At 50.8% G+C, this 139,473-nt stretch overlaps 11 protein-coding genes across 23 annotated transcripts; 2 read left to right on the plus strand and 9 right to left on the minus strand.

Annotated features, from left to right (window-relative positions):
- Positions 1 to 7,930: 7,930 nt before the first annotated feature.
- On the minus strand, positions 7,931 to 12,998 carry LOC149272650 (transcriptional repressor p66-beta-like). Of its 2 annotated transcripts, none has more exons than XM_089506855.1 (10): positions 12,670 to 12,998; positions 12,284 to 12,413; positions 12,062 to 12,193; positions 10,322 to 10,453; positions 10,059 to 10,229; positions 9,466 to 9,781; positions 9,107 to 9,309; positions 8,378 to 8,482; positions 8,178 to 8,292; positions 7,931 to 8,064 (listed from the first exon to the last, which is right to left on the minus strand). In XM_089506855.1, exons 1-10 carry the CDS (start codon positions 12,996 to 12,998, stop codon positions 7,931 to 7,933), a joined length of 1,767 nt encoding a protein of 588 aa, XP_089362981.1. The 2 variants fall into 2 exon arrangements, with proteins under 2 accessions (XP_089362981.1, XP_089362980.1); XM_089506854.1 differs by having other exon boundaries at positions 12,284 to 12,431.
- A 10,927-nt stretch (positions 12,999 to 23,925) lies between these two features.
- Positions 23,926 to 32,726, minus strand: LOC149272651 (DENN domain-containing protein 4B-like). Its single transcript, XM_089506857.1, has 27 exons — positions 32,440 to 32,726; positions 32,045 to 32,297; positions 31,845 to 31,914; positions 31,597 to 31,766; positions 31,280 to 31,521; positions 31,102 to 31,168; positions 30,871 to 30,929; positions 30,477 to 30,621; positions 30,203 to 30,378; positions 29,835 to 29,935; positions 29,359 to 29,574; positions 29,092 to 29,237; positions 28,859 to 28,989; positions 28,421 to 28,544; positions 28,126 to 28,332; positions 27,561 to 27,689; positions 27,309 to 27,489; positions 26,888 to 27,058; positions 26,361 to 26,797; positions 26,089 to 26,205; positions 25,736 to 25,785; positions 25,438 to 25,582; positions 25,095 to 25,331; positions 24,890 to 24,989; positions 24,552 to 24,720; positions 24,390 to 24,454; positions 23,926 to 24,071 (listed from the first exon to the last, which is right to left on the minus strand). The coding sequence occupies exons 1-27, from the start codon at positions 32,724 to 32,726 to the stop codon at positions 23,926 to 23,928; spliced, it is 4,341 nt and encodes a 1,446-aa protein (XP_089362983.1).
- Positions 32,727 to 37,562: 4,836 nt separating this feature from the next.
- Positions 37,563 to 46,534, minus strand: LOC149272652 (CREB-regulated transcription coactivator 2-like). Its single transcript, XM_089506858.1, has 13 exons — positions 46,394 to 46,534; positions 45,497 to 45,598; positions 43,616 to 43,729; positions 43,407 to 43,468; positions 42,516 to 42,584; positions 42,260 to 42,378; positions 42,109 to 42,179; positions 41,852 to 41,901; positions 41,486 to 41,727; positions 40,736 to 41,142; positions 39,843 to 40,655; positions 37,935 to 38,130; positions 37,563 to 37,771 (listed from the first exon to the last, which is right to left on the minus strand). The coding sequence occupies exons 1-13, from the start codon at positions 46,532 to 46,534 to the stop codon at positions 37,563 to 37,565; spliced, it is 2,595 nt and encodes an 864-aa protein (XP_089362984.1).
- Positions 46,535 to 47,686: 1,152 nt separating this feature from the next.
- Positions 47,687 to 48,836, minus strand: LOC149272653 (zinc transporter ZIP1-like). Its single transcript, XM_089506859.1, has 3 exons — positions 48,662 to 48,836; positions 48,453 to 48,583; positions 47,687 to 48,328 (listed from the first exon to the last, which is right to left on the minus strand). Exons 1-3 carry the CDS (start codon positions 48,834 to 48,836, stop codon positions 47,687 to 47,689), a joined length of 948 nt encoding a protein of 315 aa, XP_089362985.1.
- Positions 48,837 to 55,456: 6,620 nt separating this feature from the next.
- On the minus strand, positions 55,457 to 56,884 carry LOC149272654 (ornithine decarboxylase antizyme 3-like). Its single transcript, XM_089506860.1, has 3 exons — positions 56,840 to 56,884; positions 55,763 to 55,935; positions 55,457 to 55,583 (listed from the first exon to the last, which is right to left on the minus strand). Exons 1-3 carry the CDS (start codon positions 56,882 to 56,884, stop codon positions 55,457 to 55,459), a joined length of 345 nt encoding a protein of 114 aa, XP_089362986.1.
- A 900-nt stretch (positions 56,885 to 57,784) lies between these two features.
- LOC149272655 (large ribosomal subunit protein bL9m-like) lies at positions 57,785 to 60,499 on the plus strand. Its single transcript, XM_089506861.1, has 8 exons — positions 57,785 to 57,868; positions 57,968 to 58,129; positions 58,256 to 58,415; positions 58,664 to 58,788; positions 58,894 to 58,947; positions 59,120 to 59,221; positions 60,139 to 60,222; positions 60,359 to 60,499. Exons 1-8 carry the CDS (start codon positions 57,785 to 57,787, stop codon positions 60,497 to 60,499), a joined length of 912 nt encoding a protein of 303 aa, XP_089362987.1.
- Positions 60,500 to 64,511: 4,012 nt separating this feature from the next.
- On the minus strand, positions 64,512 to 66,954 carry LOC149272656 (RIIa domain-containing protein 1-like). The gene is made up of 4 exons (XM_089506862.1): positions 66,892 to 66,954; positions 66,363 to 66,439; positions 66,200 to 66,246; positions 64,512 to 64,597 (listed from the first exon to the last, which is right to left on the minus strand). Exons 1-4 carry the CDS (start codon positions 66,952 to 66,954, stop codon positions 64,512 to 64,514), a joined length of 273 nt encoding a protein of 90 aa, XP_089362988.1.
- Positions 66,955 to 77,411: 10,457 nt separating this feature from the next.
- Positions 77,412 to 95,777, plus strand: LOC149272657 (CUGBP Elav-like family member 3-A). 10 transcript variants are annotated; one of them, XM_089506845.1, is made up of 13 exons: positions 77,415 to 77,556; positions 82,272 to 82,354; positions 90,115 to 90,163; positions 90,603 to 90,731; positions 91,137 to 91,216; positions 91,387 to 91,530; positions 92,022 to 92,181; positions 92,268 to 92,417; positions 92,523 to 92,588; positions 92,711 to 92,713; positions 92,938 to 93,036; positions 93,864 to 94,007; positions 95,650 to 95,777. In XM_089506845.1, exons 1-13 carry the CDS (start codon positions 77,547 to 77,549, stop codon positions 95,775 to 95,777), a joined length of 1,245 nt encoding a protein of 414 aa, XP_089362971.1. In that variant the 5' UTR covers positions 77,415 to 77,546. The 10 variants fall into 10 exon arrangements, with proteins under 10 accessions (XP_089362967.1, XP_089362968.1, XP_089362969.1 ...); XM_089506847.1 differs by having other exon boundaries at positions 93,864 to 93,946; positions 95,649 to 95,777; XM_089506846.1 differs by having other exon boundaries at positions 91,387 to 91,527.
- Positions 95,778 to 103,651: 7,874 nt separating this feature from the next.
- Positions 103,652 to 108,926, minus strand: LOC149272658 (sorting nexin-27). 3 transcript variants are annotated; one of them, XM_089506835.1, is made up of 13 exons: positions 108,688 to 108,926; positions 107,256 to 107,487; positions 106,939 to 107,131; positions 106,739 to 106,803; positions 106,558 to 106,662; positions 106,399 to 106,477; positions 104,854 to 105,017; positions 104,645 to 104,734; positions 104,383 to 104,532; positions 104,184 to 104,312; positions 104,027 to 104,086; positions 103,870 to 103,932; positions 103,652 to 103,699 (listed from the first exon to the last, which is right to left on the minus strand). In XM_089506835.1, exons 1-13 carry the CDS (start codon positions 108,924 to 108,926, stop codon positions 103,652 to 103,654), a joined length of 1,617 nt encoding a protein of 538 aa, XP_089362961.1. The 3 variants fall into 3 exon arrangements, with proteins under 3 accessions (XP_089362961.1, XP_089362963.1, XP_089362962.1); XM_089506837.1 differs by lacking the exons at positions 103,870 to 103,932; positions 107,256 to 107,487 and having other exon boundaries at positions 108,819 to 108,881; XM_089506836.1 differs by lacking the exons at positions 103,870 to 103,932; positions 107,256 to 107,487 and having other exon boundaries at positions 108,759 to 108,881.
- Positions 108,927 to 112,932: 4,006 nt separating this feature from the next.
- Positions 112,933 to 118,880, minus strand: LOC149272659 (tuftelin-like). Its single transcript, XM_089506863.1, has 12 exons — positions 118,833 to 118,880; positions 116,603 to 116,677; positions 116,209 to 116,316; positions 116,038 to 116,124; positions 115,677 to 115,760; positions 115,202 to 115,264; positions 114,979 to 115,092; positions 114,761 to 114,889; positions 114,368 to 114,462; positions 114,036 to 114,141; positions 113,634 to 113,717; positions 112,933 to 112,983 (listed from the first exon to the last, which is right to left on the minus strand). Exons 1-12 carry the CDS (start codon positions 118,878 to 118,880, stop codon positions 112,933 to 112,935), a joined length of 1,044 nt encoding a protein of 347 aa, XP_089362989.1.
- Positions 118,881 to 126,793: 7,913 nt separating this feature from the next.
- Positions 126,794 to 135,705, minus strand: LOC149272660 (cingulin-like). The gene is given in 20 exon segments (XM_089506853.1): positions 126,794 to 126,920; positions 127,146 to 127,309; positions 127,395 to 127,503; positions 127,810 to 127,928; positions 128,265 to 128,348; positions 128,582 to 128,671; positions 128,767 to 128,928; positions 129,039 to 129,209; positions 129,336 to 129,593; positions 129,813 to 130,019; positions 130,120 to 130,505; positions 130,537 to 130,682; positions 130,931 to 131,079; positions 131,577 to 131,789; positions 132,971 to 133,112; positions 133,426 to 133,574; positions 133,671 to 133,769; positions 133,914 to 133,983; positions 134,239 to 134,327; positions 134,578 to 135,705. Coding segments are annotated over 20 exon segments (4,050 nt in total). The 5' UTR covers positions 135,694 to 135,705.
- Between the last annotated feature and the right edge of the window lie 3,768 nt (positions 135,706 to 139,473).

A 139,473-nucleotide genomic window follows, 5' to 3' on the forward strand; every position in this document is an offset into this window, starting at 1 on the left:
TTTATTTCCTCGGAGATAATCTAATCGAGACAATGTGTATTCCTTATTTTAGTGGCGTCTGTATCCTTTTGTATTGTTAATCCCTTTACTGCCCCTGTTGTCTCTGGGATGCAGGTTAAGGGGGCGGTTTGTATCCCAATATCTTGTTTTATGTTAATGTGTGTTTTGCTGGATATATCCAGCCGTCTGTGTCTAGAATAAATCAGTTCTTCTCTTGTTGTACCTAGAGACTAGTCTTGCCTGGTTATTTGGGCACTGGATAGCGATATCCCTTTACTTTACAGATCCAGAGTCCACTGGGAATGCAATGTGATGATAGGAATATCTCGCGCCATGAGGAGGAGGTCGTCCAGATAGATTATTAGTCTGACCCCCCTGCTCCGTAATAGAGAAACCACTGGTTTCAGAAGCTTTGTGAAGTACCAAGGTGCTGAGGAGAGGCCAAAGGGAAGGCATGTGAATGTGAAATTGAAGGAACCTCTGATGATCCGGGAAAATTGGTACCGTAAGATAGGCATCCTTGAGGTCTATCTTGGTGAGTCAGTCTCCTGGTTGTATAAGGTCCCTTAGGTGATGGATGTCCTCCATCTTGAAATGTTCGTAGCGGATAAATGCGTTGAGAGACCTCAGATTTATCACAGGTCTCATACCCGAGTCCTTTTTCTTGACAAGGAAAATATTGCTTAGAAACCCCTGAACACCGTTTGGTGTTTCATGATAGCCCCTTTCTTTAAGAGATCCAACATCTCTTTGTCTATCAAATGATTTTGATCTTTGGAAAGATGGAAAGGATTTGGTAATGTTGTTTGAACAGGATAGCAAAGGAAATCTATCTTGAATCCCAACACAGTGCTCAGAACCCATTTGTCTGAGGTTATTAGGGACCAATAGTGGGAAAAATGGGCGAGCCTGCCACCCAGTTTGAGACTGCGAAGAGAAAAATGGTAGGGACTTACCTGGAAAGGGTCTTGTTTTAGAATATCCCCTTTGGCCCCTGGCCCTCCAAGGTCTAGTCTTCTGGGGGAAGAAGGGGTTACTCTGCGAGGATTCCGACTGGAAACGGTCTCTGTTACAGGCATAGGAGCCTCTGGATCCACCTCTTTTGTATGAGAATCAGCCAGAAGAGTGGATCCTGGTTCCTTGGTAGCCAGTTCGGTGAGTTGGGGATCTATTCTCATTAGAATGGATTTATGCCTTTCTTTGCATAAGGCAGTATTAGTATTGCCCATAAAGCAAATTAATCTCTGTATCCATCCCCGTAGGATATGAGTATCAACAGGTTTGCCAGACTGTAAGGCAGCCTCCGTTAGATTGAAAAGTTTTGCTACGGGGCCCATAGTGTCTAAAAATGTTGGGGTTTTGGGGATGTCTGTGGTGTTTCAGGGAGGTTTGCGGTTGAGTAATGTGTGGATGGACTGGTTCTTCATGTAAATGGTTCTGTTTGTATGAAAGTAGCTCAGCTTTCAGTTTCTGTTGGGATCGTAGGCATTATAGTCTTCATGGAATCTGAGGGTCCCTGTCGTCCTTTATTTGCTAGAGATCTGCGTTCTAAACTGTGGTGGAATGTTGGCGCCCTGGTAGCCCCCAAAACTTCAACACAATTTTCGGGGGAAGGACAGGATGACATGAGACATAAATAATTACATTTATTGGGGATGTAGATGTGGAATGATGAGACAGACAACGGCCAGGACACGGAGATAACTGGAGCTTACAGGGTTCACAGCTACCTGTTGTGTGATTGAGGATTAGGTACGCAGCAGGGACACGTTTAGTCAGTGTTAGCGCCTTAATAGTATTTCTGGCTCGGTGACCTGCTAGACGGAGACGGGTCATTTGCATTTATTATCTATAGCAGGTTCCTAAAACCTCGAGCTCCCCCAATTCTGGCTGAGGATTCTGGGAGTTTTAGATAAAGGCTGTCTGTCTCTACACATGGAAGTGAGCAGGCGCGGTATCCGAGTCTGCAGCCACGGCGTATAACTCAGCTGGCTTTGTATTTTCATATAATGTCACTTAACCCCTTCCAGTAAGCGAGAGAATGAGGTACAAACACAACAAAGCGGCAGCAGATCAGAGCATAAGGCAGTCGTCATGTTCCAGGCGACAGCCCTGCTGTATGTAGGATGTATAACTGACTGCATACATCACACATACTGTAATCCACCCTTTTTGTCCTTAAAAACATAGCAGTCCCAGGATAATTTAATCCCCGATGTCTGCTGGTCGTCCGGGGTTTATTCCCTATGCAGAACCTATTAGTGCAGGGGCGTCCAAGTTTTTTCTGCAGTGGGCCACTTCATCAGAATTGTATCCGTGCGCGGGCCGCACTCATTTTTCACTGTGAGAAAATATGGCCTTTAATAAAATACGCAGATTAAAATAAAGTAAATGACACAAAACCTTTACTTTTCCTCTCACTGATTTCTGGGCCTAGAAAGTTTTGTGACTACAAATGCAGGATTCTGTATAAGTAAAAATAAAATAGTTCTATTTATTCTAGGGATGCACTAAAATGAAAATTCTGGACCAAAACCGAAAATTCAGGGTTCACTTAGCCGAAACTGAAAATGACCCCCCACACACTTTTAATAAAAGTAAGTTACACACCAAAATTGTACAAAAAATTATATATTATGATTGTTAACAGCAATCTCAGGCATACCCAGATTCCAGCATGTACTGGTTGGCTGGGCATTGTATTTTTTGTCCAATTTTAGTGTGTAACCACACTTTTATTAAAAGTAACACACCACAATTGGACAAAAAAACCCAACAATATGACTTGGCATGATAGGAGTGTGATTGCTAACAGCAAACACACTCTTTTTATACCCAGGCAACCAGTAAATGCTGGAACCTAGGCATGATGGGGCTGTGATTGCTGTTAGCAGATTGCTGTTAGCAATCACACTCCTATCATCCCAAATCAGCCAGTACATGCTGGTACAGGGTGGCTGTAAGTGCAGACCCCATACTGCTGGCAGCATCAATACACAAGGGGGACAGCTAGCCTGGTTTCAGCATGTACTGGCTGACTTGGCATGATAGGAGTGGGATTGTTAACAGCAATCACAGTCCCATCATGCCTAGGTTCCAGCACTTACACATCCATGCTATCACACACACACAAATTCATTAATTCAGATTCATTCCCTCAATCAGACATACTCATTCACACACTCCCCCACCCCCTTACCTGCTCTACAGCTCTCGATGCCGCTCACAGACTTCAGCAGGGGGCGCGGCCTCCCTCGTTCTCCCCACAGAGGAGGTGGGACTGGAGCAGAGAATAGACCCTCCCACAAGTAAGCAGCAGGGCTCTTGTGATCCTGGCTGCCGATCTCACGCAGGCCGCACCTCAAGGTCCCGGGGGCCGCATTTGGCCCGCGGGCCGCATGTAGGACGCCCCTGCATTAGGGGATCTGGCTATAGAAACCCTGCAGCGGGTATTATGTAAAGTTGGCGACATGTTTTAAGTGACCTGCGTAAGGAAGCTCTGACTTCATGATGCAGAATGAACGCGGCTCCTCCAAATGCTCAGCACCGCTAGAAACATGAGATCTTTTCTCAGACCCGATAGTTACGGCTCAGAGAATAAAAGCCGTTCTCTTCTGTCTTCCATTAGATGAAGCGCTTCAAGTCGCCGAGTTCACACTAAACAAGTAAAGCAAGTATGAGTGTTCCCTGTAAAAGAGAATGCGTGTTAAACATACACATGGCAGGAGTAGCACTTTATGGGGTTGAGGGTCTTCTTTATGCCCATTTCTGCTGATTGATTTATTATGCAGGATCCGCTCAGTAGGGTTGGCCCTGCACCATGGTTGGTTAAACTGTCAAGGCAGCATTCAGGAAAGCCATGTTAAATATGCATGATGCAGGGGAAGCTTGCCAGGGTTGGCCTTGGATCATGCATATTAAACATGGCTTTCCTGAATGCCGTCTTGTCAATTTTACTAATCATGGTGCAGGGCCAGCCCTACTGAGATGCTCCTGCATGAATCATAACCAGGAAAACTGCATTAAATATGCCTAATGCAGGGCTGGTTCAGCCATTCTTGTTGAGGTTAGCCTTGCATTACGCTTAGAAAATATTTTCAGAAAAACCACGTGACTTCTTTCACTATGCTTGATGAAGGGTTAGCACTGGTATATATGTAAAACACTGAACACGTGGGTCTAGCCACGAAAGGGAGAGGTGATGAGAGCTGTGGTTTCCAGTCCTTCACTTAAGTATGAAGGTCTGGCCCTGTGTAATGTATAATAAAGTCAGTGGGACTCCTTCAGTCTGCCTGCACATTGACTTATTTATTATACAGGGCTAGTGACAAATTTACCAATATATTTGGTAAATGTATACCAGTGGACTCCCAAGTCGAGTGCCCTGTCCAGAAGGCTTCTAGCTGTGTGCCCCATCCACAGGGCTTCCGGCCAAGAGACTTTCTATCATGTTATGTTGTTGTACCATCATTTGCAATACAATTCTCATCAGCATCATCTGTCTGTGGTTTATTTCCTGCGCCTGTCTGTACCAACCCCAAACCATCATGCACCGTGGGGTACAGACAGAGCGCAGTAGTAATAATATATAAGTGTTTAATAAATATACTAAGTGTTTAATTAGTTAATTAAGTGTTTTTCTTTATACTCTATTCATGTTACTTTAGTTATACTTTATGCATGTTCCATGGATGGTGATGGGGGGGGGGTGTATCCCACCACCCTGTCTCACAATATACAAAGAGTACATTGTGTTTGTTTCTGTCCCAAAGGAAGCAGAGAGAAGGAAAGGGGTGACCACCCGGCGATGTCCCGTCATACTCCGGATCTCTGGTATCGTATCCGCCATGATGATTCTCCATGTAAGTCGCTGTGTGGGTTACTGTGCATGAATGAGTCAAGCGGATGCGCACACATCCCAAAACCTTGCCCGCAACCAGTGTTTTCGGTCACTGCGTGCGAGGACACACGACTTACCGCAACCTTCAGGTGTTATCGGCAACCTTGTCCGCAACCGGCTATGTGTATGCGGGTGAGGCTGTAGATGTGTACGTAAGCGTCCGATGTTAGAGTGCCACAGAGCCACTTTAACACCATCCACTGGCACACACAAGCAGAGCCACACTGCGCACTTACGTGTAGAAGTCATCATGAGGATTCTAACCAGCGATCCATTGTATGTCAGGCAGGCAACTATACCTTCACGCCACCGAGCAGCCGATCGTGCTTTCTCGCCGTGGATATATGACCCTGCTTTCTCCCGACTCACATATACGTAAAAGCACCTACTCTAAAATTACATTTGGCTACCATACATATATACTCACAACAACTGTAACAATACATACTTACACCTTGACTGCATAAAGGAGCCAGCAGGGTTCTAACCAGCAATCCTTTGCATGTGAGGGAGGTTACCTTACCATCAAGCCACCAAGCAGCCTAAAACACACTCTTACCATGGAAATATGACCTTGCTTTCTTCTCACTCACATATACTTATATGTGTCCTCTCTAAAACACTACATTTGGCCACCATCGATATATACTCACAGCAACTACAATACACACTCACACTTAACACCACACAATAGCAGGTTATTTTACCTTTACTCCACAAGGTAGTCGGACTGTCATTATGGCCACAGAAATATGACGCCTGCTTTCTCCTGACTCACGTATATTTATATACACCCTCTCTAAAACATTACATACAGCCACTCTAATACCAGATCGTTAATGATCATATATCACAGTAACTATAACATAAAGGCAGCAGGAAATGAACTAGCAACCCTTTGTATGCTAGGTAGGCTAATCGACCTCTGCACCATCAGAATATATATATATATATATTAATCCCCACTCAAATATACCTATACCGTTCCACGAATATATAATGCACGCCTGCTCCTGCCTCTCATAGTCATTTACACCCACGCTAGAACATTACACACACACACACACACATTTTAACACTGTAGCTATATAAAGGACACAGCCACACCAGGCACTTTGAACAGGTGACATTGAATATGGGAGTTGGAACACCCGACTTTTATGCCACTATGGACACATGATGCCTGCTCCTGACTCACATTTATGTCCATGGCACCATAAAAGAGCACCAATCTTTTTTTGTTCCTACGTTGGCAACCATGGTGACACGTAAAATTAAATAGCTGGCCTCAAGACTGACCCCAGGGGAGGCCTGCCATCCCGGTAGGCCAATGCGACTGATAACACCTTGTGTGCACTGCTGTGTACTCACTCTGGTTTCCATAAAAACCACTGCAGCGCATAGGGTCCACCAGCTCTCCAACTATTTCTATAGGTGTTTAATGAACCCATACAAACACAGTGTAACAAATACTCATTGGGGCTGTTGCATTTATACAAAGATAATCAATTTATCTGTTGTACCCTAGTGACAGACTTGACCTCCCTTTTCAAATGTGATAAACGAGGCTCATATATCATATAGACTGACAGCTGTATTCAGCAATAAAAAGGACAGCAAAAAGGAGCACATGGGAAAATTGCCTGCATAACGACCTATCCCAAAGTGCGTTGCCTGAACTGGGCCGTTGGATGGTGGAGCATTGGACCGGGTAGTGGCCCAGCAGACGGAAAGCATTAGGGGGATGTCCAGGATTCATATGGATCCAAGCACTGGGGCTGGAGAAATGTCCAAAGCGATCATCCCAAGAACCAGAGGCAAAAGTGAGACCAGAGAGCCTACATGAAATGTTAACACTGATGCGTTCATGGACCACTATTATGTCACATACCCCACTCTGCAGTGTCCATATGTGAAAGGGTTAAGTGCTTTTCAGACAAACTGAGTCCACCTTGGGTGAAGTATCTGGGGCATATTTAACCTGTGCATGCCCCCGAGGCACAGTGAATTTGTTTGGATGGCACACGAACAGCCAGTGTGTGGCCTCTTCCACCAAGAACTTCTCACCGTCCAGAGGTAACAGGAAGCAACTCCCGGGCTTCGGGGATGACTTAGCCTGGGTCCTGCCCTTATGGTAAAAAGCAGAGTTTGGGTTGTCCAAGTGCATCCGTCTTCTGGGTAACAAAACACTGGTGTAATCTATAAATACACTCGCGGTGCCCCTAGACGCTCAAGCCACCCTCCTAGAATGCGTAGTTAGTGCAAATACAGCTCTCACGGCTGTACAAGGAGCCTCCCCGGAGCATTTTTTGTGTCCAAAACTCCACAAAGGCTCCAGAGAAGAAACCAGTACGTGTAGACAGAGCCTCAGAAGGCTGCGGGTAAGAGACCTCCGCGTGTGTGAGCTGTAGTGTTTCCCAGGGAAAGGGATAATATAAATCATGCTCCGTTTAACGGAAAATCGATGCTCCGCGCGGCAGAGCCTCCAAACTGCGCTGCATCAACACCGTCTGCGACCGCTCATCCTTTCAGCCCTCAACGCGGATTTCCACGCTCCCCCGCAGCCAACAGAACTAGAGCGAAATGGTTTAAAGGCCACTTCAACCATCTCCAGTCCATCGCCTTAAGAAAGCGCTGTTCCCCAGAGAGTCAGGTTCTGCGACACAAGACAAACTCTCACCAGCCATGTATTTTGGCAGCGCCAGGATCGAGGGACCTCATTTGCGTCCAGAGCTTTGTAAGAACAGTAACAAAACATCAGAACAAACCGACCAGACCCCCTTCAACACAAGGGTCAACAAAGTAAAGGATATTAGCTTGTGGCACCAGCAAAAACAGTTATGTAAAAAAACAAAATAATAGCAATACAAAAAAATATACATATCAAGAAAGCCAGTCCAAAAACGGGGTAAAAGCACAAACACTTCTTTTATAAGCTTCTGTGGGGAGAGGGCCGGATTAAACGGAGCCAAGTGCCTGCAATGTCCACAGCTCCGGTCGATCCGCGTGGCGGTGGGGACCGCACGAGGGTTATTTCTGTCCACTGATGGACTGCGATATGGAACGAGGGGGAATCATGTCCAGCAGGTATTCCCGCTGCCGATCCGCCAGGCTGGTCGCTTTGTGACCCCCCATTCCAGCACTGAGATAGGCGATGTTCACACCTGTAAGTGTCATGGGGGGGGGGAAACACACCAATTAACCGGAGGAGAAAGCAGAAACTGCGGACACCCTGGATTTGGTCACCCACAATGCGCAGCAAGTTCCCCTTACTTACCCGGCATGGCTAAGAGGTTCCCGGCCATTGGCAGCTGCGGTGCCTGCGCAAAGTTGGAGAGCATGGATCGGGCAGTGGGGATTCCTCTCTGCAGAGTGTTCTGGGGCTGTGTGGCCTGCCACAAAAGACAAAACTCTTGGTTAGCTCAAGAGTGCTACCCTGAGCATGGCAGGTGACCCCCATCACACATTTGCCCGTACCTGTCTCAGAGCGTGATGCCTGATCATTGTGTCCTGCTTGCTGGAGATGGCAGGTGGGGCGCCTGGTGACAGGGCCGCCTGGTGCTGTAATCTCTGCTCTATTTCCTGCAAAACAGAAGTACAAAACTCAACCGAGATTACGCTTCGCCAGCTGGGACATTTATCCAATACCTGTCTAATATCTGACCCAGCCGATTACATTCGCAAATCCAAATAAACCCTTGAAGTTATCTCCTCAAAGCCTTGGGATTCAAAACGCAGACCCCATCTCCTCCGCTCAGGGCCAGAACGGACCCTGTGTGTTCCCCCATTAGGAGGTGAATGGACTGCTGTTAGAAAAATGCTTCTGTTATCGTTAATATTATTTGCTGACAAAGACATAAGAAAGCAGGGAATGTCTAGTCATATATGCACGAGTTCCCGCCAACACGCCTACTCTATGTTATTCTATATATATGTGCAAAGGGTCAAGTCTAGGCCATCCTTAATTATGCAGTTTAAAGAGGCGTAACCTGCTTGAAAAGTAACCAATCATAATGAGGCATGCTATTAGAAGTAGATAAGAGGTTATATAAACCATGTAATTCAAACATGTAATCAGACAACGCTTTGACTTTTGTGTGTTGTGTGCCTTGTCTCGATTATGCGCATGATCTAAATAAAGGAAAACTCTTTCTGAGGAGAATTCGACCATTAATTCAACCAACAGCCGCCTCTCAGTGTACTCACCTGTTCCTGCTGCAGGGCTTTGACGAAGGCATTTTTGAGCCGGTTGGTGTGTTCGGCCTTCAGCGCTTTCTTCTGATTGGACGTCATACACTGCTCACACAGGATCTTGCCGCTCTTCTCTTGCTTCCAATGAGGAGTGAAGTCTGTGCGACACTGAGCACAGATAAACGGATCCACTCGCAGGAGGGAAGGACAGCTTTTACCTGAGAAGTGGGAAATGGATGGGAACAGATCACGGCTCGATCCCTTCATCCCACCTTCACTCCATACACCGAGTACCACTGTGCACTCATACGCCTTGTACTCTCACTCCGATTAAGCTTAATACCACTCCAACCCCTTTCCAGATGCCCTCATACCCTGGCTGTCTATGACACTCTGGACCACCTCCTCCAAGCCAACCATGTAGATGAACTCGCTGTTGGCGGCGCTGGGTAGGAAGTGGAGGAGAGGAGCTGGTGGTTTTGGCGGAGGGATTTCTAGGAGCGTCTTCTCCAGCTGCTTGCGCAAGGCCAACTTGGCAGCAGCCTGAGAGCTGGCCGGATCTGCCATGGCACTTGGACTGGGCAGAGGGGATGACACGCGAGCCACGGGTCCTGTTTGCATATGGGAACCAAGGTTCATATACATAGCAGTGGAGGACGTGCGCTGGCAGGGGACCGAGGAGCTGGACTGCTGAAAAACAAAGAGCAACACAGGGGGGATGATTATGGGGGGCATGGGTATACCCCTTGGGCGAATGCAAACTAAACCGCAGTTCAGGGAAACAAAGGCTAGTAATATCTAGCGAGAAGGCTTGGGGGTAGTTGTTACAGAGTTTAGCAGTTACTGGGGTGTGTAAACTGGCCTGAGCTGGGGGTAGTTCATATACAGCTAAGCAGTTACTGGGGGCCTTAATTGAGGGTTGATTATATACACCTAATGTTTACTGGGGTGTGTAAACTGGCCTGACCTGGGGGTAGCTGATGGCTTGGTTCATGCTTGGAGTGCTGTTGCGGATTAGACCCGTTTTAGGGGGCAAACACTGGCCCTGTAGTTGTGTTGGGTTCGGGGCAATCACTCTCTGAGACATCAGCATGTGTGGCAGAGGGGTATTCGTCGATGTCCTGATAACGCTGTGACTCTAGAACAAAACAGATGGCGCGCATTAGGTGGACTGGTGCTGCAAAGTGCAGAAGCCACACACTTGAGGACAAATCAATAGGTCTGTCTCACCTGCACACTCCTCAGGTTCTGTGCTTCTAAGCCCTGAGCCCCTGGGCGCAGAGGCACTTTGGAGAGACCTGGCTGGCCCACGTGGGCAGGAGATGGCTGTACAATGGTAGCTGCATTCTGTACCACGGGATTCTGCAAGAGAAGACTTGGTTGGTATTTGTTCTTAGAGCAGCGAGAGGTGGCGCAGGGAAGAGGAGCCAGAGGGGGCACGCAGGGAAGAGGAGCCAGAGGGGGCACGCAGGGAAGAGGAGCCAGAGAGGGCACACAGGGAAGAGGAGCCAGAGAGGGCACACAGGGAAGAGGAGCCAGAGAGGGCACACAGGGAAGAGGAGCCAGAGAGGGCACGCAGGGAAGAGGAGCCAGAGGGGTGGCGCAGGGAAGAGGAGCCAGAGGGGGGCCCAGGGAAGAGGAGCCAGAGGGGGGCCCAGGGAAGAGGAGCCAGAGGGGGGCCCAGGGAAGAGGAGCCAGAGGGGGGCCCAGGGAAGAGGAGCCAGAGGGGTGGCGCAGGGAAAAGAAGCAAGAGGGGTGGCACAGGGAAGAGTAGCCAGAGGGGTGGCGCAGGGAAGAGAAACGAGAGGGGGCGCACATGGAGGAGGAGGAGCGAGAGGGGGCGCACATGGAGGAGGAGGAGTGAGAGGGGGCGCGCAGGGAGGAGGAGCCAGAGGGGTGGCGCAGGGAAAAGAAGCCAGAGGGGCGGCGCATGGAAGAGGAACGAAAGGGGGCACGCATGGAGGAGGAGCGAGAGGGGGCGCGCAGGGAGGAGGAGCGAGAGGGGGCGCGCAGGGAGGAGGAGCGAGAGGGGGCACGCAGGGAGGAGGAGCGAGAGGGGGCACGCAGGGAGGAGGAGCGAGAGGGGGCACGCAGGGAGGAGGAGCGAGAGGGGGCACGCAGGGAGGAGTGAGAGGGGGCACGCAGGGAGGAGGGGCGAGAGGGGGTGCGCACGGAGGAGGAGCGAGAGGGGGCGCGCAGGGAAGAGGAGCCAGAGGGGGCACACAGGGAAGAGGAGGCAGAGGGGGCACACAGGGAAGAGGAGCCAGAGGGGTGGCGCAGGGAAGAGGAGCCAGAGGGGGGCCCAGGGAAGAGGAGCCAGAGGGGTGGCGCAGGGAAAAGAAGCCAGAGGGGTGGCACAGGGAAGAGTAGCCAGAGGGGTGGCACAGGGAAGAGTAGCCAGAGGGGGCGCACATTGAGGAGGAGGAGCGAGAGGGGGGGCGCAGGGAGGAGGAGCCAGAGGGGTGGCGCAGGGAAAAGAAGCCAGAGGGGTGGCACAGGGAAGAGTAGCCAGAGGGGCGGCGCATGGAAGAGGAACCAAAGGGGGCGCACATGGAGGAGGAGCGAGAGGGGGCGTGCAGGGAGGAGGAGCGAGAGGGGGCACGCAGGGAGGAGGAGCAAGAGGGGGCACGCAGGGAGGAGGAGCAAGAGGGGGCACGCAGGGAGGAGGAGCAAGAGGGGGCACGCAGGGAGGAGGAGCGAGAGGGGGTGCGCACGGAGGAGGAGCGAGAGGGGGTGCGCACGGAGGAGGAGCGAGAGGGGGTGCGCACGGAGGAGGAGCGAGAGGGGGCGCACACAGAGGAGGAGCGAGAGGGGGCACGCAGGGAGGAGGCGCGAGAGGGGGCTCGCAGGGAGGAGGAGCGAGAGGGGGCGCGCAGGGAGGAGGAGCGAGAGGGGGTGCGCAGGGAGGAGGAGCGAGAGGGGGTGCGCAGGGAGGAGGAGCGAGAGGGGGTGCGCAGGCAGATCACTTACTTTCTGCAGAACATTCTCTTTCTGCAGCTGGCTCTGGCGCAGCTTCTTCAGCAGGACCAGCCTGGCCTCCTCCAGACGCAGCTCGTCCCTCAGCGGTTTGATGAGCTGCTGGCGCTCCTCCACGTTCTTACCCTAGAGGGAGAAGACCTGGAGTAGTAACAGCATACTAACACAATATTGGAACAAGTCAGGTTGGTCTGGGCCTTTAAGGAATATTCTTACCTTAAACATTTCTAAGTTGGCCATCTTGATTCTGTCTTCTGACCGAGAGGCAGATTTCGGACTGGATGCCTCATTGTCAGACAGCACAATGATATCTGGGGAGGGGGTCTGTCCACCTCGGTCCTGGTCGCTGTGGAAATTAGAGAAACTGGCAATGAGGAAAAATAAAAACAGGTCCAACCAAGAACTCCTCAGACCTAAAAGACAAAAGCCCAGGGAACCCCGGAGGTGTAGCACAGAGCCCCGAGGGCCCGCACCATCGCCTCTAATATGCTCCTGCTGAGACCCACCCCTTACAAGAACATACGCGACCCAGAGAGACGAAACCAACTCGGGACACGTGTTATTTATACGGGGTCACACTCTCTGCCTGCGCTGCATCTCACCTCCGCCTGGAGCTCATGTCCACCGGCTCTTCGTTGATGTTCTCTTTACCGTGCCTACCCACACCTCGGCCGTCCCCGTGAGGCCGAAGGCTCCCGTTCATCTTCTCCTCGTACATCTTAAGGCCATCTTGCTTTGCTAGATGATCATGAGGCAACTCAAGGCCAGGAAAGTCCTTCCTCTTCAGCAAAGCCAGCATCTTTAGCCTCTCCATGGCCTCGTGCCCCTCCATCTTCAGCTGCTTGGCCAGGACATCCTCGCGGTCGTCAGGTTGCTCGAGACCCCTCTTCAAGAGGTTGAGGCGCAACGCGTCTTCCGTCACTCTGTCCATCCTTCCAAAAATCACGGACAGGGGTTAGAGTGATGCACCGAAGGGCTACGCGCCTCTCAGCTGGGGGTTGGCACGCATTTAAATAGGGGAAGTGACTGCATTATCAGGACTGGTCAGACAGCGGCGGGTCTGTATGTAATGTAGGGGATGTGACTGCGTTATCAGGACTGGTCAGACAGCGGCGGGTCTGTATGTAATATAGGGGATGTGACTGCGGTATCAGGACTGGTCAGACAGCGCCGGGTCTGTATGTAATGTAGGGATGTGACTGCGTTATCAGGACTGGTCAGACAGCGGCGGGGTCTGTATGTAATGTAGGGGATGTGACTGCGTTATCAGGACTGGTCAGACAGCGGCGGGTCTGTATGTAATGTAGGGGATGTGACCGTGTTATCAGGACTGGTCAGACAGCGGCGGGCCTGTATGTAATGTAGGGGATGTGACTGCGTTATCAGGACTGGTCAGACAGCGGCGGGTCTGTATGTAATGTAGGGGATGTGACTGCGTTATCAGGACTGGTCAGACAGCGCAAGGTTTATAAGGGGTCTGACTGCCCTCATTGTTACCGTGGAAACCCCTATTAAGTCTTTAAAAGAGACTGCGATGCATTTCAGCCGTGAACTCAGAGTGAACCCCGTCCTCCCGGCATTCAGACAGAACGAGGCAAACCCCACAGAAACCCACGGCCGCTGCCCCTGTCCCCGCGGCCACTCTCGGGGGCCACTGCCTGGTGGTAGCCGAGGCATGAAGACCATCGAGTGACCCCTGACCCGTACCGCGCGTTACCCACGATAATTAAGGATACGAGGACCGCGAGAGAACGACGGAGAGACTCGTGTGCAGAAGGTGCTTCCAGCTGCAGTCATTGCGATGTCATCAGCGGATCCAAAGGGGTTAAAGATAAAACCTTTGAACAATGCAAAGCCCTGGTCTGTTTCCTCACTACCACCTACCCCTACTGGGGTAGAATTCGGATATCATTACCAGGGCGGGAATGATACGAAACGCAGGGAAATTACAATGAAAGCAAAGGACCCTGCGGACGGCTTGTAAGTACCCAATGCCACCTCTGCTGGGAGACTGCTGCCAATGCATCTCAATCCCTGGAGGGATACAGGCCACTCAATACGTCTGTCTGTATCTATTACCCCACGGCCCCCTCTGGTCCAGGTCAGGCTGCCCAGACGGGGGCTCCACAGGTCAAAACAGGACAGGGGCCCCGATACGCGGAAGCAGAATGAGCCGTGGGCTGTTTGTTGGCATGTGTGGCAGATACCAGCCAACAGTCCCGAGACACGGGAGAGAGGATCCCAAACCTACAACCCACACCAGATACCCTAATGCCCAGCATCGCTATGGCTACCATCCCAACGCAGGGGCAACATACCCACGCAAGCCGAGCATCACCAAACACACCGGCGCAGGGAATTCCAAGCCCGACTGCAACCACAACGCCGCATCCAGCACAAAAGAGGGGCCGATGCCCCCGCAGAAAGGCGCGCAGCACCGAGCATCACACGGCGGCAACCAAAATCACCTTAATCGCCCTCAAAACCACCAACGGCCCTCCCCTCCTGCAATGCCGGGGTGGGGGGATCCTGCTGCATTTACCTGCCATCTCATAACTTCCCTTCTGTGGGCCAGACAGCCCCAAATCCCCCCCCTCCTCCCTCCGCCACCAGGGGAGGGGAGAAGGAAGAGGTCCCCTCCCCCACAGACCCTTCCGTCAGGTCTGGAGTGATGCAGGGTCCCTTGTATATACATGTATACAGAGAGAGGGCCCAGCCGGCAGTCCTCGCACTACTACACGCGTGTGCACAGCCAGGGAGGGGGAACGTCTCCGTGCGCAGCTACCCATCAGCTGGCTGGCCCCATTCATAGAGAGAGAGGAGAGGAGAGGAGGGGGAGAGGAGGGGGAGAGGAGAGGGAGAGGAGAGGAGGGGGAGGCGATTGCCTCCAAACCTGATCCATAATCCCTAACAAAAGAACGTCTTTGCCCTAATTCAGCCATGTTCCTGCGCGCCGCCTGCCTCAGCCGAGCGTCGCTGTCACTTTGAATCAACATTTCAACCAAACTGCAACAGATCAATCTGCATTCAATATGTTCCCGAAACATGCATTATTACCCCGTCACGTGTTCTGATACACGGGACAGACACATGCAGCAGACACATTCCGAAGCATACTTACAGACCTCCTGCAGACAGGGGGGGGGGGGGGGGAGGAAGGAAGGAAGGAAGGAAGAAGTAGTAAGGAGGGTGTTTAGATATTGTCCTGAGATGTCAGGGATCTGCTGGGCGGGCGGCACAGGCAGCATTACACCCCACCCCAGGCACCCGGTGGGATCCCTGCCCTGAGAGTGGGCATCGCATTGCCACTCAACCAATCATAACCCTACACTGAGATTAAACAAAAGACAAAAAAGGGAAGAAAAGGGGGGGGGGAGAGGGGGAAGATGCATACTTTTACCCACGATTCATAGCGAGGATAAGGGGGGTAAAATAAATCCAGTTGCAGCTGGTTTAAAACCTCTGGACATGGTTTTTTTCTTGAAGTCATTAGTGGTTGGAAGCTCCGTGGCCCCCGAGCACCCCCCTCCCGGGGCCCTGGCCCTCTGCCAAACTTTCACCTCTCTCACTTCACTCGCTCGAGACATCTGGAACCAGCATTTCCTAAAGCGAGATTCCCAGCCTGGACAGGAGACCCTTGTGGTTTACCAGCCAGAGACCCTCTAACCTCATTACAAGACAGCAAACAGATGGCCCTCCAAAGCTACATGCTACACACACATACCCACACACATACATACATACCCACACACACATACATACATACCCACACACACACATACATACCCACACACACACATACATACCCACACACATACATACCCACACACACATACATACATACCCACACACACACATACATACCCACACACACACATACATACCCACACACACACATACATACATACCCACACACACATACATACATACCCACACACACACATACATACCCACACATACATACCCACACACACATACATACATACCCACACACATACATACATACCCACACACACATACATACATACCCACACACACATACATACATACCCACACACACACATACATACCCACACACACACACATACATACCCACACACACATACATACATAGATACATACATACCCACACACACACATACATACCCCCACACACACATACATACCCACACACACACATACATACCCACACACACACATACATACATACCCACACACACACATACATACATACCCACACACACACATACATACATACCCACATACCCACACACACATACATACATAGATACATACATACCCACACACACACATACATACCCACACACACACACACATACATACATACCCACACACACACATACATACATACCCACATACACACATACATACATACCCACACACACATACATACATAGATACATACATACCCACACACACACATACATACCCACACACACACACATACCCACACACACACATACATACCCACACACACATACATACATACCCACATACACACACACACACATACATACCCACACACACACATACATACATACACACACATACATACCCACACACATACATACCCACACACACATACATACATACGCACATACATACATACATACATACCCACATACACATACCCACACATACATACATACCCACACACACACACATACATACATACCCACACACACACACACATACATACCCCCACACACATATACATACCCCCACACACACACATACCCACACACACATAGATACATACATACCCACACACACATACATACATACCCACACACATACATACATACCCACACACACATACATACATACCCACACACACATACATACATACCCACACACACACATACATACCCACACACACACACATACATACCCACACACACATACATACATAGATACATACATACCCACACACACACATACATACCCCCACACACACATACATACCCACACACACACATACATACCCACACACACATACATACATACCCACACACACACATACATACCCACACACACACATACATACATACCCACACACACATAGATACATACATACCCACACACACATACATACATACCAACACACACATAGATACATACATACCCACACACATACATACCCGCACACATACATACCCACACACACATACCCACACATACATACCCCCACACACACACACATACCCCCACACATACATACATACCCACACACACACACATACCCCCACACACACACATACATAGCCACACATACATACATACCTACACACACACATTTATAGCCACACACACATACATACACATACTCACACACACATGCATACACATACTCACACACACACATGCTCACATACAAACTCCCACACATACATACACATACCCACACACATACATAGCCACACATGCATACACATACTCACATACACACTCCCACACATACATACACACACACACTAACACACAGCCACATACTTCCACACACACACAGACTCACTAACAGCCACAAACTTCCACACACAATAACACATCCACAAACTTCCACACAGCCACATACTTTCACACAAACACTAACACACAACCACATACTTCCAGACATACACACAGACAGACACCCACCAGCATACATACACACGCACACCAGCATACATCTGCACTCCATTATATACCCACACACACCAGCATACATCCACACACACACCAGCATACATCCACTCACACACCAGCATACATACACTCGCACACCAGCATACATCCACACACACACCAGCATACATCCACTCACACACCAGCATACATACACACCAGCATACTTCCACACACACACCAGCATACATCCACACACACACCAGCATACATCCACTCACACACCAGCATACATACACACCAGCATACTTCCACACACACACCAGCATACATCCACACACACACCAGCATACATCCACACACACACCAGCATACATCCACACACACACCAGCATACATCCACACACACACCAGCATACTTTCAACTATACACTAGCATACATGTACACACACACCAGCATACGTGTACACACACCAGCATACGTGTACACACACGCATACACAGCACAATTCCACACAAGCAAATCATACATCCACACACCAACATACTTCCACACACAACACCCTTCCACGCACACACAACACCCATCCAAGCACACACATAACACCCATCCAAGCACACACACACACACAACACCCATCCAAGCACACACACACACAACACCCATCCAAGCACACACACACACACAACACCCTTTCACGCAACAAACACCCTTCCACGCACACAGCAACACATACACACACAGCAACACACTTCCACACACACACACAGCAACATATATCCACACACACAGCAACATACATCCACAAACACAAAGCAACATACTTACACACACAGCAACACAATTCCACACACACAGCAACACACATTACACAACATCCTTCCATAGACACACAACACCCTTCCACGCACACACACACAGCAACATACTTCCACACGCAAACAATGAGCAACACCCTTCCGCACATACAGCAACAATACACACACAGCAACATACTTACACACACACTGAGCAACACACTTCCACACTCAAACACAGCGCTGCGTAATGAAACACTGAGCAACACACTTCCACAAATACAGCAATACACACACACATACAGCAACACACATACATACATACATACATACACACACATACATACATACACACACACGGTTAGGATTCTATGCTGACTGCAGGGTCTTTGAAGCTTAACCCTTTGTTGTGATTTACCTATTTCGACCACCAGGGGTCACTCTACCTGGCAAATATCTTGTCTGGCTATGTATATAATGCATGTTCTGTGTGTTTATGTTCAGATGTATTTGATTATGCTCTATCCATGCCCCCCCCCACCTGAAGACTATGCAATTACCACACCTGACCTAACCAACAGGATTTATTACCCCGCCTCCCTCACCTGAAGCCCATGTCATGCACACCTGCCCTAACGACCAGGCCTATATACGGACACCCCCCTGTTTGTTAGGTGCTGTTATGCTGAGACCGGCCGGCTCCTGATGTCCTGAGCTTTAACCTGCGTTTACCTGACTGAAGCACCGGGTTCCGTTGGAATTAAGATCGCCGGCCTGTGTATGTTTATAAGAAGGCTTATTGGGACATCATCTCCGCTCGTCATAGTTATGCCTGCTATGGATTCCAATACCTGATATAGCTGTGATGTCCTGCTTGGACTTCAGCTATTAACCCTGGGGTAAGAACTGTGGTCTCCGGGGTATTTCTAACTACCTGCTTTCTTTAGCTGTTACTGCAACGGCTCCAATCGGATTTTCTCATAGACTTTGTGCTATGAACTTCCATGTTTTTTATCTTATGCTCGGCTTTATGAATTGTTTGCAACAAAAGATCTAATTGACCTGCCTTGGATTAACTCTCCTGTCTCTGGACTATTGTCTTACTTCCCTTTTGTACTTGGTTGTCATTATGAATAAAGACCAGCAGTCTGAATTAACCCCGAGACTCTTTCCTGACCTGGTAAGGTTCATGACACACGGTGACATGCTTCCACACACACACACAGTGACACGCTTCCACACATACATGGCGGGGGGTTAGTGTGTTGGCGGTACAGGCCTCCATTACTGTATGTACAGTTCTCCCCTGCAAAATCTTAAGTGCCAAGAAGCATTCCCTTGTTTCCATGGTGACCTGGGGTTTGCTGATCCCTGCCATAAACGTATCAGCAATGTACAGATAGCAAAGACAGCGATATACCAATAACCATGTAACAGACGGCAACTGATCACTCTCAGCCGAGACCAACACTGTCCCAGACGGGGCTCGGCGTGGTCAATAACATCAGTAAGAGATGAGGGTAGAGAGTCTCACGCCCCGGGGCGGCCGTCACAAACACAACTAAAGGCGCCGTTCCACTTCCAGAAAGCATTGTGAGTGCTCTCTGGCGCGTCGCTGAGCTGTCACTTTATTCTTTCGGTGTTATCTCATTAAACTTCTGAGTCACATGACTAAAACACATTCTCTAGAAAATCACGAATCAAGCTCCAAATGAATAGAGAATCCTCTCCCCCATCATGCGCTCTCTCTCTGTGCCCCATCTCGTGCTCTCTCTGTACCCCGTCTCCATCTCCCCCACCTCTCTCTCTCTCTGTGCCCCATCCCCATCTCGTGCGCGCTCTCTCTCTCTCTCTCTCTGTGTGCCCCATCCCCATCTCGCGCTCTCTCTCTCTCTCTCTCTCTGTGTGCCCCGTCTCCATCTCCCCCACCTCACTCTCTGTGTACCCTGTCTCCCCCACCTCACACTCTCTCTGTACCCATCTCTCCAGCTCACTCTTTGTGAATTGTACCCATCTCCCCCACCTCACTCTCTTGGTGCCCCGTACCAATTTCCGCCACCCCTTTTCTCGGTGCCCCGTCTCACTCTCCCCCACCTCACGCTCTCTCTGTCCCCCGTACCCATCTCCCCCACCTCTCGCTCTGTGCCCCTTACCCCTCACCACCATCCTTCTAATACCACCCCTCGCCTCATGTTTAACTCTTACCATAAACATATATACCTTGCTCCATCTTTAACCCTTGTGTTGCCACGTCTCATATTTAACCCTTGCAGTAGCCCATCCTGCCCTATTTAATTCTTGCAGTAGCTCTATCCTCATTGGCGCCATCTGTAAACCTCATGCTCCCTTGTCTCATATTAACCCTTGCTGAACCTCCTATATTTCTTCAGGCCTTCTTTCACTCTCGACATATCTCCGTTACTCTATGCCTGAACCCTTTATGGGCTCTCGTGTATCAATTCTCCCCATGCCCTCCCTCACGAGAACACCAACTACCCCCTCAGTGTTCCCCCCTACTACCCCGCATTTCCTCCGTGACCACCTTAATTCCGGCTATTCCATTACTTTAGCTGTCCCCATGCCATCATTCACAGTCCGCCCGGCCCCCATTATTCCCGGGGCCCTCAGGACAGGCCCAAAAACCCCGTGCTCACCTGGCTGGCCTCGGCGGGTGTCACTGCGGCAGCGCCGGCCACACAAACAATGACTCTGATTGGGCAAACGCCAAAGCTCAGTGGCCCGCCCACCCGGCGCAGCATTGGCCACAGATTGGCTGGTGGTGGCGGGGAACCGGCTTAGGTGAACGGAACGTAAAAATAAAGCCAATCAAAAAAGCGAGTGACACCGGCGCTAGATTGAGCGACTAAACCGCTGACCAATAGTAGAGACCCTTTTCCCATTCGAAAACAATACTGACTGACGGCGGCATGCACCACTCAGCTGTCACCAGAGGCGTTTGCTTAGGAGGGGACTGGCTGGCTGGCTGGCGAGCAAAGCCTAGTGAGTGACAGCTACCCTAACCAATCAGCGGCTCCTTAATAAACCGATTGTGACAATGGCACCAAGTGCAGCCTCTGCTGCAACCCCGACTGCTCCAGCTGTATCCCACAAACACACTGCAACCTCTCCTGTTCCAGCTCTATCTTACACACAGTGCTCCCGGCGCGGCCCCCGCTGTGTCGGTGACACACACACTGCGCTTGGCGCGGCCCCCGCTGTGTCGGTGACACACACACTGCGCTTGGCGCGGACCCTGCTGTGTTGGTGACACACACTACGCTCGGCGCGCCCCCCCCGCTGTGTCGGTGACACACACACACACACTGTGCCCGGCGCGGCCTCCGCTGTGTCGGTGACACACACACACACACACACACACTGTGCCCGGCGCGACCTCCGCTGTGTCGGTGACACACACACACACACACACACTGTGCCCGGCGCGGCCTCCGCTGTGTCGGTGACACACAGACACTGCGCCTGGCTCGAGTGTGCATGCTGCTGGGCCCGGTACCCAGGGCCGGCCTTAGGGGTGTGCGACCTGTGCGACCGCACAGGGCGCCATGGTTGCAGGGGCGCCTGACTGGGACTTAGATTAAAGCATCGTTTTGTCTTTTTTTGTGTTTTTTTTAAAACTTTATTTAACATCATTCATGTTAAATAAAGTTTAAAAAAAAAACGATGCTTAAATCTAAGTCCCGGTCAGGGGCGCCGAGCGGTTGCTCGTGAAGTTCTCGGCAACCGCTCGGCGCCCCTTACTCTCCGTGACTCCGTCGCTGTGCCGGCATCTCATGTTGAGCGCCGGACTATTCCGGCTCTCAACATGAAATGCCGGCACCGCGGCAGAGAGAGAAGACGGATGCCTCCCGCTCTCACCGCAGGACTCCGGCAACAAGGTAAGTGGGGGGGGGGGTGTAGTTTGAAGGGTGTAGTTTGAAGGGGCAGAGGGGGGGGGTGTAGTTTGAAGGGGCAGAGGGGGGGGTGTAGTTTGAAGGGGCAGGGGGGGTGTAGTTTGAAGGGACAGGGGGGTGTAGTTTGAATGGACAGGGGGGGTAGTTTGAAGGGGCAGAGGGGAGGGGTAGTTTGAGGGGCATGGGGGGGTAGTTTGAAGGGGCAGTGAGGGGGGCGCCAGAGGAGTAGTCCGCACAGGGCGCCACAACGCCTAAGGCCGGCTCTGCCGGTACCCCCCGTAAACACCCCCCCCCGGAAACAGACTCTTCAAAACAAGTAAAGCAAACAATTTATTTTTCAGCAATTTCCCCCCAACACAAGCCCTCTGCATATCGCACTGGACACAAGGTTCAACCCAGGTGGGTCCCCGGGACCACGACAGTTACCTGTGGACTACCGCTCTCGCATGTATGAACAGGAGGAGCAGGGCCACAGGTTCCTGGTGGTCCCCATCTTCCAGTTACGGAACGTGGCTGAGAACATGCAGGGTGGGTTTCCTTGGCAGTGAGACCTGGGGAGGAAAAGTTTAAAATCAGGAAAAAGTGCCCCGAAGAAGCGACTCAATCGGGAAGCATTAAAATAAAACATTTTGGGAAACAGAAGTGCAAACGTCTCTTTTCTTTAGAAAAATAAGATGATCTGGAGACAGACAGGACCCCGGAGCTGGGGCGGATGGAAACCTTAATACTACTAGGTATTAGTGACCCTCAGTGGGCTAAGGACCACCAATGGTTAATACTGTACGAGGGGCGCTCCTGCACCCACACATAATAAATTAATTCATGGAAAATATATTGTCCTCGATAAAACAGGGCAGTCCCCTGTGGCCACCTGACACCCCACATGTATATAATAATAAAAAAACACCACGAGACATTTAAACGGCCAGACAAAAACCGACACGAGAGTTCCGTTTCATCCACGTCACGATCACGGCGCATGGTGACAGCGGCTGAGCTTTGGCAAAATAAAAAGCGGACGTGGCACAGGCGACCGAGGCGCTTGCGATCTTTGGAAGACAAGTCGTGGCTCCTGGCCGGAGAGTCCTACACCAGTCCCGGGGGTGCAAATCCCCCAGCCGCACGGCCGCTTGGTACAGCTACGGGTAACGTGGTTGCCGCCATGCACGGGTGACCCCAGCACTAGGCATCCGATATAAACACCAAGCTGGGTCAAGCCACGGACTAACACACACACACAGACGGGACTACAGCCACAGATTCCAACACAGCGAGTGCGACAATCCGGTGGAGATCGTGGATCGGGGCGGCTCTCTCTCTCGGTCCGGTACGCCAGAGCATCTGCCGGTGACAGCCTTCCAGCCTGCGAGGAGGTGGGGTGCTGCGTGTGGATCTGCAGGCGTCGGGGCAGCCAGATACCCCTCCGGCACGGCGACTCTCTACACCTCCATGTGTCCTTAACTCGCGACGCAAACCCAGCCAGAGGCAGACTCCACTCAACCGGTAGGGTTTCACAGCGAGGCTTAGCATTCCAGTGTGAAGCCGAACGTTTTACGGCAATCCAGGGCCTTGGCGCTGGGGAACTGGGCCAGCTTCCTACGCAGCTCTTCCTTGGCCAAGGAGGCCCCCAGCTTCCTGAATGCCATCTTGTATTTATGATCAAAAGCAGCTGCAAGAAGAGTTAAAGCTTTGTTATTCTCCACATCTTACCCACTTACTGGGTTCATTTCTACAGAACGGATTCCCAGGAGGACACAGAGAGCTAGTGATCCCACTTTACAGATCCCTGGTGAGCTCTCTCCCTAGAGTATTGTGATCAGTTCTATAGAGCGGATCTCCAGGAGGACAGAGATCTAGTGATCCCACTTTACAGAGGTGACCACAATGATGTATGAGATCTATGATCTACACAGTGACAAAAAAAATAATATATATATATATATATATATATATATATATACACACAAGTTACATGTCACTCGCTCACCTATATCCGTATGTTCTCTCCCCAAGGCTGCCATCGTCAGGAGCAGCATCTCCCGGTAGATTCCCCTAGGAAGAGCAGTGAAAATGACCGGTTATGGAATCCCAAACACAGCAGCTGTTCCATAAACATGCCCCATGAAGATGGGGAGGGTAGGAAGGATACCTCTGGATAATTTGCGGGGGAGATTTATGTTCCTGGATGACATTCAGGAACATAGAGATAGCTTTGTGAACCTCATTCATCCCAATAAAATTCATGATCTTCTCCAAAAATTCCAGGGTGAAGGGATGGGAGTGAAGACGCCAGCCTTGGAGGCGAGATGGGAGGTTTCCTACGAAGGAGAAATCACTGGGCTAATTTAAGCAGCCACCACTGTATAGTCTGGCATACGTCAATATATACATGAACGGCACTTTCTGATTGGCTCAGGCTACGGCCATTGGACATCCACCATGTAGACAAACGGTCATCATAATGAATGCCATTGCCTTAATACTCACTGTGCAGTTTCCATAGGACGTACAACGGGGGCCAGCGGTCTGGGTCTTGCACCAACACGTCCCACAAGAGATGGACTTTGATCTGCGGGGCTTCTAGGACCTGTCAATCAAAAGCAGCGAGGCTCAGAAACCAAGAATTTCCAATGGCCACCCTGAGCAAGCCTTACAAGTACCCCGTAGACTCTTGTCTGCCGCCTGGGCGCACCTGCGGGAGCTGCCGGACATGCTTGGAAGCGAGGATCAGCTGCGGTAGGTCGCTAGGCAGCCCGAGTCGCTGGAAGTACCAGACCAGGTTCCAGTAGATGATCGGATGGTTATTGACCAGGTCGGGCTGGGACAGGACGTCTCCTCCTTCATTCTCTAAAAGGCTCTCCAGCTCCTTGCGCAGTACCAGGGGGCACAGGTACGCTACCGTCACCATCTCCGACACAGAAGATGGAAGCTGAGGAGAGAAATATAGATCAGAGAACCAGTCTGGCCCTCACAAAACAGAACCAGCAATAGGACACTCAGTCATACGTCACGGGTAATGTAATGTTATTTGGTACCTGGACATCAGGGAATCTGTCGCACGGACTCTGCCCAGATGCCACCTCATCCAACACCAAACACTGATAGCGGTCGCTGAGAACCGGACCACAACTTGTAGGATCCACACCACCATCTGCTGACGGTTCAGAGGAAGACCACACGCTGAAGGGTGGTTTAAAATATAAGACATCAATTAAAAAAAAAAGACAAATATTATGGAGAAGGAACTGATTTCTAGAAAGGGAAAGACCGGTTCCTGGAGATACATTTAAAATTGTGGATTAGGGCGCTCATGGACAGAAAAAGAGGTCTCACCGATGACCCTGAAGGTCGGTAATCTTGATGTTCAGGAACGGTACAAAGTGCTGGCCACAGAAAGAGCACACAGTCTTCAGATTGGAGTCATCAGATGTCCAGCCAGCCATAATGTCTTCATCATATATGAAACACTGACAAGCTGGACAAAGGGAACAGCTAGACAGGACAACCTAAACAGTTTACAGACAAGGAAGCAACCGATACCGTAACGTTACACTTAGAAATCCACAGGGTGTTAATAAGATCAGAGTGTAACTAAAATCACGCCGGGATACTGTACTCGAGGTGCAAACTGGATACATGACTTAGCAGCGAGGTGGGCAAAGTCAGTGGATGAAATGCACCCTCACCTCTGCGGCTGGCAGCTCCAGGACCACGTCGGTCAAACGGTCGGTGGATTTGTGAAGGGCAAAGCTGCAGACGGAGGTGTCAGACAGGTCAACTTCGCTTCCCAAGGACACCGAGCTCTGAGGGACATCCAAGAGAAGTTACAGTGAACATGGGATGAGTCAAAGTTGTACACGAAGGTATATAAATATATATAGTGTTTTGGATGCTTAATAGGCTTTATTTCAGCCTCCCAAGTCATCATCCCCTGCTGTCCCTTTCAGCCCACACCAACCTCAGATGCAGTCGACTCTGGTCTCCCAACGCTCTTTTCACTCTTCCAGCCTTGGTGATGCTCGATCACAAGTGGAGATGGACCCTCTATGGCCTTGCCCTTCTTCCTTGTCCCCAATGACCTCGACTGTTTCCTGGAAGGGCTGAGCAGGTGCTGCATCTTCTCTGCCAAGCTGCGACGTCTAACGAATTTGGCGTCCTCCTCCCCTGCTTTGCCGCGAGACGGAAGAACCTCTGCGGAGCTCTCTGGTACCAGTAGCTCGGAGTCATCAGATGTCATTGCGTCACTGCCAGTTCCGTCTGTAAGAAAGCTGATATTGGACAAACTCCCATTCTCAGAAGGTCCAAGGATAAGTGGAGTACCGCTTGGCCGTCGCAGGGACCCATTTAACGAAGGGCTTTGGTCTGGTTTTTTAAGGACTTCCAATCCATCCATCACTGATCAAAGAAAAACATAACCCAATAACAGTCTGTGACGACATCTTCTTGACACTCTCACCGTTCCCCTTTAAACCCATGATTACTCACCGTGCGCCACTTCTGAATCAGTCCGGGTACAGCTCACGCTCCAGCTCTTCACTAACTTCCCTGGATATGCCCCCCTTGAGTCCTTGAAGGAGCTCCCGGCCCATGTTGTCTGTCGATGTAGGCCGAGCCGAGGAGGCAAGTCTGACACATGGCTCCTCTTCCTCCAGACCTCTGGGAAAGGGGCACATTACATATCCTGAGATCTGTACCCCATTATTACAGAACATGCCAGCCGTGATCTGAGAGGTGTGGGGGTCTCTGTACACGCAAAGAAAAGATCTGTGTGGATTGGGGGGCTTTGCGTAAGCAGTGACCTGTGCTCTGTGCTTGTGAAAGAGTTCTGTAACGTTGGGTCATTACATGTGGTTTGGAAGAACCGCGTGTCAGCATTAGACCAGGAACATAGCAACAGAACCCTCACCTGGGGATGGGTTTTGGGTTGGACACTCCATGTCTGTCTGCCTGTCTGTAGACACTCCATGTCTTTGTCTATGTTTTAGCGTCTGGCGGAACTGAGCAGCACCCAAGACAACGTTGCGCAGCTTGGCCCAACGCAGCCGCACGCTCTGATTGCTGGACGGCCACTTACTCTCCAGCACGGCCTGGAACAGAGCGCTTGGGTTAGCTCCACTCAACGTGTGCGCATTATCTGCCCGTCTCCATCTGCACTCACCTTATTATAGTACCCGTAGGTGATGGTATTTGGCACAATACCAGCCTTCCTCATCTCTAGCATCACGCGTACAGCCAGCACCGGCTCCCCGTACTGACCGCAAAGCTGCATGAGGATGCGGTAACACACCTGTGCGCGGGAGGACACGGTTACCTCAACGTAGCCACCGCCACCTTAAAATATATTTCTCACGACTACCTGCACCTTGCGCCGTGCTCACATTTTGTAAAAATATATTATATATAATATTATATATGGTATAATATGACACTTAAACTCCTTCCATGTCCTGTTTTGTGCACCAATCATAAAGCACGATACAAAGATTAAAAACGCTGTTAAACAAGCAGCCAGGACGCAAAATTTAACTGCAAATCTTTGAAGAACAGGACATTTGGTATCTAGAAATGTTAGGTTTCCGTTAATTAGAATATGTTTCCAGAATGTATTTTTGCTGTATATGTTCTAATTTGTCTGACGTACCTGCTTCACGTTCATGTGCTAAACCCGTACAGGACCCGTTTGTGCATCCGGGGTAGGAAGCACTTGCCAACTGCCCTCTTACCTCATCTGGCAAGACAAGCTTCTTGGTTTCCATCTGCTTCAGTACATCGTAGGCCGTCTGCAGAGCGAGGACCTTGTAGGCGGCAGCCCGCACAAACGTGGGCAGGCAGATGAACCACAGCCCGTAGCAGTGCCCGAGCAGACACTTTGCCCACATTTCCGGCATGGAGGAGTACTTCTGTGCCACACGCTGGGCAGACTTGATCTCCTGGCAGAAGCACAAGAATTTCGATGACATTAATGACGGCACATCATTCCTCCGAAACATTCGCACCCGCCAAACGTTCTCCCGATACCTGTTTAGTCCGGCGAGGGGCCGGGCTGCTGGGAGCGCTGGTTTTTGATTGGGTGGGAGGGATCAGCAGCAGATCTTGGGATAAGTCAAAGAGATCCATCTGAAGGACTGGAAAGCTGTCATACCTGCAAGAAGCGGAGGATCAGCTGATCACTAGGCTGACATCCTTCACGACCCCAGAGATAAGCTCCCTGAGCATCAGGAAAGTGCTCCTTTGGCTTAAAGCAGCTTTTGTGTTTTTTCCCCATTCTTTGTTTCCTCTCGGTATAACACACTAAGCTGACGGGTGACCCCGCTCTTGATTAAAACACTTTTAAAGTGGACTCGTAATCCAAGTCCAAAAAAAACATATGGAGATCCGTGGCTGGGAGAATATTTTTATAGCTAATTAAAGGGGGGCAGACATGGTTTAAGGGTTCAAGCAGCGCAGGTTGCTCACTTGTACTGAGCTGGAATCTCCGGGTCACTGGGTTCCTCAGCCGGCATGACGAAAACCGTGTGTTCACTGCGGTGAGACTCGTCCAGCTCCACCAGGTGTAAATCCTCCATCTTATCCCCGTCGACTTGCACCTGAGACGAGAAAATATTTTGAAGAGTGTTGGCCGTTATCCATAAGGCGGTTTTTGATTCCGCCGATCTGTCCTCTGTGTTAATGCAAATCTCAGCCCCTACCTTTTCGACACAGTTGTCAAAGAACTCGAGGGAGGCATGTCGCTCGCTAACAAAAGAACAGTCTTCAATAAACTGGGTGAACATCTGGGTCTTCACCATCTGGGAATAGAACTTCTGGTGCGCACGGTCCCTAGACTTTCGGAAGCCTGAGCAAGACAGCAGCCATAGTCACGCCTCGGCATGCTCCCATCTCACAAAAACTGAGGCTTCCCCTCTTATCTTGTAATCAACATGAACCCTCCACCTACTCATCCTTCAAACACGTACCCTCCAGGTTAAAAAGGTTGCTGGAGTCCCGTGTTCGCTCAGATGGAGCCTGTGTGATGGGCAGGAGATATGAGCGGTAGCCCATCAGAAGACAGGCCATGAAGCGTAGGAAGGACGCCTGCACCTCGAGTTCCAACTGCGTCTGGCGGCCATAGATTAAATCGTAATCTTTCAGCAGGAACTCCAGGGAAGCTTCCTCCAGAGGCTTGTTATACACTGACCAGAGAATACGAAACGCACAGTGTTAATGCTATACACAGGCTGGGGGTCCCCTTTGAAACCGGAATACAGAAGCAAGGTTGTACATGGCCATCTAGACTAATGGTAGATTCAGGGGCCAGAGTAGGGAGCAAGGGCCAGGCTGGCGGGAGACACCATGGGGCAGAGTGATGGGTAAAGGCTAGGTTGTTAGGGGGATAACAAGGAACTAGAGTGGGGTGCATGGGCTGAGTTTAAAGGGCATTAGGGAGACTCACTCTCATCCAGCTGCTTGTGGAGGTCGCTCAGGCAGCTCAGCAGCACCTTGCAGGGTTTACGGGGCAAAATCCGGCTGGATGGGATCTTTTTCTCTTCACTCCTGCGAGAAGGGAACACGGGCTCATGGTCAGCACCTGATCCAAAAGGAGCTCTCTGCACAGTCCTGACATGTGAACGGGTATGTGCCAGGATCAAGTCAGACTAAATCCATACGTAATACTGATCTTTGGTCCCTGCAAAAGCCTCTGACAAAAGGGCAAACCTTAAAGCCCCTCTTCAAGGGTTAAACACTGGGGTTTAGTGGATATGTCTCTTTACCATGAAGGATCTGAAAGGGTTTTCAGCAGATGAAGCTGGGAGCACATACTGGAAAAGAGTGTTGGTGTCGAGATCCACGCACAGCACATCCTGAGGAGGGTCATGGAGGTCGAAGTAGCTCGAGTGGATGCCCACGATGAAGGGCATGGGGGCACACAGTACATCTGAGAGGGACAGAGGGCACAGGGGGATGTATGGGCACTGCCAGCGCAGAGGGAAGATGATCTGCAGGGAAAGAACAGAGCGGTTAATGCCAGGATAGCCTATGCTGTTTTCCACGCACAGCAGCAGGGTGGCGCGCAGACCGCTGTTCCACTACTCACAGACACCAGGGCTTCCCCCACGCTGGTCAGGACGTCCGGCCGCTGCGAGTGAATCAGCAGCTTGTGTTCCGTAAGGACGGACAGGAGCAGCGTCACCGAGTTCTCCGGACCCAGGTTCTGCAGCAGAGTAACGTAACTAGCTCCACTGCGGGAAGGAAAGGGGTTAGTGGGGGGGGGGGGGCACACGGCAAGATGGTCTTAAGATTAATATTAAGTACTAGATCAATAAGGACGGACGTCTACTATCCGGCTCCAACAAACCCAAGCCAGCTACACAAAATGTGAGGTTTGCATGTGATCATCTCGGATTAAAAACACGTAGCAAAGAATGGTGGTCGCTGGCACACACACACATGGTACACCTGCCTCCTATGCCAACCAGACAAGAGCTCACCTGAGGGGCAGCGGAGAGGACACAGGCTGGCACAGAAGAACGTTATCGTAAGGTGACATCTACAAAACAAACAGGGGTTCAGTACAGCTCTTGATGCCCCATGACTACTTGATCTGCCCCGCTGAACGTTAAAGGCCAGCCCCAAGGGCCACTCAGGTCCTGGAGGGCAGAGTGGGCAGCACAGCATCAGCCACACAGGGATGTGGAGGTAACCTCTAGGGCTGTACACACCTGTATGAGGATGCGCGGTCTCTGGTGGGAAGGAAAAGGGACGTTGAACATGAAGTTGGAGATGTGTCTGCAAACAAAAGAAGCCACGTAATGATATATATATATATATAGGGTCACGCTGATTCACGCTGTGCCCGTATCCCCCCTTGCGATGATCTTACGCAGGCGCCCGGCTCACTTTTCAATGGGCAGAACGTGGGGACCCGAGATGGAGTACCGATAGATGAACGTAAGGAATTTCTGAAAGACATCAAAGAACGGCCAGTGAGACAGAACGCAGATGCTTTTTTTGGTTTGAACCGACTTGCTGGTCACGGGCCGTTTGTCCACCACACTCAGGAGACCCAGGCGCTGGCTCTGCTTCTCGTTCAGGAGCTCCCGGGGGTACTGCTCGAAAAACTGGATGGCAGCCCCATACACCTGGAAGTAACATTAAGGACTGTAAGCACAGCCGGTCTCATGTGGCATGTGGCAGGGTGACCTAGAGCCACTCACCTTGTCCCCAGATGCCCCGGTCAGAACAAATGTGGAGAAGACAGGCAGGTGGTACTTGGTGTCCAGGGGCCAGCTCTCTATGGTGGCTCCCATCGGCAAGCAGAAGTTTGGAACCAGCTCTGGCAGAGGGAATGCATCGCTGTCGGTGTCTGGGAATCGGCTGATTAGTCCTAGGGGCAGAGGAGAGGTTGTTGGCTGCGGATCTGACATAAAATGAGATAAAGACAAGGACAAAGGCAAAGACTGACCTGCTTCATACACCAAGCTGTGAGTCTTGGCAATCGCTTTCTTGTAACAAAGGAAAAGAGCCGGCCCGAACTGGAAGCACAAAAAGAGATTGCTAACAGGTGCTGTGGTGTTTTTTCAGTAACAAGACGCCAGAATCTGCTAGAAGGACTGTACGCCACCCAACTCCATCCATTTAACGGCACTAGAAGGCAGCGCTTACCATGCCAGTGTTGAGGTTCCTGTCCACCTTGCAGAAGGTATGCGGGATGCTGTCTCCTTTACTGGGGTTTATGATGCAGATATCCATCACCCCAAGTGTGTTCATGCCCAGAGACTCGGTGGCACGCTTACAGATCAAGAAGGTTCGCTGGTGCCCAGGTGCCCCGGAGCTCAGGTTGGCAGAGTGACTGTAAGGGGTGGTGTCAATAACGGTGAAGCCGCTCCGGAGACTCTCTTTCCCAGGATAGTGCAATCTATGAAGGGAGAGAGAAAAAGAGAGTCTGAGTGCGTCAGACTGCGAGGACCATGGAGATTATTCAGGAGGAACACAGAGGCTACAAGAAGCAGAGAACACTTAGTAGGCCACAGGAACCCTAATGTTCCCTGAGCTCTCACCCCAGCTCGGTGATGGGAGGCTTATCCCGTCCTCGGCGGTAGCATAGGTACATCTGCTGGCTGTTGAGGAGGCCCGTGCCAAGGTCTGCGGGGTGGCCCCCGGGAGTACTTGCTATACATGTGAAGCCATGCGGCACCTCCTCGGACAGTGACCGGGTGATAACGGCCACATCAGTGATAGGCTCAGCCGGGCGCGCAGGCCGCTTCTCTTCGTCCAGTGGTCGAGATGACGACGTGAGACCGGCGACCACAAAATAGTCTACCAGGTTCGGAGGGCCCTCCTCCATTACAACAACATCTGCTCATGGATCCTGGGAGGAGGTATCAAGAGAAAAGGGTTAAAGGAGAGGCTGAATAATGTTAGTAGTGTGCGTCGCGCTGGGAGCAGGAAAGGAACCCGGCCACTCACCTTGTAAGGGAAAAGGTGAGGTCATGGGTCCTTTTCAGCTGGTCAGACACCCTCAGACACTACCTGGAGAAGAGCCCCCATTGCGGGTGAGACAGGGTGGCGTTCTGCGGGAAAAGAGACATAAAACATGAGAGACATGGATCGCGTATCATTAACTTATTCCTCTTAGTCCACCCCAACACTGGGACGTGGGCTCGGGATATCCAAAACGAAAGGGTCACACTGAGAAACTCGAACAGCATCAGGAAGCGGTCAGAGACGGTCAGGAGGAGCACTGGGCAAAGCGAAAGTGTTTCCAGTGAAGCATCTGAGACCCCCGTGTGCAGAGACAGCAGAGGACCCCTGTGGGACAGGGGACAGACGCCCTGTGGGACAGACGCCGTAAACAAACAGGGATGGTCTCGCAGGGAGGGACGCACTCACCAGCCCGTGGGAAAGCGAGAGCCAAGGCAGAAAAACCTCTGAAAAGTAAATAGGAAGTAGGACAGGAACACCCGGCCTGAGCGCGCTTCATTTCCTGTAGCGTGTCATCAGCTAACCAGAAACGCGCCGTCCCTGCACCTGGGGACGGTACTGCGAGCGCGGAGAACGCGGGACCCCAACACTGACCCCCGCCGACCAGCAACAACGAGCCCACCCCAACAGCTGCAACGTCCAGGAGCACAGCGCTCATCTATTCTCCAAGCCAGAGCCTTCCGTGACGAACAGAGGGGTCTCTGTGTGCCCCGCGGCCACCATGTGCCAGCACCTGCCCCTGGCACTCAGCCACCCAATGCTCGTGCACAGCGGCCACCCTCCCTGGGGGGGGGCTTAACCCTTTGGAAGCCGGCGGTGTACATTACACTAGAGAGCGTGCCCCTCTGGTACCGCAGGGCTCCGCAACACCCACACAACAAGCATCATCCGGCTCTATAACCAACAACGGGAGAAGCGGGGCGAGCGGCGCCAGGAGCAGGGCCTCGTCTACCTCCGGAAGAGTAAATCTCTATGGTCATTTAAATCACCCTTCGGCTGACAGGATGTTGGGTCCAGGCTGGAGTGCGTGATCCCCCGCGCCACGACCGGACCGCTCGCACCTGCTGCAGCCCGAGCCCTAAAATATCCCGATGTCATCAGCGTCCCAAAATAACCCCTTCCTCCCCGCCAGGGGGGTTCCCTGTTACCCAGCGATCAGCCGAGCCGCCCTTTCTCCAATTTGACAGCGAGGCCCTCCACGCACCTCACGCACACCGTGCCCTCCACGCACCACACGCATTTCACACACACCGTGCCCTCCACGCACCTCACGCATTTCACACACACCGTGCCCTCCACGCACCTCACGCATTTCACACACACCGTGCCCTCCACGCACCTCACGCATTTCACACACACCGTGCCCTCCACGCACCACATGCATTTCACACACACCGTGCCCTCCACGCACCACATGCATTTCACACACACACCGTGCCCTCCACGCACAACATGCATTTCACACACACCGTGCCCTCCACGCACCACATGCATTTCACACACACACCGTGCCCTCCACGCACCTCACGCATTTCACACACACCGTGCCCTCCACGCACCACATGCATTTCACACACACACCGTGCCCTCCACGCACCTCACGCATTTCACACACACACCGTGCCCTCCACGCACCTCACGCATTTCACACACACCGTGCCCTCCACGCACCTCACGCATTTCACACACACACCGTGCCCTCCACGCACCTCACGCATTTCACACACGTGTCCCCCCACGCACCCCACGCATTTCACACACACCGTGTCCTCCACGCACCACACGCATTTCACACACACCGTGCCCTCCACGCACCTCACGCATTTCACACACACACCGTGCCCTCCACGCACCTCACGCATTTCACACACACCGTGCCCTCCACGCACCCCACGCATTTCACACACACACCGTGCCCTCCACGCACAACATGCATTTCACACACCGTGCCCTCCACGCACCTCACGCATTTCACACACACCGTGTCCCCCACGCACCACACGCATTTCACACACACACCGTGTCCCCCACGCACCTCATGCATTTCACACACACCGTGTCCCCCACCCACCACACGCATTTCACACACACACCGTGCCCTCCACGCACCTCACGCATTTCACACACACCGTGCCCTCCACGCACCTCACGCATTTCACACACACACCGTGCCCTCCACGCACCTCACGCATTTCACACACGTGTCCCCCACGCACCCCACGCATTTCACACACACCGTGTCCTCCACGCACCACACGCATTTCACACACACACCGTGCCCTCCACGCACCTCACGCATTTCACACACACCGTGTCCCCCACGCACCGTGCCCTCCCCGTACCTACTGTCCATCCTCTCCCTCCCACACTAAGCTCTTGATCACTCACCAAATCCTCCCTGCAACAGCAAAGCCTGTCATCCTCCCTGCTCCCCGGGCAGCCCTCCGCGCCCACAAAAACCACACACTGCACCGTCCGGCACCCCCGTACCGAGCCTCGACGGTCACGCTTTCGGTGTCAGCCTGAGGCATTCGGAGCTGTCATTGTCTTCACCATAGATATAGCGTCTCTCCAGAGCGGCTCCAGGTAACCATAGAGACCAAATGCCGAGCCAGAGCGGCTGCAGCCACCATAGAGAAGACAGGGTCTTACTCCAGATGGAAAATCGTCTTTTGAACCATAGAGCGCAGGTTCTCTGGCTAGATAGACTCCAAGTGTGCCAGAGACTCCCCTGCAGGTTGGAGGGCGCTTTGTTTCTAATAACTTCCCCACCCCAGGCATTCACTAAGGGGTAACAAATCAAGCCAGGGGTGGTTAGTACCCCAAGGAAGAACCCCAAACTATATTTTAACGTGTCACATATAGAACATGTCCATATAGAACGCAGCATCGCAGGGCAAATATTTCCGTGGGCACGCTTCCTTTTATATGGTACCTTATTGCTTGGCTTCACAAGCTCTCCAGGGAAGGCTACTAAAGGCTTAATCGGGAATTAGCCATATAATTCGTAAAATTAAATAAATAAAGGAAAATAAAGTGACGAGAGACAGTCTGTTTTATTACAATATTCTTGTAAGTTTATTTTTGGCTATGATAAAAAAGGAGAACTTCCATACAAATATATACATTTCTACACCATTTGTTTTAAAAACAAAAAACGGATAAAAAAGGATTCTCCTGGTAGGCGAGGGCACGCGGACAGACACGGGAGAGCGGGCCAAGGCAAGACTGCCGTGACGCAATCCTCTAGCCATGAAGCGCACTCCATTTGTACAACCACGACAAAAAAAAAAAAAATACACTATGTGTAAGATTACCGGCTTTCCGTTTACAAAATTAGACTTTTTTCTACCCGATTCGCTTGTGACGATGTTCCGGCATTGTGCCACTAGGGATGCATTTACTAAACGGTTGCAGCTGTCAAAGTCACAGTGCAGTGTGAGTAGTGAGTAGAGATGGAGCCTGTTAATGAGCCAGGTCAGGAGACCTATTTCCTATTTCGGCCACGAGGACGTATGTCGCAGGTTACTGCGGGGCGGTGAAGCAGACCTGGAGACAAAAAATGTTTTGGCTAAAATATCTCTAGAACTAATGTGTAGTCCTCAAGCCTCCGATCCCTCAGCGCAAACCCCAAGATGGTCGTTACTTCCGTCCTTGCAAACAGGTGAATAGGACGCTCACCTTTGGTAAAGCAGACTGTCTCCCACAGCATACAGCAGTAAACTCTATGGCCGTGCCTCTTTGGCTACTAAACTGGGTTTCACCTCTGTCCAGGTTTGTGGCCCCCTGGGTTTCACCTCTGTCCAGGTTTGTGGCCCCCTGGGTTTCACCTCTGTCCAGGTGTGTGGCCCCCTGGGTTTCACCTCTGTCCAGGTGTGTGGCCCCCTGGGTTTCACCTCTGTCCAGGTGTGTGGCCCCCTGGGTTTCACCTCTGTCCAGGTGTGTGGCCCCCTGGGTTTCACCTCTGTCCAGGTGTGTGGCCCCCTGGGTTTCACCTCTGTCCAGGTGTGTGGCCCCCTGGGTTTCACCTCTGTCCAGGTGTGTGGCCCCCTGGGTTTCACCTCTGTCCAGGTTTGCCGCGGACGGGCATTAAAGTGCCAGAAGTTCCTGCGAAGCGTCATAGGACAGGACATCCCAGCATGCTCTCCGCTTCTCTTACATTTACAACAAAAATGTCTTTATCCTTCTTCCAATATGGCAAATGTCACTTCTGGTGACAATGGCTCAGGAGGACGTCCTGGCTTACCAGGGTGAGGCAATATCCGTTACGGTGTGCCCTGGGTTGTCGGGGCAGAAGGGACAAAATCAAGAGAAGGTCAGGTGACTGGCAGAGTCTGGCACCAGTGGTAGGACGTGTCTCTTGGGCTTTCTCTACACCTGACTGGCCTTATCAAAGTGCTTTACGGTACGGTTTCCTGGTGGAGGTCCTCTACGGACCAGCGTTGGTTCTCCATCTATGGACTGGGAAACGTCCTTTGTGTTCTGGTCACACAGCATAGATTTATCAAATCATCTCTCATCTCCTTGATAAATATGAATCTGTGTTATCTCAGTGAAAAGCCCTAAAAAAACAAGGACCCCCCCCCCCCCGGTCACATTTGACTGTCCTTCAAGACTAAGTCCCTTTTTGGTTCCTTGGACCTTCTTGCCCTGAAGAACCTGGCCACAGGTGAAAGCCGTTCCTTGAAACCTTACACCTTCACTGCAACCGGTCAGAGCGGAAAGAATCTTCCACCAAGGGGTCCGTCAGGAGGGCGTAAGGGTCGCTGAGCATGTTCAGTCCATCCAGGGTAAGTGGTTCGATGTTGAGATCTTCTTCCAACCCCAGCGACTGATCCACTTCAAAGCCGGGGACACAAGATAAGGCTGTCGTGATTTCTTTGGAGAAGCCGGGAGGCGAATCCACCGCTGCGTGGAGAGAGGGAAGAGTGTATGGGGTCAGCAGGGGACGGGGTTGGCAGCGGACAGGGGGGGTGTCGGCAGCGGACGGGGGGGGGTGTCGGCAGCGGACGGGGGGGTGTCGGCAGCGGACGGGGGGGGGGTCGGCAGCGGACGGGGGTCAGACACACACCTGTAAGGATGATATTTGGGATGGCGTCGTCTTGGCGGCTGCAGTTGTTGAGGTTCTGTTTGTTCAGAGACTGCTGGCTGTAGATGCTGCTCCCGCTCAGGTCCCCGCTGTGAAAGCGGTGATGGTCCGCATGGAAGCCGTCCCCACCCAGCGTCAGACGCCCGTTGGTGCTCTCCGCCATGTTATACTGCTCAAACTGAAAGAAAACACACAAAGCATTACCAAACCACCGCCGGCTCCCCCCTACCCGCCGAAAAAGAGAGACACCGCCGGCTCCCCCCCTACCCGCCGAAAGAGAGAGACACCGCCGGGTCCCCCCTACCAGCCGAAAGAGAGAGACACCGCCGGCTCCCCCCTAGCCGCCGAAAAAGAGAGACACCGCCGCCCCCCCACCCGCCGAAAGAGACACCGCCGGCTCCCCCCTACCCGCCGAAAAAGAGAGACACTGCCGGCTCCCCCCCTACCCGCCGAAAGAGACACCGCCGGCTCCCCCCCTACCCGCCGAAAGATAGAGACACCGCCGGCTCCTCCCTACTCGCCAGAAGAGAGAGAGACCGCCGGCTCCTCCCTACTCGCCAGAAGAGAGAGAGACCGCCGGCTCCTCCCTACTCGCCAGAAGAGAGAGAGACCGCCGGCTCCTCCCTACTCGCCAGAAGAGAGAGAGACCGCCGGCTCCTCCCTACTCGCCTGAAGAGAGAGAGACCGCCGGCTCCTCCCTACTCGCCGGAAGAGAGAGAGACCGCCGGCTCCTCCCTACTCTCCGGAAGAGAGAGAGACCGCCGGCTCCTCCCTACTCGCCGGAAGAGAGAGACCGCCGGCTCCTCCCTACTCGCCGGAAGAGAGAGAGACCGCCGGCTCCTCCCTACTCGCCGGAAGAGAGAGAGACCGCCGGCTCCTCCCTACTCGCCGGAAGAGAGAGACCGCCGGCTCCTCCCTACTCGCCAGAAGAGAGAGAGACCGCCGGCTCCTCCCTACTCGCCAGAAGAGAGACCGCCGGCTCCTCCCTACTCGCCGGAAGAGAGAGAGACCACCGGCTCCTCCCTACTCGCCGGAAGAGAGAGAGACCACCGGCTCCTCCCTACTCGTCAGAAGAGAGAGAGAGAGACCGCCGGCTCCTCCCTACTCGCCGGAAGAGAGAGAGAGACCGGCGGCTCCTCCCTACTCGCCGGAAGAGAGAGACCGCCAGCTCCTCCCTACTCGCCAGAAGAGAGAGAGACCGCCGGCTCCTCCCTACTCGCCGGAAGAGAGAGAGACCACCAGCTCCTCCCTACTCGTCAGAAGAGAGAGAGAGACCGCCGGCTCCTCCCTACTCGCCGGAAGAGAGAGAGAGACCGCCGGCTCCTCCCTACTCGCCGGAAGCGAGAGAGACCGCCGGCTCCTCCCTACTCGCCGGAAGAGAGAGAGACCGCCGGCTCCTCCCTACTCGCCAGAAGAGAGAGAGACCGCCGGCTCCTCCCTACTCGCCAGAAGAGAGAGAGACCGCCGGCTCCTCCCTACTCGCCAGAAGAGAGAGACCGCCGGCTCCTCCCTACTCGCCAGAAGAGAGACCGCCGGCTCCTCCCTACTCGCCAGAAGAGAGACCGCCGGCTCCTCCCTACTCGCCAGAAGAGAGAGACCGCCGGCTCCTCCCTACTCGCCAGAAGAGAGAGACCGCCGGCTCCTCCCTACTCGCCGGAAGAGAGAGAGACCACCGGCTCCTCCCTACTCTTCAGGAGAGAGAGAGAGACCGCCGGCTCCTCCCTACTCGCCGGAAGAGAGAGAGAGACCGCCGGCTCCTCCCTACTCGCCAGAAGAGAGAGACCGCCGGCTCCTCCCTACTCGCCAGAAGAGAGACCGCCAGCCTGCTAATCTTAACGCTGCTCGCTCCTCAACACGTTGACCGCCAAGAGAAATGCGGAGAATGCTCACAGCGTTCAGGTTATAATCTCCCAGGAGGTGCTGGTACGGCTGACCACCGGAATTCTGCTGGCACAAAGAGAAGTACTGGGCTGTGGAAGAGGTTGGAGGGGGTTTATGGGAATCTTGCTGCGAAGGCTTCTGTGTGTCCTGACGCAAAGATGGCTGCTCATCGCGACACTGGTGCGGAGGCTGCGGCATTGTTTCTTTGGGTTGGTGCCCTATTTGCTGGGATTGGTGCATTACTTGCGGTGTCTGATGCAGAGATTGCTGGGATTGGTGCATTACTTGCGGTGTCTGATGCAGAGATTGGTGCAGTGCATGCGACGTCTGGTGCAGAGGCTGCTCGGACTGATGCATCGCTTGTGGGGTCTGATGAAGAGGCTGCTGGGATTGGTGCAGTGCATGCGACGTCTGGTGCAGAGGCTGCTGGGATTGGTGCAGTGCATGCGACGTCTGGTGCAGAGGCTGCTGGGATTGGTGCAGTGAATGCGACGTCTGGTGCAGAGGCTGCTGGGATTGGTGCAGTGCATGCGACGTCTGGTGCAGAGGCTGCTCGGACTGATGCATCGCTTGTGGGGTCTGATGAAGAGGCTGCTGGGATTGGTGCATGGTTTGGCGTGTCTGGTGCAAAGACTGCTGTGATTGGTGCATGGTTTGCTGCAGTTGGTGCAAGGGTTGCTGGCACTGGTACTGCGGCTGCTGGGATTGGTGCATGGTTTGCGGAGACTGGTACTGCGGCTGCTGCGGGATATTAGGGATGTTGAAGTGGTACGGGGGTAGCCTCTGGTCTCCCGACAGCTTGCTGGTATCCAAGGGGACTCCCTGTGAATCGGGGAACACGAGTCAGACACACAAGCCACGGCTTAACGCACCCGCCGGACGCGCTGTGCGCGGAAACCCACCTGCGTGATGGAGGACAGCGTAGGCGACATGGTGGGGGAAAACTGCTTCTGGTGGGTCCGCCTGGATTCTGCCCCCATCGGCAGGGTAAGAGGGCTCAGCGGTACCCTCCTGCGAGGGGAGCTGCTCATGGCGGCGGGGGCCAGAGGAGGAAACGAAGAGGAGGACGAGGGTGAGGATGGAGTGCTGTAAGCAGACTGCAGGCTGTGGCTGCTGGTGGAGGGGGAGAGAGACTGGGTACTGAGCGAGGAGGGCAGGGACTGGCTGCTCAGAGACGACTGCAGAGACGGGTTACTGAAGGAGCTCTGCAGGGACGCGCTGCTCAGGGAGGCCTGCAGGTTCGGGTTACTCAACGAAGACTGGAGGGCAGCGCGACTCAGCGAGCTCTGCGCCGGCGAGGGAGAGAAACCTGCGGACAGAGGCACAATTACCAGGACGAGAGAGAGAGGAGGGAGTCCCGGAAAGAAGGAACGAGAGAGAGAGATGAGAGAGAGAGAGAGAGAGAGAGAGAGAGAGAGAGAGGGAGAGATGAGAGAGGGAGAGATGAGAAAGGGAGAGATGAGAGAGGGAGATAGAGATAGAGGAGTCCCAGAACGAGAAGGAAAGAGGAAGGCGGAGAGGGGGGGACGGAACGAGAGGTGGGGGGGGACGGAACGAGAGAGGGGGGGGGACGGAACGAGAGAGGGGGGGGACGGAACGAGAGAGGAAGGGGGCCCAGAACGAGAACGAGGGAGGCCCGGAACGAGAGCTACCTGAGGAGTGGAACGCCGGTGGCATCCCGATCCTGCCGATCCCCAGATGGGTGAGCGTGCTGGCCAGGTTCCCGGTGCTGCTGCCCCCGCTCAGGCTTTTAAACCCGGAATCATCGGGGTCCAGCGGGGTGGGAAGGGGGGAGGGAAAGTGCAGGTTGGTGAGGTCAGGCAGGGAGCCCCCGGTATTCATAACGGACGGCACCGGGGGGATGCTGGCGCTCTGCTCCATGGAGGGGTAAATGCTAAAGCCATAGATGACACAGTGAGAACTATATACATCCTATATACACGTATATACCCCCCATCCCGCCCAGCACTCAGACTTATCAACCGGGAGACCGAAGAGGCCAGCCGCAGGCCACTTACTTGATTCCGGGAACTTCGCAGGACTTGGGTCGTACAGAAGCGGCGGGGAACTGAGGACATAACGGTGAGAAAAGGGTTAAGCGGACACACAAGGCACCCCTTATATGCCGGCCAACGAACATATATCGGGGGGGCCTCCTAATGCCCCCCATGCACTCTACTAGGTTAATCGCAATAACGGGGAGAAATAAGACGTCCAGGAAACCCCGCTGCCCACTCCAGCCACGTTGCGGATCACGCCAGACCGCGGCACTCACCTTCTTGGCATCGCACGGTTTGAGGAGATGTTTGCCGTCTTCCTTGATGGCCGGTACAGGGAAGGGGAACGCTGGAGGGAGAAAGTGGAGAGAGAGTGCCTGTTACGGCTTTACGCCACGGCTAGAGGCCAGGGCAGCCTCCCCCCGCCACGTATCAGGGACTCACCGCTCCTCCGGCCCTGAGAGGCCAGACCCTGCGAAGCCGCGGGGAACGTGTCCTGGGAGCTGGGGTTCATCACGCTGGTGTGCAGCGCCGAATCCGAGTTTGTCCTAATCCGAGAAGAAAGCGTGTGCGTCAGGACACGTGACACGGGACACCAACGAAACGCATGACACAGAACACGCTAACGGCACACGCCACCCGTCTCACACAGACACTCGTCTCACTCGCTGAGAAGCCACGTCACCTGTTTAAAGCAGTTGGCAGTCTGAAGAGCTGGCCCGGGTCCGAGGGGTAACCTCCCCATGGCAAGTTCCTTCACAATAAAGAACAGACGGGGTTAATTCACAGGGGCAGGAGGCACCACGATCTACCACGGGCATCCAAACCCATCGGGGATGTCATGCCACCGGGCATCCAAACCCACCAAGGACGTCATCCCACCGGGCATCCAAACCCACCAAGGACGTCATCCCACCGGGCATCCAAACCCACCAAGGACGTCATCCCACCGGGCATCCAAACCCACCGGGGACGTCAACCCACCGGGCATCCAAACCCACCGGGGACGTCAACCCACCGGGCATCCAAACCCACTGGGGACGTCAACCCACCGGGCATCCAAACCCACTGGGGACGTCAACCCACCGGGCATCCAAACCCACTGGGGACGTCAACCCACCGGGCATCCAAACCCACCGGGGACGTCAACCCAACGGGCATCCAAGCCCACCGGGGACGTCAACCCACCGGGCATCCAAACCCACCGGGGACGTCAACCCACCGGGCATCCAAACCCACCGGGGACGTCAACCCACCGGGCATCCAAACCCACTGGGGACGTCAACCCACCGGGCATCCAAACCCACTGGGGACGTCAACCCACCGGGCATCCAAACCCACTGGGGACGTCAACCCACCGGGCATCCAAACCCACTGGGGACGTCAACCCACCGGGCATCCAAACCCACTGGGGACGTCAACCCACCGGGCATCCAAACCCACTGGGGACGTCAACCCACCGGGCATCCAAACCCACTGGGGACGTCAACCCACCGGGCATCCAAACCCACGCTTCACTGGCAGAAGAGACGACGTCTCGCGCATGTCCCTCCCGGGCCCCAGTACAAACAGTTACCTTCTGGAGCCGGGGTCCTGATGCGGCGAAAGGTATGAGACACCGTACGGCGAGCTGTCCACGTGAGAGGGTTAAAGAAACTCTCGTGGCAATGATAGAGAACCCGAGACAGCCACCCAACCCAGAGACCGTTGACAGCATATAAAGAGACTGCCCAGGGTGTACGCCTGTCTCCTAAAAGACCATAACTAGAAATAACGGAAGGATATCTGGCGCATGTATCTGCGCAGCGGTGACATCATGCGCCGGGGGTCTCTGTGGACTCTCTCCACTAGTCCGTGGTGCCGGGTGCGGGAAGCGTCCAGCGGGGAGTGCGGAGAGCTCTGCGGGGGAACGGGAGAGACGTGACCAGTAAAGGAGATTCCCTGGAAGGCCGGCCCAGGAGCCAGTGGCACGCGGGATGCCGGAGACAAGAGGCCACGTACAGGAGAAAGGACAGCCGGGCACGAGGGCCACATACAGGAGAAAGGACAGCCGGGCACGAGGGCCACGTACAGGAGAAAGGACAGCCGGGCACGAGGGCCACGTACAGGAGAAAGGACAGCCGGGCACGAGGGCCACATACAGGAGAAAGGACAGCCGGGCACGAGGGCCACGTACAGGAGAACGGACAGCCGGGCACGAGGGCCACGTACAGGAGAACGGACAGCCGGGCACGAGGGACACGTACAGCAGAAAGGACAGCCGGGCACGAGGGCCACGTACAGGAGAAAGGACAGCCGGGCACGAGGGCCACGTACAGGAGAACGGACAGCCGGGCACGAGGGCCACGTACAGGAGAAAGGACAGCCGGGCACGAGGGCCACGTACAGCAGAAAGGACAGCCGGGCACGAGGGCCACGTACAGCAGAAAGGACAGCCGGGCAGGAGGGCCACGTACAGGAGAAAGGACAGCCGGGCAGGAGGGCCACGTACAGGAGAAAGGACAGCCGGGCAGGAGGGCCACGTACAGGAGAAAGGACAGCCGGGCACGAGGGCCACGTACAGGAGAAAGGACAGCCGGGCACGAGGGCCACGTACAGGAGAAAGGACAGCCGGGCACGAGGGCCACGTACAGGAGAAAGGACAGCCGGGCACGAGGGCCACGTACAGGAGAAAGGACAGCCGGGCACGAGGGCCACGTACAGGAGAAAGGACAGCCGGGCACGAGGGCCACGTACAGGAGAAAGGACAGCCGGGCACGAGGGCCACGTACAGGAGAACGGACAGCCGGGCACGAGGGCCACGTACAGGAGAACGGACAGCCGGGCACGAGGGCCACGTACAGGAGAACGGACAGCCGGGCACGAGGGCCACGTACAGGAGAAAGGACAGCCGGGCACGAGGGCCACGTACAAGAGAAAGGACAGCCGGGCACGAGGACCACGTACAAGAGAAAGGACAGGCGGGCACGAGGACCACGTACAAGAGAAAGGTCAGCCGGGCACGAGGGCCACGTACAAGAGAAAGGACAGCCGGGCACGAGGGCCACGTACAGGAGAAAGGACAGCCGGGCACGAGGGCCACGTACAAGAGAAAGGACAGCCGGGCACGAGGGCCACGTACAGGAGAAAGGACAGCCGGGCACGAGGGCCACGTACAGGAGAAAGGACAGCCGGGCACGAGGGCCACGTACAGGAGAAAGGACAGCCGGGCAGGAGGGCCACGTACAGGAGAAAGGACAGCCGGGCAGGAGGGCCACGTACAGGAGAAAGGACAGCCGGGCACGAGGGCCACGTACAGGAGAAAGGACAGCCGGGCAGGAGGGCCACGTACAGGAGAAAGGACAGCCGGGCAGGAGGGCAATGGAGATCCAGCCAAGCAAACACAGCAGAGGAGAGCGGAGGGCGACTTGGCAGCGAGGAACACACAGCAGAGCCACGCGGGGTCAGCGGAGGGCCAAGGCAGAAGGTCAATGAAACGTGGCTGCCAGCCCACGCACACAAGAGCCAAAGCAATGCCGGCAAGCAACGGGGCCCCAGCGACATGCGGCAGACAGCGAGAGCAAGGCAGGGGCCACCCACAATAAAATGCCCATCAACCACAGAGCGAGGAGAGCGTGGACCGTAGAGGAGACAGACACGGGGGGGGGGGGGGGCAGACGCCGTCACCTGGAAATCGCTGCCACCGCCGCCAATCTGGTTGACGTTGGGAAGAGATCCACCATAGTAGGGGCCACGCATGTGATTCATTCTCAGCTTCTGCACCTGTAACTGTCACAGCTCAGGGTCACGAGGGGGAAGAACATAAACCAAGCGGGGGCCACCCACGGACCGGCCCATCCAGCCTCCATACAGTCACGCGTCACGCTCACTGCCAACTCGCACATTACCCAAAGCCGGGCCATGCTCACTGCCAGCGCATCACTCCCACCCGTGGCACACTGACAGCCGTCACATACCCGTCATCCCACCCGTGGCACGCTGACAGCTGTCACATATCTGTCATCCCACCCGTGGCACACTGACAGCCGTCACATATCTCGTCATCCCACCCGTGGCACACTGACAGCCGTCACATATCTCGTCATCCCACCCGTGGCACACTGACAGCCGTCACATATCTCGTCATCCCACCCGTGGCACACTGACAGCCGTCACATATCTCGTCATCCCACCCGTGGCACACTGACAGCCGTCACATACCCGTCATCCCACCCGTGGCACACAGACAGCGGTCACATATCTGTCATCCCACCCGTGGCACACAGACAGCGGTCACATATCTGTCATCCCACCCGTGGCACACAGACAGCGGTCACATATCTGTCATCCCACCCGTGGCACAGCTTCTCTGTTGCTGCCATCTCACACGTCTGACATCCCTGCCAAGGCACACTGACAGCAGTCACGTGCCTGGCACCCCACCTGTGGCACACTGACAGCAGTCACGTGCCTGTTACTCCCCCGTCACGTGGCACACTGACAGCCGTCCCGTGGCCGCTATCCCCGCGTGCAGGGTCTCAGCCGGTGAAAGCTGACAGATGTCATCCCGCCCCCTGCCGGTACCCGAGTGGAGCTGAGGTCCATCATGACTTCTTCGAAGGCCGCCGTCTCCTCTGCCTGTCTCTGGCGCTGCAGGGCTATCTTCTCGCTAAACTTGCGCGGGTTGGAGGCCGAGCCCGGCCCGCTGGCCCCCGGAGCCGCCATCTTTCCAGCTCTTCCGCAGCGGCCGCTGGCGTGCCAGGGGAAACCACGGCGCGGGGCATCATGGGACGTGTAGTTCTCCGCCTTCCGGAGCCTCGGCAGCAGAACGCGGGAGGAGCGGAAACGGACTTCAGCTCCCAGGAGCACCCGCGCCAAGGCCGCCGGGAAATGCAACCTAAAGGCGCACACACCTATAAATACTACCTGTTGGACCAGCCCGAATCCAACCGCTGAAAAGGACAGGACCCTCTGCACAGTATTCCCGGATACACCCAACGGGGGGCAACTCCAGCCGGGGCCGGGCAACCAGTGGCGCAGGGCAACTAGCGCCTGCGCCACTACCCCTGCACCCGGAAAAATATGTTACACCAGTCGAGAAATAAAAACACATCAAAAAGTTTCATTGCCTGCGCGTCCTCGCGGTAACTCAGCACGCGGCCACTTTACACAGCGACATATTTTTTATTAGAAAGATACCACCTCCTTCTGGAGAGCAGATCCCCTCCCAACAGCTCCGTAAAATAGACATTTATACAGAAAAGTATCCAAAATCAGTATCAAAACCGCTACGAAAATAGCCGACAAGCTCTACGCTTCGTGTTTAATCTCATAGTGACCGGGTGCTCCTATAGTGCTGTGGGAAACAAAGAGTTAAGTGCAAAAAGAGTGGCAGCGGCAGTAGTATGAGGGGCATCCCTTGGGCAGAGACAGTAAAGTGATGGGAAACGAGCTTAATATTTCTGTAGAAGTGCCCCCCGCTATACTGGGAATAACCCCCAGTGCTACTGGACAGCCAATGCTCCCTTCTCCATCTGGGTCAGAAGGTATTTTCTGCTGCTATGGCAACAGAAGCCTTTCCACCTATTAGATTCCTCGTTTTGCCCCCGGATAAGCCGCGACGGAGTAGACATTACATAAGTCACTAGTAAACGCGTTTAGAATGAAATGGCGTCTCTAGTACAACACTGGACGCTCTTCTGGGAAATACTTTAGGGCCATATCTACCGAGAGGCTGATCCCTGTGTCAACCCCCCAAGTTTCCAGCCCTCAACTGCAGCCTATTGTTTTGTTTTTTTCTTCCCCCCCCCATCGGGCAGCGGTTCGGCGGACGGAATCCCGTGGTGGTTTCTACTCGGAGCCCCCGACGCCGAGGGATCAGACTTTGATGAAGAGGATTCCTGTGATCACGGAGAAGCCGCAGAGGAGGATGATGACCTTGGGTATCCTCTGGTCAGAGGAGGTCAGCTCGTGGGGCAGGATCTCCAAGAAAGTGATATAGAGGAAGGTTCCCGTGGCGATCCCCTCCAGCACGCTGCGGGACAGCTGATGCACAGGGTCCGCGTTCTCCGTTAGGACCACCCCCAGCCCGATGCCCAGGGGGGACATGAAGGAGAAGAGGAGAACGCAGCCGAGCAGAGCTCTGGGGCGCAGGCGGCCCTGACCCAACTTCAACGTTAAGCTGAAGGAGATGATGCACTTGTGGATAAGAAGAGCCAGGCAGGTCTCCAGAACCTTCCCGCTGTCCTGGAGCAAGCCCACCGCCAGGCCCTCCAACACCGAGTGCAAGGACAGGGACATCACCAGGACCACGGCCCGCACCGCCGAGTGAGCGCTCACATCCAAGTGTACGTGCGCGGCCTCTGGACCGCCGTGCTGGACGTGGCCGTCCGAGTCCAGGAGCGCGTTCGTTTCCTCCGAGGACCCCAAGTGGTCTTTGTAGCTCAACACGATCTGCTCCAGAACCAAGACCAGGAAGAAGCCCATGGCCAAGATAAACTCCTGCAGGGGGAACTCGAGCTGCGGGCACAGAGGGGGGCATTAGCAGCGGACGGGGTCAAATGACAGTTAGCCTGTGTGTCTAAATCCCATCCTGCCCCTCATATCCCTTTTCCCTCCATCGGGGGTCACCACCCAAACTCACCGAGATGTTCATCTTTCCGAGGGCATCGTTAATGCCGGCAAGGTAATCGGGCAGGAGGTCCAAGAGGCACGTGGCCAGGAAAACACCCCCAGAGAAACAGCTGACCAGGCTAAGTGCCCGCCGACGGGTTCCTGGGGAGGAAACGGGGTATTTTGTGACATTTTCATAGTGAGAAGCTCGCCGAGGACGTCCCGAGACGTGTCTCCTACCTGAAGCGTGCGCGTTCCCCTGCCGTCTGAAGACAAACAGCGGGGTGAGGCCGCTGATCAAGGTGAAGAACAGCAGAGTGATCAAACAGCCCAGCTTCACCTCCAGAGCAGCCACAGAACGGGGGGCCGCGTCCAGCCGGGGGCTCCACACCAAGCTGCCAGAATCCTCCTCCATGCTTCTGTCAAACCTACCAGCAGGTCAGTTCACTATAACAAGGGAGACGGGGCAAAAGCAGCAGGTCAGTGCCAGGGGAGGGGGGGTTGGCAAGATCAGCAGGTCAAGGGGCGGGGTGAGAGCAGCAGGTCAGTGTCAGGGGAGTGGGCAAGAGCAACAGGTCAGTGCCAGGGGAGGGGGGGTTGGCAAGATCAGCAGGTCAAGGGGAGGGTAAGAGCAGCAGGTCAAGGGGGGGGTAAGAGCAGCAGGTCAGTGCCAGGGGAGGGATTGGCAAGATCAGCAGGTCAAGGGGGGGGTAAGACCAGCAGGTCAGTGCCAGGGAAGGGGGAAAGAGCAACAGGTCAGTGCCAGGGGGGGGGGGCAAGACCAGCAGGTCAGTGCCAGGGGGGGCGGCAAGACCAGCAGGTCAGTGCCGGGGGGGGGCAAGACCAGCAGGTCAGTGCCAGGGTGGGGGGCAAGAGCAACAGGTCAGTGCCAGGGTGGGGGGCAAGAGCAACAGGTCAGTGCCAGGGTGGGGGGCAAGAGCAACAGGTCAGTGCCAGGGTGGGGGGCAAGAGCAGCAGATCAACACCAGGTCAGTGCCGATGTAACGGGGCAATGCAGGGGATTGTCAGGGGCCCCAGTAGGAGTGCTGGGCTGTACGGGGTTAATACAGGGTAGCCTCGGGGTTATTTCACTCGCAGAATGGGGTCACTCTGGGGCAAAACAGGCAAGTGAGCTCTACCTACCTCTGCTCCGGCCAGAACCCCCCTTGGTCTCGCACTGCGCATGCTCACGACGCCATCTTGCTAGTACATCCGGAAGTGCACGCAAATATTGGGACCCCCAAGCACTATCACAAAAGCACACCGAGCATTAGGCGGCCCCAACAGGTCGGGGAGGAAATAAATAACGGCAGGGGAGGCCTGGGGCAGTTACACCGGGTCTGTGTAGGGAAGGTGAGAGGTTATTGCTAGACCTTTGTCAGAGGTCTGGGGGTCGCTGAATACCCCAGCTGGGGTTAACAATACTGCCAGCCCATAGGCTGAGCACGTGCAGCTAGCAAATGCATGTGTGTTCATATGACTTGTAAGGGCATGACAGTGTGCTCTAGTTGTGAAAGGGTTAAATAACATCTTCCCAACCAAGGGCAGATCTGGGTGCGTGCCGGTGTCTGCTTGCCCCTGGGCTGTGCACATGCATGTAAGCGCACACGCATGTGTCAGGCGTGCATCACCTGCTAAACACCACGCTCCACGTCATTTCCGAGCGGCGTAATTCTAATGATACCTGCCAATCTCCCCGGTGCTCGCGTCCCGGCTGCGTTAACTGTGCTTCTCCTGCAGGATGAGCAAAACAAGCTGGAACAACCTGTCCGCCGGGCAGAAGGTGGCTGTCACGGTTGGCATATCCGCAGGAGCCGCCATGCTGTATGTCTGCTACGCCAGATATCGCGGCGGGAGAGGTGAGATCCGCGTTCCTCCTTCATGACAGCAGCACGTATAGGGTTAACTGATAATAGCCCTGATAACAGCTCCGCGGTTACTTTATCCGCTTACTTTCTAGCTTTATAAATATATGTATATATGTACTTAATGCCCGTATCGGTCATCATGCGCACTGAATCCTGCCCCAGAGCCCCCATCAGGGGAGGAATAACAGTGCTTTTTGCTTTCAGTTCCCGAAAAATCCGTTCCCGCCGATGGAGAAAACTTCAAGCATCGTATGAAGGTTCCTCGGGAGGCGTTGAAACTCCTCGTTGGAAAAGAAGGCGCGATTCGGAAGCGGGTGAGACCCAGGCGTGACCCCGAACACGCTAAGCATCATGGCTGTGTCTCTTGTCATGTGATACCGTGTGGACCGTTTGAATAAATAACCCCAATATCCTCAATTTAAGCGATCCCCTTTTTTTCCTCAGTGGGTCTCCTAAATAATTGTTCCCGTGTGGCTGTTTGCGTGTAACACGTGATGCCCCGCATTGGTATAAAGGTTGTTAACGTCCCCCACCACGACCGTTAACCTGTTCCTTGCCGCCTGTAAGTTACAGCCCGTGAGGGACCCTGGGCTCAGTTCTCCTCTCCCTGCAGCTCAGGAAACAGACGGATGCCCGTATCGAGGTGAGCCGCGGTCCGGACGAGGGGGGAGAATGCGAGCTGCTCATCGCAGGCAGCGCCGCTCAGGTGTATCAGGCCAAGGAAGCGGTGCATGGAATCCTGCAGAAGGCGGTACTGTGCGTGGAGCTGCAGCTGCCTTCCCGGTGCATGCCTCGCATTATAGGTATGAACGGGGTTAAACGATCTCCGCTCTGCAACAAGAAGCTCCTTCTTCTCTCCATCCGCCTGGCTGCTCCCCGCTGTTAAGAGCCGAGCCCCGAAAGGGAAGCCGCCAGCTCCGTGACGCCGCCTCATGTCTTCTCCCGCGACCTAGGAGCCTGTTTCCCGTTGACAGAGCCGACTGTAGCCCGTGGGAGCATAATAACCGTGTTGATGCTTTTATGCTCCCTTCAGGGCAAGGTGGCGACCGGATCCGGGCCATAAGCAAGAGTTCTGGGGCTAAAATCCAGTGTGAGCAGAAACATGGGCATGCTGATGTGGCCCCAACCAGACGCGTCATCGTGTCGGGGACTAAAGAGCAAGTGGAGGCAGCCAAGGTGCGTCGGGGCGCTGTGAACGGGGGCTAGGTGAGGCGCCGCGAGCCCCCTGCTCATCTTTTTCTTGTCATTGTGTCTTACAAAAGGTTCTAATCCAAAAAGTATCTGAAGAGGAAGAAAATCTTCAGCAAAGGGCAGCCAAATCCTCGGCCTTCCGCTGCCGGAGAAAGGCGATAATAGCCGTGAAGAAGAAGGATGGACGGGAGGCGGCTGATGACCGGGCAGCTGGCCAGAACGACCATAAGCGCGGCCAGGATAAGGAGGTCGCTGTGACGAGGAACGATGGGTCCCAGGAGCAGAGGAAACTCAGCCAGGAGGACATCACAGATGCCACATACAACGTTCCCAGGTTTGAAGGTAAACGTGGTCCCCTCCCAGACACCTTTCTATTTCGTATCTCGGTAACCCCAGCGAGTGGGCAATAGCCAAATATTTTGGGAACGGTATCGCTCCTGAATGGAGAAGAATGGCGGCAGGCTGTGTAATGGGTGGCTTACAAAGCAAACCGTGTGGAGGCTCCTCGTTTCTCCTCTCGTCCTTTAGTCCCGAGTCCAGACTTCACGTTCTCCGCAGACGAGTATGTGGATGTTTATGTGTCGGCCATGGAGAACCCAGAGCACTTCTGGATCCAGATCCTGGGTTCTCGATCATCCCAGCTGGACAAACTTACCACAGAGATGACCGAACACTACCAAAAGCAGAAGGTAAGACCGCGCTGGGCTCCGCAAAGCCAGTACGTAACGTTCTGAGCCGCTGAGAAGTGTCCCGATGTGGCTGGTTCAGAGATGCCTTTAATCCCACTGGGGACGAAGGCCGCTGAAGCCCAGCTCTTACAGCTCGCTGAATGTGTTTGTGGCCACACAGAGCTCAGTTGCTGACATCCAGGCGGGAGACATCGTGGCCGCCCCGTTTCACGCAGACAAGTTTTGGTACCGAGCCGAGGTACTGGGATTCCTCGGAAATGGAAATGTGGATCTGTATTATGTAGACTATGGAGACAACTGGGCGACGGCTGTGGAGAACGTCTGTCCTCTCCGGTGAGTAACTGCCAGGGGATTCTGGGAGATGCGACGCGTTCCTTGGAGGCAGAAAAAGTGTGGTATTTTAGGGTGTAATAAGGGTGACTTTATTAATCTTGGTAAATGCTTCACATCTGAGACGTTCCTCTGTCAGGATGGGATGCTGTGATTTCACCGACATTCTCTCTTTCAGAAGTGACTTCCTGAGCCTTCCGTTCCAGGCCATTGAATGCAGCCTGGTTGGTATCACTTCCCTTGGTAAGTGGCTCTGTGACATGGATTAGGGCGGCATGTTCTGGTTTTGGGAACGTGAGCCCCTTTGTGGTCTATTAGCCGATCTCTTTAACACCCCCAGATGGACAGTGGAGCGATACGGCACTGGATGTGTTCGACAGCCTGACGTACTGTGCTCAGTGGAAGCCTTTGCTGGCCAAGATCCATAGCTTTCCATCCCCTGGGGTCTCTCCTTGCTTCCTGGTCCGGCTGTACGACCCCTCCACAGAACCGGTAAATTCACCTATGGTTACTATGCTGCAGACTGAGCCAGCGATTCATAAAGTTGGATCACTAGGTGTATGTGTTCTCCTGGAGATCGGCTCTACGGCGCACTCCTCAAACTGGAACGACCAATGGTTTTATTACGGAAGCAGGGCTGGCTTCTAAATCCGATCTGTTCTTATCCTTTAAAGACGGCGGCTATCGGAGAGTTCCAGAAACGTGTTGTAGACCCCGCTAATACACCCTTCTGTCGTCTATAGATTGTGGATATCGGGCAGCAGCTGATCAGCCGGGGGCTCGCCACGGAACGCAAAGATAGTCCCCTCCAAGTTGATGAGGAAGAAAATCTAGTATCTCGGCTCATGGTGAGTAGGGGCGTCGGGAATTTTCACCGCGAAGGTGATTGTCCCCCTGGGAGCCGTGCCAGTGACTTCTGGCGAGTAACTGCCAGAGAATGATCTGATGGCAAAAATATGGCGCTCCCGTGCCACGCTTGGACCCAACGTTCTTCGTCACAGTGTTTGATCCCTTGTCTCAAGCTGCTTTGTCTTACCCTCCAGGACGAAGTCTCCAACTTCTCCATGGGACCGGAATCCTTCAGCTTCGCGAGTCGCCAGGAGGAGCAGCTGCTCGCATCTTGTGAGTACGGCCTAAATAGCGATTGTCTCCCTGACCTTTGTTATGTAGAACCCGCGCTCGGCACGTTGGGCCAAATTACCACGCATTTAAATCTCACACTGTACTGGCGGGGGGGGGACCTGGCCTGTGACTTGTACGTTACAAAACTGGGTGCATTTTAAATATAATTTCTGAATACTGGCCCATCAGACGGCTCCATCGAGATGATGCGTTCAGATGAGAAATTGGTGTCGGAATCCGGGATGTTGGGCCAGCACGCCGCCACGTCGACTCCTGTGAGTCACGCAAAAGACGAGGGAGGGCAAGAAAGTAATCTGGAGGAATGCGTTTCCAAGATAAAGATAAGCTGCTACGACGACGATTCCCCACAGGCGGGGAGCTCAGAAACCGGGCATCTATTGGCCTGTAATACCACCTTCCCGCTAGAGCCCCCTGTCGGTACGGCAAGTTTGCCTGTAGCCCCCTCAGGCTGTGAAGTCGGTGCCGTTGTACACAAAGCCAGTCCAACAGTAAAGACAAGCGGGCTTGAAGCCGACGTCTTCGTAGAGCAAGCAGGACACGACCCCGGTTCCGCTTTAGGGACCTCTGAGAATGAAAGCGGCTCTCCGGTCAGAGAGCGCCACAGCCGTGATAGCAGCTCTGCTGTGGGGTCCTCTGTCTGCGAGGCCAGCTCCCCGTTGGAATCCTCCGTCTTCAATACCAGCTCTTGCACAGAGTCCGCTAGTCTTGTAGAGTCCACGTGTTCCTCTGGCTCTGAGGATCGGAGCTCCGCGTCCACCTCGCTAGATGACAGCAGCGTTTGCTCGCCCCGTGGCTGCTTCTATTATATGACGGACCAGATGTCCACAAGCTCGATCATTAACAGCTCCTCTTGCGACGCCATTACCATAAGCTCTGACAGCGAGGAGGAGGCCGGGGGGCATGCCGGCGAGCGAAAGACCGCTAAGGTTTCTGGTACGTGGCTCTGTTCTTCCCAACTGTGCACCGGGCTGATTAGGGCTGTTTGTCTTCACACGCTGGTGACCCCTCGCTCTGTCATGGTGCGCAGCCGGTGGCCGGTCACACTGAATTCATGATGTAAATTGGGAAGGCCGACGAGTGTTCGTCTGTAGAAAGAAGGGTTGAGTTAAGAAGCTTTGTGGCCGCACTTGTCTGGTGTTAGTCATGGGCGAAAAGACACTGTCCTTGCCCCCCCCCCTCCTTAAATACTCGCTCTCTGCTCTCTTCGATACGGCCCCCCTGTCCGCTGGTTAACGGTCTGCTTTCTCTGCAGAAGTGCTGCTCACCTCCGGGAGCGACGACGATGTGATCCTGGTGGACGACCGTTCTTAAATCTGCGAGCCTCGGCTTCGGAGAGTATCCTGCGCTGTTGCACTAAACGTTCTGAATGTTTACCGGTTGTAAATATTGTTAAACTGTTTAATAAAGTTATTTAAGTCGGACACCGGCATGCTCGTTACGCTTTATTGCCCTGAGGGTTTGACATGTGACCTCCGTACAGGTGTCCTATGGGGACTTCTCCAGTGTGTAGCCCATGAATATTTGTTCCTCGCAGGACGGCAGAGACTTGTTTCTGGGAGTTACAACTTCAAATCCCAGGAAGCTGAACGCACGAAGGAGCTGACCTGTCCAAAAAATACTGCGTTTAATGACTTCATTTGTCGGTATGATCCCCGCCTGATACACTCGACTGCACTGACTTGGAGTCCGCCTGTACTTACAGTCACGTCAGATGGAGTACGTGGGGTCACCAGAAGGTGCCCCCCCCCCCCATTTGCAATCGCAGGCAATGCCCGGCCTTCGCTTACAGGCTTTTAACACCAGATCTGAGCCGCTCACCTCCGTACGCGCTTCTTGACCAACGATCGGTTCTTACCTCTGTCTTTGTGCTCCTTGTGCACGCTGACAAACACCGTATTCACCTTCATTGTAAGCTCTGCATATTCGAGGGTAGCCGTCAGACTGGGGGAGAAAGGGTTACGTTTTTAATATTTGGGAGGGGACGATATAAAAATAATACCCAAAGCTCCAAGGAGAGAGGGAAAAAATCCTTCAAGTCCAGGGGGGAGATGATCCTGATACTTGGTGTCCCTAAGCATGTGCTTGTCATGGATGGAAGTCTGCCACAGGCAAGCACTTACCTGTCCCGACTACCTTGGTCCAGCATCCTGCTAGGAAAGTCCATGATCAGCCATTGCTTGGTGAGGAGTCCGTGCCAGTGAGCGTTCTGCTGGCTGTCCCATTTATAACGGAAGTTCAGAAAAACAAGAGAGCCGGAGAGGGGGGCATCTGTGAATACGGAGAATTTCCCGGCCTGGAGGGGGTAAGGAGACAAACAGGTGAATAAACCTGCAGAGCCAAGCATGAGTGCACTGAACGGTTCTGAGTCAGTGAACTGGTGACTCAGAAGTGCTCTGAACGGTTCAGTGAACTGGTGACTCAGAAGTGCTCTGAACGGTGTAAGTGAACTAGTGACTCATAAGTGCTCTGAACGGTTCAGTGAACTGCTGACTCAGAAGTGCTCTGAACGGTTCTTTAAGTCAGTGAGCTGGTGAAGTTCATGAACTGGATATCACTAGTGTCCACAATCCACACCCGCTGCCCGACGCGCCATTTAATGCAAATGTAATATATAATAACCTTTCACGAAGCCACTCAACGGCCTCGAGATATCTCGTGTAATTACAAAAATCCCATTCATCTGTATTTATATAGCTGATGGCGCCCTCCTGTGGAAATATTGTGGAGTTACATTTACTTCTAATCATTAAATGGCATTTAGGAAATGGATGGCGCCATCCTGTGGAAATATTGTGGAATTACATTTACTTCTAATCATTAAATGGCATTCAGGCAACTGATGGCGCCACCCTGTGGATGTATTGTGGAATTACATTTACTTCTAATCATTAAATGGCATTCAGGCAACTGATGGCGCCATCCTGTGGAAATATTGTGGAATTACATTTACTTCTAATCATTAAATGGCATTCAGGCAACTGATGGCTGCTGTAACCTGATCTGTGAGTCTGTGTGCCGTGCAGATGACCCGCTCAAGGATCATATCAGTACAGTTAATGATTCACAAACGATACTGTTACAAATGAGCCATTCAGTCTACTGAACTGAATCACCCGGTTCATTGAAAAGAATTAGTTCAAAAGAACGATTCGTTCACTAATTTATAGTAATGGAATTTAGAGGCTTGCGCCACTTACGGAGTGCAGTTCTTTCAGCTCAGACCACCCCTGCTCAATCCTCATGCCGTGTTGCCTTAACTCAGGAATGCCAGGGGCAGCAGTGGTGCCAGGAGACCAGAGGGGCAGATGAGAAGCGGATCATTCTAAAGAGAGAAGGGCAAATGAGGACTAAGAGACCAAAACGCGTTCAGTAACCGGCAGACCCGGGGCACAGAGTGCTGGGCTATGATGTCATCACCGACCAAGCTATACCGGGGAAACGAAAGCCCCTCTATGATTTCTGTCTTGTGCTGCTGCCCCCAAACTGCCCAATTCTTTCCGGGAAGTGTGGGATATGTGGGGTGCCAACCAATAGCCCCCATGATCATCCCTTCCCCCACAATCTATTATTACAGGAGCCGAACTAGTCCTGGCCACCCACATAGTCACATTACACCGGAACACTGAGCGGTGGCATCCTTGGCTCAACTGGAACAGGGGTATCATCCAATGTGCGCTGTAACCCAATGTTGGTTAAAGGGGGTGTGGTTAGAGGTGTGGCTGGGGCGGGGCTATTAGAAGAATAATGGGGTTTATTTACCCGTATCATTTATAAGGCTGTTTCCTGCTGTTTCCATACAGATTATCGGGGCTTTTAGGGCTGCAGAACCCTGCGATCCCCTCATACCCAGCAAACATTCTGAACTCTTAGAAGAGACTAGATAGGGACACATGGCAAGTATTTGGCACAGCACCACACACATTAACACATTCCGACATACTTTTAATAAAACAGTTACATTAACAGCGCCGTGCAGCGCCCCCAGTAACGCACCGTTACCTCAGTGCAGGGCAGCAGGTCACGCCCACATGTCGTGACGGACTTCCGGCGGGGGCGGACGCGCTGGAGACGTCAGTGGTCGCTGATTGGCTGGATGTGTCCCGCGTGTTGTCCTTGATGGTGACCGGAACTAACTGCTCGGGATGCTGAATGCGACCGGCCGCCTGCTCCCTCGGGGGCCCCGGGACCTCCTCAGCTTGGGGTCCCTGAGTGTGACCCCGACACGGGTGAGCGCTCACTGAGTGACAGAGCCCTCCCTCAGCCCCTTTACCGAGCGACAGAACCCTCTCGCAGCCCCTTTACCGAGCGACAGAACCCTCTCACAGCCCCTTTACCGAGCGACAGAACCCTCTCGCAGCCCCTTTACCGAGCGACAGAACCCTCCCGCAGCCCCTTTACTGAGCGACAGAACCCTGTCGCAGCCCCTTTACCGATTGACAGAACTCTCCCGCAGCCCCCTCGCTGAGTGTCAGGCCCCCTCGCTGAGTGTCAGGCCCCCTCGCTGAGTGTCAGGCCCCCTCGCTGAGTGTCAGGCCCCCTCGCTGAGTGTCAGGCCCCCTCGCCTGGAGTAAGCGTCCGTCTGCGTGGTGACATTCACTGTTGTTGTCCTCCAGGGCACGGTTGTCGTGGAGAGATGGTGGCAGGTACCCCTGGCCAAGGAAGGAAAGGAGCCATATCTGCACCCCCGGAGACATCGGATTTTCAAGTTGGTGGAGGACACAAAGCACCAGAAGAAGGATAAAATGGAGCTGATTCTTACTCAGACTGTTCACCGTAAGCCTGGGGCTACCGGGTTCTAAGGGCTGGTGGTCCATTGCTCCTAATAGCCTTACTTTCAAATCCGAGCCAACGTGCTTGTATTCCTCCATTTGAGTGAAAGCAGAGTTCATGAAATTCGCTTCTCCTTGGTCCTCTGACCAGAGCTCGCCCGTTCCCCGCACCCAGACAGGGTGTATAAAGAGAGAATGTTTGAAAGGATTAGCCCTTCTTCCCTGATTGGCTGTCGTCCTCTCCTCATGCAGAGCTTGGTGGACGTGGGCAGACCATCTTAGTGGATAAAGCCCTTGGTAGGAACAAGCTGTTGGCGCAGGGTCTTGCAGTCTATCCGTCACCGGAGAACAAGCAGATGTTTGAGGAAGAGAAGAGGGTGAGTTTATCGGCGTGTGCAGATCATTCACGCAACGCCCTGCAGACGTAACCGTCGCCATCAGTGATCCTAAGGCTGCGTCCCTTTCTTTTCTGTTGTCACCAGAAGCAACAGGAAGGTGTTGGAGGCCAGAAGACTCAGACGTGGACGGGAGAAATGGTGAGAAAGGAGCGACTGAGCAGTCTAAACATTTCATCTCTCTATAGATTAATGCACCCCCCACACGTATAGGTTAAGACTGCCTGCGCAGGCACATACAGGCATGCGGCTCTTCCTCTGGCCCTCACTGGCCTTGTTTGCAGCTGTTACTTTGTGTGCTTGTGTTTTTCAGACTGTGAAATTTTTACAAAATTCCCGTCTGGAGGTCGGCATGAAGAACAACGTGAAATGGGAGCTGAATAAAGAGATCGTGAGCAGAAACTTCCTGAAAAACGTGAGTGATCTGCATCTGTGATAATGCTATGGCAACGACAGTTTATAAAAGTAATAACTTGACATAATAGGTTTTAAAAGTCCGTTGTGTAGGAAGGAAACTTTGAGTTGCTTTGAGTTTACACACATGGCCAAAGAGGTTAAAAATCAGATTATTCCTCTAGATATTCTACGGTGTGGCTTCTAGTCCAAGATAGTGTGTTGGTACTGATCTCTGTAGTACCCCGCTGCGTGTCCGCAGGTGGAAGATACCGCTGTGTGTTACCTGCGCCAAAACACATTTTAATTCACCTAAAAGGAAGCTGTGTGGCGGTGGCCCGGCTTCTGCCCCTCCATGGCGGTGGCCCGGCTTCTGCCCCTCCATGGCGGTGACCCGGCTTCTGCCCCTCCATGGCGGTGGCCCGGCTTCTGCCCCTCCATGGCGGTGACCCGGCTGGGGGAAGCAGTCACACAGCGAGTTGCTACCGGAGCCCTAAAGTAAGCGTCGGGTGCCTGGTTAGGAGAGCGTTGGTTTTGTTTTATTCAATGGCCACGAAAAGGTTTTAACAGCACGGAACGTGACGACTGAAAGCGATGTAGTTCACTCGACACGCAGAATGACAATCGCAGCCGGGGGAGCAGCAAACCCACCCCAGCGCTGGACCTTTTATAGCTGGCAGTGACTGCTGATGAAATAGCACGTTTTTCTTTATGCCAAATAACAAGATTGGTTTGGCTGCCTCCGGGGCAGCAACGGATGATTAAGCACTGCATGAAGCCGCCGTCACTCAGTTCAGAATTGGAAATAAATAGGTAGGTTACCCTGGTGGCAGCGTGCAGACCCAGGGACAGGGCAAACTAGCACAGGGTATTGGGCTTTATAAGACGGGCATCCTTGTACCACCTAGAGGCTAAAATGCAAATCTTTACTGTCTCCAGCTGGGAGTTGTGGTTCCATTAGAGGCCTTGAAGATTCCAGACGAGCCTATAACGAGATGGGGAGAGTACTGGTGCGAGGTGACGGTATGTGTTTGCTACTGGGTTACGAGGTGGGGTGGAGACGGTTTCCAGCACATATCCTGCGTGGAGATGTGGCTGTCCCACCGCTCCGCTTGTATCTGTGGATTCTGGACTGAGTGTCGCTCTCTGTGTGTTTCAGGTGAATGGTATCGACACGGTGCGGATGCCAATGTCTGTTGTGAACTTTGAGAAACCGAAGACCAAACGTTACAAGTACTGGCTGTCTAAGCAAGCGCCCGCGGAGCTGAAAGAGCCCCTGTCGGACGACGGACCCGAGTGACGGGCAGAGGCAGGCAGGACATGGGATTATCCGCCGCGGTCAATGCGGGTTTGTTGGGCAGCCGACCGGCAGACCGACTCATCCGTGGTTTTGTTGCGTTTTGTAACACAAGACCGGCTGTTCTGGCACTGGAAGACCCGAGACTCTGTGCTGACTCTCATACAGGACGTTTCTAGGAAGCGGGACGCGGCTCCTCTGGCCAACGGTCCTAACGTTGTCTCGGTTGTAAAGAAGTTTGTAATAAAACAAAATCCGAAGCGACCGGTTACATAGCGATACGTTTGTAAAAAGCAAGATGGGAAATGGTGAAACATGGAACGGGACCTGTTAGGAGGGGCGGACGCGCGCCAGGGGTCCCGGCCGGACATTTGGGTTCATTGGGTTCACGGGACGTCCGCCTTTCGTAGAGTTTGCCCCAAGCCTGCGCTCATGCATTGAAACACGTTGCGTGCTGCTTTAAAGCAGACTGGTGGCGGGCGTATTTTACTGGTTCTGTGATGGCGGTTGTTGGGATGATGCTCTCTCACTGTCAGCAGTGATGGCAGTCCTTTGTTCATGCGCTGATTTATTCCGCCCCTTGAGATGTCCCATAATCCCACTACGTACAACCGCTGTTCATACATGCGCAGTCATAACCCTACTGGAGTTCTAATATGCAAAGTGTGAGCCGGCTAGAGGTTTTGATGGGTTTCGGACAGTGTTCGCAATACAAAAGGAAGCCTTTCACAAATCTTTTGGTTTGGGGGAAGAATTTGCAAAATATACCAAATATACTTCTTTGTGTGTGTAATATATATATATATATATATATATATATATATATATATATATATATATATATATATATATATATATATATATATATATATATATAAACATATGGATAAACATATGGATAAAATGCAAAACAAGATCAAATTAACACGCCTTGTAAATTCCATGAGAATAACCACCAATGAATTGGCAATATATATATATATTCCAGGCAAAATGTATTGTGTATAATTCAGGAACGTAAATGAGTTTCAGAACGGGATTTGTATTCTTTCACAGCTTGGGCAGCGTTCTTCTCTCTTTGTTGGTTGGTCTCATTGTAGCCCCGGATGGGTGCGTTTTCTTCTTGCGTAATAATGTGTGTTAGTGTAATATTACTAGATGATAAAATGAACATATGTGAGCCAGTCAGTCTACCTGTTTCTCGCGCACGCACGCACGCACGCACGCACGCACACATACGCACGCTGACCTGTGGCTTGAAGGAATTCTTGAGCTCCTGATGTCTTTGGAAGTCAAGCCTTAAGGGCCTGAAAGGATTATTATTCTACAACCGATGGGGTTGAATAATTTTGGAATCTGATTTGGAGAGGAAAGGCAGCGCGCCGTTTACTGCACGTAACCCGTTTAGCACAGGAAATCGGTATAGAATCCTCGGGAAGATTTAATTAGGACAATGACTCATTTTTAGATGAATAGATACAAGACAAAATAAAGACCTTTGGAGAGGAAACGTGGCCCGTGTTAAGGCTACGCTATCTACTTCTCCATCTGGTTCATAATATTTCTGAAACTGCTCTCCTGGCCGCCGCCGGCTGGAGTAGGGGAGTGTGTCGGCTGCACAGCCCCGCGCGTGGAGGGGGTAGATGGCACCTTCGCTACGGTTTGTTGGATAATATCTGGCTAGCGGCGTGAAATTGTTGGCTTGCGATTGTCATTTAGCTTTTTGTTGTAATTTGTGATATGGATATGGTAAATTTACCAAAACTGAAGTTTCTGTAGAGAAACATGCTCATAGTAATTCTTACGCAAGTCACACGGAAGAGCTATAAAAACAGTGGGTTTGATATGAGATTCCGTCGTGTCCAAGCTTACCCGCAGTAAATAGGGTTCCAAGCGACGGCGGCGGAGCAGTGGATGAAGCTCCGAGAAAGATATCGTTTTTAAAGCGGGGACGAGCATGGAGTGCACAGTGTAATGCACACTACACACACAAGGTGGCGCCACACAATCATCCAATGACCCCGTGGCTTGGGTTGTAGAGAGCTGCTGCCGATGGATCTCCGGTAGCGTCTCACCGACGGTGGTGGGATTCTACGTCTGGCCCATAGGCTGTGGCGTGGCTCTACGTTGCACGTTAGGAACAGTCTGGTCACATATGAAGGAGCGTCTTAAAGCAGGCGAGACTTTACATGTGGGAATGCGGACCACCATAAATGAGCATCACGGCACTCCATGCTTGGGTCCTGGCGACCAGGCTGAGCCCGAGTGATACTGGCACGTGATGGTTTGTAGCCATTCATAACCACACTGGGTCCTCAGCCACGGGAGAGAGAGGAGAGACTGGAAGGGGGGTCTCTCATCTTTAAACACTGTTTAAAACAACGTCACGTTTGCCTATCTATCCCGGGTAGAACATACACCCGCCTGGAAGCTGTGATCTCTGCAGGGGTAGATGGGGTGCCCCCTACGACCCTGCCGGTTGGGTGAAGCTATTCTTTTTTCCCTCCTTGGCGCTTACTTAATCCCTTAGTGTAGATCGTGGCGTCCATCAGCTGGGAAACGCCACGTCTGACACTTGCGAGTCCTGCCCAACGGGGGCTTGGAGGTCTTACTCTGTGTCCTGTTATACTAGTAAAGCCAGTAATGTAGTGCATGGACTTGGCCGATACCCGGAAGCTGTCACATCAGACTGAAGGGATGCACAGTGTCATGCGCTGGTCACTGGGGGGCGCTTTCAGAGCAGGAATTTCTTTTGCTGGCTCGTCGGGCATTGAGAGGATAGCTACCCCCTCCCCCTCCTGGTAATCCGGCAGCACCTGCCCCCTGGGGGTCTCCATCCCCGGATACTCGGATCCCCCAGGCAGCTGCTGCTGAGATTGGGGTGGGGGTAGGGAGCATGTGACGGGGGGGGGGGGCATCTCCACATCAGAATTATACATCCGGCTGAGAACCCATCGGACGGGGTGCGTACCAGCAGACGTATAAACGTACCACGGGGAACACGTTATGTTTAAATGTCTCTCGCTCTTCCCCAAGTAGGACATGTGAGATCCTGCCTTCTCTCCTGATCATTTTTACAACTGTCCTCGGGCTCTCCTCACAAAACCTATTTATACATTTTGGTAGTTCTGTTTAGCTGTGCTTCCCCTGGTTAGCGGCCGTTCCCCTGGTTAGCTGGGGTCGCCGTGGTTAGCGGCCGTCACCCTGGTTAGCGGCCGCCGCCGTGGTTAGCTGTTTGCCCTGGTTAGTGTCCGTCGCCCTGGTTAATGGCGGTTGCCGTGGTTAGCTGTGGTCACCCTGGTTAGCTGTGCTTCCCCTGGTTAGCGGCCATTCCCCTGATTTGCTGGGGTCGCCCTGGTTAGCGGCCGTCACCCTGGTTAGCGGCCGCCGCCGTGGTTAGCTGTTTGCCCTGGTTAGTGTCCGTCGCCCTGGTTAATGGCGGTTGCCGTGGTTAGCTGTGGTCACCCTGGTTAGCTGTGCTTCCCCTGGTTAGCGGCCATTCCCCTGATTTGCTGGGGTCGCCCTGGTTAGCGGCTGTTAACCTGGTTAGTGGCAGTTGCCGGGGTTAGCTGTGGTCGCCCTGGTTGGCAGCCGTCACCCTGGGTAATGGCGGTTGCCGTGGTTAGCTGTTGTCGCCCTGGTTAGCGGACGTTTTGCTGGGGTTGGCCTGGTTAGCAGCCGTCACCCTGGTTATTGGCGGTTGCCGTGGTTAGCAGCCGTCACCCTGGTTATTGGTGGTTGCCGTGGTTAGCAGCCGTCACCCTGGTTATTGGCGGTTGCCGTGGTTAGTGGCCGTCGCCCTGGTGGTGACACAATAATCTGCCGCTTTCAGTGGGTTTTTCGTTACCTGACCTGCGGAAATGCTGCATTTATTGGTTATCAACATCACAATAAAACGGTTTGAAGACAGGACCGGCAGGAATTAAAGGTTGGCCGGTGGGGGGACCGTGGCACGTACGGACAGGCGGACTCGAACGGGGTCCCACGGCTTTCAGTGCTGGTCAGGAGCGTGGATTCAGCCGGATCCCGGCCCCTCGCCTGTGCTGCTCAATCTCATCTTTTCCCGGACCCCGCGGGCCACCTCTGGGTTCGTGAAGTGCTCTGCAATATAATGAGAGCTGTAGCTGGGGTCAGGCTGTGGGGGCCGAATTATGCCAAATAAATCGCAGAGACTGGCCCCTGGAGAGCACGGCCACGCGGCGCTTCCGAGTGGAAGTGGTAAAGGCTGTGGAGATGCTGAATATATGAGTCTACTGAGTATCTCCTGAACCCTGCCGAGCGTCTGTATACATCGCTCCCTGGGAACACTGTCGGTGTTAAACCTGCCCCTGGGGGTATTAAAGCTCGTGCAGCCCAAACAAAGAGAAGGGCCGGAGCATCGCAGCTCACACACCTGTTTCACATCATTAGCTGGTGAGACATTAACCCTTTCTCTGATGAGGCTGTGGCACGGAGTGGGTTAAAGTATCTCCCATCAGGAGGGGCCCGTGAAGCTACGTCTGTAGATATTTAGCGCTAGGTGTCTCGTACCTATGGGGCCCCTGGGCAGCACACAGACTGAGGGCCGGTATCAGCCAGTGGTTAGAGGATGCTTTGTGCGTGGGTAGGATGGGGTTAACCCTGTCTGTTACACGGCGTCTCTGAGCTGCTTGTACGTACTCTTGTCGCCATGGAAACGGGTGAGTATGCTTGTGTCTAACCACATCACACAGCACTAATATGATTTAATAAAAGGCATTATGGATCTTCAGGGGCCGTCTGGTGCACATTAGCCAGCGGGAGCTGTCAGAGCCGGGATCTACGGAGCGGGGGTCAGTTTTCTCTGTAGGGGCCCCGGCTATGTTTAGCTCTCTGACGAGGGAAGATCCCCTCCATCTCTTGTAAGAAAAGTCACGGCCCCCCCAGCGATGCACGGTGCAGCCCCCCCAAAAAACGACGGGTGTCTGTAATTACACCAGATTCTGCCCCATGCAGCAGGGGCCACCGTGAACAGAGTACAACACGGAAATTCCTAAAGACCTCTGTGTCTACAGGGGCCAGGTTTAACCTGTAAGGCACCAGAGGAAGGGCCGGCTGTTAATGCACTGCCTTCTCATGACAGGCTATAGAGAAGCTCCCAGCTGGCAGAACATGCGCAGGCCGGGGCCAGACATTAACCTGCCGTTTCAGCGTGGAACTGTCCGTAAAAACATCGGCACACATGCTCACTCCTATACAAACAGAGCAAAAAGAGGGGCCCCGAGCCACAGGCCAGTGGAGGTCCGTTAGGGCCGTTCTGCGGGTCCTCTGGTGGGGTGGTAAGGAGGCAGCATTACAGACCGCTTCACACCATCTGCTTAATGGCCTTGTAGCCGACGGATAGATAAATAGACCCATAAACTGACACTTACATTTGGGAGCTAGTAAAGGAGGACGATTTTGTGACAGTTTTACGATAGAGTATCACTCGCAGCCGGCTCCTCTGAGTGTTTGATGGACAACTTGGGGTCTGGAGGGTGGCAGGGGGTGTGGAGGGAGGGGGCACAGAGGTAGCAGGGGGGAGCGGAGGATTGCAGAGGCAGGGCGCACAGAGGGTGGTAGGGGGTGCGGAGGGAGTCAAGGGGCATGAAGGGTGGCAGGGGGCATGGAGGGTGGTAGGGGGCATGAAGGGTGGTAGGGGGATTGGGATCAGGCGGTAAGGATTTAGGTAGAAGCTCTCCTTACCTGCTGCAAACTCCCGGATGTTTTCTGGTCGTCTCAGCAGAACCTCCCTGGAGAAGAGCAGAGAAGTGAGATGCGTCGGGGGTCCACTCCATAACCAGGCGTGACGCCGCACCCGTGTACCCCGTCTGTGTGCCCTTTTACACTCTCAGTAAAGTGGCCGTACCTCAGAAATCCGGACAGCAGCAGATCCACCTCGCGGTGACTCCTCAGATACCCCTCGTTACGAAGCTGCGTCTGGAGCTGCGAGCAGGAGACATGGCTGTGAGCCGGGGGCATGCGGGGAGCACAGCAGGGGCCCGGCCACCCCATATTACACACAGGATTCACCGTGTATCAAAATGATTCAGGTGCAAAGGCTTGAAAGTGGTCTTATCACTATAGCAACCAATGAACTGTGCCAACCATTGGTTGCTATGCGGATAACACAATTTTTCAATTTCACTAGAACCCCTTTTTATGCATAACCCACATACTATATCACACACTGTATATCACACACACATTGCATATCACACAAGCACACTGTATATCACACACTGTATATCACACACACATTGCATATCACACAAACACACTGTATATCTCACACTGTGTATCACACACACATTGTATGTCACACACACTGTATATCTCACACTGTGTATCACACACACACATTGTGTATCATACACACACACACACTGTGTCCCTACCTCCCAGTCCCGGAGCCGGTGCTGCTGTTCTGGCCCAAGGGCCCCGGTGTCGGGCTCGTTCATGCTGCCGCTGCTCGGTTGCTAGGGGCTGGTTGTTAGGGATCTTGTAACTTTTGTTGCTATGAACACGGATCACCTGACCGAAGGACTCGCCCAGCTGCCAGTCTCCATGGTAACCGTTTCCTTGGAGGCGTCTGATCTCGTTCAGGAGCCTGACCAGTGACGTTATCAATGGAAACGTCACCTGAGGGGGTTACCCGGCCCCCTCCTTGAGTGCTAGTTACCCACCAATCCATGACATCACTGTGATGTCAGTCAGATCTGTGTTATGGCATCATGGCCATATAATATTATTGTTATTGTTGTAATTAGTATTTCTGTTATCATTGTTGTGATTATAGTTATTGTTGTTTTAATTATCATTTTTGTTGTTGTTATTGTTTGAATTTTTATTTTTGTTATCACCGTTGTTATGGACCAGCAGCTTAATTCAGATAATAACACCGGGCTACCAGGCACCTGTCAGGCTTGGGGTCCATTCACCGGCCTACGTTTGCAAAGTGGTACAGCAACTGTTGAGGCCTTTCATACCCCTAAAAGTATTAGGGCTCCTGGCGGGGCCCGCAGGTAACACCCTGCACAGCGCGGGGTACACGTCCCCCTGGGTGACCGTTGTTATAACAATGGCGATGGAGTAATTCCATCTGGAACTGGTGACAATGTGCTCCCCCCCCACACACACACACCCAGTGTCCCCAGCCGACCCCTGAGTGCCGTTATCTATTGTGTGATGGAACTGCCCCTCTCTGATACAGAGACAGCTGGAGTGTCCTCTCGCTATGGAAACATCCCCACTTACAATGGGACAGAAGCCTCCTGTCTCCCAACGAACCCCCACTGTAGTCAACACTGCTGGTTAGCAGATTCCCGTCTGCCCTACACATTAACCCTGTCTGTGACGGAATATAATTGCAGCCCAAATGAAACGTGCGCGGGGGTTCTTATTCCCCCCCAGGCCTGCCCCTGAACCCCTAATGCATCCACTCATACACACTCCCTCCCTCTCCACGCTTTGATAAATTAGATTGCCAGCTCTGTGGTCTCTTGTCAGGGTTTGCGTGTGCTGCAGGCTCTTTTCTTACACGTGAATCTTTACTCTCAGGACATATAAACGTGGCTTTTAACCCTTTGATTGCCAGTGGGCGGGTTGGTGTGAGTACTCCAGCGCTGAACGGGTTATGGGGGATTTGGAAGGATTGCCCCGGGGAGAGACTGCCCTTTGTCAGATTGCCCTTTTAATGAGTGTTTTAGGGAGCAATTAGACCGCCTGCTGTGTGTTGATTAATCATACCGGCGCTGTCATCTTACAAATACACAAGCGTCCGGCGTGTGTCATTGCCATGGGTTGTGTGGCTTTATCTTTGTGTCTTTTGTATTTTTGTAGTGAAAACACTGTGGCCCCCAGCAGCGGGTCCTGCCTTCAGATGCCGGAAGTGCCGCTGTCATTGTCACCTTGCGCAGCGTTGTGCACTCGTGTCATTGTGTGACGGAAGCAGTGTGTGTTTCTTTGTGCAGCTGGGATATTGCTATACACTTTGTTATGACTGTCATTCACTCGTTGTGTACGCTCCATTGTGTTCACATCACTCATAGACCTGTGTGTAGCAGTGTTTCTGTGTGCCATTGTGTTAGTGTCAGTGGTTTGTTTGGTTGTGTTGCTGTCTGTTGAGTTGTGTGTTATGTTTGATACTATGTGTGTGTCATTGTGCTGTGTTATATTTGATACTATGTGTGTGTCATTGTGTTGCTGTGTTATATTTGATACTATGTGTGTGTCATTGTGTTGCTGCGTTATGTTTGATACTATGTGTGTGTCATTGTGTTGTTGTGTTATATTTGATACTATGTGTGTGTCCTTGTGTTGCTGTGTATTGAGTGGCGTGTAATGTTTGATACTATGTGTGTGTCATTGTGTTGTTGTGTTATGTTTGATACTATGTGTGTGTCATTGTGTTGCTGTGTATTGAGTGGCGTGTAATGTTTGATACTATGTGTGTGTCATTGTGTTGTTGTGTTATGTTTGATACTATGTGTGTGTCATTGTGTTGCTGTGTATTGAGTGGCGTGTAACGTTTGATACTATGTGTGTGTCATTGTGTTGTTGTGTTATGTTTGATACTATGTGTGATTGTGTTGCTGTGTATTGAGTGGCGTGTAATGTTTGATACTATGTGTGTGTCATTGTGTTGTTGTGTTATGTTTGATACTATGTGTGTGTCATTGTGTTGTTGTGTTATGTTTGATACTATGTGTGTGTCATTGTGTTGCTGTGTATTGAGTGGCATGTAATGTTTGATACTATGTGTGTGTCATTGTGTTGCTGTGTACCGTTGTAGCCTGGCATGTGGCTGTTGCTGTGTATTGAGTGGCGTGTAATGTTTGATACTATGTGTGTGTCATTGTGTTGTGTTATATTTGATACTGTGTGTGTGTCATTGTGTTGCTGTGTTATATTTGATACTATGTGTGTGTCATTGTGTTGCTGTGTATTGAGTGGCGTGTAAAGTTTGATACTATGTGTGTGTCATTGTGTTGTTGTGTTATGTTTGATACTATGTGTGTGTCATTGTGTTGCTGTGTATTGAGTGGCGTGTAATGTTTGATACTATGTGTGTGTCATTGTGTTGCTGTGTACCGTTGTAGCCTGGCATGTGGCTGTTGTTGTGGAGTGTGTTGGGGGATGGGTACGGCAGGTGCGGCTGGATTTCTCTCTGTAAATAAGAGTGAATGTGGAGCCGAGATAGGCAGATGGCTGTAATCTCCCGGCTCGTAGCAACCAAAGTGGGAGCAGAGTCCAGTGAGGGCCCCGCAGACACCCAGCACAATGCCAAGACTGGGTATTGGGGATCCTTCCCACTAGAGTATTGTGATCAGTTCTATAGAGTGGATCTCCAGGAGGACACAGAGATCTAGTGATCCCATCCTATAGATCCCTGGTGAGATCTCCGCTAGAATTTAGTTCTGCTGAGTTCTTCTTGCCCAAGGCACGTTCACTTTGTGTTAGGGGTGGAGAGCGTGCAGCTGCAGGCTACATGCACTCTGTGCTCCTTGTACCTGGAGATCTAATGGGGATAAACGGCATTCATTAAGAGATCTCAGATGAGACAGCGATGTCCCTGCTCCTCAAAAGGCCACCAGGAGATCTCCAAACGCTCCTTGCACATCCAGGCAGACATCAGTTTTGGAGAATAATTGGCAAGCGGAGGATTTAGTTTAAGTACGGGGCCCGGCACGCAGTCATGGTCAAAATCTCTAGTAATGACCATACGTTACTGGGGTAGACCAGCAAGGATTCCAGCGTGACTCCTATTCGACCTCTGCACACCCTGTGGTGGGTTGTCTTGTTATATTCATGCTCCAACCTAAGTCTTCTCCAGCCATGGGGGACCACATATGGACACCCCCAGCCTATTCCCCAAGGAGTTTGGGTCAACGAGAGGGGATGCCAGGACGGGGTTGTGGAATATTGGGGTCTCCTGTCTCGGCAAGCATGGTGCTGAGCAGGCTGCGTGTGCTCGGAGTCTCTAGCTGAGCTAGGTTTGACGGTCGGAAGCAGAAGGCTGTTTAATTAACTGGAAACTAATTAATGTGGGAGATAGCTCTCTCTCCTCGGGCCCTGCCTCTACCCTCTCCAAACCTACCCTATCTGCCCTATTCCCTGCTAGGGGTGGAGGAGGAATCCCTTTAATTATGTACTGTAAAGCGGATATGTTCCCATCGTGAAACCAGAGAGGAAATCATTCTCGGATAAATACATTTTCCTCCTCGAGACGGCTGTCGGGATTGGTGTAGAGCGCTGGCGTTTTGTGCAGCTCCATACGCCGGGGGGTCTGTAATTGCCCAGTTCGTCTGTCACAGAGGCAGGATTTATGGGCCGAGATCCCCAGGGTGATGGGATTTAAATGGCTATATAATCGGTGCTGTTATACAGGAAGGAATCGGATGTTGCGAGACATCCTCTGTGACGTGTAGAAGCATCTACTCATACCCACGATTAGAGACTTCAGGACAGCGGCACGAGAGGGGACCGAGTCCAAAGACTCGGAGGAAAATACAGACACAGGTCATGGTGAAGGACACAAAACAAAGCACAAATGCTTTGCTTTATTGGTCATTATTATTCCAGCAGCAACCCGGGAATCAGGTTGGGGTAGGCAGAAAGACTGGAGATTTAGGCAACGCGGGATCAGAATGATGAGAAGATCACTGATGAGAGGCGGCAACGTGGGATCAGAATGATGAGAAGGTCACCAATAGGCAGGCAGCGCGGGATCAGAATGAGGAGAAGATCACTGATGAGAGGCGGCAACGCGGGATCAGAATGATGAGAAGGTCACTGATGAGAGGCAGGCAACGTGGGATCAGAATGAGGAGAAGATCACTGATGAGAGGCGGCAGCGCGGGATCAGAATGAGGAGAAGGTCACCAATAGGCAGCGCGGGATCAGAATGATGAGAAGATCACTGATGAGAGGCGGCAGCGCGGGATCAGAATGATGAGAAGGTCACCAATAGGCAGCGCAGGATCAGAATGAGGAGAAGGCCACCAATAGGCAGGCAGCGCGGGATCAGAATGATGAGAAGGCCACCAATAGGCAGGCAGCGCGGGATCAGAAGGATGAGAAGGTCACCAATAGGCAGGCAGCGCGGGATCAGAAGGATGAGAAGGTCACCAATAGGCAGGCAGCGCGGGATCAGAATGATGAGAAGGCCACCAATAGGCAGGCAGCGCGGGATCAGAATGATGAGAAGGTCACCAATAGACAGGCAGCGCGGGATCAGAATGATGAGAAGGTCACCAATAGACAGGCAGCGCGGGATCAGAATGATGAGAAGGTCACCAATAGGCAGGCAGCGCGGGATCAGAATGATGAGAAGGTCACCAATAGGCAGGCAGCGCGGGATCAGAATGATGAGAAGGTCACCAATAGGCAGGCAGCGCGGGATCAGAATGATGAGAAGGTCACCAATAGGCAGGCAGCGCGGGATCAGAATGATGAGAAGGCCACCAATAGGCAGGCAGCGCGGGATCAGAATGATGTGAGAACATTAGAATCTGTCCTCAGGCCCGGAGGATCTTCAGAAAGTCCCAAAGTCAAAAGGCTCAACCTGAGGGGGACCTGGTTGGAGGGCGAGGAACTCTTGTGAGGCCGACTGACTTTCTCTTGTGGGCACCGGAGTCTCCTCTGATACAGCGAGCGCGACATGATCCATGCCGTTTGCACGTTACTTGGTGATACATTAGAGATCATTTCATTACATTACTGTTCCAGCGGTTTTAGATATTTTTGTGGCATTATTCTTATTCACAAAGCTCTTTGAAGAAACACAGTCAAGCTTTGTAGATTCGGCATGAGATTCTTGACTCTCTAGTTTAAAGAGCTTGCAATCTGTTTTGTGTTTGGGTAAAGACACTATTACCCCCCTAACCTTTTTTTGTGCCTGCGATAAGCAGTCTGGGGCAAATTGGGCATTTTGCCTGCAGGACACAGTGTATGGCTGACACAATGGATCAGTCCCAAAAGCCGGGGAGATGCCTCGTCCTTCAGGCCTCGCTGTATAGCTGGCCCTCTGCCAGTGAAAGGATTGAGGGGGCAGGAGGAGGGATTGCAGGCAGAGACCCCCCTCCTGCCCTGGTGCTTCATTGAGAGATTAGAGCAGGGGATGAATGGAGAACAGGGTTGAGTAGTCCCCCCCACCCTGCCCCCCAGCAGATGGTGACCCTTGGGGAATGCTGGACCCTCATCATGCGCGTAATTAATATAAGACCCTTTCTATTGTGAAGTGGCCTCACCGGCAAATGCCTTCCAATTAGTAGAGGGGGAACAGGGACGGGGTCCTCAGGGACGTGTTGGGGGGGGTCCTGGATGTGTCTGGTATGTATCTGCATTTATATTGCAGAGGGGTATTATCTGGGGCATTACTAGTCTCATAGAAGATGTGTGGCCTGTAGCCAGCTTCTGCACCACCTCATGTGTGTACTGCATGCACACTCTATACCCCCCTCATAATGTGAGTACTGCCCGCACACTCTATACCCCCCACATCATGTGAGTACTGCCCGCACACTCTATACCCCCCTCATTATGTGAGTACTGACCGCACACTCTATATACCCCATCATGTGTGTACTGCCCGCACACTCCATATACCCCATCATGTGTGTACTGCACGCACACTCCATATACCCCATCATGTGAGTACTGCCCGCACACTCTATATACCCCATCATGTGTGTACTGCAGGCACACACCATATACCCCAGCATGTGTGTACTGCACGCACACTCCATATACCCCATCATGTGTGTACTGCATGCACACTCCATATACCCCATCATGTGTGTACTGCCCGCACACTCTATATACCCCAGGTGTACTGTACACACACTATATGCCCCATCGTGCGAGTACTGCCCTCACACTCTGTATACCCCATCATGTGTGTACTGCCCGCACACTCTATATACCCCATCATGTGTGTACTGCAGGCACACTCCATATACCCCATCATGTGTGTACTGCATGCACAGTCTATATACCCCATCATGTGTGTACTGCATGCACACTATAACCCCATCATGTGTGTACTGCATGCACACTCCATATACCCCCTCATGTGTGTACTGCATGCACACTCCATATACCCCCTCATGTGTGTACTGCATGCACACTCCATATACCCCCTCATGTGTGTACTGCATGCACACTCCATATACCCCCTCATGTGTGTACTGCATGCACACTCCATATACCCCCTCATGTGTGTACTGCATGCACACTCCATATACCCCCTCATGTGTGTACTGCATGCACACTCCATATACCCCCTCATGTGTGTACTGCATGCACACTCCATATACCCCCTCATGTGTGTACTGCATGCACACTCCATATTCCCCCTCATGTGTGTACTGCATGCACACTCCATATACCCCCTCATGTGTGTACTGCATGCACACTCCATATACCCCCTCATGTGTGTACTGCATGCACACTCCATATACCCCCTCATGTGTGTACTGCATGCACACTCCATATACCCCCTCATGTGTGTACTGCATGCACACTCCATATACCCCCTCATGTGTGTACTGCATGCACACTCCATATACCCCCTCATGTGTGTACTGCATGCACACTCCATATTCCCCCTCATGTGTGTACTGCATGCACACTCCATATACCCCCTCATGTGTGTACTGCATGCACACTCCATATACCCCCTCATGTGTGTACTGCATGCACACTCCATATACCCCCTCATGTGTGTACTGCATGCACACTCCATATACCCCCTCATATGTGTACTGCATGCACACTCCATATACCCCCTCATATGTGTACTGCATGCACACTCTATATCAGAGGCCAAGAATTAACTGCCAGCGAGTGAACAAATCACGGACAATGCGCACTAATCCATCACACTGTGCGACTCCCCCCCCTCCACTTCGACCTCTGACCTCCTGTGAATAAAACGATGGTGATTAAGGCTATTGGCAGAGACGAGGTGGTCCGCGGGGAGCCCCTGAGGATTGTAGGTGTGAAATTCTGTCTCCTAATAACGACATCAGGGATTTGTCTCACATCGTGAGTCCAATAAAAGTTTTTGCCTGAATCACAGACTTTTAAGTCTTATTTTGAGAATGCGCGTGATGAGGAGTAACTGGATAATATTTAGTTCTTCCCTCTCCCTGTGAGCTCACAATCTATTATATTACTGTTTATCGCATGCTTCTTTATATCAGATTGTAGCTGTTTTTTGGTCTTTAATTAACGTATGCGTCGGACGCGGGGGGCTCAGCTTGCATCCTGAGGCGTGATGGTTTTATTATTTTAATTGGAGGATCGCACATCCGCCGGCACGTTGGTCTGAAAATATACATGCGAATATCAGCTCATACTAAATATACTCCCCCGGTGCTTTATATAGAATTGTCCGCACCGCGGCGGGGAGAGCGCCGGCCGCCATCAATTACCGGATTACGGAAGGTTCACGCCGTGATAGCGGATCGAGGAGCAAGTGTGCAGGTGAAGAGACGCGAGCTGCCGGCTCCGTATCCAGATGCCGTGCAGGTGAAGAGACGCGAGAATGATCCTCCTGCCTTTAGGTTCAGGTTGGATCGTTGGCCATTTTTTCTTCAGTTTTGGCGGGGGGGGGGTAATTGATACAAAATAATACAATTGCCAACCCTGATTAATTCGGGGGAGCGGGGCACCCGGGGGCAGGTGCTGTACTCTCCCAGGAAGCACAGAATGTCAGTCGCTATTCTGTGGTTCCAGAGAAAAGACAGGCGCGGACGCACACTCTATTACATTAGTGCGTACTTGCGCTCACTAGATCACCAGCAGCCCCCTTCAGAGAGACCCCTGCTGCCATATCTGCCATGGGAGTATCTGCCGGCCAAAGTGCCTCCTAAAGTTGGCGGCCTGTCCAAGACCCGCCGCTACGCGCCAGGAGGAGCAGTCGCTTAGGGATTGTGTTTTCTGTGCTTTGGTAGTTTTCTCCCCGGCTGTATGAGGAGCGATGGAAGGGAACCCCTTGCGATTGAGGGTTAGCCTTTTCCCCGGTTCGTTTGGGGTATATCTTTTGCACTTGCCGTTGGTTGCCCTGGCTAGCGAAGGAACGAGATGCTTGGTGACATTTACCCGGCTAATGCGCGCGCTGCAGATGATGGCGCTCCCGGCAGAGCGTCCTCACGTCGCTGTCACTTATTAGGAGGATGATGGCGTCCTGATCTCTCGTTGCGATGCGTGTCGCCGTCCCCGGGTCGGGAGACCATCTTTCACATGTCGGGGTTCTGAGCGTTTGTCAGTCATTCGGCACGCCTGGGGAAACAGCTCGCAGGAATCACAGCGTGTACATCTGGGGAGGCCAAGAACTCCCTCCCCCAACTACACCAAATGCCCCATCCCCCATAACCACGGACCACCCGGACCCGCTGGAGATGATCTCGGCTCTGTAATAGCAGCACGGGGGGGGGTACTGGTAATACAAAGCTAACAGTCCCAGCGGTATAATGGCAGACCCTGTCCCAAGAGCTTACAGTCTGGTGGTATAATGGGAGACCCGGTCCCAAGAGCTTACAGTCTAGTGGTATAATGGGGAGATCCCATCCCCTGGAGATTCCCGGCTCGTTGTGTGTAGTTGTTGGCCCGATTTGCTGGTACAGAGTACAGAGCAGTCAGCACCATGGACAGCGGTCTGTGTCTCGGCAAACTGCCCCCTCCCTGTCTCTCAGACACTGGCAGAGGTTACCAGCATTCCAGGGGTTAGCAGCCCCTCCTGCTGATCCCAGCTCAGTGGAGAGACTGGGAGTTGCTGATCGCCCCCTCCATGTGTAATGTGTTAGAGTGTGCATGTGTGTTTACGTGTGTGCAATGTGTACATATGTGTGTCCCCTCCTCTCACACACCTTGCCTTCCTTCCTTCCCCAGCTCTCCCTCCCATCCCCCAGTCTATGGGATTCAGCACCAAGGAGAGCAGCAGAACAATGGCCAATCCAGGGAGCGTCTACAAACTGTCAGCGTCTGCCCCCCCCAGCAGGTGTGCCGGGTCCCATGCCCCCTACCTACCCCAGCACAGAAGTAGCAGGCAGGGCAGTGCGAGGGCTGGGTGTTAAATAAAGCCCCCCCCCCCCAGTAAAGACCCAATGAAACCAGTTCTCACGGTACACTGGATTAACCCTATGAGATCTGGCAAGGTCACAAGGGATGCACCAATCACCCCCTATAGTAATCGACAACTCCCTCCTGCCACTATATATATTATGTGATCTTCTGCCCTGCTGGGGGCAATCTATCCATCCTCAGCGGTGGACTACCACTCACTGCACCCTCAGCCAGCCAGATCAGTTAGAGTGGCTGCTATATGTACATGAATATGCCTCTGCCCCAGTGGGAGTTATAGTCCACACCAGCTGCTGTGCCTGTGGATGTGTGAAGGAGATTGATGGGAGTTGTGGTACCTTCGGCAGTCTGCGCCTGCCATCTGAACCAATCCCCAGCCCCTGTCGGCTTGTGCGTTTGTTGATGTGCGTGTCACTTTACCCACAGCCCCTCACTCTGACATCATCCCTTGTCAGGCTGGGGCGGACTCTCGGCAGAGGAGGGAGGGGGCAGTTGTTGAGAAAGAAAAGATTTGCCATCAGACCTCAAGATCCACTGAAGGGAGAAGCATCTGTTTCCAGAGGAGGGGGGAAGAGGTCTGGATCAATAACCCCCCTCAAAAAAAAAAAGAACCTGAAGTCTCTGTCCACGGACTGTGGGATCGATACTCTAATTAACTGCCCTGCAAGCTGCACCACTCCGAGGCAGACGTAGCAGGGGCACTTCTCAGGCTGGCCTGGCACTAAGCAAGCACCCAGAGGCACAACCAGCACCCTGCAGGACTCAGAGCAGTGGGAGTCTGCTCGCTCGTGCCTTTCGTGCCCCTCTCCCCTGTACCCACCTCGCCCCAATGAAGGAGCCAGATGCCATCAAACTTTTCATCGGGCAGATTCCCAGGAACCTGGAGGAGAAGGACCTCAAGCCCATCTTCGAGCAGTTTGGGAAAATTTATGAACTTACAGTCATCAAGGATAAATTCACAGGGATGCACAAAGGTAAGAGCAGAGGGGAGAGGATGCTGCTGAGGAGGCGAGGACATGCGATTAGGAGAAGGGGGATTGAAAGGGAGAGAATGGCAAAGGTGTGTGGGGGAAAGTAAGGAGGGGCACGGAGAGCACAGGGGACCGAGTGTGCCAAAAGGAGGGAGATTGGAAGTAAATGAGGGCGAAGGAGAGGACACCAGGGCAGCAGAAGGAAAATAGAATGGGATTTTTTGATGAAAGTCAGTAGGAGATTGGAAGGTTTGTTGGTAGAGATGAGGAGGAATAACCCAGAGAGGGGACACGGAAAACAGTGATGAGTGGGGGAAACAAAGATGACTGACAGGTGGAGGGAGAAGAGCAGGGAATGCCTAACAAAGAGGGGAAGACAGAAAGCAGGTGGGTCATCCCCAAAGGGGGTTACCAATGAGACAGAGAGAGAGACAAAGAGAGATGACAAGAGATGGGCCAGAGAGATGGGGAGTGAGGGCCAGGGAAATGGGGAGTGAGAGCCAAGGAGATAAGGAGTGAGGACCAAAGAGATAGGGAGTGAGGGCTAGAGAAATTGGGAGTAAGGGCCAGAGAGATTGGCAAGGGAGATGGGGGTGAGAGCCAAGGAGATGAGGGCCAGGGAGATGGGGAGCGAGGGCCAGGGAGATGCAGAGAGATGGAGAGAAGGGGTCTCGGTGACGTGGTTGGTCAGTGCTGGTTTATGGGGGTCAGGGATGGACCCCAGCCCTGGAGAACAATGCCCCTGTGGCCGGCGGACAGTGTGTGTGTCGTTGAGTTCCACCGAGGGGTGACAGGCTGGGGAATGCTGTGGGTGGGGGAGGAGATGCGAGGAAGACTCTGTGACAGATGGCAGGGGACAGGACAAAAAGATCAAAAAACACTTAATGAAGCAGCACTGGTTAAGCTGGGGGGTGGGGGTGTGGGAACAGAAGGGTAAATCCTTCCCATCTTGTCAAACAGGACGTCACAGGCCTAAGTCTCCGGATAAACACAGGACCACCCCTCTGTACCATCATACACCCCTCGCCGCACTCCCCTGTGAACCAGACCTTTAATATAAGCCCTGCCAGGGCAGCCCTACACTCTCCTAATATATCACTAGACTGTAAGCTCCTTGGGACAGGGTCTGCCATTATACCACTAGACTGTAAGCTCCTTGGGACAGGGTCTCCCATTATACTGCTAGACTGTAAGCTCTTTGGGACAGGGTCTGCCATTATACCGCTAGACTGTAAGCTCCTGGGACAGGGTCTCCCATTATACCGCTAGACTGTAAGCTCTTTGGGACAGGGTCTCCCATTATACTGCTAGACTGTAAGCTCTTTGGGACAGGGTCTCCCATTATACCGCTAGACTGTAAGCTCTTTGGGACAGGGTCTCCCATTATACCGCTAGACTGTAAGCTCTTTGGGACAGAGTCTCTCATTATAGTGCTAGACTGTAAGCTCTTTGGGACAGGGTCTCCCATTATACTGCTAGACTGTAAGCTCTTTGGGACAGGGTCTCCCATTATACCTGTGAGCCTCTTAGTGGTGGCATAAATACAGTGCATTCTGCTTTTATACCTGTTGTGTTTCATGCTTTGCATTAGCTGGCTGTGCGGTACAGAGCTGTGTATATTGCCTGCGCTGTGCAAATCACACACAGAATACAAACATCACTGGATTTGCTGGGTTTGTTCTGTTCCTGGGAAGCTGGATGTGAGAATGCCTGGTCCAGACCCCCCCATACCCCTGTTAATCCTCCCTTTTACTTTTATGAGACCCCAAAGCCGCAGTAATGGACCGTAAAGACCACTTAATTGGTTTACTGTTAACCCAGTGGGTGCCGGTTTTGATGGATGGTGACCACTTCATGCCACTGAAACACAACAAAAAACCATGTTGGGAATCAAATGGCTTTAAACATTTCTGTGACAGCCTTTCAACATGCTCCGCCAGATGAGGGGGTGCCAAGCTGAATCGTACATGTTTTTTTGCTAAAGATCTTTTGTTTTTTTTTATTTGTTTGTTTTTTTATTGGGGGGTATGTAAACATTAATTAACCAATTAATTAAAGTAATGGCGTTACATATATTATGATCTGAGTGACTTGCGTAGTTTGGGTACACCCAAAGAGAGAGAGATTTGATAAAACAGGAGAGACGGGAGAGGGGATATGGTGATAGAAAAAGAAGGGAGAAGGGATATAGTGGTAGAGAGAGAAGGGAGAGGGGATATGGTGATAGAAAGAGAAGGGATATGGTGATAGAAAGAGAAGGGAGAAGGGATATGGTGATAGAGTGGAGATATGATAAAACATAGGAGAAAGGGCAGAGGGAAAATTCTTTCTGAGAATGAAGAGTGGAGTGGTTAACAGAGAGAGAAGGGAGAAGGGGTATGGTGATACAGAGAGAGAGAAGGGAGAGGGGGGTATGGTGATACAGAGAGAGAAGGGAGAAGGGGTATGGTGATACAGAGAGAGAGAAGGGAGAGGGGGGTATGGTGATACAGAGAGAGAAGGGAGAGGGGGTATGGTGATACAGAGAGAGAAGGGAGAGGGGGTATGGTGATACAGAGAGAGAAGGGAGAAGGGGTATGGTGATACAGAGAGAGAGAAGGGAGAGGGGGGTATGGTGATACAGAGAGAGAGAAGGGAGAAGGGGTATGGTGATACAGAGAGAGAGAAGGGAGAGGGGGGTATGGTGATACAGAGAGAGAAGGGAGAGGGGGGTATGGTGATACAGAGAGAGAAGGGAGAGGGGGTATGGTGATACAGAGAGAGAAGGGAGAGGGGGTATGGTGATACAGAGAGAGAGAAGGGAGAGGGGGGTATGGTGATACAGAGGGACAAGGGGTATGGCGATACAGAGAGAGAAGGGAGAGGGGGTATGGTGATACAGAGAGAGAGAGAAGGGAGAGGGGGTATGGTGATACAGAGAGAGAGAAGGGAGAGGGGGGTATGGTGATACAGAGAGAGAGAAGGGAGAGGGGGGTATGGTGATGCAGAGAGAGAAGGGAGAGGGGGTTATGGTGATACAGAAAGAGAAGGGAGAGGGGGGTATGGTGATACAGAGAAAGAGAAGGGAGAGGGGGGTATGGTGATACAGAGAGAGAAGGGAGAGGGGGTTATGGTGATACAGAAAGAGAAGGGAGAGGGGGGTATGGTGATACAGAGAGGGAGAAGGGAGAGGGGGGTATGGTGATACAGAAAGAGAAGGGAGAGGGGGGTATGGTGATACAGAGAGAGAGAAGGGAGAGGGGGTATGGTGATACAGAGAGAGAAGGGAGAGGGGGTATGGTGATACAGAGAGAGAGAAGGGAGAGGGGGTATGGTGATACAGAGAGAGAAGGGAGAGGGGGGTATGGTGATACAGAGAGAGAAGGGAGAGGGTATGGTGATACAGAGAGAGAAGGGAGAGGGGGTATGGTGATACAGAGAGAGAAGGGAGAGGGGGTATGGTGATACAGAGAGAGAAGGGAGAGGGTGTATGGTGATACAGAGAGAGAAGGGAGAGGGGGGTATGGTGATACAGAGAGAGAAGGGAGAGGGGGTATGGTGGTACAGAGAGAGAAGGGAGAGGGGGGTATGGTGATACAGAGAGAGAAGGGAGAGGGGGTATGGTGGTACAGAGAGAGAAGGGAGAGGGGGTATGGTGATACAGAGAGAGAAGGCAGAGGGGGTATGGTGATACAGAGAGAGAAGGGAGAGGGGGTATGGTGGTACAGAGAGAGAAGGGAGAGGGAGTATGGTGATACAGAGAGAGAAGGGAGAGGGGGTATGGTGGTACAGAGAGAAGGGAAAGGGGGTTATGATAAAATAAAGGTGAGAAGGCAGAGGGGAAATTTTTTTGTGAGAATGGAGAGTAGGATTGATAACAGAGAGAAAGGAGAGGGGATAAGATAAAAAAGAGAGAAAGGGCATATGATAAAACAGGAGAGAAAGGAGAGCGGATATGATAAACCAGGAGAGAATATGATAATGAGGAGAGAAGGGAGAGGGCGTATGGTGATAAAGAGAGAGGAGAGCGGGGGTATGCTAAAACGTACTATTTTTTTTTGGTGAGAAGCTGTTTATTTACAGAAAAATATTGCTAGGGTTGAAGAAGACTGGGGGGTAGGGGGCCTGGGGGGCTGGGGGGCAGGGGAGCTGAGGGACAGGGGGATAAGGGAGCTGGGGGACAGGGGGATAGGGGAGCTGGGGTAATTTGAATTCAAAAACAGGATGGATCATTTCTTGTAGCAGGTGTGTAGATATCTGGGCATCGGGGACTGGACGCCTGGCAGGGTCAGGTCCCCCGTGACTCACATTCGGAAGCGTCTGTGGCATTGCTGGGGCGCGTCTCCTGGCTGGGGATACTGAGAATTGCCACTGTGTATACGGGCGTAACCCAAGACACGGGCTGCGTGTAACCAAATCACCCGCTAACTGCGTGTCGTGTCAGTAGGTGTGCATGTAACCGGCCCCTGCCAGGCTGCCGGCTGATTTCACCCGGAAAGACACAGACGATTCCGAAATTATTTTATGTGTACGGCTCTGCCAAGCCTGCCCCCCAACAAATAAACATGTGAAAAGGAGACCTGTGAGGTTTGGGGGGCTCTGTGCACATGAAGAAGAGACTTGTGAGGTTTGGGGAGTTCTGTACACATGAAGAAGGGACCTCTGAGGTTTAGGACAGTGTTATATTGTATACCTATTCCGACCTGTAACTCTGTGCTCACACTTTGTGTCTCTTGCAGGATGTGCGTTTCTCACGTACTGTGCCCGGGAGTCGGCACTAAAAGCCCAGAGTGCCCTCCATGAGCAGAAGACCCTCCCAGGGGTAAGTGAGCGTCTTCTCGGCTTGCTCTTTCTATCGCTCCCCACTAACTGTGAAAGAGCCTGTGTTGCAGGGGCTGCCGGCCCGCAGGGCTCTCTGTTGGACGAGGTGTAAAAATAGGCGGCTATTATTACCTTTTGCTTAAGGAAGTGTCATCACTTCGGGAGGGCCGTGTCCCCGGTGGCATTTCGCCATCTGTGCGAGTTCCATGGATAGACCCGGCCTGGGAATTCACACACAAACCCTCACCTGACTGTATCCTTCCTCTCAGTGCTCAAACCCACGGGCAAAGCAAACATATTAATGTTCCATTAAAGGGGCGTGGCTTCATAGACTGGCCGACCAGCAGAGGAGGTAGAAGCGCATACATGGGGTATAGTCACCTAACAGGGAATAGTGCAGACGCCAAAAGCCCAGGCGTACTACGTTTACTGCGTACTATGGAAGGCCAAACCCGGTGCGTTTCGCCCCATTGCGTATTGGGGAAGACCCGGCGCGTTCCGTTGCTCCCCCTGTTCTGTGGCTGGTGTGTTCAGATGACATTTCATTTTTAGTGGACCCCCTGTGGGGGATATCTTCGGTTAAAGAACGCTGCCTCCCACCGGCATTTAATGGGTCGCTGTACGACGGGATTACAGTCCCCCGCGCATGGAGGCCACAGACGCACGTAAACACGGACACTTGCCCTTCCCTACCCTTTATAGGGCGGAATCAGAGCCGGGTTTTACTGCCAATGAAACACTGACACCAAAGGGTTAATTTCAGTAGCCATGATACGGTTAGGGGGAAGAGGTCTGCATGGTTTTGGGGGGCTCTGGGCACCGTGATTTTAGGCCCTGGTGCAGGATGGTGTCAGGGGGTGCGGAGAGGAAGGCAGCGGGGGCAAGTAATGGAGCAGACAGGGAATCAGAGAAAAGTGAAGCAGTCAGGCGGTGAGAGCGTGCGCGGGGGGGGGATCAGGGAGGTGATCGGGGGTCCGCCGCCATCTTCTGTCCCTTAATTGGCATAAAAAGCTTACTGTCCCTCGGCCATTAATCCTCTCAGGAAGGAGCTGGCGGGAGGTCTGACGCGTCTCACCCTCTCTGCTCGTTCCAAGAAACTGCTGAGTAAGAGTGACGGGACGTGAGAAGATTGGGGGTGAGCGTGCGGGTCATGCGTGTAACAGACACGGCGGGACGAATGCCGTGATACCCCGAGTATATCAGCACGGCGAGCAGTATAGTATGATGTCAGAGACGTGTCATTAGAGTGCGCGTGTATCTATAACACTGTATATGATTAATACCTGCGCTCTGTGGATTGAAGGTGGTGGCACCGGGTCCAGGCCGCGTTGTCCCTCGCTGCTGGTGCTCGGGTCAGAACTCGTAATCCACGAGCCACACAGCATGCTGGGATACGGAGAGATTATGATTTGATTGGATAATCCTGGGATTAGCGGGGGGCTCTGGGATTTCGTACGGGAGATTAGAGGAGGAATCAGTACACAGCTGGCTTCTGATCTGAAGGCCACACCGTGTCGTCCCTCCGCTCCCCCAGCCCCGCTGCCTATGGGTCCCTAAAAGTGACCGGTGCCAAGGAGCTAGGCATAGTGTCAGCCATTATCATCACTCACAGCCGGGGCCCCACTGTGTTCCTGCAAAGAGCCCTCTCTGATGGGCACCCCGCATGTCCCGTCCTACCTTGTTAGGTCGTTAAGGGCTCAAGTAATTATATGGACATGACCTCATTATTTCCAGCAGCAGGTGACACATTAACCACGGACGCTGCTTGACCTGCGTGGGAAGTCAATGGTTTATTGGCCCTTCATGGGGCCACGGAGAGCATCGGCCCCTCATATGGGTTACTCTGACCCAAGGCAATCTGACAGTGTGCCTGTCCCATCTTCTGCCAGCTTCATTATACGTTGTCACACCCTGTGGCCCTGGGCTAGCAGTGGCCCCTGAGTCATGAGTCTGGCCGGAAGCACAAATATAAAATTTCCTTGTGGCAGGCAGCCGGGGGTTTGGAGCGACCCGCGGGAGGTTTGTGGGAATTGAGTGTCGGGTATTGAAGGGATGATTATACGGAATCCGTGGCAACCACGTCCTGAGACATTTAGACAGAAAATCATCAGCGAATGTCATGAGGAGAGGGACGGGGGGGGGGCAGGAGGGGCTGGAACTGAAATAAAGGGTGGAGCGGGTTAGGGAGAGGCGATCCCTGATACCCCGGCAGTGGCAAGAACATTAACAAAACTGGGATCTGCCACCGATGGATGGATGGATAGACGAAAGGATGGATGAATGAATGGATAATTGGAGAAATAGATGGATGGATAGGTGGGTGGATGGATGGATGGATGGATGGTTGGATAATTGGAGAAATAGATGGGTGGATGGATGGATGGATGAATGGATGGATGGAACGATGAATGGATAATTGGAGAAATAGATGGATGGATAGGTGGATGGGTGGATGGATGGATGGATAGATGGATGGGTGGATGGATGGATGGATGAATGGATAATTGGAGAAATAGATGGATGGATGGATGGATAGATCGATAGATGGATGGATGGATGGATAGATGCCCCCAAAATTATATATATATATATATATATAAAACACTTTCAAAAAGATGGTCAGCACTCCAGGTCTTTAAATTGACAATTTCATTTTATTCAAAGTCAAGTCGACGTTTCAGTCGCATGTCCTGATGAAAGTCAGTAATGACTGAAACGTCGACTTGACTTTGAATAAAATGAAATTGTCAATTTAAAGACCTGGAGTGCTGACCATCTTTTTGAAAGTGTTTTATATGGAAACTGCTGGTTACTAGCACCGGGCTTGGAACATTTGGAATGGTGTGCAATGGACTCTGTGAGTAAATATATATATATATATATATATATAAAGCTACTTTATTGTACCGCATTAAACTGTGTGGAATACAGAGACGGTTTCACAAAATCCACCAGCACTCGAGGCTCTGTTCTCTCGTCTCTCCCTGTTCCTTTTCTTCCCCTTTTCACCACCTTCCGTCCTTGTTTTTTTCTTTTCCCCTTCTCCTTTATCCTTCCTTCCCTTTTCTGATCTCACCCCCTGCTCCCCCTTACCTTTCTTCTCCCCTTCTCCCTTGTTTCTTCTTTCCCCTCTGCTTCCCTGACTCACTCTCTCACTTTTCTCCCCATCTCCCTCCTTTTCTCCTTTAATTTTTTCTTTCCTCTTTGCGTTCCTGACCATCTTACTCCTCTCCCTTTCTCCCTCACTGAAAACCCTTGTCACTCCTTTTTCTCCTCTCTCACCCTGCTTCGTTATTCACCCCTATATTCCACACCCTCTCCGTGCATCCCTGTATTCTTGACTTTCCGTAATCCTGGCTCGTTCCCGTCTCCTTTTTAGCACTTTGTTTCTGTCCCTTTCATCTCTCACCCTTTTTCACACCCGTCTGTTTTCCAACCCCCACTTTACTTATCTCTCGCTCTGTTCCCCTCCTTTAAATCTCTTCCCTTGTCTCTGATCATTGAGATCTCTCCATCTCCCCCTTTCGCCCATCATTTACTGCCCCCACCCACTTATCCCGGTATTTTTCTTGGGGGAGATTGTACCCCCCCCATCCCATTGTTTACAGTGAGAAGTGATGACGTGACTTTGGTTACCTGGCAACCTTCAGGATAAATCGGGGTGAGTGGGTGGTTGCTAGGGAGCGTGTTCTCTGGTTTCCATAGTTACCAATCATCTGGCTCTTTTGTCAGTGAATTAAATGCTGGTACAGGCTCGCTGTAATTACATGGCATATCGGGGAGACCTTACACTGCACAGGGCACGTTAGGGGTGCCAAACGATTTAACCCTCTGCCTGCCTGTGGTGTAAGGGACTTGGACTTCAGTGTACTGCGTCTCCCATCATTCTGAGCCAGCCTGTGCACACACATCCTCCTAAAAAGCCAAATCTATACCCCAGCCGTTGCCTCAGACCCTTCACTCTGACTACGTGCCCCTCACTAGCCCATCCCTCCCTCCTCCATATTTTTGCAACCTCACCCCCCCACCATTGCTTGTTATCTCTAAGCCTCCCCCATCTCTGCAAGGACTCTAACAGAGCATCACTTGCTGGGGGATACAACCATCGCCTAGCAACAGCTGGGATGGGATGCAGAGATGGATACCATGGCAACATTTCTTCCATTCTAAAGCACCAGAATTAGCAATTAACCCTGTGTCTGCCGACAGAAAGTCAGCCTATTAAAGCTGTGGAATGCCAGCCTGTATTAATGGCTTTATGGCTTGTTGGTGTTAATGAGCGGATCACCCTTTAATGAAATATGCATACAGGAACAGGACGAGAGACGGGCATGTTCCTACAATGTGATCCCTACACAATACTAACGCACAACCACACACTGGGACACAACCACAAACCCCTGTGGGCACCCTATAGGCATTACTGTCCAAATATACCCATGCAGGGCTCGGGTAGTGACGCTGATACATTGTATGTACATTGTATGCTAGTGACGCTGATACATTGTATGTACATTGTATGCTAGTGACGCTGATACATTGTATGTGCATTGTATGCTAGTGACGCTGATACATTGTATGTACATTGTATGCTAGTGACGCTGATACATTGTATGTACATTGTATGCTAGTGACGCTGATACATTGTATGTACATTGTATGCTAGTGACGCTGATACATTGTATGTACATTGTATGCTAGTGACGCTGATACATTGTATGTACATTGTATGCTAGTGACGCTGATACATTGTATGTACATTGTATGCTAGTGACGCTGATACATTGTATGTACATTGTCTGCTAGTGACGCTGATACATTGTATGTACATTGTCTGCTAGTGACGCTGATACATTGTATGTACATTGTATGCTAGTGACGCTGATACATTGTATGTACATTGTATGCTAGTGACGCTGATACATTGTATGTACATTGTATGCTAGTGACGCTGATACATTGTATGTACATTGTTAGTGATGATGATACATTGTATGTACATTGTATGCTAGTGAAGCTGATACATTGTATGTACATTGTCTGCTAGTGACACTGATACATTGTATGTTAGTGAAGCTGATACATTGTATGCTAGTGACGCTGATACATTGTATGTTAGTGAAGCTGATACATTGTATGCTAGTGACGCTGATACATTGTATGTACATTGTCTGCTAGTGACACTGATACATTGTATGTACATTGTCTGCTAGTGACACTGATACATTGTATGTACATTGTATGTTAGTGACGCTGATACATTATATATAAGGGGCAGGGGTATTGTCAGTGCTGTATTCATTATCCCCTTTGGGTCTACAGTTTGGGGAACCTGCCGGTGGTTTCCTTAAACAGCCCTTCTCTGTGTGACATAATACACGTAAAAGCGGTGGTAAAGTGGAGGCTACTTGTACCTTCCTGTATATAAAGCGGCTGCGCATGGATAGGGCCACACAACATGGACACAGCGCGTTTCCAATGACGGGAGGAGTAGAGCTGCGTGTATCACAGTCGGTGGGGGCAGGGTAATTACAGACAGGCAGGGCCCTGGGGCCGGGCAGTCACCAGCTATTTTATTCATGAATATTGGACCCCAGGTGGCTCAGTGCTGGCTGGCCACTTGCCAGCTGACATTGGCCACCCACAAGCAAAAATGTCCTATGTACCAGCATTGTGGCCCCAACACAAAGAGCCCCTTGTGTGTCCTCCCCCTGGGGCAAATTGTTAATCAGCGAGGGGCCAATGCTGATCAGTGTCCCTCACACACTGGGATCAGGGAAAGTGTCCAGCGCACACAGCCACATTCCATGGAAAAATAGGAGGATTTGGGGCAAAATGAGACACACGGTATGTCACAATGCTTGAAAAGAGCTTTGGAAACGCGTGTCATTTTCTCACGGGATAAAAGCGTTCGCACACGCGGTGTATGATATGAAGAGCCGAGCCGCAGGGAAAGCTGGAGGATTATTTATGATTTTTCCTTTTGTATTAATAATTAATCCTCAGGTGAGGACGGCATCAGCTCATTCATTGGGAGATCTGTAGTTAAGGTGTCCGTGGTCCTGATGTGGGCCCATTAACCCATCCCAGTGTGATGCTGGATGACGGGGGCTTCCCGGGCTCTGATCGGGCTCTGGACACCGCTGTGGTCCATAAGGGCCGGCTGATTTACGGACATGTGGCTACCACTGGCAGATGTGGCCCGTCCCGAGCTGAATTCGGACAGAGAGGGATCAGGGAGAGGAGTCGGGCACACGCCGGGTGCAGTGAAGCCATGTTCAGTGGTGTTAACACGCTGCGTAGACGGCGATAAGCCCTATTGATTACGTGACAGGTCTGTGCAATTAGGGACTAATTGATGTGCGCTGATCCTGAGATCCCCGCTGGTCAGGGGCCGCAGTGATTAGAGGGGATTCAGGAGACCCCCCAATCAGTCACAGATCAGTCTGTGGGCACCTACGTGGGTACATTAGCATTGGCCACTGTGCCATGAAGCGCATGCCCAGCCTGCTTGGGTATCGGTCTGCGCTTCGTGATTGGCGGCTCCCACTTTATTTTAAATTAAATCTAGAAATCTTGCTTTATTATTATCTAATTGACCCTAAGTGCCCGCAAGCCTGACACCCCTCGCTATAACTGCCCCCTGGGCATCCTACCCCTCAGCCCCCCACAAACAGCATGCGCTCCATAATTAGTAATTTGACATCAATTGACCGAGTTACTGGCATACTGTAATATGTTTGCATGTTGGGATGTAACGTAACACGCGTGTCTGCCAGCACATCAATGACTTAGTGATTCACGGCGACGGATTTATTGATTCATTGCTCTGATGTATTGATAGATTGTGACACTGCGGTGTATTAAACACCAATACATTGATTCCCTTTGACACGGTAACACACTCACACTCACATCCTGGTGCAGGCATTAGGCGTGTGTCAGGTGTTGAGTGGCTGGGGATTGCTCTGCAATCGGGATTTTGGGCTCCCGGGATTTTGGGCTCTCGGGATTTCGGGCTCCCGGGATTTCGGGCTCTCGGGATTTCGGGTTCTCGGGATTTCGGGCTCCCGGGATTTTGGGCTCTCGGGATTTCGGGCTCCCGGGATTTCGGGATTTTGGGCTCCCGGGATTTCGGGCTCTCGGGATTTTGGGCTCCCGGGATTTCGGGCTCTCGGGATTTCGGGCTCCCGGGATTTCGGGCTCCCGGGATTTCGGGCTCCCGGGATTTCGGGATTTCGGGCTCCCGGGATTTCGGGCTCTCGGGATTTCGGGCTCCCGGGATTTCGGGCTCCCGAGATTTCGGGCTCCCGGGATTTCGGGCTTTCGGGCTCCCGGGATTTTGGGCTCCCGGGATTTTGGGCTCCTTGGATTTCGGGCTCCCGGGATTTCGGGCTCTCGGGATTTCGGGCTCCCGGGATTTCGAGCTCCCGGGATTTCGGGATTTCGAGCTCCCGGGATTTCGGGATTTTGGGCTCTCGGGATTTCGGGCTCTCGGGATTTCGAGCTCCCGGGATTTCGGGATTTCGAGCTCCCGGGATTTCGGGATTTTGGGCTCTCGGGATTTCGGGCTCTCGGGATTTCGAGCTCCCGGGATTTCGGGATTTCGGACTCTCGGGATTTCGAGCTCCCGGGATTTCGGGATTTCGAGCTCCCGGGATTTCGGGATTTTGGGCTCTCGGGATTTCGGGCTCCCGGGATTTCGAGCCCCGGGATTTCTGGCTCTCAGGATTTTCTCATGTTCTATTCTCTCTGTTTCAGATGAATCGGCCAATTCAAGTGAAACCAGCAGACAGTGAAAGCCGAGGAGGTACCGATCTCCCCCAAAATATCTACCCCCATCCTCTAACCTCTGCCTGCTCCATCCTTATAACCCAAACCGTCCCTCTGCCCCTCTACATCCAGTGGGGTAATTGTGTGTTAAAGAGCCCCTGTCTGTGTATGGATCCTGTGTTTATTAGTGCTGATGTGTGCTGAGCTACTAAACACCTTGTAAACGCATAGTGACTGCAGATTAGGGCCCGTCCCAAGGGGCCCCCGTGTTACACGTCCGCTCCCGTACATTTCTGCCCGGCCCCATCTCTGCCCTCATCCCTGTCTTCTCCTGACCTCATCCTCTCTCTCTGCCCCTCTCCAAAAACCTCTCCCTGACGCTCCCTGCCTCGCCCCAGACCCCTTCCCCGTAGCTGTGGCCCCCAGCTGCTAACGTATCCTGTCTTCCCTCACTATTGTGCCCTCCGGGGCCACAGAGGACCGCAAGCTGTTTGTGGGGATGTTGGGGAAGCAGCAGACGGACGAGGACGTCCGGAGGATGTTTGAACCCTTTGGAAATATCGATGAGTGCACGGTGCTCCGGGGCCCAGACGGGACCAGCAAAGGTACGAGACACCGTGAGTGGCGGCTCTCACGTGGACACGTATGTGTGATAGCGGTACCTGGGGCTTAATTACGAGGCACATGGACGTGAGGCACAGGGGCACACACTTCATCTGTCACATCTCACATACTTACCCCAACTCCCCCCGGCATGGACTGGAAATACCCTCAGGGCACCGTGCCTGGGGTCTACACAGACTCCAGCTCCTATGATCCAGGCTTCTGTGGGGAGAAAAAAATACATTTATTATGGGTGGCGGGGACAATACCCTGTCTGGGATGATGGGAGTTGTAGTCACCGGCTGTGCCCTGTCCCTTTGATGTGGCTCCTCTTTGTGGTCTAGTAGTGTGTTATTGTCTGTGGTTGCGGTGCTGTGTGTAGTGATGTGATTTCTCCCTCTCTCAAGGCTGTGCATTTGTGAAGTTTCAGACACACACCGAGGCGCAGGCTGCCATAAACACACTGCACGGAAGTCGGACTCTGCCGGTAAGTGGAGACATATATCCACTCCTCCTGTGACACGCACTGCCCTGTGATTGGGGGTGAGCACGTTTCCTCCTAAGCAGTCAGTGGCATTGTGTGTGTGGTGTATACTGTGTAATATGATGTGTATGCCGCGTGTCTCTCTCACCGTGTGCACTCATCCTGCCGTGCAGGGGGCCTCCTCCAGTTTGGTGGTGAAGTTCGCGGACACAGAGAAGGAGCGTGGCTTGCGCCGTATGCAGCAGGTGGCCAATCAGCTGGGCATGTTCAGTCCGATCGCACTGCAGTTCGGGGCGTACAGCGCGTACACACAGGCAGTAAGTGACCAGGTGAATTACTCGCTCTCCTCACCCCCACCAAATGTCTCTTTATGTCTGTGGAGGCGACTGCTTACATGTGTGACCTCATTAATACCACGTCAGACAGTGTGACCTCACTAACAGGACAGTGTGACCTCACTAACATCACATCAAACAGTGTGACCTCACTAACAGGATAGTATGAACTCACTAACACCACGGCAGACTGTATGACCTCACTAACATTATCTCAGACAGTATGACCTCACTGACAACACGTCAGACAGTATGACCTCACTAACATTATTTCAGACAGTGTGACCTCACTAACAGGACAGTATGACCTCACTAACATCACGTCAGACAGTGTGACCTCACTAACAGGATAGTATGACCTCACTAACACCACGGCAGACTGTATGACCTCACTAACATTATCTCAGACAGTATGACCTCACTGACACCACGTCAGATAGTATGACCTTTCTTTGTCATTGTGCCCCCCGCAGCTGATGCAGCAGCAGGCCGCCCTGGTGGCTGCCCATAGCGCTTACCTCAACCCCATGGCAACAATGGCTGCCGTGCAGATGCAGCAAATGGCGACAATCAACCCTAATGGGATCATAGCCACTCCCATCACTCCTGTCACTCCCATCACCTCCTCTTCAGGTGAGAGCACACTACACTGTGAGGCAGCGCTGTTGAAGTTCTGGTGTCTGTTGCACTCTCTCACCCTGACTTTGGTGTCTGTTTAGGGACCAGTACCCCCCCAACACTCGCTGCAACCCCAGTACCTGCCATTACTGCCACACTGGGGGTAAATGGATACAGTGCCGTTCCCACTCAGAGCAGCGTACAGCCCAGTTCGGAGGCCATCTACACAAACGGTCTGCACCCTTACCCAGGTAAGTGCCCTGTTGGTGTATCTTACAGCCCCTGTGTGTGTTGATGCCCCCTGTGGGTATCTGCCCTCCATATACATCATTCTCTTTGGCCTCTTTTTTCCTCAGCCCAGAGTCCAGTGACCCAGCTGGATCCTCTCCAACAAGCCTACGCTGGCATGCAGCATTACACAGGTACAGGGGACACCCCGTTAGGGCTGGGGTATTAATTTAGACATTTCCCACCGTGGGTATGAGGAGAAGCTTGTCTGTTAACACATGAAGCTGGGGTAATTAACAAGGGCAGGGTGTATGAGGGGGTGGGGTTATTAAAAAGGGCAGGATGTATTAACAAGGGCAGGGTGTATGGAGGGGGCTGGGGTTATTAACAAGGGCAGGGTTTATAGAGGGGGCTGGGGTTATTAACAAGGGCAGGGTGTATGGAGGGGGCTGGGGTTATTAACAAGGGCAGGGTTTATAGAGGGGGGCTGGGGTCAGGATAGGAAGACAAGGTGCCAGCTCTCACATCTCCTATCACTCACAGCCGCATACCCAGCAGCGTACGGTTTGGTGAGCCCTGCATTCACTCAGCCTCAGGCTCTGCTCCCCCAGCAGCCTCCACAGCAACAGCAACAGAGAGAGGGTGAGTGTGACTTCATGAGTGTTCTGTCACCCACTGTCATCTGCCCTTACCCAGTGCCCCCTGTCATCACCCGCCGTCATCTGCCCTTACCCAGTGCCCCCTGTCATCACCCGCCGTCATCTGCCCTTACCCAGTGCCACCTGTAATCACCCGCTGTCATCTGCCCTTACCCAGTGCCACCTGTCATCACCCACCGTCATCTGCCCTTACCCAGTGCCACCTGTCATCACCCGCTGTCATCTGCCCTTACCCAGTGCCACCTGTCATCACCCACCGTCATCTGCCCTTACCCAGTGCCACCTGTCATCACCCGCTGTCATCTGCCCTTACCCAGTGCCACCTGTCATCACCCACCGTCATCTGCCCTTACCCAGTGCCACCTGTCATCACCCGCTGTCATCTGCCCTTACCCAGTGCCACCTGTCATCATCCGCCGTCATCTGCCCTTACCCAGTGCCACCTGTCATCACCCGCTGTCATCTGCCCTTACCCAGTGCCACCTGTCATCACCCGCTGTCATCTGCCCTTACCCAGTGCCACCTGTCATCATCCGCCGTCATCTGCCCTTACCCAGTGCCACCTCTCATCACCCAGCTACTCCCCCCTATTGCCATCCCCCTACCCCCTCTTCTGCCACAATGCTGTCATCCAGTTACCTCCTGCTATGCCATTCTAGCCCTGTTCTGTCACCCACTGTTGTCACTTTAGCCCCCTGCTGTCCCCCATTAGCAGCCCCAGCTACCACCTTTCTAGCCCCTGCTATCACGGTACTGTCCCTCTGCTGCTGTGCCTCTTGTCTAATGGAGACCGTCCTGCCTTCCTGACAGGTCCTGAGGGCTGCAACATCTTCATCTACCATCTGCCCCAGGAGTTCACCGACTCCGAGATCCTGCAGATGTTTCTGCCCTTTGGAAACGTCATCTCCGCCAAAGTGTTTGTAGACCGAGCCACCAATCAGAGCAAGTGCTTTGGTGAGTGAGCTGGTACCCTGCGCGTTTTGCCGCATGTGCTGCGTGTCCTCTGACGTGTTATTCTCTCCCATGTGTTTTGCCGCATGTATGCGCTGCGTGTCCTCTGACGTGTTATTCTCTCCCATGTGTTTTGCCGCATGTATGCGCTGCGTGTCCTCTGACGTGTTATTCTCTCCCATGTGTTTTGCCGCATGTATGCGCTGCGTGTCCTCTGACGTGTTATTCTCTCCCATGTGTTTTGCCGCATGTATGCGCTGCGTGTCCTCTGACATGTTATTCTCTCCCATGTGTTTTGCCGCATGTATGCGCTGCGTGTCCTCTGACGTGTTATTCTCTCCCATGTGTTTTGCCGCATGTATGCGCTGCGTGTCCTCTGACGTGTTATTCTCTCCCATGTGTTTTGCCGCATGTATGCGCTGCGTGTCCTCTGACATGTTATTCTCTCCCATGTGTTTTGCCGCATGTATGCGCTGCGTGTCCTCTGACGTGTTATTCTCTCCCATGTGTTTTGCCGCATGTATGCGCTGCGTGTCCTCTGACATGTTATTCTCTCCCATGTGTTTTGCCGCATGTATGCGCTGCGTGTCCTCTGACATGTTATTCTCTCCCATGTGTTTTGCCACATGTATGCGCTGCGTGTCCTCTGACATGTTATTCTCTCCCATGTGTTTTGCCGCATGTATGCGCTGCGTGTCCTCTGACGTGTTATTCTCTCCCATGTGTTTTGCCGCATGTATGCGCTGCGTGTCCTCTGACGTGTTATTCTCTCCCATGTGTTTTGCCGCATGTATGCGCTGCGTGTCCTCTGACGTGTTATTCTCTCCCATGTGTTTTGCCGCATGTATGCGCTGCGTGTCCTCTGACGTGTTATTCTCTCCCATGTGTTTTGCCGCATGTATGCGCTGCGTGTCCTCTGACATGTTATTCTCTCCCAAGTGTTTTGCCACATGTATGCGCTGCGTGTCCTCTGACGTGTTATTCTCTCCCATGTGTTTTGCCGCATGTATGCGCTGCGTGTCCTCTGACGTGTTATTCTCTCCCATGTGTTTTGCCGCATGTATGCGCTGCGTGTCCTCTGACGTGTTATTCTCTCCCATGTGTTTTGCCACATGTATGCGCTGCGTGTCCTCTGACATGTTATTCTCTCCCATGTGTTTTGCCGCATGCATGTGCTGCGTGTCCTCTGACATGTTATTCTCTCCCATGTGTTTTGCCGCATGTATGCGCTGCGTGTCCTCTGACGTGTTATTCTCTCCCATGTGTTTTGCCGCATGTATGCGCTGCGTGTCCTCTGACGTGTTATTCTCTCCCAAGTGTTTTGCCGCATGTATGCGCTGCGTGTCCTCTGACATGTTATTCTCTCCCATGTGTTTTGCCGCATGCATGTGCTGCGTGTCCTCTGACATGTTATTCTCTCCCATGTGTTTTGCCGCATGTATGCGCTGCGTGTCCTCTGACGTGTTATTCTCTCCCATGTGTTTTGCCGCATGTATGCGCTGCGTGTCCTCTGACGTGTTATTCTCTCCCAAGTGTTTTGCCGCATGTATGCGCTGCGTGTCCTCTGACATGTTATTCTCTCCCATGTGTTTTGCCGCATGCATGTGCTGCGTGTCACCTGATGAACCGTTTCCTCGCCTTACAGGATTCGTAAGCTTTGACAATCCCGGCAGCGCGCAGGCTGCCATCCAGGCAATGAACGGATTCCAGATTGGGATGAAGAGACTGAAAGTGCAACTCAAACGACCAAAAGATGCCAACCGACCATACTGAGGAGATCAGGTGGGTGCCCGTCGCATCAGGGTGGGCATAAATTATTACAGTGTTTTAATGAGACTGGCCAGGTCTCCATCACGCACCGCAAGGGTTGGGTGACCACCATCCTCCGTCGGACACAGGCGTTGGCATCCTAGGCTTTTTGTCACAGCTCCGAGGAGGAAGAGCGAGCGCTGGCACAGAACCCCGCCACAGAGCCGCCAGGTAGTCCTGGGTTTATACAGTAAATACCCGGCTCAAAGCTGGTTTCGCGCATAGCCGATGTTTAACCCTTTTGTTTGCCAGACAGAGTCCTCTTAATTCTGGAATCCGTATGACACGGGCAATAAGCTAATAAATATACATACTGTATTTATAGACATACGTGGATTTAGCGATTTATCAAACTATACAATATCTGTTTCTAAATAAGTGATTTATAAGAATATTAGGCAACCCACATGACCAAAAAAACAGTTTCTCTTTTTTTGCCGCTTGAAACCCTCCCACTTCGTGCCAGGGTCCAATCAAATCATGAGATGACTAATCCTAGAGTCCATTGGGTGCCCTCCGACTCATAGCACCGCCCCTTGTAAGTTGCATCCAATGGAATGACCGTGTTGTATTCAAAACTTCTCCATAATTCCCCACCCCATTTCTCCTCCTCCACACCCCGCCCCTGAGGAGCAGTCCCACGGGAAGTCCCAGAAGTGTTTAGGATGCATGGATTGCCGTGTAACTCTGTATGCTGTCTCTTGTGCTCTGTAGTCTGTACAGGGCGCCACGAGAAGGAGTCACATCACCCTTTGTGAATCGCAGCCTTAACGTGTCACCAAAGAATCGGGGGCTTAGGAGCCCATGGGGATCTTTAACCTGCGCTCTACTGAGTGCCAGCCATGTTGCAATGTGGCAAATTCCCTCCGTATTTCTGTAAATGTGACCAAACTTATTCCCCCTTGGGTCTCGATCCTTAGGGATGAGCGTATGCGGAGGTCTCTGGCACAGAGAGCCCCTGTGTACCCCGACATCAGGAAGTGGGCATTTTGGGGGTGCATTTGGTAAAAGGTGATGTGATGGACCTGTGACCGCCGATCACTTTTTGGTTCCTGGTAATTTCACTGGTAACCCTTCTCCCACCATCATGTCCCACTCACCACCTGTTCTGTGCCCGTTATGTACCCCCAGCGCTCCTCCGCTTCTCGCTCGTGGCTTGCGCTACCTCCTTGTTTCTCCTTCATCCTCTTTCACTCCTCGTCATCATCACACGATGAAGCCTCGGCTGTTTGTCGCTGTAGATGGCAGCGGAGCGGAGGCCAGTGTAGGTCATGTACTGGTTTTATAATCCACATGATTCCATATAGCGGATAGTAATCGTAGCCGGCTTCCCCCAAGAGTTTAGCGGGGCCTGTCACACCGATGTAACGTGAGATCATCCAGGAGCTATAGGGGGTTTACAAGCCGTCACATTGACTCCTCATTCACGGTGAATCCGCGGACTCAGTGGCAGGAGTTAGAACTCGTGATCGCGGAGGGCTCGGAGGTTTGCTAGGAGGTCACATAATTCATCCAACGCCCCAATTCTTCCTCCCATATATTTCACCCTCTGCATGTGAATTGGACCATGAGCTTCCGCTACCCCCTCTCTGGCTGTCACCTTAACCCAGGTCTTCGTCCCGCTCACCTTCTTTATGCCTGTGGAATAGACGCCCCCCGAGGAACGACTGCTGCCCCCCTCGCCTCTGCGCTGGGAGTTTAATTACGCAGTGACCGGCTGCAGACCGCCGCATTATCTACACAAATTTGGGCAACTTTTGGGACCGCAGAGCTCTTTGAGGGGGACAGAGCTGGGAAGAAGCTGCGTTAATTCCTAGAGGCACGATTCTGACCAAGTGTGTTTTGGACAAGAGCGGACCCCGCCGTAGCTTTAGCCTTGGGGTATCGACGGTCACAGAGTCTGGGCCACAGTCTTCTGTTCTCCAGCTGCTGGATGTAGACATGGAGGATAACTTCCCAAGCCCTGCCTCGGCTTTGTGTCTTCTCCATGTGTGGCCCTGTGGCTTCTGATCCCTATGTATCTGGTAGTTTGGAATTCTGGATGATGCCTCCTGTAAGCCCCTTGGTTCTCACACCCCGTCGTCCTGTCTCCGGCACGAATATAGAGGGGCCGTAAAAACATCTAAGGAGGATAGGAGAGACTATGAGGTCCCGAGAAGAGAACGAGTCCCCCGGTGCTCAGTGTCGTGTGACAAGGGTTGGGAGCGAGTGGACCGTGCACCTGAATAAAGTCAGTGTTTCAGTGACCGGGCCAAGCTAGAAAGCCAGCAACCCCGTCGTAACTCACATAGTTCCACCCAAATTACAGAACTCCACACCGAGAACAGACAGACCTCTCTGACCGCCTTGTCTGCTGCGCGTTTGTGTCCCGAGGAAGGGACCCTGAGAGCTTGGAAGAGCATTGTCACATCTTTCAAAGAGCCGTGGATAATATGTATTAATAGGTAGCACTGCAGAGCCTATTGGTAGTGAGTAGGCAATTGGGCAATGAGTGGGCACGCCTAGTGAATGGGCACTTCATGGGATGTGGGTAACAAGTGGGCTGGCCTAGTGAGTGGGCACTCCATGGGATGTGGGTAACAAGTGGGCACGCCTAGTGAGTGGGCACTTCATGTGATCTGGGCAATGAGTGAAAAGTCATGGTAGTTTGCGTGATATGTCGGCACTCTTGGAAGGAAGGGGGTTATAATTAGCTAGAGGCCGGGTGGGTGATGCTCCTGAAGCCCCTCTTTCTTTCCGCTCCCCTTACACCCCATGCAAGCTGCTCTCCTAGGATTGAAACCCAGATTTGGGGCGCGGGGCTTGGCGGTGGCTTCGTCTGTTGTTCTGAGTGTCTCTTTTGCTTTGTGTTTCAGTGGGTGCATCTGATTTTGGGGTGCGAGGGGATCCTGGGTCCAGCCCCTCCCTCCTTTCTCTTTCCGCGCCTCACTACGGACTCCATTTACTGCTGCTGGACCAAGGATACCATATTTTCAGGGGAAAACTCAAACCACTGAACCTGGTAATCGCCCAAATATTAACCAGCAAAACCTCCACCCACTCTGCGGGGAGGCGGACACATTCCTGGCACTCAGAGCACATCCTGCGGGGTGAGGAGCGAGCAGGGCTAAGCGCTAAAAACGCAGGATTTATTTTCTACATGTCGAGCGACTGATGAAAAACAAAAAACAAAAAACTAAAAAAAAGCAAAGTACGGCGTTTAACGCAGAAACGAGACTCGTGACTGCGAGACTGAGATTTCGTGTAGACGCAACGGCACACGGGGGAATATACTGGGGGGTTATATTGTAGGATAAGGTTTATTTATCTGCCCCGGAGGGCTGTAAACATATGGCTTCTCCACATTTCACAGACAGTGCTGTCGCAAAAGGGGTTAAATATATATATATATATATATTTATTAAAAAGTCTAAATACACAAGGAAACTTCAGTCCTTTTAAAACTGCGGAGGATTGTGAACAGAAACTTTGCTGTGTCAATTACCCCGTCCTACCCAAACAGCGAGGCACAGAGGGGGGGGCAACGCGGCCCCAATCCTGCTCGTTAAACCCAGCCATTATTATATGTGTAACAACCCTCAACCCATACAAGAAACGACATCCCTGTATCTAACCCAGCTGGGGGAAGACATTTTCATCTGCGCATATAACTTCCTGTCCTATCGAGGCCACCACAGGAAGTGCTCATTCAGTGCACACGATAATCCTTTCCCCTGGTTTAAAAATAACCCTAGTTACACGATTACGTTTTAATATATCAGGGAATTTGAGCTGCAGTTCCAGTGGTAAAGGCAAACATTTGCACCATGAGATTCTCAGCGATGTTCGCACGTTTCATGGGCTGTTTTATAAGCCACCTGTGTTCAAGCAGGGCCTTCCTGTTATTTACTGTTAGGAAAATGCTAAACGTTACACAAAGATAATGGTAGCCACACTCTGTTTGGGTCCCTGACACCCTAACCTTCTGGCATGTACCCATTAGACCCTGGGCTTTTTAACAGCAAGCTCAGGGGCCGCAGCATTGCACCCAAACCCCTGCTGTGAGAGACCTCTGCAGAGCATTGCAACATTTCACAATGAACGCTTCTGCAGATCATCCCTCCTAAGCCTTAGTGTAATTTTACGTTATGTTTAACAATAACCACGTTCTGTTAACACATTACATGCTGCATTAACTCAATCACTGCTGGGAAAGCTTCCAGATTAACCCACTGCCAGCCAGCTAGGATGAACATTGCACACCCCTCCTCGTGTACATCTGTAATGCTCTCTGGGACGGTTTGCCTTGTGTTTGCCCCCCTCATCGCTGTTATCGGGGAATGGGGGTGTTTATGCTGCTTGGAAAGAGATTATTGCCTGCATACATATGCGTTAACCCTTTTGGAGCGACGGCAAAACACCCATCACACGCCTCTGCAGCCTTCAGTGCACTAAGGGTTAACCCCTTTGTGCCCTGGTCCTGGGCAGGAAACCTGATGCCCAGGGGCAAGGATTGGGGTTAATTATGACATGAGAGGTGAAGGTCAAAGGTCACAGGATTTACCCCACACCCCAACGCTCCCAGAAGATACAACATGTTTACAGTCTCCGAATTCGCCCGAAATTGTAAAGACTTTTGTAGAGGCTGAGAAAGAAAGAAAGAAAGAAAGAAAAAAAAAAAAAGATTCTCTACCATTTTATCGTAAAAATTTAGGACTTTTTTCTTTGGTTAAGGGGAATGGGAATCTGGGGAAAGGGTATTTTAATATAAATCAGGGTGGCGGGAGGGTAGGGTTATATCAGACCAATTCCTGATGATTATATAATGCTTAACTTATTTCTTATTTATTGACTTTTATTTTGAATTATTTAATTTTTTTCTGTCAAAATGAAATAAATTTGATCAAGAGTCTGTTTGCGATTCTTTTGGGGACAGTCGCAGCAAATTGACCCCAATTTTCTGGGAGAATGTGAATTTCAGCCATCCTATCACGCTACAGTCATCGGTTATTGCCCTTCTTGCGTGTGCCCTGATGGTGGGACATGGAAGCCGATCACACGGTCTTAAGCCTTAATGCCCTGGGGTAAGAGAAGACTCTCCTGTGCCTGTCTATGGAACGAGGAGGAGAGTCTTCCCCCCGCTTATCAGTATCATCGTGTCTCCGGTTACTGCTAATCACACTAACCCCAGACACGACTGTCTCAGGAAAGCAGGCCACGTCCCCTGCCAGCGATTAGCAGGTTTGGGGGCTGGAGCACTCGAGAGAGTAGATTGTCTTTCAGTAAGCGTTTGCTTGGGCAGCGGCGCCCCCCTGTGGGCAGCAGCTAGAATGCAGGCAACTGTTCAGAGAAGCTGTCTGTCCGGTGTAGAGGATGACGATAAGATCATTTGTGCGTCAGCTGCCCCTCACCTTCTAACTTCGTGCCCCTCGTATTGTAAGCGCGCCGGAGCAGAACGCTGAACCTGTATGTCTTCTGTTTGTTGGCTGAATTGGGAGTTTAGTCTACGGTCAGGCTCAGTGTTAATGGTGATTTTGTATTCCCGTCTTGTACAGTGCTACAGACTCTGTTGGCGCTCTGTGTAAAATACAATAGACCATACCTGCTGCTCCAGATTGTAGATAAATACAAGCCCCAGAAGTAATTGAACAGCAGCCATTACTATTATTATTAACCCCAGCGGGGCTGACTGTGGCCCAAAATTGGGAGGATACCAGTATACAGCGTGTAGGAAGTTCTCCATTTGAATGTTCATTTAAATAAATTACCGAATACAGCGAGTTCACTTTCAGAGTAGATGAAACAGCTGCAGCTCTCCTAAGAAAATGAGGAGGCGAAGTCTGAGCTGCGCGGACAATCAGAGAATGAGTGTGCGTGCGCGTTACATGTATAGTCTTAAGAGTGGCTGTGTATGTATGTGAAAGGAGTGGGAGCGTAGATCTGCCCCTAATCACTAAACAACCCACCCAACATAATTCATTCCTATCTCCCACCACACTCATACTAACACACACACACACACTTACGTTATGTGACCCCGTCATGCTCGCATATCCACACGTGATCCAAGTCAGACCACATTTCTTTTAACCATCAATTGCCCCCCTGGCGCAGCCTGCACCAGTATGGACGGCCTCAAGACCGGTAACCGATCCTGCGGATGCACTGCTTGCACGCTATTCGCAGCCACAGCCGGGTCCATGCATCGTAGCTGCGCCTTTCCAGGCCCTGCCGGCAGGTATCTTGATTTGCACCTAGCCAAAAGCAAGCGTGGCACAAGGCGGCAGCCGGGGAATGAACCGCTCACACCAGCTTCATTCGCATCAATAAATCAAATTTATTTTAAAATATGTTACAATTAATTACACTAAAGGTGACTTACCAAACGACAGAGTGGTTAGGTCAGAACTAGAAATGAAAAAATCAGAAACACTGATGTGAACTGGAGTCTCTTTCTCGTTAAACATTTCACACTGATCAAAAATCACAAGTAAAAATATAGTATACTGCCCAAAAAAAATAACGGGTTAGACTTCTAAGGAAAATAAATTAAACATAAAAAAAAACAAAAAAAAAAACACAAAAGTGAAGATGTTTGCCATGGAAGGTGGTGAGAAGATCCGTGAGGAAGGCGTCTGCCCTGATGGGGAGGGGGACTCAGGCCCTGCGAGCTAGCGACCGGGGCTAAGGGACCACTTTTCCCACGGTGGGTTATTGCTATGACCCATGGACAATATTCTAGAACCTTTCAGAAGCTGCAGGTTTCCCAGCTGGTGCGCATGAGCTCTAGAACTTGGTCGCAAACCTATTCCAGAACCAGCAATAGATCCCGGAACCTGTTTCAGATCCGGAACATCACGTCAAGGCCAAAGAGCAGGCACGGCGTCGACAACCGACTCCGGGAACCCTGTATTCACGCCCCATACCTGCTGCCGGCTCTGGTCTCTCTACCCTCACCCCCCTTATTTGGCACGCCGGGGCAATGGTACCCATTTCTCATTGTAACGCATGAACGGATGGCGCTGCCGTTCCATGAACTATAACGGGAAAGTTAATAAATTGGGAAAAAGTTAATTAACACTGACAAGGACTGTAAATACAGATGCCAGGGCAACGCTGGCAGTGAGATCCTTGGTTAGACGAGAGCTGCTGCCTCAAAATCCTCAACACCAAACAAACATCCTCGTAAGCCTCGAGTTTGGCAGAAAATAAGACCGGAGGAATAAGCCCGCCAGAGCTGGAATCATTAGGAGGGAGAGGATGCGGGGCCGGCGGCCACCAGAGCACCTGCTCATTAGAGGGGGGTATTTACAGGGGACACGGCCGAGGGATCAGGGCAGGAGCAGTAAACGCAGGAGTGTCGGCTACAAGAAAAAAAAAAAAAAAAAGAAGGGCACGATCTATTGCTGAAAATATACATGACTAAGGCCCCCTGCCAGGATCCGTTAATGTATTCCACATCCTCCTAAATCCTATGCGCGGCCTAGCAAGGCAGCCATCTCCCTCCCCACGAGGGCCGCTTTTATATCCACCGAGCTCTTTTCAGGTAGTAGTGTTAGATGACTGAAGGGTTAATTTAAACATGCAGACAGGAATTAGAGGGAATGGGCCCAAAAACACAGGCAATACGGGCACTTTAACGCTCCGGAGAGCGTTTGAAATGACGTCGTTTTAGGGAGGGTCCCGGAAGTCTCGTGACACCTGAATTCGTAACCCCCGCGGTGGAGAACAGAAAGGAGTGGTGCCGGGGTAAATGCTATTCAGTCCGCCTGCTTCATGTTTACTCGATGAGATGGGCTTCTTGTGTTACGAAGCTCTGCCGGGCGAGAGGGGTGAGGATCCGATCGGGCGGCCAGGCCCTAGGTGCTGGTATCTTTGTGCTGCATTCGTACGATCTGAAAGACGTTCTGTGAGGGTAACGGGGAGAAAGAAAAAACAGTCAGAGGCAGGGGCTAGGTGTCTGAACATCCCACACTGTACGGCGCTGCTGTGCAGCCATGGACAAAGTACTAGCTTATCTTCCCGCAGAAACAGCCCTGCGCCACTCAGGTCTAGCAGCAACGCGGGGACCGCTTACCTTGCTGCACGTGCTGTCGTTACTGCAGTTCTTGTTGTCTTTGTCTGTGGCTTCCTCTTCCACCTCCACAAACAGCAAAGAAAAAAGGGGAGAAGTTTAAAAAAAAAAAAAGCGTCCCTAACTTCCTACCAAACACAGCCCCTGAAATAGGAGTTACCTCTTTCCGCCATTTGAGTTCACAGAAGACTCTCTCGAAGCACTCGTGCATGTAATTAAACTGCGAGAGAGAAAGAGGGAACGGGTCAGGGGAGGGAACGGGTCAGGGCAGGGGACGGACAGCTGCGGCTGAGATTTGGAGACAGCGAGGTACTCACATATGGAGTAAAGATCTTCACCCATCGTGGCTTCTTCTCGCTCCGGGCGTACTCAAAGCAGAACGCCATTCCTTCTTCATCAGTGTCCCACCTCTGCATCTCGTCCCACTCAAACGCGATCACCTGGTTCTGTAACAGACAGACGGGTCACCATCGCACCGCAGGCAGGCGGGACCGCGCCTGCCTGCTCCTCACTCACCTCCAGCTGTCCCTCCTCTGTACAGGCCAGCAGCTTGAAGTGCTTGATACCAATGGCGGTGATCACGTGGCCCTTCCTGCGGGAATCACACGAGCAGTGCGGGAACATGATCTCATTGTAGCCGTCGCAGCTCCGCACCATATTCAAATACTGGGGAAAAGGTAGAGCAGCAGGTGAGTGACAGCATCTTAACGCCATCACATCGCACCTCGGATACCCCCCCCCCGAAATCCGCACCCCGAGCAGCCCCCATCCATCTCACCATCAACATCTTGCGCTGTTCACACAACTTCTGCAGCTGGTAGGATTTGTCATCTGATTTAATATATCCTCTCTTCACATCATCCACTGCCTGGGGAGGAAAAAAGACAAGACCAAGCTCAAACGGCGCTCCCAGAAGCCATTCATGGCCATGACAGCTGATCGCTGTGGACAGAGCAAGCTGGAGGGGGCTCCCCGCACATTACGGACCTGGTGGAAAAAGAAAGAGACCGCCAAATCGTTATCCTTCAGCAGGACCTCCTCGGCAGTGGTGAAAAGCCATTTCCTGACGGTGAGGCAGGTGCCGGGAACAGCCGACGTATAATTCTGTACATACAGCTTGTGTGGGAATTCATTGGGTGCCAGCTTCCTGACTGAGAGGGCAGGAGCCAATCGGAGACGGGTAGAAAATAAAAAGAAATGGTTAGCCACACCTCTCACACGTCATTGGACGTGTGACCGGCACGCATCGGACGTGAGCACCTCGCTTCCTGAGCTGTGCCATACAATACAGTCAAATCGTACAAACAGAGATGGGGTCTCCAGCACTGTATCCACTACTCTAAGGTGAGGAGCAGAGATCTGTAAAGGGGCACAACCTCTTTCGGCCACTAATGCCCCTGGCTTGGTTTTTTTTTTCTGAGGCATTATTGCATTTTCTGCTTATCTTTAAGTCCTCAGAAATAATTACCCCCGAGCCGACAGCCCAGGGGCCCCCAATGCTATATTCTGTCTTTGGAATTTTACATCCCAAGTGCATTATTTTACATTTATCAATATTAAACTGCAGCCGCCGCGCTCTCCCCCATTCTACTAACATTAAACTGCAGACGCCCCGCTCCCCCCCATTCCTCTAACATTAAACTGCAGCCGCCGCGCTCTCCCCCATTCCTCTAACATTAAACTGCAGCCGCCGCGCTCTCCCCCATTCCTCTAACATTAAACTGCAGCCGCCGCGCTCTCCCCCATTCTACTAACATTAAACTGCAGACGCCGCGCTCTCCCCCATTCCTCTAACATTAAACTGCAGCCGCCGCGCTCTCCCCCATTCCTCTAACATTAAACTGCAGCCGCCCCGCTCTCCCCCATTCCTCTAACATTAAAGTGCAGCCGCCACGCTCTCCCCCATTCCTCTAACATTAAACTGCAGCAGCCGCCCCGCTCTCCCCCATTCCTCTAACATTAAACTGCAGCCGCCGCGCTCTCCCCCATTCCTCTAACATTAAACTGCAGCCGCCGCGCTCTCCCCCATTCTACTAACATTAAACTGCAGACGCCGCGCTCTCCCCCATTCCTCTAACATTAAACTGCAGCCGCCGCGCTCTCCCCCATTCCTCTAACATTAAACTGCAGCCGCCCCGCTCTCCCCCATTCCTCTAACATTAAAGTGCAGCCGCCACGCTCTCCCCCATTCCTCTAACATTAAACTGCAGCAGCCGCCCCGCTCTCCCCCATTCCTCTAACATTAAACTGCAGCAGCCACGCTCCCCCATTCTTTCATGGGGTGGCGCTCTTCTACGTCCTGTCTTTAGGCTCACAGTCACCGATTTATGAGTTGGACAGACATGTGGATTTTGGACTCTGTTCAGAGATCAAAAAACTAATATCTTCAGCAGATCCTATTAGAGACGGGCAACCCTCACCTTGCCACAGAGGAACGCGGCTCTATAAAGCATTAACACCGATTACAGTGACTCGGCCTCTTTCTAGGTAAATAAATTACGATGCCGAGAGGAATGCATTGTGGGTACTGACCAAAGGAGTGATTAATGACCTCAAACAAGGCAAAATAATTGGCTGTGATTCCATCCATCCCGATCTTGGCCGCGAGAGCCTGTCGGAACAATAAAGTTGGTGAGAAAAGGACCGTTCCAGCCACGCCCCCTCCGGCCCCCGGCCAGGACAGCCTATTACCTGGTACACCTGGTCCGTGGTGCTGTTCTTCTTAACCCGAACGGTCACCGTGGTTTTGTCAGGCAACGCAACCCGCAGCTCCACATCCGACACCCCGTTATAGTTCTAGGGAGGATGTGAAAGGGTTAACCCTACCCCATATCCAACTAGTTCATGCGCGCTCCCACTTCCCAAGCCTCACCTCGTCCGACTCGGACAGGAACTCCTGCATAATGTCGCTCTCCCCGATCACTCGAATGGAGCAAACTGCAAAACAGCAGAACCAAGAACCTGTGAGCGCTCTCCCCCCGCAGGATAATCCCCCCCCCCAGGATAACATCCCCCTCTCCTCCCCCAGGATCCCCCCTCTGCACCACGTCCTTCCCCCTGGTTGCCGCTCACCTTTCTCCAGGTACTCCTCTAAGCCTCGCCGCCGGGCGTCTAGCTGCTGCTCCGATAAGGAGAACGGCCACTTCCCCGGCAGCCGAGGAAAGGTGAAATTGGCAAATTCCCGCTTCAGGTTCTGGTTGAGGATGGCGAACTCGCGGTATCTCTTTGAGCACAGCTGCCGGCCCGCCATGTAGACATTGTACACCTGCAGGAGGGCAGAGGACACTGAGTGGAAGCCACGCCCCGGCGACAGAGCCGCACGCCCCGGCGACAGAGCCGCACGCCCCGGCGACAGAGCCGAACGCCCCGGCGACAGCAAGCCCCCTCACCACAAACTTCTCCCCGCTCTGCTCCACGTGCTTGTAGGTGGGGATCGAGATGGGAACGGCCTGCTTCTCGGTGTAATCGTAGAACGATTGCCCCGAAGAGTCATCGCTGGGGTCCAGGCTTTCGGCTTCGTGGGGGGGAACCGATAACACTGTGAGGATGAGCTCCTTCTCCCCGGCTCGGATCAGATCCACCACTTGCTTGTGAGTGGCTCCTTCCACGTTCACCCCGTTTCTGAAAAGGAGACAGGGTGAGGTTACCACAAAACTCTCCAGCAGATACAGAAAGGGTTAACTGATCATCCGCCGAGCCGCCGGCCATACCTAATCTGCCAGAAACATGCCAAGCTAACCTCCGCTGAAAAGCTGTTCCACGTATCCACCACCCTCTCAGCGAAGTGTTCCCTTACATCATATTTTAGCCTCTGACCCACAAAATGTGGACTTTGCCCCTCGATCTGACATTCCTCCCCTGTGAAACACCTTCCTCTATGCCCTTTAACCCTTTTGGGGATTGTTGTAGTGTAACCCAACTTTGTCTGCTGCGACAGGGGCCACACTGCTTCCAGGGGCCACTAGATCCACCTTCCTTTAGCCAACGCCCTAGTAGTTGGGTAAAATTCAGGGGATGTCCCACTCCCCTGTCTGGGAGCAACCGTCCTGCACAGCCCCCAGCTGAGCCAGGCAGTTACATCATCAGCGACCGCGCCGATGTCACAAGAACGCAGAGCTCTCGCCTTATGTTCCCGGCCCTTCCTACGGACGGATTCAGACACCATAAAGAGGAAGCGTCACGCCAGACTTCCTTCCTGAGTCCGAGGGGCCAGAGCTCGAAAACCTATTACCTCCACTACGCTTAACTCCACTGGTTGCTATAGCGATAAAGCCACTTTAAAAAAAACTTTGAGAGCCTCTTAGATCCGATCCCATCTGAGGGGGGCACCCGGTACAAGGGTCCCCCAGTTTGTTTAAGATCTGCCGCCCAGAGATTGTCCCCTGGGTGATACCCCATCGGGGCAGTAACATGTGATGACACGCGTGTTAAGGAGCGGGTCATGCCCGGAGCATCACATGCACACAGCACAGATAATCCTGCCCCAGGAGACAGGGCAGCTGAGGGTCTGTGCATGATCAGGGGCCCCATGCTCTGAGGGGACACAGCAGCTCCTGGCTGCAATCCTATAGGCTGAAGCCGCACACAGTTCTAGGGCAGTTATAAACACAGACTGTCTGGAGCCCCCCTCGGAGGTACTGGGGGTGCAATCCAGCCGCTGCCCACTGACAGCTATACTACGGAGGGCTTCCGTCCGGCAGAGACCCCCAGTTACCGACACGAGCCTCTCAGCATAACCTGCACACCATCCCATAGTCCTGCCAGGCCCCATACCCCGGCTCCCCGTTATCCTTCCGGTTCTGGTTCTCCTGACATACTCACACTTCCAGAATGCGGTCTCCTTTGCGGATGCCGGCCCGGTCGGCAGCACCCCCGGGGAGTACGGCACTGACATGCTGCAGAGGGGCGTACAACTCGCCGTTGATGCTCCGGAGCTGGCCGCCCTCGCTCACCTGGCCCCGCACGTTGAAGCCGTACCCGGACTCAGACTTCACTATCCGCACCACCCGTGGGCCCCCGCCGTTCCGGGACAACAACCCGTCCCCCTCCTCGTCCGCCATCTTTAGCGCACACCGGGAGGAGCGAGGCGGGGTCACGGGACCGGCACGTCACCCGCGGTGCATGATGGAAGTTGAAGTCCGGAATAGCTGTCATGAGGCGAGGCCAGCAGCAGAAACCAATCGTATTGAAGGCGGGAAGTAAACGACCAATCGGAGAAGACAGAAAAGAGAAGCCAATCACCGAAGGGACAGGGACGACGGCAGCCAATGAGAGGCAACCGTGAGGGTGCCTTGGCTCCACTGAGGTGATGCGCTTCAGCTAATAAAAAGCCGCTTTGTTCCTCACCTGGGGCTCTGAAAGTGATGCGGCTGTTTTTGACTGGAGGCTCCGGTGGGGTGGGACCGCGGAACCTGGTTCACCGGGTGTTTCGCTTCCAGGTCCGGTGGTGCGTTACTGGTGCTGACAGCCATCTATCCCTAACCAGGTCTCCGGAACCCGTGCATGCTGCTCCTGTGTATTACTGTGCTCGGTTCTGAGGTACGCAGTGCGACAAAGTGCTGCCGGCCTCCCACCCCTCCTTTATGTGCTGTCTGTCAATGTATTTTGTCACTTCTAGCAGGCCTCGGGCTGTCATGGGGACTCCATATAAATCACCTGAAGGATAAACATAAACACACAGTGCTTAACGAGACCTCCAGCAAAAGGGACATGATGGGGCAGAAGATATTACCCCTGTCCGGGGTGGGCCATAGACAGAATAGGGGATACATTTTTAATAAAGGTTTGATTTAGCAGTGGCGGCCTGGGGCGGGGGGGTCCTGTCAGGTCCTGTGTGGTACAAGCACCCCCAGCATCATTTCCAGACTTCACAGAAAGATGTGGCATCAGTAATTAGCCAGCAGGGGGTGCTGTTAGTCTGTTACCGCCTCACATGCACAGCCCTGTCTCGGTTACCTGGATAGTGGGGATTGTCTGGCCCTCCAATACTGCAGTTAAAACCAATTCAGCAGGGCGACCAGCCAATGCACCCACCTCTGTAACAGTATCACTGGTAAAAGTGCTTCCTCTTCATAAGCTGCAGTTCCAGAGATGATCAGCAGGTGGCCCAGTTTCTGTCTACTTAGGAAAATCATTATCTTGTTGAAACCTAAAGATCCTCTAGCAAAGTTTTTTTTCCGCCTTAATTACATTTCATTGTCTCGCTATATTCACAGATGGAATCAGAACCGCTAAGAACTCAAAGACACTCAAATCTCCTGATGAGAAGCTGGTTGGACCAGTCAGAGCTGCTCATCCTTCCGTGAATGGACGTGCGACAGGTAGGGCTATTTATTAGTTATGTATTCATGTTGAACTACATTAGAAATAGGCATCTATTTACAACATAAAATGCCATCTATACATTGGACCAATTTTCTAGATTACATATGAAGGGAAATGATTATTATTTTACGGTGAAAGATGTACCTCTTATCTGTATGTTTATATTAATAAAAACTGCTCATGCGTCGCACACCTTCCAGTGAGAAAAGTCAGGTTAGGCTGTTGTATTTTAATTGTTTGTACATATAATGTATAGGTCAAGGTTTACATTAAGCTTGTAGGAGCGCTTGTCCTTCACACTGCCTAAAACAACGTGCACATAATTACATTCTCTGTTGATTTTAGTTTAAATCAGTTTTTATAAAGACTTTGTCCACCAAAGACTCGCACATCGAATCCTTATTATTGTGTTATCTTTATTATATGTCTTTAACACGAGCAGCACATAACAAGTTAAACCAGCCTGTCCGTGAAGAGACATCACAGGGGCTGGCTGTTTGAAACCCTTAATGCTGTGCGTGTGGGTGTGTGACGCTAATTACAGCTGGGTGTGTACAGGCGAAACTCAACACGGGCGGTCGGCCAAAATAAAGCTCTCACAGGCAAACGTGCCACGGTCATGTACATACATGTACCTAATCACAGAAACATACAGAATAGTTACACGTGTACATCTGTTACATAGACGCAATCTGGCTAGTTTCATACGTTCTGGCATCAGTCGGCACACAGACTCACAAGAACATCGTGAGCCATCACTGTGCGCACACTTACGGCTAGAAGGAAACCCGTGTACCCGCAGACACAGACGCCCTTGGCGTTGGTGCATGTAGAGACCCCAAGGTAAGTCGGAGCGCCTCTAGGTATAAGGAGAAGGAGCCTCCTAAGACCCCCAAGGAACATGAATGCACGCAGCATTAGAAAAGCACACGCTGCTGGTTAAATATCATAATTTATTACTATCTACATTTATATGTATATATTTATATATTACAGATATCTGTCCAGATACAGATTAAGACACTAAATACAGCAGTAAATGGGTGTTCAGGACACCAGAGTGAGTGCTTTTATTCAGATGTGCCGATCGGGGGCAGACATAACAAGGCTAGCAGAAATGGGGTCCCTTTGGTTTATTAACACCCTAGAGACCACAGATTGCTGAATTATGACAATGGAGGCGGAGGTATGCACCTCTCTGAGTTAGTATTATATGATAATAATAACTCATATGGTAAGTAGCCCTTAGTATTGTGAATCCACTGTGTGTAAGTCTGGTCTCTGGCAATCACAGTGTTCCTCCCACACACCATAAATTGAGATCAAAATTTACAAGTTTGATAAGCGAATAGAAACCCCCAGGTTTGGGTGGGAAAGCAAAATCATAGTTTTTGTTCCACTTCTAGGAATTTTGAAGGTTTTAATATTGCCCCTTAATTCAGTGTGTTAGTAGATGTAAGTGCAGAGGGTATGCAATGCTTGCCCCTTCTTTCAAACATTAAGGAACACTCCCTTTGAGGTTTTGGAGACTACTGCCTATGCCCTTGGTTCATTTTAATGCATAGGCCGCTGAGCCATTCACCAAAACAATTGCATAAATATTCTAGAGAGTAAAAGGATCATGTAAATTTACAACACAGCAATCAATGCCTGAAACAGCACGTGTGCCGCTCGGCTACAAACATGGGAATAATCCAGTTATTGGCCAAATCCAGAATACAAGGCACTTGAGTAGAAACAGAACGCCACACCGCACTGAGTAAGGGTTACGATAATAGCTTAAAAACAAGCATGATTAATACAAAAATGCCAGGAGAGCAGCATGTAGCCCTTCCCAATTATATAGACTGCGCCCAGTGAGTCATGTCTAGTAAAGGGGACTGTATACAGGACAAGGGTATGCTCGTTTGGGGTTCCTTGAGGAGGTTTTATGCACAGGAACAATGGGGTATTTACAGAAACCTTCTGGCCCCTATTCTGAATGATGAAGTGAGGGAGATAAAACCACAGCTCTTCTGCAAATTCTCCTGTCAGCTCCCCCTTTAGTGGATAAATCCAATTGTGTTTCTATATACTAGGAAGGTTAACCCCGTTTTGTGCCAGATCCACTTGTGATCTACTCTGCGTATACAAGTTAAATGAGTAACAACAAGAATGGAAATAGATATATGAGACAGATATTGCATAGGCCAGAGGTCTCCACGCATTTTTAAGATCTTTGGTTTGGAAATATTGCAAATGGCGGCACTCAGTGAGTGAGGCGTCTTATCCTCTGCAGCCAGGATACAACCAGACAGTGTTCCGAGTCTTCTGCTGCAAGGCATCCTGGTTGACAGTATCCATCAGAGGTCATACAACCCTTTCCATCAGGTTCACTGTCCGGCAGGTTCCAAGACTGAATATTATATCCACGTTCTGTATCGTTCAATGAAAGCAAAGCCTGCATGCTCCGCCGAAGCTCCTATTAAATGTATCCCTAATTGTCGCGTAATGTACTCCACAACCTAAAATATTCCCATCCGATCACAGATTAATCAGATCACAGTCTCTTTGGTGATGTATCTTTGCCTGGACAGTCACCAGTGAAAGCTGCAGGTCAGATGCTTTAGTCAGGATAGTCGATGTGCCTTAAAATTAGTTGGTTGAACCTCTCTCCGCATGGATGCCAGAAAGGAAGAATATTATATTAGGGTCCAGCTTTGGTCCACATTGTAGAGATCCCAATCTCATGTCTCCACAAGCTTAATGACAGGAAAGGGTCTCCCAGAACCAGAGGGTATGTAAACCCGTTTTCTGCAATCACAAAGAAACAATCCGTGAGTTAACAAGACTTCAGCAATGGATACGACTAGAAGAAGCCACCCTTTGCTCCTATGATGTAATCTGGACATTAGCTTTTGATATTATCCTAGTTACCAGCATAACTCACACATTCTGCAGGTTTGGCCTGGAGTAACTCCTCGGAAGGCGGTATGTATTTGCACTCTGGGAAGATGCAAAATGTTCCAGTTTGTCCTGCAGCTCAAGGTTCTGCAATGTAGAATAGACCGAGTTAAGACAAGGTTCTAGGCTTTACGGTGTGATGAGAGTTACAGGAATGTCCTGAGTAGTTTAATGGAAAGAAAAAAAAACCTGAGATATTTGTTCTTGAAGAGTTATGTACTTGTTCTACAAAAAGAACAATGTAATCCTCGTTCTAAGTCATTATATACAAGCCATTGGGACATTATTGTTATTCTTCTTTTGTTTGTGTGAATCTATTCGAAGAACCTAATTAATAGAACATTATATGAAATCGCGCATCTCGTTCTAAAACATGTAATACCCAGAGATTGGAACATGACCCATGGTATTTTCTGAAATGAATAAAAGATGCTGCGAAATCATATAGTTTTGTAGAGGAGTATATAGTAAGCATGCGCAGCTTGGGAATGCCCACTTACCTCGGCTTGAAGCCACGACACCTTCTCCCGCAGGTCCTGGATTAGTGAGTCTTTCTCCTGCATGGCTGTCCTGGAGTTTTGGAGCTAGAAAGAGCATGTAAAAAAACAGCAATGAGAGCAGAAAATACCAATCCTACGTCGTCTTATCATACAGCCACGTCAAGTTGCTAACATGATGAATATAAAAGAGCTTTGCCACAACCCACGTGCTTTACTTATATCATGGAGATGTCCAAGGATTCCTGATGGGTCTCAGGATGATGTCTACTTATTCTGGATTTTCTCATTCCAAAAAAAACTTTTGCAGGGAGTCTAGTCTTACTACCCTCTGAATTAAATGACAATGCTTCAATCCACATCAGCCCAACAGAAAATGCAAGGATGCCGGGCCATTTTATTTACCTGCTCGATCATTTGTCGAACTTTGCGCTGCTGACTCTTCAACATGTCGTCCAGGTGATGAATCTTCTCTTTCAGCCCAGACACCGTCTTCTCCAGCTCTTCACATCTATAAATTGATATAAGGGTTAAAGCGACAACTTGGAGCAGGGACAGGAAGGCACAGATGGTAGACATTAGAACAGGAAGGTAAAGAGTGACTCTTGTGTCATTTGTTAAAGCTACAGCTTTATCATTACTGGATGGAGTTTGCATCTTATCTTCTCCTTGTCTTCTAGTTCTAATCGCCATTTCTTCCACACTAATTTTTATGTTGATTGTCTGATGTCTCCTACCTTGCCTGAAGAGGTCCGTCCTGCTGTTTCTGTGCCCTCACGCTCTCCAGTTCCTCCTCGTTTTCCTTCATCTTTTTCTGCAGTTCTTGGTGTTCCTACAAACACAAACTGTAGTGTGAATGGGGGTATTGGCAATGGCTGAATCCCGCTGCAAAAGTTATTGAGGATGAAGAATACACGCTAGGAGTACGCTAACAACTAGACTAATTCTCCTGGTCTTCGCATTTCCATTTCTGACACTTATCCCACATAACGCAGGGACCTTGATGTGCTGCTTGACTGCCACCGCTATGACTCTCCAGCAGCCACTGCATTATGGATACGTCTGGAAGGACATGTACTGAAAAATGCCAGCGTATTTCTATATTTCCATCAACTGCCTCAATGTCTTACATTTTCCATGCTGATCAGTAGCCTCCTGAGGTCTTCTACTTCTTTCTGATGCTGCACGGAGCTATGCTGTGCCTCTCTGCGTGCTCGGTTGCTCTGCTCCATCTCCTGTCGACATCTACTCAGCTTGTCCTGGAGGGAATAGAAACATTTTAGGATGCTACAAAGGTTAAAACAATCCAGAATAAGAAGAGTGCAGTGAAGATTTCCTAGAAGCAAACCTCATAAAGCATTCGTTCATTTTGCTGCTTTTTCTCTACTTCTTGGAGCTTTGCATACAACCTCTGAGCTGTCTCTCGAAGGTCTTTCCCACTATCCAACGTAAATTCCTCTTCCTACAAAAGAGGGAATCGGTGTTCCGTGTCAGACCTTGAACGGATTCCAGGAAAAAAAAATGCAAGCTGAAATATTCAAGAGTACCAAAACCAGTCTCCTTGATCTTACCATTTCATCTTTCGAAGTCGCCCTGCAAGAGTCCCTGTAATGTCTGACTCCATTCTGCAAGTCCTGTGCAAGCAAGAAAATCCAATGAGAAGGTGGGAATTGAAATGTCCTTCTCTTCCTCCCGAATACATGCTAAGACTGTCAACATCACTCAGCTCTAGTGAAACAAGTCGCTACCTCTTCATCACAAATACACTTTATACCTTTGATACGGAACGAAGAGTTTGCCCCACATAAAGAGTCTCCACAAGATCTGCCACACGGCAAGGATTACGCTACCCAAGGTCGCCACTTTGTGTCCAAAAGCTAAATAAGTACAGAGAGCGCTCTAACTGGTTTCTGTAAGGAAACCCAACCAACCTTGGAAGAAATAGCTCGGTGGCCGTTTCCTCCCTTGACTTAAATGTTCAGAGGTTCTTAATAAAAAAGGCCGTTTTGTTCCTGTCACATGTGAGACATTCCATTTTGACTCTACCTTGTTGAGCAGGCGTTCTTCTTTTCCGGATTTACAGGAGTTTGGCTCAATTTCTTCACGCAGGTTTTTGATTGAAGTTCGAGCCTGGATTAAGAAGTCATTTTAAGGCTTCTAGTGGTAAACAGGAAAACACAGGAGCGCTCTGTCTCTGATGAGAGTGCACAGGTTTGTTCACAACCAATTATTCTGCTGGGCCTATAACTTAATTCTACAGAATCTCTGGTCATGCCACGCCCCAATATCACGCTACAGAGACAATTCTAGTTCATGATCGTGCTATACCTTCAAGGGCCTCATCACCTGCCTGGTGTGCTTCATGCATTAGGACAGGACCCCACGTCCCTCACACCAAGACGCTCACCTCTTGAATATGGCGAACCTCGTTCCTCAGCTGGCTGACATTCCACTCATGGTTGGCTTTATCTTCAGCTTTGGCTTTAAGGTAGACCTAGAAGTGCATAAGGAACACGGCGTGATCATAAGAAAAACTACTAGTCTCTTTCATTATCATTCTTCATCTGTGGACAAATACCTTGATAATTTCTTCATCTCCATCCGTGGACTTAATTAGCTCAGAATTTAAGGAGCGGGATCCGTGGAGAGGTCGTGAAGAGACCAGGGCAAAGGCTCGTCCTACCGGCTGAAAAAGTAACATCGGTTATTAGCGTCAGCATGTTCAGAACAAGCCGTTCTAAAACAGGAGTGGCCACTTCCTGAAGACAGAGCCCTGTAAATTGAGCTCGGAGCTTCGAAGAGTGACACACACGCACGAAACATCACCATCATCGTCAAGAAACATCACCGTCATCCATCTAAAGACCCTATGGAAGGCTGCAATGCCTGGCCGATAAACATTTTATATATAAATGAAACACTAAATTACGCGTGAATCAGCTCGGATTGTCTGGCGAGGATACAGATCTCACCTTAACCTTTGCGGTGTCTGTCCTCTCTGGAGACTGGTCCTCACGTAACGTCAAGCGCAGAGTCTTCACAAGGTCCTGACAGAGAATGCAAGATGTCAACTGAGTATACGGGCATCCAAATAACCTTCAGGGACACACAGACTCTGCCTCGTGTCATACTCCCCAACTTATGTAAAGGATACCATACTCTTCGAGACCTGACAACGATTATACCGAATGCATAATTTTCGGTAACCACAGGAAATCTTTTCTCCTATTCAGGGGGATTCGCTGTCAGCACAGCAGGAGTAAAATGATAAAACTGGTTTTGAGTTTCTTGAAAGCGAATTGTCATCATCATGAATGCATTCCACCTTTCCTTCTTTACTTTACTTGGCGTGCGCATGGCGAGTGAGAGTTTCACCTTACTCACTGAGCTCGTAAAATAAACATTGGGGATGAGCCATGTCCCAAACAATGACCCGGATTGCGTAATGCGTTGTAATAGATAACCAGTAATCTGAATATAGGATAAATTAAAATGTGTATAACGGTGCCGTGACATATGAAGTAGTTATGCCGAAACCCATTGTGGATTCAGAATACTATCGTGAGTATCACCACACACTCACAGATTAAATCACGGGTCATACGGGCTGCACTCAGAGGCGATACAGCTGCATATGGAAAAAGTTACCCCCAATCGGGGCAAAAACACATTATGCGACACTACACATCAGTAACGAGTATCACTTGAATACCATCCATGGTGCTTCCAGGGAATCTGTAATCCAGCTGCTAAATAACCTAACTTTAACCATTGCTGATTACACACGCTACTTGCATAGGATTCTGGGTCGTTAGTCACTGGCAGTATAAGGGGATAGTAAAAGGTTAAATTGTCTGTTCCCACAGGAATCCAGACATTCCGATCCCTTCCCCAGCGTGAAACCTGAGCCAGCCCCATTGTTCCCTACGCATCCCACTAACTCTCTACTGATCACCCTATAAATGCGCTCGCACCTCGCAGTAAAAAACAAGGGATTGGTTTTGTGGTTTATCCGGTTTCTTGCGCCGCTGCTTTGTAATTGTGAGGCGCGGGAATGTCACCACGCCTCTGAGCTGCGGTCATTTCGTTTCTACTCGCTATCCTTTTTGATAAACTTCACTTTGTCGCAAAGTTTAGAATTAGTGACGAGCTCCACGGCGTAGAAACTGTCCCACAAACTCACTTTCTGTAAGTTAATTTCTTTAGCTCCTCTTAATATCTCAGACCCAGCAATTGCCTTTTGTTTATTGTCCATTGCCGTTGTAAGTGTAAGTCAGTGACTTTGCAAGTTTAAATATGCTGGCGATGAAGCTCCTGTCCGTAAGAGCTTACAGTAAATTGCTAGCTCTGAGGGTCAGGCGGATTGATTTCCTGTTGAGTAAGAGGGTGTTACTGGATAAGCAGGCTCTCGGATCGATTCCTCCCTTCTTACAGAAATGGTGGCATTTCTGCATATACCGAACCTGTCCTGTCAGTAAATTCTTGGACTGGAAGGTGACCTCGCTGGAAAATCCTTTGGTGGTGCCGTGTTATGGAGCTGTATAAGCCAACCTGCCCACCATGCAGCTCCCTCCTTCATCAGCAGCCCCTAAAGAGTGAACTCAAATTCCCAAATATATCCCAATAATCCCGTTCCCAGATGGCGAGGCAGGGGGAGTCCGACGCGCCCTGCGTGCTAAATAACAGCGACTCGGGTGTTTGATGTAGGTTTCTGTCCAGATGCCAACACAGTGTACCCTACAAATTATTCACAGGTGGACCACAAAGAGAGCTGCGTGACCCACAAATTATTCAGCGTCATTGTCATACAGCTGACGGGAAACCCCAAGCTATGGGTCATCTGTGTCAATAATACAGCGTCACAGCTCGTCCCAGCGGCTGCTTTACCTTTAACAGAGTTACGGAAAAGTGTCTAGAGTATACGCAATCAGGCCGACAGCTGTACGAGTACAACATAGTCACACACTACAGACGTAGACATCCGATACACGTTGTGTTACACATTATACCCAACATGTAGACGGGATCAAGCTGTAGAAAGCCCCTCGGAAATGTGCGGACACAACGTAACACAACCGTGTGACTCGCCCCATGTCACAGATGGGTTAGTGTGTGTATGTATGTGTGTATATATATATATATGTTTATAATATATAAATAAGCTATCATGTCCCCATCCCCGCACAGACAGGGGCCACTGACCTGCTCCTGCTCAGGGTTGAGCTGCTGCAGGGTACACAAGCTGTTCATCCTTCCTCAGGACGAGTCCCTGGCTGGCAGTCACCGCACACCAGCAGCCTTACCACTGAGCACAGGGAGGGGCAACAGCCCTTTAACTGCACCATGACATCAGACACAAACCAGCCACACCCACCCTGGTCACACACTTTTGGATTGGCTGCAGGCTGGCTTAGGGAGGGGCTGGGTGGAAATACCTGGCATGCAGTCATTTTTTGTTTACAAAGCACCAACATGTTCTGCAGTGCAGTACAACAGCAGACTAGTTGTTATAGTGAATGTGAACTGGCTATTGCAAATAGAGAATTCAGCAACCAGCAGCTTAACTAATTCAGCACACTCCCATTATACCGCTAGATTGTAAGTTCTTTGGACAGGGTCTACCATTATACCACTAGACTGTAAGCTCCTTGGGACAGGGTCTGCTATTATTCCGCTAGACTGTAAGCTCCTTGGGACAGGGTCTGCTATTATTCCGCTAGGCTGTAAGCTCCTTGGGACACCGTCCTTTATTATGCATCTAGATGGAAAGCTCTTTTTGGTTAGTCTTTATGTACCACTAGACTGAAAGCTCTTGAAACAAGGGTTCTAATCACATCATGTAATGTTCACTATTGGTTATTTTTTTCTGGTATTGTTGAGGGGGGTTAATCTAAGTTATTGCGGACCATGTGAGCATAGATAATATCAGTTAATGCGCTGAAATGTGGCAGCAGAGGTGCAAAGTGATTCACTGTCCCAGGTATCCAGGTGACGTCAGCGAGCAGGTAAGAGGTGTTCGTATTATCTCAGGAAGGGTGGATTGTCCTAATAAGGCAGCTTTGAACCTGTGGCGCCACCTCCCCATTCACTGCCGCCAAGACAAATTAACCCTTTCCTGAAGTGGCCATGATCCACGAGTACGAAAAGGAAATGCTCATCGCCTTAAAGGTTATTGAAAATCGCTGATCCCGTAAACAGGCTGAGGATGATCCCAAGATGTAAAACAGACCTGTCACACGTGTCAGGATATCATACAGGTGCTCAGCCCCCTCCCTGGATTAAAAGGGACTGCCTCAGATCCACAAGAATCTGCAAACATAATGACGTGTCAGGCTGATTTACAGCAGTTTGCCCAACGGTTTCAAAGCGATTCCTGACACTGGAGAGTGCGGTGAAAATCATTCCCATTGAGATCCTTTGAGTAACGACCATTTAATAAAATCAGGCGGGTCATTCAAATGATTGGAACAGCTCTAGAAAAGCTGGCATCCCAGAAGTTCTACCTATCTCTGCATGGAAGCAATGCCAAGAAGACTCGATTATCAGGCAACGAGGTGTGAGCGCTTCACACACACTGTATGTCGCTCCAAGAGTGCGGTTATTATGATTTGGTAATTCAGTGTCATGCAACTTAATGGGCCCAAAGAACCTGCCCATCTACCAAATAATATGTTTTGTCTCCTCGGGACCAGAAGACTATGTCCACCCACCCAAAGTCTACAAACTCTGCGTGTTCACCCTAATACTGAGAATTTGCCTTTTAACCCAGAAAATGTACTCATTGTCGTTTACTCTGAAAATCTGCCCTGTTACCATCTCGACAACCTCCCCGATCATCTCGAGGTTCAGAAGATCCGTTCAGAAGGTCGCCGCAAGAGTTTGTCCCTCACCCTGACTTTAAAGTTAAAGACCTTGTAGTTTCTAGGTCTTATTTAAGTGCGAGTGCGGTAGGTGACGGCCTCTCCCGGCGGTCACGTTACGGCAGGGCTGTTATGTTTGCTAGAAACCTTTGTCCTTGGGCGGCCAGCAGTGTCTCTCTGAGCATTCTTGAGCTTTGTGTATCACTCGGCCGAAAAGCAGCCAAAGAGATGACGGATCTTTGAAAAGCCATGAATTATGTCTTCTGTGCAGTCACTGACGAAGTTAACTTGGGGGGGGGGTGTATTCTCGGCATGTAGAGGGTTAGGAACAGAAGAACAGTATTTGGAATATGTAAAGAGGCTGGTAATCGCAGACACATGCTATGTGAAGTATGTCCCCCCCCCCCCCTGGCGTGGAATTGGAGGGAATTATGTACCCTGCTTGTATATCTTACTTACCAGTGACAGGCAATGTCATCTTGAATCAAAAAATCCCCGGGGTGAAAAAACACAAGCAGAGCCATAACAGAATCGGCATGGATTACGGAGGACTCCCGGGGGCTTGAAAAATTATGAAAAAGAAATGTGTAAGGGAAAGCGGATACCACCCAAAAACATTATGAATAATGAAATGTTTCAATTTCTAGAATTTTTTTTTGAAAGCATGTAACATGAGGCACAAACCTACATAAACCATCAAATCAAGTGTGCAACGGGTAATTAAAAAACAAACAACAAACGTGAAATATTCTCATAGTCTTTATGTCCTCCCAAGCGGCATGTGCTGTTATGGATTCGATTTAATGGAGTTTATATGGAATGGAAGGTAATGTTTGCTCTGCTCACTGTTCCCTCTTTAGGTACCAAATTATAACTTAAAACTGCGGGTGCTTTTTTATTTTTTTATCCTAATAATAACTTTGAACATATACAGTATGTACTGTATGTACTGTATGTGTGTGTAAAAAGTGCAGCATAATCACAAAATACCGCCTTTATTGAAAGGACTTGTTTTGTTCGAGGCTCACACCCAGAACTAGCCTGAAGAGGAAAAAGAAGCCTCAGGAATCTCACAGTCCTGACGCTGGGGCGGTTTGGGTTGTTGGCCGCTTGTAACCCCGCGTTCTGAATATTATCCCCGCTCTGACAGCGTTGATGTTCTGTACAGATGTACTTAATGAAGTAAAGTGTTGAATTGCTGGTGAATGCGGCAGCAGGTCCTGGCGCAGAAATCACATGCTAGGAATGTTGCAGCCGTCTCAGACCTCCCTCTCTGTCTGTAAAAACAAGCAATGAGCTCATTCTACCCCCCTAGGGCAGGGGAGGGAGCCGGCCTCTCACAGACACATTAAACCGCCCTCCTCCCCTCCTGAGAAAGGCTCCTTCCATTAACACCTTGGTTGGAGAACCACCAGCCATTAGCGCATTCCCCTGTATACAGGGGGCATTTCAACATTTATTTATTAAATATGCTGAAAAATCCTCAGAACACAAATGGCTGCCTGCGCTGAACACTTTGGCGTTTTCAGCAGGTTTTAAAGCAACCGCTTTTGTCTCCAGCTGTTGTTGAACTTGAGCTTCCATGACCCTCGGTCACCACGCAGCTAATGTCGGCCGTCACACGGATAACGACTGAATGATATGCTAAAGTGAGTTTAAAACTGCGACTGATGCAGCGCCGGAAGCCGCTCCTTGACCCCGGATACGCAGTTGAAATACAGCGCTGTTGAAAAAATAGCTATTACAGCATGTTACCCTAAACATCAGACAGAACCAGTGTTGAGGTAAAACAGGAACTGAGTATATTAGAAGCATGCCTATTTATATACACGCAAAGCATGATTACATTACCCGGCCCAGACAGCCTGGCGCCACAGACCGGTCACCATAGCCAGCGATACCCATACAACACAAACTTACTGATGTTGGGGTGATCCCGATGGATCGGCGGCAACACCGATGGATAGCTCAGGGTCCCAAGGTGTCCTAGTCCAAAAAGCACCCTGATCCTGGGGCAGGACCCTGAGTGCCAACGATGGTCCCCAGGTCCATGATATAGCTGGACAAGAGTTCCAGGACTGAGGTTACCAAACCCCGTTCATCCAGATGTCATGAAGAAAACCAGAGTGGTCTCTCCACCCCAGCCTGTGCCCCATCGTGACTCCCACCTATCCCCTCGGGTAGAGCAACAGGCAGCTGTAGCGATCGTGTCGAGAGCTCAGCGGGCATTCCCACCGGGAAAATCATGGCTGAGAACAGGCGAGAGCGCAAGAGGAACAGGAAAACCGGGCAACGCAACAAACAGGCGTGCCTAGGACATAATGACATGAGCTTAACCGTAATAAAGAAGCAGAGGCTCAGCACTCAAATGATAAGGTGAGTTTATTTCACGCCTGCTGCTTCTTTATTTTGGATTTATTGAGAGACTTGGTGGTACCCTGGCTCGTGCACCATTTCACTGCTGAGTGCTGCATTCCAACCTTTCTTTTTGTGTATGAGCTTAACCGTAACACAATGAACGGGGTAAACAGATGAAATAATATTGGGAGTCCAGAAATTCGTCTTTGCTGCCCTATATCCATGACAAAAACGTGCAATCTCACTGCATGCTGAGTCCTGGACTCCCGTTCCTTTGCGCATTTTCACTTCTGCAGAATGCTATGGCGACATTGAAGCTGCCCATCGTGAATCTGATAGCCGTGACCTATACACCAAAAATTATTTTCTGTATTTCCTGTTATCTCTCATTTATGGCAGTTTGCTGGAGTTAAGATAAGAAGGTGGAAGAGGCCACGCAGGCTTCCAGTCAATGATTGTGCGACAATGTGTTTAAAACTAGGGAAAGAACTCAGTCAATAACCGTTCCCTGACTCTCTGAGCTGCACACAAATATATGTAACCTTTACCCTCCAGCGCTATCTGTGCCTTCACAAAACTCCCACAAACCAGATAACGGCTTAACATGCTGAGCAAGAGGCCTAAGTAGCCACGGAAGCTTGCAATCTAATTCATGTAACAAAGCTTTACTAGATTTTATCATTTTCTTCCCATAACAAATACCGTACAATTTTATACCCATTGGCTGCTAGAGTCGCAAAGCGTCCTCTCCAAATAAAAAAAAAAAAAAAAGCCTCCAAAAACATTTGCTTATTGGAAGATAACATGTGACACCAGCGTGGCTCCTACACAGCGCGCAAGAAAACAAGGTTTCCAATCTTTTCTGCCAAGACAAAGAACATCGTTTGACTGTTTATCTCCCCGAAAGGAAAGTCACAGGGGCTCCCGGTACAGAATGGAAACAAACCCGACCTCTCTGATTTGCATGAGAGAAGATGTTGAGTGTACGGAGGGTATGAGCGGGCAGTATAGGGGCGAGGATGAATCCGAGCCGGCCTCATAGAGGACCCCATATAAAAAATAACACATGTCCACCCTCTCCATTCAAGCATTACTTGGAACACAGTAAGAAATATAAGATAGAACTATAAAGAATTATAAACAGCAAGTTTTTAAGATACAAATTATATTAGTACTATCTGAGATTTGTGTCGTTACGTAAATCAGTAAGTTGGCCTCTATCATTTCCCCCTTAACCTCCTGATAGAGTGTAAGCTCACATGAGCAGGGCCCTCCTCTTTCTCTGTAGCATGCCGTGGATGGAATCTTCTTAAACTCTATAAATAGATGTAATGCAGGGTGTGAGTATTTACACATAGTGTTTTTTACCCCACCCCATCTACCTGCCTTTCGTATGCAGGGGGCAGGTGTCTCAAACTCCCACCCCGATTGTCAGGTGGATGGAAGGTTGTCCTTTGGCTGCAGGGGGAATTTCTGAACGGCTGACGCATTCCTCAGACATGCCTGTGTGATGCACACAAGCGGCTGACGTGTGACTGTAACACAAGCTGCACATGTGAAGGGGACATGTTGGCCTTGCACGCGATTATCCCTCAAAAGATAGCTGGACCTGTCTTGAGTGAGTGTGTGGTGCCCCTAGAGGTCACTGGGTTTGAAAGGCAATACTCACAGGGATACCCTGCGTATTAAGTTGTGTACCGGTACAGACTAAACATTTATCTGAAACCACACCCCACTTACACGATGGTCACGCATGCGCGTCAGCGAGACGTTACCTGGGTGATCTCAGGGAGTCGCTAAACTCGGGATTGCTTTAGGCTCCCAAAGAATCTTCAGCATCACCACCATCTAGTGGTGGAATCGTTACAGGACAATGAATGTGGCAGTTACGGTCCCAAAGAACAGCGTGATACTTTCTACATCTAACCTCTGTGCCTCTCGTTATCTTTTATTTATATAGCAGCAGCAACTTCCACAGCGCTCCTTACAACACGCACGCATTCAAAGGGCACGAGGAAACCAGAACTGACAAAGACAAACGGATACATTAGGTAAAAAGGGTCCCCGCTCATAAGCTTACAATCTACACTCTTCAGACCATGTCCTGTTTCCTTTGAAATATCCATGCCTCATATACTTGGTTTAGTTCCTTTAAATGTTTTTACCTTATCTCCTCCAAGCTGTGATAATTTTTAATTGCCCCAGATTCTCTCTATTCACCGTAATAACTGTACCCAATACTGTCTGACCGGAGACCTGTAAAGCGACATGGCCAGCTCTATCTCTTACCGCTATTAACGCCTCTTGCTATATACCCAGAATTCCCCGTGCACTCCCCATGGGTGAAGCCCAACAACAACAAAGAGTTACTTGATGGCTGCATTATAAGAACCGTCCTCTTACCCCCCCCCCACCACCATGTCTTTAGATAACTCAACAGTCTGCAGATCCACCCAACCAACATATTAGTTCTTTCAATTGAATTACCACCAAGGAAAACACACAGTGTAGAAAATCAGAAGGTACTTTATTAACCGGTCTTCATTAAACAGTACTTCTAAACAAAAGCCCCCAGATTAATTATAAAATGTGATATAAACAATCATCTGTAGGCAGAACATTCGACTCTGGAAGGTACATCAACATTGAACATTTGTCATTGAGTCAGGCAGTTTCCTGGTGGTGTATTTTAGTAACATTCCTGAGTGTGCTGTATCGCAGGGACTCCGATTCAGATTATATATATATATAGATCGAACGTAAAGTGTAGATTCAAACATATTTATTTGTGCAAAGCCCCCTTTAGTTTGATTTGCTTAACCTTGCATAATATAACCCTTATAATTTGTATACATTTGAATAAGCATCTCTTATAAAACTTGTTCCCATTTATATTAGAAATAGTAAAGTTATATTTAAAACACACATAAAAATATTTTTTGTTTTTTTTTTTTAATTGCCCCATTCCCTTTAACACAGAATAGACACCCTCCCTCTCCTCACTTTACTCCCATGCAGAAACAGAAACATTTTCACAACAAAATTCACCAGAATACGTGAACATGCAGACCTCAAACATTCCCACCCGTTTGTTGGATACAGCGTAATACATATGTCATATAGCAACAAGCAAAAAACAAAGATGCAATTCTCTGAGCCCTCTTTCAGACGGTTCACAGGTGAGTGTCAGAACAATGGGGTATTACAAATATTGCAGAGGAGAAAGGCCATAGCACCTGCGTATAGTCCCATAAAGGCAATGAGTGAATGTCCTCTCACTCTCTATGCTCAGAATTCCCCAATCCGTACCTTCTGTATTAGACCAATGCAGAGAGCTGGGGTGAGGGACCCCACAATTTTACATTCTGGAAAAATGACACCGAGTTTGCAGGTCACTCAAATCAGACACTTAGTTCACTGTCTAGACGATTTCAAGTCTCCCAAAACGTTCGCCAAGTTTTACAGACAGTCACTGGTCATTGTTCAGAAAATCTTCAATTTTTGGTCGTTTAGTAGCGGAGGCATGTTAAAGAGACAAGGTAGCCAGTAAATGCCCCCTGGGGGTGCTCTTGATTGGGCAGGGGGCAGATGGAGACACGGCTTGTTAGGTAGTCTTTAGCGTAGGTGCATAAGTTACATGGCTTATCAAACAGCCGTCGCCATGAATCTGGTAATACATTGGCTGTGGAATTTAAAACAATCTCTAGACAAAAAGCCCAATGCTAGTCAGTCTGAAAGGCACAACAGGTTATAGCTATCCTTCTGGCTGCAACAAATATAACACGGAAAATGTTTGGGGAGGATGTGTGGATGGATGCTCCGCCGACTCAAAATAGCAAAGTCAGAATTTACATTCACAAAGGAACGTCTCCCTGCACCATGAGCTGGTTACTTCTTCTCCAAGGTGCTCGTTATCCTGTGGCGGTGTCCCCAGCTATGGGACCTTCAGCAGGAGCTGGTCTGGAGATTACTCTCTGTGAGTAAAGATGTGATGGAGCTGGGATCATACAGACTGTCGTATTCTCCATCCGAGCTGAGGTCATCGCTGGCAGCAGGACGCACAGGCTTACGTCTGCAAGGGACAGAGAGGAATACTCCTGCTTGTTACCAGTTAAAAATCCCCATTAAGAGTTACCTTTTAGATGACAGACTATATATTTTTGGATCTTGACAAAGTAAGCATGGATTTGAGAGGAATCAAAGGTTTGGTTATTGGGAATGACCCTTATACCGGCCATCTGTACCAATCACCCTTTCATTAGTGCACATCTCGGCTCCTCACTTTTCTAGTTCTTACCGGGTCTCCTTTTCCATGGTCTTGAGTCGCGCCTGAAGCTGCTCATTTATCTCTTGCTGTTCCTCCATCTCTCGCACAGCTTTCTTCCTGAGCCCCTCCATTCGCTCGATCTCTTCCTCTGCCTCATCCACCTGTCTCTTCAGGGCTTTGACACGCAAGTTCAGCTTTGGGAAGATCACAAGGAAGTGCAATGTTAGATGAGTGATTTACATTGTGGTGGTTGACCATCTATTTACTCATCCCCCATACCTGATCCTTCTGGTCATTAACTTGGAGCCTCTCATCCTCCAGCTGAATATTCAGCTCCTTTATCTTTCGCTCCAGCTTACGATTTGATGACAACAAATTGTTCTTTTCCCTAAAACACAACAGAAGGATGCAAATACATCAGATATCCATAACTGGGAGTCTGGAAGCTGCCGTTGTCAAGTGAAGCAAATCGCACAACAGTAGTTTTAAGTTCCAAACATATTTTGTGAAACACATTTACAGCACCTGCCACATTCACCCCTTCTGGCGTTTGACTAAGACAAATATACCAGGTTAGCAGGAGAGACGAGCAAAAGCATACAAGAGCATGTGCAAACGCAGAGCAACATTTCCCATTTTTGTTGGGTTTTGATGAATAACAATGTTACCAGGCGCATTTAATTATTGTCAATACCTCTCCTCAGACTGAAGCCTCTCCCGGATCTCCAGCAGGTTGGCTTCTAGCTGGGATACATTAGCACTTGACTTGTGCTGGCCCTCCATGCTGGCCAAACGGCTCTTCAAATCTTTGTTCTAAAGTAGGAGAGAGACGTTAAAAATCAAACTTCACATTCTCTGGGCTGAACACGTCAGATAATCCAAGGGACATGAAACACAGGGGCCCAGTGGAAATGTCGTGGAGAGGGTACCCTGTCCCACGCAGTCTACGCCAAAATGGATCCATCTTCAAGGTCCAAAATTAGGACTGTACTGTGTCGGTACAGTTTTCCCTTTCTCTTGACTGTCCTCTGCTTCCAGCCTCCTTCCCATCTCTGCTTCTCACTGTCAGGTTCATTCACTATTTATGAATTCCTATGCAGGCCGTCCCACCTACACCCTTCCTCTGTTTGGCTCTGGGATTTTAAGCACCTGTCGCTCCAAGGAGATCTTGTCACACTCCAGATCCTGACGACTGGATCTCTCTTGCATCAGCTCTGCTCGCAGTTGGTCCATCTAGGGAAGAGAGGGAGAATGTAAAGACAGTCTGAACTCAGTGTGTAACGTTGTAACACACAAAAACGTTCTTCACATTCATTATTATCTTTGTGTAACCATGAGGTTCCTTTCATACTGGAAGGTATATGCAGTTAGCAATTTTCCCCACATGGAGGTCTTGTACCGTATGTCTAAAGGATATAAAATCCTGTCCTGTTTCTAGGTATTATGTGGAAAGGATGTAAGGTTACCTGATCTCGGCTGCGGTTAACCCTTTCAGTCAGGAGCTCCACTGTGTTTCTCTCCTCATCCAGCTCCTCCTCAAGGCGCTTCATCTTGTCCTAAAGAGTGTTAAAGAATAAATGAACCTATATCCTGCTCGTGTGACACATTAAGAAATTCTACCTGCAAACATATCAGGTTATGAAGCACTAACCTCAAGCACCTTCACCTGTCGGGAACGGTCATCCTGGAAGCGCTTCTTAGACTCAATGTCTTGCTCCAGACTCTGTAGTCTTTGGCTGATGAGTTGCTTATCGAGGACAGCGGTCTCCTTGTCTGCTTGACTTTCTTGCAGAGCCTGCTTCAGCTTCTGTATCTGTAGACACAGTCCATAAGAGGGGAGGTAAATACAGGAGCACCCACGGCAGGAAAAATACACTAGCTCAAGCATAAAGGCGATGGAACATGGGTCACAAGATTCCTTACCTCCTCCTGCAGCCGGCTGACATTTAGCTGCATTCTCTCCACCTCAGTCGACTTCTCCTTGGCTTGTTTCTGGGCCTCTGTGATATCCCTACGAGACTTCTCTTTGTACTCTTCCAGTTGTGTCTGCAAGATCTGAAGGGAGCCCCGGGACTCAGAGGACATGTTTTCCAGCTGCAGGGAATAGAGTGACACAAGTTAGAAGCAGAAAACCAACCATCCCTTCAGCGTCTTCCACAAGTACCAATTTAAAACAACACATTTGTTATTCCAACTTCCTTTTACCACCCAGTACCTCACCTCTCGGGTCAGTTTGTCAATCGACTTGTCCAGTAAGCGCTTCTGATCTTCTAGCTCATTCTTGGTCTTCTTCAGTTGGTCTTTCTGCTTCATTTCTTCTTGGTAACATTCCTGCAGCTCATCGTACTCCAGCGTCAGGCGCCTCAGGCTCCTCTGAGACTCCTCCAGCCGGGTCTCCAGGTCTCGTTTAATCAAAGAAAACTCTTGCCCCTGGTCTGTAGCTTCTCCCAGAGACTCTTCCATTTGCTTCCGATCGGACTAAGGTGGAAGTTACACGTCAACTTTAAATTAAATTTTGTAGTGACAGCGGAATCATTATAATTACAAAAATATAATGTTGGACCAGTGGCCTTTAAGGATCACCATCTGGCAAAACGCACTCTTAGTACCAGACGTGAATATAACAACATCTCTAAAAGTATCTAAATACAACAGACACTGAATTTATGAATTATTTCTGGATTGCATTCGACAAACCTCTAATCTGCCGATCTTCTCCTTGAGCCGAGTCTCTGCACGCTGGAGGTCATCACAGAATGTGTTCAGTTCCTTCAGCTGAGCCTCCAACCCCAATATCTTCCTTCTCAGGTCATCATTCTCATCCCTACTCTCTTGCAGGGTGCCCTCAATGATGTGGAGCAAGCGCTCAGATTCTACCTTCTCACTCTCCAGCTTTTTTATTGTCTAATTGGAGAAGACAAACAATCAAGGTGCAGCAACTTTCTGTGCAAACCCTTGTACGTACATTAGAAACACGTAGATATAGCAGTACTGAGCTCCTCACCTTAAACAGGTCCTCATGGTCCTTCTTGATCTGTTGACTCTCCTTCTGGAATTTTTCGCGCAGTCTCTCAGTAACCCGATCATGGCCAGACACCTCCTCCTTCAATGCTCCCTTCAGAGCAGAGAGCTCCCTCTCACTCTGGTGCAGACTCTCCTCCTGTCTCTGCTTCTCCAAGGAGAGCTGCTTCATCTGATCCTGAACGCGCTGTAGCTCCTGGAACAATGGGAAACCGAGAAAACTGTAGTGCAGCACCATTAATCTTAATTGCTTAATGAAGTCAGCTTGAAGACCGGGTCAGAAGTCACGAAGAGCGGGCAAAGTAAGCCCTCTGGGGGGCTCAGGAAGTTTAAATATAGCCCTCAGCTTATCCATAGAAACCCTACGGCCTTGTAGAAGCCTTCTATGAGACCTTGCCACACACCTTTTTAATGGTCTCAGCTTCTCCTGTTACCACAGAGACCTTCTTTGCCTGGTCGAACTCAGACTGCAGTAGGGAGAACCGGTTCTTCATCTCATTCAGCTCATCCTCAAATTCCTCCTTCTCCAGCTTTACCTGCAGCAGCCTGAAAATACATCAAGCAAAACTGTTGGTCAGAAAGCCCCAGGAGATACTGTTTCCAAAACAATGACATTTTGTTTAAAAAAAACCAAAACGCTGGACACTCTGCTCTACTGAACATAAACATTATTCATAACTGCATTAAAGACACGCTTCTTTCGATTTAGGTTTTTGCTGCCGAATGACTTTGAGGTAAAACAACAACTTTATGAACAACCTGCCAGGGTTTACACAGGGGACAGTGATACTCACTCCTGCTTTGCACTACGCAGTTCTTCTTTGTTTTTCTGAAACATATCTTTCCATTGATTTATCTCTTCGCCGCTTTCTTCCAGCTCCCGCTCCAGATTTCGCACCACCTGGTTGATTTTCTGGCGCTCCGTCTCCAAGCTCAACTGGTCCTGAAGGAGGAAGGCGTTTATGGGAAATAAAATACCGTAGAGAACAAACTGCTGTATCGGCTGTGCAGGAGAAGTTGATAGGAAGCACAGGAGAGATAGAGAGGGATAGGAGAGGTTTGGAAGGGTTTAGGAACCACAGAGATTATTTATACAGGAGGAAGCACACAGCTGGACGTTACGTGAACTGAATTCCCAGTCCCTCCACCAGCAAAGCTCCTGCATGCTCCGGTCTATCCACTGTCCTACACTGGCTTAACATACTTTAAAAGGTTTGTTGTGGGTCCTGAAGGAAACCTTTAATGAACCCTTGTTCTGGGATTGCAATGTACAGATTGGTCTATATGCAGAGTCAGGGGCAGAAAGTGCAGGACATAAGAGAGCATTGTCTAATCTCGAACTGTTGAGTATCACTCAGTCAACCCACCACTACACTTAGATACAAATTCCAACCCCTGGATGATCTTTCCCTATTCTCTCAGTAAAAAAGTCTCCAATACCTGGGAGACATTATCCATGTTCTTCCTCAGCTGTTGTACGTCGTTCTGGTACTGCTGTCGGAGTCGATCCATCTCCACATCATGATTTGCTACCTCTTCTTTCAGAGCTCCCTTCAGGGCGGTCAGCTCCCGCTCCCTCTGTCTCAAAAGCTCCTCCTGCTTCTGCTTGATCTGTAGGACCTCGTCAAGCTCCTCCTGAGTCTCCTGCAGCTCCTAGACATGTGGAGCGAGGGTGGTGGAAGACGGAATGGACATGACGAACCCTCCCACCCAGGATGGCAAGAAAACTAAAACTTGTCTCATCATTACAAGGAATACTATCCTAATATGACGTGCCTCATATGCAACTCTTTTTAAAACGATTAGAGACAAAGTTCGAAACATGGAAACATCCACAAAAAGACATTCTATTGGTTTCTGTGTATCCATGCATTTAGCATTTTTCCCTGGAAATTGAATTTTTAGTTCAGTGTATCTGCGTCCAGGCTGTTACACAAATACCTTAATGTAACATAGTAACATAGTTCATAAGGTTGAAAAAAGACCAAAGTCCATCAAGTTCAACCTATATACATATTGTGTCCCTACTGTGTTGATCCAGAGGAAGGCAAAAAACCCTTATGAAGCAGATGCCAATTGCCCCATACCAGGGGGAAAATTCCTTCCCGACTCCAAATATGGCAATCAGAATAAATCCCTGGATCAACGTTCTGTCCCTATTAATCTAATATCGATAACTTGTAATATTATTGCTTTCAAGAAACACGTCCAGGCGCCTTTTGAACTCTTTTATTGAGTTTACCATCACCACTTCCTCTGGCAGAGAGTTCCATAATCTCACCGCTCTTACTGTAAAGAACCCCCGTCTGTGCTGGTGTAGAAACCTTCTTTCCTCCAGCCGTAGAGGATGTCCCCTTGTTATAGATACAGTCCTGGGTATAAATAGGTCCTGGGAGTGATCTCTGTACTGTCCCCTTATATATTTATACATAGTTATTAAGTCCCCCCTAAGCCGTCTTTTTTCCAAACTAAATAACCCCAATTCTGATAATCTTTCTGGGTACTGTAGTCCTCCCATTCCCCTTATTACTCTGGTTGCCCGTCTTTGAACCCTCTCCAGCTCCACTATATATCTTTCTTGTACACTGGTGCCCAGTACTGTACACAGTATTCCATGTGTGGTCTGACTAGTGACTTGTACAGGGGTAGATAGAGCAGGGTTCTCTTTTACTATATAGATACCTTCAGACCTTATTGTATTCTCAACTTGTTTTCAATTCCACATGTGCACACCAACAACGCTAGGCATAACAGCTGAAGCAATGCCATCAAGCTAACTGCACTAAGGAGTAGCTTGGGAGAAAGTGTAGGCAGCGAATATGAAAGTGGCCTACCTTCAGTAAAGCGTGGTTGTCTCTAGACACCGTCCCCTTCGAACGTAATTGGGAAATCTCCTCCTTCGCGTCCAGCAGCTTGTCTTCCAAGGAGCGCATCTTGGTTTCTACCTGTTCTTTGCTCATTCGTACCTCCATTAATCTGTAAAAGAAACGAACGGCAACAAGTGAGTGTGAACCTAGGGGCACTCAATTTGAAACATTACTCCCCAACATAACACGTATAGTTTTGTGGACAGGGAGAAGGAACATTAAAAATCCCTACTGTTTTTATCTCAGGTGAGTTTATGGAACATACAGGAATACTTGATTGTTGAAGCCTTATATATATATATTTACATCTTAAGGTATCCGCCATAACTGCCATCTCCTACTTTAGGGATTTCAGAATGCCTTTTACTACATATGGCGGCGGGGACTGTCTGTACACATATACACAAGTAAAGTCTGCTTACTCCTGAGACATGGAATTCAGCTCGCCCTTCTTCCTCTCAAACAGCTCCTTCAGCCGTGAGCACTCCTCCACCCTCTCCTCCAGCTGGATTTCGAGCTTCTGCACGCTGGCCTTGGGTCGCTCTTGTGAGGTTTCCATCTTCATCCTCTGCTGTGGAGCCAACCACTTGTTAATACTTTTAATGGATACCCCCTGACATTGTTTTTAATTAGTTATCTTTATTTTTGCTGATAGAACCACACTCACCTTTATCTCACTGTCCAACTGACTTTGAAGTAACAAAACCTTCCTCTCCAGCTCCTTCTTTTGAGTCGTCAGGGTCCTAATCTCCTCATTCGGGGAAGCCTACAGAGAATTCATAACGTGGTTACCGGCCTCACCAAACGAGCCAGAATACAGAGGGACCCCAATATAATTAGTCCTTTATTCAGAACCAATATCAGTCTGAAACATAATGTCCTTTCTCAAGTCTGGAGCCTCCACACTCACCCCAAAAGACTGAAATTTCTCCAGGAGTAGATTGGCCTTCCTTCGTTGCATACTGTCACCGTCACTGGACCTTTAGGAATGAAGATTTTTTTATTTTTTTTTTTAAATCAGACATTCCAATACTTTCATGAAGACATCCATCACGTTTTATTTGTTCTCTATATTAATTCCTTCTAATAAAAGCAAAACGTTTATTTTAAAAAAATCCATTAATATATAGCACAAAATAAAATATTTCCACAAAACAAAAGATTTTCATTGGCTTTCTGTTTGGATGAAGCATAGAAGAGCATGTGTAAGGAAACAAAAAGTGCTTATTACTGACCCGTCCCTGAGAACGTTATAAATTATCTGCCAGTTCGGGTCACTTCCATCTGACTGCTGGTCCCTCAAAAGGTCTGGCGTGCTCTTCAGCTGTGGAAAGCAGACAAGTCCATTAGAAACTCAGAATATATACAGTTTCAATGCTACACCCATTGGACCATCTAGTCTTCCCGTTTCTCCTGCTGTAAAGACTCAAACCATAATCAGTCGTTGGTCTTGTCTTCAGGATTACTCAAAGTTGTATATACAGTTTTATGGCAATTATCAGTTTGGAAGTAGCGCAGTTACTTAAAAAGTGAACCCCGACATCCTGGCCACACTGACCATGCTGTTTAATTACCTGAAGCTCAGCTTGGACAGTTCGCTGCTGCCTTTGTGTCACTGGCTCCTCCGTGTTCTGGGCCAACCAATCCTTGGTCTGTCTGCTCTTGTTTACGTCTTCCCTCTCCAGAGTCTGCCTGGTAAAGGGTCGGTTCCCAGAATTAGGAGGATCTCCTCTTGTCTGCACCAAACTCTGGTGTCCAGGTGGCAGGTCTCTTGATTCAGCAGTATCCTGGTAAGATTTTCTCCCGTCCAGGCTTTGAGACCGTTTCCTTTCATCTTTAAGGGCTTGGCTCCTTCGTGCTGTCCTACCTCTCACCTGTCCTTTAACATCAAATTTGTTGATCAGTGAATCCACTGAAGACAGTGGTTTAGTGTCTATGTCATCACTAGGCTGATTTGGTGATAAGGAGGCAGAATTACTTTTCTTTTGCGATACAGCGTTTTTTGTAACGAAGGTAGATTGTTGACTGGTCCTCACTGACCTAAATCCACCAGTCGTCTGCTTGCCATTTTCTGTCTTCTTTAGGCCACTGCTGTTGGTTGATGATTGGAAGTAAGTGGTGTCAATGGTAGACGATCTTTCACTGTAATGATGGTCGTAACTATACGGCTCATCAGCTTCGGGGTCCAATAACGAGCCATAAGACTGAGACCTCCTCAATTCCTCCTTGGGAGAAGGAACCAGTTGGCCTGGTCTCGATGAGACACCTTCATTTGCCCTGGCCTTGCTGCGGGGCTTTGAGCTCTGCTCTTCATCCGAGGTGCTGCTATACTGTGAGCCGCTCTGCGAGTAGCTTTTGTTTGCATAGGGGTTTTCTGGAAGCTCAGATTCCGAGCTCATGGACCTCAGCGTTCTGCTGCCTTTAGTGGAAATACCCTGGTAATCAGGTGGAGGATTTGGTGAAACATTCCCGAATGTTCCATGGGATTTGATTTGCACACCATACGAGGATTTGGACTGGTCACCACTATTCAGCACAACAAATGGCTGGCCATCTATTCCCTGTACACGGATAGCCACGCCATAGGAATCTTGCTTCGATCTCCGACTACGTGGTTTCTTATTTTCTTTTAGGTCATCAATAAAACGAATCTGGACACCCTGTCCCACGGGGATATGCTGGTCAGCCATCTCCCCATGAATGTTCTTTTAGCTCAGAAAACTCCAAACCGCGACCACCTTTCCTGCAAAAGCAAACATAATAAAATGAGCGTTGGACGGAACTTGTCCTGACAGTGGAGGGTTACATCAGCTGGAGGCTCTGTCTGTTATCTTAGGTTTTATTTTATCTGACCCCTTTCACAGTGAGCTCTGATAATCACGTGTATAAAATAGTTGGCAGCATGAGCACAGAATTAGGTACATTAGAATTATTATTTTCAGTTATAAGCTAGACCGCGGCACACAGATGACATCTTTTTATGTTGGTTCTGGGTTTAAGACGGACAGAATGTGACCGCAGTTAGTAGACATTTTTCATGACTTTAGTGGGCTGTAAAGCCACCCAGCCAGGCTTCTCTATCTATGTACGTGTCCTTGTCATCTGTGCCTGATGGTCAGACCCTGAGCAGTCTCTGCCACCGGATCCAGAGAGCGGTCTCTCCCACCGATTACTGTCTATCGACCTTGTTAATTTACGTTTACAAGCTGAATATACGAGACGACAGGGCGGTTAGTTTTATGGTTATGTGTTTCGTTAAACATTTCGCAAAGGCCAATAAATCAAATCCTACTGTATTGGACATCACAGTCTGGGCTTTTTAAGCACGCTGGAGTCTCTGGGAACGGAGGCTTTAAGTATGTCATTATCGGAGTGCTTGTCGTCGGAACAAACAGTAAGTATTCATGTCAAACTCGCCCTTCATTTGATTAACAGAGTCAAAACGCCATCCACCTCTGCCACAAATATACAGAACTGGGAATATGAATCATCAATATAAAGAGAGCAAGTTATACAGTCTGCATAGAAACAGTGGAGCAATGGGTAGAAAAAATTATTTTCACAATTCAACATATGGGTTTTAAAAAAAATTATTGATCACTTGTGAGGAATGGATGTAAAATCGTATTTAAATAAAAATGTTATGGCATCTGGCCTACCGACGATGAGTATGCAGGGGGCCCAGTGGCTACGGCTGAGGAGCGTGTCTCGATGTAAGGTGTTTGTGGTCACAACATTCCAGTGTCGTTCCTGGAAATTGTCACTCAAACAACCAATTGGCTTTCAACCCTACAAATAGCAATAAGAATGAATGATGGGAAGGTACCACAGATCAACACCTGATTATACACAGAGTAATAAGGTGTGGGTTATGAAAAATATTATTATCAACACAGCAAAAGGGAATAAGTACAGAGACAGAAGCACCAGCAACAATAATAACCCAAAACAGGATTCGGTTTTATTAAATCTGATAACAGTGATGGTGAATGATCAAGATCCATGTCAATGTCTTTCTAAACTCCACTGACCTTATAACCCAAAAAAGATAGACAGCTGGAAACAAGTAAAGACTGCCTCCTGGAAATGTAGGGCATACAAAGGGATGTATGAAACAAAACAAGTAAACAGACTGAACTCGAGATACATGGGGGTTTCTAGACTGCGGCTGAGCAAGGAGACTCCAGCCAGAACAAGCACAATGTGAGTATTTACTGACACCGAGCAGAGGGTGAGGGAACCTTCACATCATCCCCAATGGCAGGACACACTGAGAACCCACATTCTCCAATACAAGGTGTTAATTACTACGTGGACCACGAAACCTGCACCGACCAATGAACTACATTATATTGTAGAGTTTAACTTTGCACCTTGGTTGCAGAAACCTCTGAGATATTTGAAATACATCGCTGCCCTACGCAGACATCTGCCAGATACAGGCGACTCCTCGATGACCCTGATAAAAGGAGTATGGAGGTCCCCTTACTTCATGCAGCTTCCCATCATTGCAGCAATTCCATCATCCATAACTAACAGAACAGTCTGTGGGGTCCCTGCCCCACGTGCCGGACATCACCGCAGGATGAAGAAGAAGATCACAGCCAACCCTTAACACATACATCTGCCCCTGCAAAATGATGCCCCCTCCCCATTGAAGAGCAGCTTGTACTTTACTATTGTTTTGAGCGTGACCCAAGAATGATTTCCAGGAAAGGCATTCAGTCATATTACCAATAGAAAGAGCTTTTCAATGGGTCAGTGTCAGTATTAGAAATGGATGGGACTTGCCCCACCACCACTCGGGAGCAGCAACAACACAGACTGCCAAAGAGGAACTATGGAAAAGATTTGTCATTAATGATTATCCCAGCGTAACCTTGCCAAAAAAAAGTTATATCAAAGAAAACTGTGTTTGCGGTTTGTACGCTGTGGGAAAACAAAGGCGACTGTGATCTGCCGAGAGACAGAAGACAAAGGCATTAAAGTCCTATGAAGGATGCAAAGGCTAAACATCACATCTGCACAATGAGGGACAATACCATTTTGGATTTCGTACAGCCCTACTGATGAGTGGTGTCCCTTCTGTGGGTATCCATTCACCTTGCCGAGACGTAGACTGATCCATCTGGCTTAGAATCTGTTCCGCGCACTCCGTGGATCTTCGCAGGCGTTATAATGGCGGATGTTTCGGTAAAGATTCATTGGAACCGCCTGTTCTTAATAGCGAAGTCGCCCAACCCCGAGCTTATCTGCCCTGGGCAGAGGAATTCTGTCTCTATTCAGGAAGAGGTGATAACGGAGATTTGCAAGGAGCGCAAGGTGATAGAGGCCATTCTGTGCAGAGAACACAGGGCGAGATTATCACAACAAAGGAATCTCCGCATTCTGCCCCTCCTGCGAAAGAGAGTTAAATGAACGCAGATGGAGTGCGGAAGAGGACATTGAGATTCACCTTATTTTAAAAGAACGGAAGGGGCTGCAGAAAAGGCTCACAGGATTAAAGACCGTACACATGCTGGCACAGAGAATATGGGGCTCACAGAGTGCTGGAATTCTGTATATGCGTAGACAAGTCTATAGAAAAACAAAACCGGGGTTAGAGCATTTAGAGAGACCAAGTGGCAGTCACGAGAGTGTGCGCATGTTTTCTCTGATGTTGGAATCCACGGAATGACTTGGAGTGAATATTTAATCTTATTGGAATTCAGACGTTCTACTCTTATCCAAACGCACCTGATAAAGGATCCGCTCAGAAACCTTATATCTATGCCCCACCCCGAGCCTGCAACAAGAAAACTGCCTCACAGGAAAGTTAGGGGGGGTGAGGCAAGGTGCACAGATACTCTGCACTATTCTACATTCGAGTTTTCCCACCGGCGGGGAGACAATAGGCAGTACTATACCGTGAAAAGATTTCCGTCTACAACCAGGGTTAATGCTGCATTGTGTACAGTCCAGGGGCAGATAGGGCAACCTTAGCATTGTTTAGGCTGGAGAGGCTGTGCATGGTGCAATTAACCCTTTCCTACCAAAAGCTGGAAAGTCAAAACGGCAAGACTGTATTCTGATTAATCTGCAGCCCACACAACATGCAGTAAACCGTGAGCTGGGTGCTTTGTTCTCAGAAACGTCACAAGCAATGTAATAAAAACCTATATATTTCACAACAACGCATTATTCATCCCCTGAAATGCTTCATTCAGGAACCCACACACTGATAGGTGCAAGCAGTCTGATCGTAGTAAGCGTGTGTGTGCTGCAAAATTATTTGCGTGGAAAAATGATCAAACTGTAAGCTCCTTGAGTCAAGGACGCCATAATCTCAGTTCAAAAAAACGTTACGTACAAATATATTTTAAAAAGCCCAGACATATCCTGAATCCCACAGTGCTAGAAAAGTAACGCAACTAATTAAAACTGCTCTATCACCGCGACTCCGGACTACACCTAGAAACTTAACACAAACG

Source organism: Sceloporus occidentalis, unplaced genomic scaffold (genome assembly GCF_023333645.1).
Source record: "Sceloporus occidentalis isolate IW3139 unplaced genomic scaffold, rSceOcc1.0.p SCAF_427, whole genome shotgun sequence".
Classification (NCBI taxonomy): domain Eukaryota; kingdom Metazoa; phylum Chordata; class Lepidosauria; order Squamata; family Phrynosomatidae; genus Sceloporus; species Sceloporus occidentalis.

Excerpts from the sequence above, each read along its gene's own strand:
- LOC149272659 (XM_089506863.1), bottom strand. The coding sequence starts at position 118,880 with ATGAACAGCTTGTGTACCCTGCAGCAGCTCAACCCTGAGCAGGAGCAG. Across the intron at positions 115,093-115,201 it reads CGACTTCGAAAGATGAAATG|GAAGAGGAATTTACGTTGGA; the intron begins GTAAGATCAAGG and ends CCTCTTTTGTAG. Across the intron at positions 114,890-114,978 it reads ATGAACGAATGCTTTATGAG|GACAAGCTGAGTAGATGTCG; the intron begins GTTTGCTTCTAG and ends TATTCCCTCCAG.
- LOC149272658 (XM_089506835.1), bottom strand. The coding sequence starts at position 108,926 with ATGGCGGACGAGGAGGGGGACGGGTTGTTGTCCCGGAACGGCGGGGGC. Across the intron at positions 106,804-106,938 it reads AGAGGAGTACCTGGAGAAAG|TTTGCTCCATTCGAGTGATC; the intron begins GTGAGCGGCAAC and ends GCTGTTTTGCAG. Across the intron at positions 104,735-104,853 it reads TCTCTTTCTTTTTCCACCAG|GCAGTGGATGATGTGAAGAG; the intron begins GTCCGTAATGTG and ends TTTCCTCCCCAG.
- LOC149272652 (XM_089506858.1), bottom strand. The coding sequence starts at position 46,534 with ATGGCGGCTCCGGGGGCCAGCGGGCCGGGCTCGGCCTCCAACCCGCGC. Across the intron at positions 40,656-40,735 it reads CGCTGTCCTCCATCACGCAG|GGAGTCCCCTTGGATACCAG; the intron begins GTGGGTTTCCGC and ends CCCGATTCACAG. Across the intron at positions 38,131-39,842 it reads GAGATTATAACCTGAACGCT|TTTGAGCAGTATAACATGGC; the intron begins GTGAGCATTCTC and ends GTTTTCTTTCAG.
- LOC149272653 (XM_089506859.1), bottom strand. The coding sequence starts at position 48,836 with ATGGAGGAGGATTCTGGCAGCTTGGTGTGGAGCCCCCGGCTGGACGCG. Across the intron at positions 48,584-48,661 it reads GGGGAACGCGCACGCTTCAG|GAACCCGTCGGCGGGCACTT; the intron begins GTAGGAGACACG and ends TTTCCTCCCCAG. Across the intron at positions 48,329-48,452 it reads TCGGAAAGATGAACATCTCG|CTCGAGTTCCCCCTGCAGGA; the intron begins GTGAGTTTGGGT and ends CTGTGCCCGCAG.
- LOC149272651 (XM_089506857.1), bottom strand. The coding sequence starts at position 32,726 with ATGGAGGAGGGCCCTCCGAACCTGGTAGACTATTTTGTGGTCGCCGGT. Across the intron at positions 25,583-25,735 it reads ACCGACCTTCAGGGTCATCG|CGTGTGGTCTTCCTCTGAAC; the intron begins GTGAGACCTCTT and ends ACCACCCTTCAG. Across the intron at positions 24,455-24,551 it reads CCCCCGCAAATTATCCAGAG|GGGAATCTACCGGGAGATGC; the intron begins GTATCCTTCCTA and ends TGCTCTTCCTAG.
- LOC149272650 (XM_089506854.1), bottom strand. The coding sequence starts at position 12,998 with ATGGACAGAGTGACGGAAGACGCGTTGCGCCTCAACCTCTTGAAGAGG. Across the intron at positions 9,782-10,058 it reads AAGCCATCAGCTACCCCCAG|CAGTCCAGCTCCTCGGTCCC; the intron begins GTCAGGCCAGTT and ends TTTGTTTTTCAG. Across the intron at positions 9,310-9,465 it reads GAGTGTCATAGACAGCCAGG|GTAAAAGCTGTCCTTCCCTC; the intron begins GTATGAGGGCAT and ends CCCACTTCTCAG.
- LOC149272655 (XM_089506861.1), top strand. The coding sequence starts at position 57,785 with ATGCTGAATGCGACCGGCCGCCTGCTCCCTCGGGGGCCCCGGGACCTC. Across the intron at positions 58,130-58,255 it reads GTCAGGCCCCCTCGCTGAGT|GGCACGGTTGTCGTGGAGAG; the intron begins GTCAGGCCCCCT and ends GTTGTCCTCCAG. Across the intron at positions 58,948-59,119 it reads AGACGTGGACGGGAGAAATG|ACTGTGAAATTTTTACAAAA; the intron begins GTGAGAAAGGAG and ends TGTGTTTTTCAG.
- LOC149272654 (XM_089506860.1), bottom strand. The coding sequence starts at position 56,884 with ATGAGGATTGAGCAGGGGTGGTCTGAGCTGAAAGAACTGCACTCC. Across the intron at positions 55,936-56,839 it reads AGCTGAAAGAACTGCACTCC|GCCGGGAAATTCTCCGTATT; the intron begins GTAAGTGGCGCA and ends TACCCCCTCCAG. Across the intron at positions 55,584-55,762 it reads GACCAAGGTAGTCGGGACAG|TCTGACGGCTACCCTCGAAT; the intron begins GTAAGTGCTTGC and ends TTTCTCCCCCAG.
- LOC149272656 (XM_089506862.1), bottom strand. The coding sequence starts at position 66,954 with ATGAACGAGCCCGACACCGGGGCCCTTGGGCCAGAACAGCAGCACCGG. Across the intron at positions 66,440-66,891 it reads ACCGGCTCCGGGACTGGGAG|CTCCAGACGCAGCTTCGTAA; the intron begins GTAGGGACACAG and ends TCCTGCTCGCAG. Across the intron at positions 66,247-66,362 it reads CTGCTGTCCGGATTTCTGAG|GGAGGTTCTGCTGAGACGAC; the intron begins GTACGGCCACTT and ends GCTCTTCTCCAG.
- LOC149272657 (XM_089506841.1), top strand. The coding sequence starts at position 77,412 with ATGAAGGAGCCAGATGCCATCAAACTTTTCATCGGGCAGATTCCCAGG. Across the intron at positions 90,732-91,136 it reads CCCAGACGGGACCAGCAAAG|GCTGTGCATTTGTGAAGTTT; the intron begins GTACGAGACACC and ends CCCTCTCTCAAG. Across the intron at positions 92,182-92,267 it reads TCCCATCACCTCCTCTTCAG|GGACCAGTACCCCCCCAACA; the intron begins GTGAGAGCACAC and ends GTGTCTGTTTAG.